The sequence below is a fragment of the Ornithorhynchus anatinus genome, chromosome 2 (genome assembly GCF_004115215.2).
Source record: "Ornithorhynchus anatinus isolate Pmale09 chromosome 2, mOrnAna1.pri.v4, whole genome shotgun sequence".
Classification (NCBI taxonomy): Eukaryota; Metazoa; Chordata; class Mammalia; order Monotremata; family Ornithorhynchidae; genus Ornithorhynchus; species Ornithorhynchus anatinus.
In genome coordinates this window covers 36,629,295-36,737,986 of record NC_041729.1, presented here as the reverse complement: position 1 = coordinate 36,737,986, position 108,692 = coordinate 36,629,295, and the positions used below count along the sequence as shown (strand labels likewise).

Here is a 108,692-nt window from a genome sequence, read left to right as displayed (position 1 = left end):
CTCACTGTGTGCAGAGCACTATATTAAGCATATAAAGTATAGAATATATATAGCATATATGTAGAATATATATGATATAGAACATATATAATCTATATTCTATATGTAGGATATATATATATTCTATATTCCCTGTATATAGAATACATACATTCTTTAGAATATATAGAAGCATATATATAGAGAGAGAGAGAATATACAATGCAACAGAGTTGGTGGACACGTTCTCTGCCCACAACGAGCTTACCGTAGGTATTGAATGCCAACTCCGGGGAGAACACTATAGAAGTGCTTGGGAGGGGTCATTAGACCATCCCTAGGCAGGGCCCAGGGGCTGAATCCCGGGCGTGGGCATGGGCAGGCCCTCTTGGTGCCCTCCGCCAGACTTGGCTACACCTATGTCACTGGCCCGTGGCAATCGGTGCAAGGTCCTTTGAGATCGCTAAGACGAGGGCGCCCCGGACCCTCCGTACCTCACCCAGAGGGGTGCATGGCGCTCCAGAGACATGGCATGGGCACGGGACGGGGCGGCCTGCTCGGCCTAGCCGAGCCCCTGCTTTTCCCGTGCCCGGTCTTCCTCGGCAATGTTGCCCCCCCGCCCCTCCCACCAGCCTCCTTCCTTTCTTCTTTTCCCAACTCCCTCTCCCTTCTCAGGGCTCTGGGAGCAATCCTCTAGGAGCAGGAACCACTTTTCCCCTTTCTTCTTCTTCTTCCACTGCTTCCAGGCCCCACCTCAGGCTCCGTCCACGTGTGAGCCCAGTGGCCAGTGGCTCAGTGGAAAGAGCCCAAGCTTGGGAGTCAGAGGTGGTGGGTTCTAATCCCAGTTCTGCCACGTGTCAGCTGTGTGACTTTGGGCAAGTCACTTCAATTCTCTGTGTCTCAGTTACCTCATCTGTAAAATGGGGATTAAGACCGTGAGCCTCACATGGGACCTGATTACCCTGTATCTCCCCCAGCGCTTAGAACAGTGCTCTGCACATAGCAAGCACTTAACAAACACCAACATTATTATTACCCCAGCGTTTAGAACACATTGTAAGCACTTAGATGCCATCATCATCATCATCATCGTAATGGTGGTATTTGTTAAGCGTTTACTATGTGCAGAGCACTGTTCTAAGCACTGGGGTAGATACAGGGTAATCACGTTGTCCCACGTGAGGCTCACAGTCTTAATCCCCATTTTACAGATGAGGGAACTGAGGCACAGAGAAGTTAAGTGACTTGCCCACAGTCACACAGCTAAGTGGCAGAGCCAGGATTCGAATCCATGACCTCTGACTCCCAAGCCCGTGTTCTTTCCACTGCATCATCTTCATCCCGAATCACTCCTCGAGGCAGGAGGAGGATGAGGATGACCAAAGGCTCCTCCCGCCCCTACCAACCCAAGCTGGGAGACAGGGGCGACCAAGTACCGGCTTCATGTGACCCGCACCCCGGGGCCCGTATTTCTTTTCTTGACATTTGAACTTCTGGTTGTCCGGCCTCAGGAGGAGCGGTAGGAAGCGGGCAGAGGCCAATCTGGCTCCGGTCACTCCAAATAGACTTCATCTGAAAAAGGGAGCAAGGTGGGGTAGGGGAAGTTGAGAGCAGACCGGGAGAGGAGAGTGGGGGGAAATCAGGGGTGGGGGGAGGAGGTGTGAGGGGAAGGAGAGATTGTAGTCTGACTCTCTGTCTCTGTCTGTGTCTCTGGGTCTGGACCTGTTCCCTCCGGGAGGAGAGGATCTGGCCGTGGCTTCGCCGGGAGAGGCAGGGGGCGGGAGCGGGAAAGGACTGGCTTTAATCCTCCAGCCATTTGCGGGCGTTTTCGGGTGCCCCCCTCCCCTCGGGGACCGAGGCGGAGACGGAGGCTCCCCCTCCCCGGGGACAGCGGCTTCCCAAGGGGAGGGAGTAGGGGGACGCATCTCGAATTGCGCCGGCCGCCCCCCGCGGACGGGCGACGGGACCCCCGGCTGGCACCGGGGCCAGCCGCTCCCCTCGGCTCCGGCCCCGGGGGACCCCCGGCACCCCCTCGACACCCCGTCCCTTTGGGGGAGCGAGCCCCGACACCACCCCCGCCTCCAGCCTTCCGGATACCGGCGGACCCCCTTTTCCCCCTCCAGGGCGAGAAGGGACTCCCCAACTCCCGCAGAGCTTCGGAGCTGCTCCCAGCACTCGTCCCAGGAGGGCTTCCAGCACGATGCCAAGGTGAGAATCGAGTCCTTTCCTCCCCGCTCTCCATTCCGCTCCCTGGCTAACGTTACCATCTATTAAGCGCTTTCCTCTGGGCCAAGCACTGTACTGAGCACCGGGACAGAGACAGGGTGCAGACTCCTGCAGAGGGCCAGCCGTGCCCCTGGAAAGGGACACCCAGAGTGGACCGGGAGAGGAGAGTCGGGGCCACTGGAAGGGGTCCTTTTGCCCATCGCCCAGCACGCTCCCCGGGGAGGCAGAGCAGCTGGACGCTAAGGAGCCGTGGGGAGCGTCCAGAGGGAGAAGCCCCCCAGAGGCCATGGAGCCCACCCCAGATGGCGCCACCCTGCCCCGGTCCCCCACCAACTCCGCCACCCAGGCCAACCTCACGTCGGACGCCCCGAGCGAGTCTGGGCACATCCTGGTCACTTCCTTCCTGGGCTGCGTCCTGGCTGCGATGTGCGTGGTGGGTACAGCCGGCAACGTCTACACGCTGGTGGTCACCAACGCCTCCTTCAAGCTGGCAGGCTCCATGTCCATCTATATCGTCAATCTGGCCCTGGCCGACCTCCTGTACTTGGCCACCATCCCCTTCGTGGTCTGCACGTACTTTCTGAGGGACTGGTACTTTGGGGACCTGGGCTGCCGCATCCTCTTCAGCCTGGACCTCCTCACTATGCACGCCAGCATCTTCTTCCTCACGGCCATGAGCACCGAAAGGTACCTGGCCGTGGCGAAGCCCCTGGACAGCGTCGGCCGGTCCGGGAACTACCGGCGCGTGGTCACCTGCTCCGTGTGGCTCGTGTCCCTCCTCCTGGCCCTGCCGACCGCGGTCCTCATCGACCTCCGCACGAGCCACCTAGACGGGGCGACTAAACGCATGTGCCACCCCACCTGGCAGCTGGAAGCCTACAAGGTGTACCTCACCGTCCTCTTCCACACCTGCATCTTGGCCCCGGGCCTCGTCATCTGCTACCTGTACATCAGACTGGCCCGGACCTACTGGCGATCCCAGACCTCCGTCTTCCTCCCGGCTGAGAGGGGCAAAAGGTGTCCCCGGCAGAAGGTCCTCTACATGATCTTCGCCATCATCCTGACGTACTGGGCTTGCTTCCTCCCCTTCTGGCTCTGGCAGCTGCTCAGTATTTACTACCGAGTGCCCGGGAACGGCCACGGCAGCACCACCGTCGTCTACATTAATTTCCTGGTCACCTGCCTGGCCTACGGCAACAGCTGCATCAACCCCTTCCTGTACACCCTGCTCTCCAAGAACTACAAGGAGTACCTGCAGAGCCACCGGAGGAGGGAAACCCAGCCGTCCAGGGGGAGGGCGAAGAGGGTCTCGTCCAGGAAGTCGGTGTCATCTGGAAGCCCTGGCTACGCAGAGGCCATCGCTGTCGTGCAGATCAAGGGAACCGGTGCCCGCGCCAGCTCTCTGTGAAAGGTGAGAGAAGTGAGGGGAGGCGAAGATGGAGGCAGAGTTTTAGGCACACATCTGTACCCGCACATCAACACGTGTGTACGCACACACACGCAAGCATCGCACAGGGCAAAGTCAGTTGCCTTGGGCAAACGGTGATCTGGGCCAAGCCGTAGAAAAGACTGTCACCGAGGAAGTTGGAGGTTAGACCGAAACGGAGAGCCCAAGGCTGATTTTTAACTGTCTGGAAAGGTTATTTCAAGGAGGAGACTGACCGTGACTTCGTCTCTAAAGAGGGCAGAACAAGGAGAGAGAAACTCAGATCGCAGCATGAGGGTTTAGTTAGACCCAAGGAAGAACTTCCTGACAGAAAGGGTGATTCAACACTGCAGCAGCTTACTAAGGAAGGTGGGGGAATCTCTGCCTGAGAGATCTGAAGTGAGAGTTAATCATCCAACTAGGCTGTTTTGGGTACACTCCTACCTGGAGGCAGGGGATGGATAGGATGACCTTTGGATTCTTAACCTGTAAAATGTTGCTTTATTTTTCTCTATCTGTTTTTCTCCCAGGGGAGTTTAAGCTGGATCCTTTTTTTTTTTTAATAGGTAGTCTGATACCTGGGCTGGTTAAATTTCTTGTGCATTTTGGCAAAGCCGCCCACCCCACTATGTAGTCCTAGGCTCTCTACTCTGCATATATATCTTCATACATGTACACAATTTTTTCCTCTATTACTGGCACCACCGTCATTCTATTCTCCTCCTGGAAATAGCTGGCTAATGTGGGCGGGAAAGACCACAGCCGCTACTGAGCCAGCTACCCTGGCAACCGCCTGTCGGCCCGTGGCATTTCAGCCCAGTGTCGGCACTCTGCTGGGGCCACTTTGGCCCCAGATGGGTTTTATACATCACTCAGTCGGTACTACTTATTGAGCACTTACTGTGTGCAGAGGACTGTACTAAGTGCTTGGGAGCCTACAATACAACAGATTTGGTAGACACAACTTACCTGCCCACGACAAGCTTACAGTCTAGTGGGCGTGTACGTAAAATTCTTGCGAGCGCTTGGCAGTGGGCTGCACCCCTACCATCTACTCCCTTGTGGTTCCCACTACCTCAGCGGCAACAGAGATGGCAGGGACGAGAGAGCATGGGTGGCATCTAGAAAACCACTAGCACACGCATCATTTCCTTCAATCAGGTCCTGGGCCCTGAAATCTTCATGACTAGGATGGGTTTCGTCCTTTCGGCCTCCACGGCAACTTCTGTCATCATCTTTTTCATCAACATCATCCTTGTTGTCACTGGCACTGGGGAGGATTGGGTCTCTCAGCAGTAGGCCATTTGGGGTGTGGGTTACAGTGCTTGGCACACAGTAAGAGCTTAATAAATACTATCATTATTATTATCTGGTGGTTCAGGCTCTGGGACCTTTGGATAGGTGATACACCTGCCATAAAGAGCCAGTAAGTCTCGACCCTTCACTAAAGACTATTTTTGCCTCTGACAGACAGTGGGAAGAGGCAGAAGATTGGTTATTTTACTGCTCCCTGGCATCTCCCCCAGGATATAGCTAGTGGCAGGGTCAGAAAGGAGAAAATCACAGCAGACCTTTGAATTCCTTGTTAGTTCCTCCTGCTAAGCTTGGTTTTAGAATGGTGATTAAGAAGAACTTACTTCGTGCCCAACACTATGCTAAGTAATGGGTTGAATACAAGATGATGGAGTCTCAAAAAGGATTCACATCCTAAGAGGGAGGGAGAGCAGATATCTTACCTCCATTTTACAGATGATAAAAGTGAGGCACAGAATGGTTAAATGATTTACCCAAGGCCCCACAGCAGGGCAGTGGCAAAGTTGGGATTAGAACTCAGGTGTCCTCATTCCCAGTCCCTTGCTCTCTCGATGCCAAGCTGAGCTGCCTATTGTTTATTGTTGGCAGAGTTCAACCATTCATGCTGCCCCCCCCCTTCTTTCCCTCCCCACCTCCCATTCCCTAGGATTGTCAAGGTTTGGCTGCATAATTAGTAGGAAAGGGAGGAAGATTCCAAAATGTCCCACTGACCTGTGGAGCACAATGTTTGATTTGGACTGAGGTGAGACCCTTGGTAAGGCCAAGGATCTAATAATGTTGGTATTTGTTGGTATTTGTTAAGCGCTTACTATGTGCCGAGCACTGTTCTAAGCGCTGGGGTAGACATAGGGGAATCAGGTTGTCCCACGTGGGGCTCACAGTCTTAATCCCCATTTTACAGATGAGGGAACTGAGGCACAGAGAAGTTAAGTGACTTGCCCACAGTCACACAGCCGACAAGTGGCAGAGCTGGGATTCGAACTCATGAGCCCTGACTCCAAAGCCCGTGCTCTTTCCACTGAGCCACGCTGCTTCTGGTGATGGTCCATGGAGAGGGGATGAAGAAGGAAAGGGGAACAAAGTCTCCCCAACCCCTCTGTGACCTCTGTCTGCTTCCTGTCAGCTGCTCCTTTCTGCTGCTTCCTCACCCTGATCCTTTTGGGGACTTGGGATGGGGGGGCGGGGCACAACATAGGAAGGGCTTGGTTGCCAGCATCGTTTATCCTCTCCTAAACCCTGGTAATGAAAGATGGGGGAAGGGGCTTCTGGGCTGAGATTTTCTTCCAGGGAGAGTTGATTAGGAGCTGAGATAGAAGTAGGCAGGGTTGGGGATAGTAGGGCTGACGGGTAGGTTGGATGTCTGGAGTGGGGGAGTGGGAAAGTGGAGGAAGAGGGATCCTTTTCTTCTAAGACGGTGTCACCCTCAGAAGGGTTGACATATGGCCCGAGGGATGTGTCTGGACTTCCTGGGGCCCAGCCCCGCACCAGACCTCCAAGAAGACTTTAAACTTGGCAGTCCTAAAATAATAATGATAATGGTACTCGTTTAGCACTCACCACTTGCCAAGCACTGTTCTAAGTCCTGGGGTAGATACAAGTTAATCAGGTTGGACACCATCCCTGTCCCACATGGGGTTCACACTCTTAATCCCCTTTTTACAGATGAGGTAACTGAGGCACAGAGAAGTTAAGTGACTTTCCCAAGGTCACAGAGCAGACAAATGGCAGAGCCAGGATCCTGGAGGCTCTCCGGTTTCCAGTGAAACCCAGTGCCCAGAAGCTGATGTCTGTGATGCAGGATGGTCCGAGATAGAGAAATCATTTTAGTGAGGCCGGTTCCCAAGTAGCCATGCACAGGACAAACCGACCAGCAAGTGAAACACTCCCCCAGACGCCTTGATCCAGGGCCAAGATCATCCCCCCTTAGGCTTCAGGCATCACTCAGGGATCTGTGTAGATGACCCAGATGGGCTCAGTGGAAATCACATTGAGTTTCTGGGAGCCCTTTGGGTCATCAATGGCTGGGACAAAAGGAGGGGATTTTGCCCCCATAGGTTTCTGAGTTGGATTCCTTACCTGGCTCAACCCAGATCTCTGACAAAACCTAAGAATATCCAATTCAGGAATGAAAATGCCTATTTGTTCTTTGAAGTCTGGCCCCTCACAGTCCTTATTCCCACTCTAAAATCACTTCCCCCTTTCTCACAAATCCTACTTAATAATAATAATGATAATGTTGGTATTTGTTAAGCACTTACTATGTGCCAAGCACTGTTCTAATCAGGTTGTCCCACGTGAGGCTGACAGTCTTAATCCCCATTTTACAGAGGAGGTAACTGAGGCACTGAGAAGTGAAGTGACTTGCCCAAAGTCCCACAGCTGACAGGTAGTGGAGCTGGGATTAGAACCCATGACTTCTGACTCCTAAACCCGTGCTCTTTCCATTGAGCCATGCTACTTAGATCATGAGCCCCATGGGGGACAGGAACTCTGTCTCGCCTCATGATCTTTACTCCAATGCCTGGCATATAGGAATTGCTTAACAAGTACTATTATTATTACTACTACTACTACTAATAATGATAATTTTAAAAGTTATTTCACCTCTACTTTCAAATGAAAAGTTGGCCCATCTTTTTTGGACCAATAAACTTTCTCCAATAGGTTCTAAGAAACTTTTCTCTCCCGTTTTCCACAAACTCAATCCAAGCTTTGATTCAAGGGTCCTTGACGACGGCCTGGCTAAGATCTCAGGAAACTCTAAATGTGCCCGCCTGCTGTTTGCTTCTTCTGGGAGGGAGCTGGATCACTGAGGGCAGTGGGTGAGAAGGGATGGAAGAGAAAAATCCAGAAATGCCAGATTTTAGGGGAACAATAATGAACGTCTACTTGAAAAATTAGCAAAGGAAAAACTGCCCACTTGGCACCTGCCAATAGTATGGAAATCATGAGAAAAGAATCCTGTAGTCCTCCTATTTCATATACCTACAGTAACCCTAAATAAAATCCTAGATCATAAACCCGAGGGCAGGGATCCTGTGTCTTACTCCTGCTGTATGTTCTCAGGCACCTAGTACGGTACTTTGTGCCCAGTAGGTGCTCAGCGAATCCTGGCGACGATGACGAAAATTATTAGGTTACAGGATAAACTCATTCCAGCTGAAGAGAAAAAATTATCTTTTCCTAACTTTTCCATCAGAGTTGGCACCACCACCATCCTCCCCTTTAAGCCTGTAACCTTGGTATCATCTTTGACTCTTTCAACTCCCACTTTCGGTCTGTCACCAGATTCTGCTAGCTCTTCTTCCATGTCCAAACTACCACTGGTCTAGGCAGTTGTTATATCCCAGCTCGACTACTGCATCAGTCTCTTTGCTGATCTCCCTGCCTCCAGTCTCTCCTATCCTTACTTCACTCTCCTTTCTGGATCATTTTCTAAAACACTGTACTCCCACATGCCTCCCCCCTCCTAATAAACTTCTAATGGATGCCCATTCCTCTCTGCATCAAGCAGAAATTCCTGACTATTGGTTTTAAAGCACTCGATCAGCTCTCCCCCCCCGCCTCCTACCTTTCCACTGTCTTCTCTCACTTTGCCCCAGCTCACACTCTTCATTTTTCTCAAGGTCATCTATATGGCTCTTAGTAGAGTACCTGGCACAGACTAAATGGTTAACAAATACCATTATTGTTATTATTATTACTTCCTCTACTTGGTCTCATTTCTTCCACCCCTGCCCCCTTGCTCTCACCCACCCTCTCATCTGGAACTCCCTTCCCTTTCCATACCTAAGCAAGTCACTTAACTTCTCTGAGCCTCAGTTACTTCATCTGTAAAATGGGGATTAAGACTGTGAGCCCCATGTGGGACAACCTGTTTACCTTGTATCTACCCCAGAACTTAGAACAGTGCTTGGCACATAGTAAGAGCTTAAATACCATTATTACTATTATTATTATACCTGCCAAGCCACAGTTCTCTCCATTATCAAAGCTCTTCTCAGACCATGTCTCCAGGAGGCCATCCCCGATTAACTCTAATCTCCCCACCCTGCAACCGCCACTTTGGCCCTTTTGCCCCACCTAAGCACTTAAATTACCACAGCTTCCTAACTCTCCCTCTCTCACACACACTCACGTCTTATATACCCTATTACTTCTCCTATTTGTAATTTATATGGTTTATTGCAGTCCCCAAACGCTATATCGTACTCTCCCAAGCCCTTGGTAACATGCTCTTCACAGAGTAGGTGTTTGATAAATTCTATTAATTGATCCATTAGTTTGGGGGGTTAGTAGTATCAAGAGGGATTAATTCGATTTTTGGGGGGGGTGGTATAGTTTGTCCAGAAGATAAAAAGGGAACCTGTGCCCAGTCTGGCAGAAGGGGGCTGGATGCCGCTACTTCCTGGAGGAGACAGGTCACTGCCCTGGGGTGCAGGAGGAGGGAAAGGAGGAATTTTCCTTCCCAACCCGGGGAATCGGTGGGCGGAGGGTGGAGGGGGAGGTTAGGGGACAGCTGTAGAGCCATTCGGTGCTCACCACCTGCTCGTAGGCTGTGGGAGGAGGCTTTACCAAAGCAAACCACTTCCCACCCCCTTCTAGGACTTTCCTGGATCTCATCTTTTTTTTTTTTTTAATGGTGTTTGTTAAGCAATATGTGGCAGACACTCTATTAAGCACTGGGACAGAAACAAGCTAATCAGGTTGGACCCAGTCCTTGTCCCACATTGGGTTCACAATCTTAATCCCCACTTTACAGATGAGGTAACTGAGGCACAGAGAAGTGAAGTGACTTGCCCAGGGTCAACCATAGACAAGTGGCGGAGCCTGAATTGGAAGTCAGGTCCTCTGACTCTCAGCCCATGCCTTATCCATTAGACTACGCTGCTTCTCATCTATAAAATGGGGTCAAGATACCCATTCTCCCTTTGTCTAAGATGGTGAGCCCCATGAGGGGCAAGGACTGTGCTCGAGCTGATTCTCCTGTACCTACCCCAGTGCTTAGTTTAGTGTTTAAAATATAATAAGGGTGTGTCAGGCACTGTTCTAAGCACTGGGATAAATACAGGTTAATCAGTTGGACACAGTCCCTGTCCACAAGCACTAAGGAGAGAGGACATGATAATTCTCAAAAGACAGGACTTCCCCTTCTTTCCCAAGCGCTTAGTACAGTACTCTGTACACAAAAAGCACTTATTAAATATGACTGACTGAATGAATGCTCAACCACTGCCAACTCCTCCACTCAGCCCCTTCCTATCTTTGCATGCTTTCAAGTGCTTACTATGTGCCAAGCACTGTTCTAAGTGCTGGGTAGATATAAGTTAACCAGGTCTGACACAATCCCTGCCCTACATGGAACTCACAGTCTACATAGGAGGGAGAAAAAGTCCTGCCTCCCCATTTAGGAGTTGAGGAAACTGAGGCACTGTCCCAAGGTGACTCTGGGGTACTGATCATCTCAAGGTCAAATGCTATCTCGTGACCTCCTGAGCCAGCAGGTGGAACTTGGAAATGAGGTGGGATACCGCCCCCCACAACCGAAACTGCCAGATTGACAGCCCAAGATGGGAATACAGAAGGTGCCCCTCGCCCCTGTGCCAATCAAATTAGGTATGGAGGAGGGGGGAGGGCAGAGATTGGTAACTGAGGCCGGAAGCTGGAATGGCCCAAGAGCACAGGTGATAAATACCTGCAGCCTCTAACCTTCTGTGCAGAGGATCGAGACTTGCAGCAACCGGCTGCAGGTCGCCTCCCTCCAGAGCATGAGAAGGCCTCTCTGCCTGCACCAAGTGAGGAGCCGTGGGATAGGTGTCCCGTCCTGCTGAACGCTCGTGGGGCTGGAAGCCAGACGCTTCGCCATGGGTATGGTACAGTTAAGTGGATTTGATGCCTAAGTGGATTCCTCCCGAGTAGGACATGAACATGGTGGGAGCTAGCTGCCTCACCAAGTGCGAGTAGCACATAAGTGGATTTAATGCCTAAGTGGATGCCTCCCGAGTAGACGTGAACATGGTGGGAGCTAGCCACCACACCAAGAGCGAGTAACGCATAAGTGGGTAACGCATAAGTGGATTTAATGCATAAGTGGATTCCTCCTGAGGGGCTGCACACATGGTGGGAGCTAGACGCCTCATCACGTACAAGAAAACCATGAGTGCATTCCGTCCGGGTGGGCTCGGGTGTTCTGCCACACGCGAGTAACATAGGAGTATATTCCTCCCGGCTGGGAAGCTCTAACACCATTTTCCTCCCGAAAGGGAAGGTCGATTTGTTATGTCTAAATAACCAAATAATTCAATTCGCCCCGTGGAATAAATTTTATACGAAACTCAAGCCTTCTGTCCCCGGCCTCTCTCTCTCTCTCGCCATGCCGATTCCAAACGAACCCATTCCTAATGACCGGTGACAGGCACAGAGAGGTTAAGTGACTGGCCCAAGCTTACACAGCAGGCCAGTGGCAGAGCCAAGCTTAGAACCCAGGTACTCTTGACTTCCAGGCCTGAGTTTTATCCATGAGGCCATGCTGTTTCCTGAGAGCCTCACAGATTTCCCCTTCCCACTCCCGATGGATAGGTAGAGAAGCAGCGTGGCTTAGTGGAAAGAGCACGGGATTGGGAGCCAAAGGTCATGGGTTCTAATCCAGGCTGCGCCACTTGTCAGTTGTGTGACCTTGGGCAAGTCATTTAACTTCTCTTTGCCTCAGTTACCTCTCCTGTAAAATGGGGATGAAGAATTGTGAGCCCTACGTGGGACAACCTGATTACCTTGTATCTGCCCCAGTACTTAGAACAGTGCTTGGGACACAGTAAGTACTTAACAAATGCGAACATTATTATTATTATTATTACATGCACACCCAGACAGACACCCCTCCCTCAAGCCCCCTACACTGCTCCTCCAAACACTTTCCCCTGTCTCCCTCCCCACTTGCTCCCTGACCCTGGTCCATCCAGATCGCAGCTCCTATGGTGTCCCTCTGTCCTCCCCAAGGTGGAATGCTAGGTCCCTCCTGTGGCAGAAGCCCCTTCCCTCCGACCAGGCCAGGCCCCTCCTGCTCTGCTTCTCCCACTCTATGGGCTGCCACCCCAGGGGCAGACATTTCCTGCCTTCAGCTCTCTGGGGCTCAGTCCAACCGGTCTCGGGTGGGGAAACCCCAGGGGCCAGGGAGATGTGGACAGGCAGACAGAAAGGCAGCCTGCTTCCTGAGGGCTCCTACCCTCCTCTTCCCTCCTTTTCTCCCCTGCTAGTGTTCTTACCATGAAAGGAAGTCCTCCTGCTCTGCTGACATTCTCAGCTGGAGTGTGTGGTCAGGGAGGGCACCCCTAGCAGACGGAGGGCACCTCTGGGATCACAAGCCACGATGCTCCCTGCTCGGCTGTTTCACCATCTGCGGGGAGCTCCCCCCCCACCCGCCCCATCTTGTCCCTGTTATTTGGGACAAAAGCCAGTGACACGGAGATCTGACAGGAACCGACAGTTCCTTTAGGCTCGAAGCACTTGTTCCTTTCCAACTGACGCCAGGCTGGAATGGTACATTAGCTCATCACTGACTTCCTGACCACCCCCGGCTGCTGCTTCCCTCCCATCACAACCCCTGGTCCCCGTCTCTAGATGGGGAAGGTAGGGAGACAGACAGCCAAGCAGACGGGCAGGTGGACTGACAGACGGGAAAGTAGATAGGCAAGCGGGTAGACGGATGAGCAGACAGAAAGGTAGGCAGACAGACAAGTTTCAAGAGGGACCCATACTCTCGGGAAGAGAAGAAGTTGAGGAAGGACAACTAGGGGCTTTCAGGGAAGGAGTCTGAGAGCTGGAGGCAGGCTGGAGGAGCCGTGGGGAGAACTGGTATCCGGTGTGGGTGTTCTGCGCCAGACAGAATGGGCCTCGCCTTAACGGCAGCAGCAGAGCGGGCTGCCCAAGAGATGAGGGGGCTCAGCCTGTTGACTGCCAGGCAGGGGGGAGCCACATCCACATTCAGGCTAGAAATACCCCAAGGGAATCGGCAGCAGGGACTCGAGTAGTTTCAAGGTGGTGTTGAATCACTTCTCCCAGAGGGTTATAGGGCAAGCTTTCGATTCAACCGTTCACCAGCACTGCCGATCCAGAAAGAACTCGGGGGTCCTGGCGGTGGATGTGCCGGCAGAGGTATGGCCACTTGGTCGCCGGGCCCAACGAAACATATTCTGAGGGCTAGTTCCATCAGCTTTCTTAATCCCTCTCTTTTCCCATCTTTTTTCCCCAGTCATCTCCGGAGAACTGCCTGAGCCCAGCAGTTCTAGCGATAGTGGCAGTTGGTGTTACAGGGGTGCAGCTGCTACTGCCGAAATAGGAGGAGAGCAGCAGTAGGGTAGGGAGACCATAATCTAGGCATGACTTTGGCCAGAATTTGGGAGAAGCAGCATGGCCTAGTGGATAGAACAGAGGCTCGGGTGTCAGAAGGACCTGGGTTCTAATCACCGCTCCGCCACTTGTCCCCTGTGCGACCTCGGGCAAGGCACCTGACCTCTCCAAGCCTCGGTTTCCTCGTCTGAAAAATGGGGATTAAATACCTGTTTTCCCTCCTACTTAGATTGTGAGCGCTGTCGGGGATAATGACCGACCTGATTAGTTTGTTTTTGCACCGGAGCTTAGTACAGTGAATGGCATGTAAGAAATGCTTAATATCATTATTAATATTATTATTATTTACATCACAGAAGCTTCAACATGGACTGGGCCGGGGGTCTGGGACTCAGACCGTGAAGTCAGTCTATTTATTGAGCGTTTACTGTGTGCAGAGCACTATACTAAGTGCCAGTGAGAGTACAATACAACAGACACAATCCATGAAACGTCCTAAAAAATCAGGGTGAGGGGTGAACCGTGAATTAGCGCCACGACTGAATCTCCAGCCAATGTAGGACTGATGACAGGAGCTATTGAAGAGGTCTGGAGCAGACAGGTTTTTGGAATCCAGCAATTAATCAATCATATTTACTGAGTGCTTACTGTGTGTAGAGCACTGTACTAAGCTCTTGGGAGAGTACAGTATAACAGGGTTGGCAGATATGTCCTCTGTCCAACTGGCGGGGAAAAGCCTGGTCCTGTCAGGCAGTCTAACTAGCTGCCTCAGAAAAGCCTGCAGCATTTATAGTCCAAATCAGAGTCTGGTCATTTAGATAATGGAGTGAAAAAATATATATCCTCATTTTGCCTGGGTAAACAGCAGGGGTCTTTACATGTCCTGAAGCAATTTGCAGCCTGGCTAATGTAGGCCTGGCCTCTATTCTTCTGTGCAAATGATTAACAAGTGCTTGAGCATACTTATGGCATTAGAGTGATTTCTGAATCTTTGGTAAGTGGTGAGCAATAGCCTTGTAGAAATGAGCTTTCCTTTTCAAGAATGCCTGGGCAAGTTGGCCTCTGGTCTCTAAAGGCCAGCATGGAACCGCATCAGGTTCACTTCTGGTGATAAGTCCTCTAGATCGTAAACTCGCTGTGGGCAGGGAATGTATCTGTTTATTTTTGCCTTGTACTCTCCCAAGCACTTAGCACAGTGCTCTCCACCCAGTAAGTGCTCAATAAATACCACTGAATGAATGAATGATAATAATAATAATAGTAATTACGGTATTTGTTAAGCGCTTACTATGTGCCAGGCACTGTTCTAAGTACTGGGGTGGAAACAAATTGGGTTGGGCACAGCCCCTGTCCTACACGAGGCTCACAGTCTCAATTTCCCATTTTATAGATGAGGAAACCGAGACTCAGAAAAGTGAAATGACTGGCCCAAGGTCACACAGCAGACAAGTGGCGGAGTCGGGATTAGAACTCATGATTAGAACTCTGTCTCCCAGGCCCGTGCTCTGTCAACTACGCCGTGCTGCTTCTCAGTGAATGAGACCAGTGGTAAACTGAGGCGGGGGGGTGGGGAGCGGGGGGGCGAAGGGGAAGAGGGGGCCTGCTCTCCTTGGTCCTGAAGGAGAGAGCCTGGGGCATGGCCTGGGAGAACAGGTCTGGGCACAGGGCACATCCTCACTGTCCTGGAGGTTTGGAGGGCAGGGAGGTCGTGGGGGGCCAGGTGGATGGGACGGGGGACTGGTGTTGGGCAGACACCTACTGTGACGTCCTTGTCTTCCTCCTTCAACTCTCATTAAGTTGGATCCACCATTTCTCGTTTCCTGTCGGAAGGTCGACCCAAGGGCAGTGTCTGGAAGACGCTGAGTGTTCTCAAGTCGCCGCAGTTGCTCCTTTCCTCCCGCTCGTTGTCGGAAGTGCCCCGTCAATCTTGGGTCCCGGAGGAGCTGTTGGGGAGGGCACAGGCAGGGGAAGGGAGGCTGGCACCAAGTGCAGCCCCTGGGGCCTGGTTAATAATCAGAATGGCATTTGTTAAGCGCTTACTATGTTCCAGACACTCTACTAAGCTCCGGGGCAGATACGAGACAGTCGGATCAAACGCGGTCCCTGTCCCACATAGGACTCATGTTCTTCATCCCCATTTTACAGAGGAGGGAACTGAGTCACTTGTGACTTGCCTTGTCTGTGCTTCAATTGATCCTACTCCCTGATTGCAGAAAAAGGCACAGGAAAAAGAAATATTAGAATAGTGAAAAAGAAATATTTAACTTATCCAGGCCCATGGATAACTTCAGAAATAAATCCATACATCCTCACAGATGAGTAGAGATGTGGGAGGAAGGGGTTTAATACAGAACTGGCAGGCCCTTGCTCTCCTTCAGAATTCCTAGTGCCCACTCAGGTATTTCATCAGTTTGTTCCTGTAATATCAGGATGCTCATTCCCTATAACCAGATGTTCCCCCTGATTCCTTTTCCAGCAGTTAATTTGGAGGCCCAATCAGAATGCAAATAACATATGGTTAGTAATTTTCATCATTACAGTAATTAGTCAGTGTGTTTGTTTTAATTGTTCCTGGTTGTACTTATATTACCATGAGTGAAAGATCGGGAGACTAGAAGTGCTCTTTTAAAGCTATTATGTGCTCCTCTAGCTTTAAAAACAAAACCCCAGACTAGTAGCTTTTCCCGCCCATCAGGGAAGTGTTGTGCTGGCAGAACTCTCCATTGATATCCTGAATCTTTGAGCTCTTTTTCAAATGAAAAACAAAGACCCCCTCCCCCCAAAGCAAACAAAAAATCCCCTCAGAGAGGATAAGGACCAGGAAATTTCCCCGTGGGCATCAATCGGTGAGTCAGTGGTATTTATGGAGTGCTTACTGCGTGCAGAGCACTGTACTAAGTGGTTGGGAAGATACAATAGAGCAGGTAGACATGATCCCCGCTGTCCAGGGCTTCATGGACTAGAGAGGGAAGGTATCTGGCTCAGTAGAAGGCAGGAGAGCACCCTCCCCTTTAATCAATGGCATTATTGAGCACTTACTGTGTGCAGTACTCTGTATTAATATATTACAGTGCTCTGCACACAGTAAGCACTCAATAAATACAATTGAATTAAGCACAAGGGAGAATACAACAGCCCTAGACTGGACAAGCAGTAAATGAAATCAACATTCTTTACTACTGGTCCATAATAGTTACAGCCCTGGACAAAAAAACAGTCATAAAATCATATTGTGAAATTGTTCCTAAGGGGTCATCTGTGACTTGCGCTACCAACTCGAAAGATTTGGTAAAGTTCTAATGTGCAAATCCAGATATAAGAACTTGTAGGCGATGTACACCCGAAGTGTTCACAGATTAGGATTTCTCCCCGGAAGGGCAAAGACCTGAGAAACCTCAATGCTTTAAGTGAAGATTCCCAGAAAGGAACTACTAGAGCATGCTGTGGGAACAAACTTACAGCTTTGTTTAATAACACCAAATACAAAATGGGGGCATTGAACAGTAGGTGTCACCACCAGGAAAATTTTGTTCGAGACAAAATTTGTGTTTTTGATGTCCCTTTATGTCTGGAGTCACAGAGACAAACGAGAGCCATAGTTGAGAGCCTTGAAGACAAAGATGGCTACTTCGAAGAGTCATCAGTGCAAGCTTTCTCTTTTTTTCTCTGTCTAGATTTGTTCGTCAGCTATGAAGATGATGCAAACAGAAAGCATTGCGGCCACATGAAGAGAGTCTCTAATGGGGCGGCTACATTAGCCAACTGCTGGACCTGGTGTCCTTCTGGACTCCGGTTCTTGAGTCACAATCTTCTGGAGACCTCTGTTCTCCTCCTAGTTAGCCTGGTCCGTGGGACACTGAAGTCATGCTTTGTGCCAACCGACAGGCCCCGCTACTTGAAGTTTCACTTCCGTCTCGAGTCACCTGTCCTCTTCGGGTGTCGCTGCCCCTTCTCGGCTCCCTGACTATCCTGTCGCCTTCCATTCTCCCAAAACGTCTCGCCCAGCGGATTTTGATCTTGCCTCATCCCTGGATAAGTATGACATTCAGAGAATGATGGAACGGCTCAAGAAGTCAGATGTGGTCTCTGTTATAAGTCTGGCTCCAAGTTATACAGAAGACGGGACATTGCTAGTGCTCCTCTGGGCTGTAAACTGGTCATGGGCAGGGAACCTGCCTACCAACTCTGGTGTATTGTATTCTACCAAGTGCTTAGTAACAGTGATTTGCACACAGTGTTTAATAAATACCATTGATTGATTCTGTAGCCCATGTTTGGTCATCACCAACCATCAATAGCATTTATTGATTTCCTACTGGGTGCACAGCACTATATTATTAATGAGGATAATAATAATATTTGTTAGGTTAGTACCATGGGCCAAGCACTCTTCTGAGCGCTGGGGTAGATATAAGGCAATCAGGTTGGACATGGTCCCTGTCCCAGCTGGGGTTCACAGTCTTGATCACCATTTTTACCGATGAGGTAACTGAGGCACAGAGATGGTAAGAGAATTTGCCCAAGGTCACACAGCAGACATGTGACAGAGCCAGAATTAGAACCCACATCCTCTGACACCCAGGCCCATGTTCTCTCCACTAGGCCATGCTGCTTCTCTAAGCACTTGGGAGGATATAGAAGAGTCAGAAGGGACTGACCATGAAGTGCCCTTGAGGAGCTTGCCGTCTAGCAGGGGAGACAAGACCATAAAGGTAAGAGTGCTCTAGCCCCAAACTCTTCGACGTGTGCTTTCTGATTCTCGTCGGAACCGCTCACTCCGGATTGACGCTCTCCCATGTGCTTAGCACAGCACTTGGTACACAGTAAGGGCTCAGTGAATATGAGGGATTGATTGATTCCATATCACCCACCTGTCAGAAAAAGCAGGGCCTCATGGCTGGACTTCGCTCTGGCATATTGCTCCTCGTAGTGTAGACTCGGGCCACCAAACTGCACCTCTTAAGGTGGTGAGCCAAGGATTGTTTCTGAATTCCACCTTATCCACAGGATCCCAAAGTCATTAAGGGATTCCCATTTCTGTTGCCTTCCTTTAATGATGATGATTAAAGAGCTTAGATTTGTTCTGTTGTAAGGAGGAATTTCCAAAAGCACAATTCTTAATCCTTTCCCTCCCTACCATAGTTTATGAAATAGTTTTATATGGACTAAACTGAATCTTAAAATATGGTTCAAGTCTTTTTGGAAGACTACTCAGATGGAAAGGTGATGCTTCCCTCTTTCCCACCCCAGTAAGGGGTAAAGTAGTGTGCTTTACTGAAACAAAGTGGCCCTGGGAATCAGAGGACCTAAGTTTGAATCCTGGCTCTGTCACTTGCCTGCTCTGTGAGCTCGGACAAGTCATTTAACTTCTCATTGCCTCAGTTCTCTCACCTGTAAAATGGAATTATATACCTGTTCTCTCTCCTACTTAGACTGTGAGCCCCATAAGAGACAGGGACTGTGTTACGACCTGATTATCTTGAGTCTTCCCTAGAGCTTAGTAGAATGCTTGACATGTAGTAAGTGCTTAACAAATACTAACCATTTAGGTTGCCAGAACATTTTTTGAATTCTTTTGCCCCAGTTGTATAAGTAGCATATTGAGTGAACAGCTGCATGACCTGTTTTACCTTGGGCAACTCACTCTCTCTGTGGTCGGTTTCCCCATCTGTAAAATGGGGATATGGTGGTAAGCTCCATCTGGGACAGGAACTGTCTCCTATCTCGTAACCTCGTAGGTGGCCCCAGCCTTTAGCTCGTAATTACGACACTTAATAAATGCCATAATTATGACAGCATGCTAAAATTTGACATGCTGTAACCAGCAGCTGACCTTAGAATGAATTGGTGGTATTTTCTGTGTATTTCCTTACTCCAGAACAGTAGCTGATCTGCACAAATTTCATGACAAAAGTTTACCAGAAATTCAGACCCTCCCCCCCTCCCCCAATTCTAAATTAAACTAATTTTTAATTAGCTTTTGTCCTATTCAACAGGTGTGAGGAAATTTGAATAATTTCCCCTGGGAGCCTTTCACAGAGAATTCAGGGTTTCAACTTATGAAAGCTTGCTTTTTTTTTCCCCCTTTAATGAATGCCAACTCAAATTAAGCCCCTTACAGCACATGCGAAGAGCAATTTGCAGTTGTCAAGAATACAGCCACACTCATTTCTGCTTACTGAACTCTTTAAAGTCCAATCACTGGGCCACTTGGGTGACTCTCCTCCAAACCCTAATCTTCCTCTCTCTGGAAAAAGAAGGTCCACACTGTAGGCGGGCTTGAACTTGCCCAAGGTGTGTCAAGACTGCTCTCTCCCTGCCCCAGGACGAAACATCCGCTTCCAGACCCAAATCTGTTGCCTCACCAAAGCGTCAATTCACAAGAACTTTAGTCATCCTCTGTGAATCAAAATGGATTTCCCAACTGAGGCGGTAGTGAAGGGGATATGACGAGGCTTGAGGACGAGAAAGAATAAAAGCGGCTTAACATTCTGATATACAAAGGGTTGTGCCAATCAGAGGGGTTTTTAGAGGAAACTTTTGTGGAGAAGAAAAGGGGTCAGTTTTCAACAGGAGTCACCCATCCCTCCACCGGCCCTAAAGAAGCCTGTCAACGCTCACCCACCTAGGACCCTTTAAAGTGGGAATATGGGAAGGGTTTCAGGGCGAGAAGGGGAGAGGGGAGCTGCGTAGTGGTTGCTCAGAACTTTAACCTACAATTTCTCCCGTAGGAGCAGAGTGCTAGGGCTGAGGGTAAGCCACAGCGCCTCACCTGCAGGCCTGTCATCTCTCGGGCTAGATTCGCAGTGTGGCCTAGTGGCTAGAGCACGGGCCTGGGAGTCACAAGGACCTGGGTTATAATCCCAGCTCTGCCTCGTGCCTGCTGTGTGACCTTGGGCAAGTCACTTCACCAGCTCTATACTTCATTTCCCTCATCTGTAGAATGAGGAAATGGGGTGTTGGCCCTAGGTGGGATAGGGCTGAGTTCAGTGCATAGCATATAGGAAAGCACTTAACAAATAACACAATTATTACTATTAATTTGATCCTCCCCGTGGCTTGCCTCACATCTTGGTCTATTCCTTTCATTAGGAAGAGAAGCAGCGTGGCTTCGGGGAAAGAGCCCGGCTTGGGAGTCAGAGGTCGTGGGTTCTAATCCCGGCTCCGCCACTTGTCTGCTGTGTGACTTTGGGCAAGTCATTTAACTACTCTGTGCCTCATATTACAGTTGAGTAGTTAGTAAGACTAAGACTCTGAGCCCCACGTGGGACAACCTGATAACCTTGGATCTATTCCAGCGCTTAGAACGGTGCTCGGCCCACATTAAGTGCTTAACAAAGAAATACCGTTATTATTATTAGGTTCTACTCCTGGAAGCTAACGGATCCCGGTCCATTTTTCTTACGTTATCACTGACAGTGGTTTCCACAGCTACCCCTCCTTCCCACTCTCCGACAGTGCACGGTTTATACCCGTAACGTTCGGCTAGGGCAATGTGAGAAAGACGAACTAATTTCTTCTGCCAGCCTTTTCCTTTCAGGCAGTCAAGGAAACATCTTTCATGTACAGAATGGTGTATATACCCAAAATGTAAAGTTGTGAGTTTATTGCATATGTAACAAAAATGAACACGACCTCCTGGGTCCAGCCTACTATACAATCACTGGTTGTTTCCCCCCGCCCCCGCTGGTTCCATAACCACATTAAATAGAACTAGTATTTTTTTTTTAAATACTTTGATTTAGACATAAAATGAAACATTAGTGTACAACTTTCACAAAATAAAATCAGCAATAAAAACAGTGGGAAGAATAACAAGGATAGCAGCAATACTTAAAAATGAGACATTACAAAATAAATTAAAAAAATACATTATAAAGTGGTTGAGGAACAAAAACAAACCATTAAAAAAAAAATGATACTGTGTTTCTGGGAGACCGTCGTGCTGCGCAGCACAAGAACTCGGGACGCCGCAGACGGAGACGTCGCGGTGGGTTCTCCCAGGAGGACTCTTCCCCAAGAGCTCCTGGACACCCCCCGGCCCCGGGCGCCGTCACAAGCGTTCAGACCACGCCATCTCGCGACAAGAACCAACAGATCGCTTCTCCTTCGCAGAAATCAGAAGGGCACCGTTCACTCGCCACCCAAACATCCGTAAACAGCCTCTCGTTTCTCTCCCGTTTAGAACCCGAGCCGAGTGGTGGTTTTCCTACATCCCTGAGTCTATAGCGTAGGCTAGTGGCAGTTCGTCGGGGCAAGCGCTCGAGACCCGTTCCTAAGGAGCAGATCCCGCGGGCAGGGAAGGGCCAGGTTTTTGACCTCGGGGGAGGGCGACGAATGGGATCGCGCTTCCAGATGGTTTCAAAAATGGACTCCCTCCTCTCCAAGAGGTTACCAGGTGGAGGAACACACGGAGCTTCTATCCTTTTCCCTGCCCCTTTTTATTCTTTGGGAAGGTGCCACAAGAACCGAACCATTTCGCATGGTCGGAGTTCTTGAAGTTTCAACTCGCTAACGTTGGCCTGCGTGGGAGGAGCTAACCGGAGCTTCAACCGTTTCCCCTGAAAAGGCCGCTTATTTCGGGGGAGAATTCAACCGCGGGCTCCGACCGTGGACAAAAAAACCCATGACGCTTTGCCGAGGAACTTGAGCGTACAGTCCGGCACCCTGACACAGAAGCGAAGTACAATGGGGAAGGGGGGAGAACAGCCTGGTGGGCTAGGGCCACCTGCTAACAAGCTGCATTCGCGGCATCGCGATCTGGCTCCGACTGCACCGGTGGGAAGGAAAGCCGCCCGCCCGCCCGCCTGTCAACCCACCCGCCCACCACCCAGGTTTTGGTTGCTCTCAGGTGACACTACATGGCAAGGACATACGAGAGAGGCACACTGCTCCCAAAGTTCTTAAACTGGCTACTGGATCTCAAGGGCCGGCTCCCTCACCGCCCCCTCTTGCCAGCATGGAGGAGGTAGTCTCAAAGGCTGTTATATCTAGCAACAGAGTTTAAGAAACCTTTTAAAACGTCTGCCCTCAGTTTTTGGTCCATCTCTGTGGAACAGCTGAGGATCCTATGATACTCTTCCCGATCCCCGGGCTCAGCATTTCCCTCCCCCGGCCCTCACTGCTTCCTTTCACGTCCTAGGCCTGTGGGACATTCCCGGCCGAAGCCTGCGGGTTATCGGACGGGTGAAACTTCTAGGGGGAGCCTTGAAAGGCTCAAGGGCCGAGGTTCCTGGCAATTCGGGCTCTAGCGGGATTCTCAAGGCCAGGGACCTACAGAGAGCAGTCGGTAACCTTTCCTCCCCTAGCAGCCCCAGGGCGTAGCCTGTCCCTCACAGGACCCCATTGGTCTCGGAATGCTGTTCCACCGCTACAGCTCTCTGAAGAAGCCTACTTATCAAATCCTGTTCCACCGACTTTGGCCAAACTGTGCAAATCTCACAGAAAGATAATTTCATAGCGTGAGGGGATTCTTCACACTTCCCATGATCAAACCAGAAGAACTCTCAGGGAGAAAGACAAAGGGGAAACCACCCCAGGTTTTGGAAGAGGGGATGACTGTCCGATCACAACTGGGGAACTATACTATCCCAGCATAAAGCTATTATCGATATCTCTCTTTCTGTGTGTGTATGTGTGCGTGTGTGTCAGAGAGAGTTGAGTGACTTTAACAGAGACAAAACTGATATTCCAGGAGGTGTTTCCTAATCCATCTCAGACAATGGCTGAATTCCAAAGCTCTAGCCAGAAACTGAACAGCTGCTAAAAGTCTTGTTAGTGAATAATCCCGGACTTGCCAAGAAAGACAACAAATACCCTATATGAGCAAGACGGCTTTAACTGTACTGAAACTCCGCGGGCCATCCGATGGCTGACGTGGTCTTTCTGAAGCCTCGCCACTTGGCTAATTACGGCCTTAATCTCGTGCGAGTTAGGAGAAGTGGGCGGCACTTGCTTTGGTCTCCCTCGCTGCGGGCAGCCACTTCAGCAAAGGGTCAAGTCCTGACGTTTAACGTTGGCTTTGGGCATTAGAAAACCTGCTGGATGTAGCTTCGTGGAATCGTCTCCCCTCTGATGACAAAACCCGTTAAGATCCTTGCACTATTTTTCCAAAAGGTCGAGACTTAGTCCCTCTGGTTATCCTTTCCTCTCTCTCCCTTAGAGCTGTCTTTCGTCACACCAACGATGATTAAAAAAAGAACTTTGTTCCATTAGTTTAGCTTTTAGCAATTTCCTCATAAAAACAAAAATCTGTTACAGTTTCAAGCCTCAGGAGGGTCGCTCTGATATCAGGTAAAACAGTGGCACAGAAAAATCACAGCTTTGGGACTGGTCGTTTGGATTCGACACTGAGTTCTGTCCATTTCATTTCTCTGACGGGCACCGCTGGGTGGCGCTTTTATCGGAAAGTATTTCCAGCGGGGCGGGTGGTGGGGACAAGGGATTCCGCGGGAGAAATAAAACCGTTCCCGTGTGCAAAACAAAGTTTCAGTCAGGGCACCCCAAAGAAATCCCTCACACCTACAGTTAGAGCTGTCCTGGATTCCTTCATCTTTCCAAAGGTGAACCACTTGTTTGTTTCAAATCCAGAGCTTCCTGCTACGGCGGAATCGCCATCGACTCAATGTGCGTACGCTAGAGAGTTTTGTTTTCTGTTAGAAATTCATCGGTTATCTGACAGGTCGCTAAGGTGTGCAATTTGGAACTGCAGCTCCGGCCTGATATCCCCCGGCCGCTAAACTTGACAAGGGGCTCAGCTTTGCTTCGAGGCAGAACAGCCAGGTGTACCTGCCAGTCGCAAGTCCTCAGGAAACCAAGCTCAGTTTCTTAACTGTAGGTCGATACTCCTATAAAAGACCACAGGTCATTGACCCTATCACAATATGTGTTACAAGTCTAGCAGAATATCCTGTGTAACCAAAGCCAAATGCTGAACTTGGCTGCGTTGTATCTGGATGGGTGATGGAAAGGAGGTGAAAGGGTCTATCGTAATAAAGGAGGAAAACAGGGGTGGGAGCCACCAAAAAAGTCCCCCCAAAAAAGGAGGGGAAACAACCCCTCTCCTCTAAGCTGTCTAGTGTTCCGACGCCTCAGACAGCTTAGCAGGAGGCTCACAGAAAGCTTTAAGCTTTTGATCTGGTCCATGAGCGAGATTCCATTTCCTTCAGTTGCGCCTTCACTCCACAGCAAAGCCACAAGTCTCTTCCACAGCGGTCAGCAGCTTCTCATAGAGCTTCTCGTACGACTCGTAAGGCGGAATGTCGATCCGGTTAAAGCTAGAGCGAGGCACAAACACAGAGGGATCAGGGGCGGCGGTCGCCCGACCCGACGGATTTCGTGACAGAAGAACGGAGAAGGGCGACCGAGCTAGCCGTGGGAGGGATCGGTGAGGAGTGGTTCGGTCTCCATCGGCTCTTTCGGGAAGGAGGCCGATTCTCCGATTCCCAGTGATACGGTTTTGCATCTAATGGAGGGATTTCCCCAATCCCGCGCCTCAAACCAGACCCCAAGGTGTTCAAGCCAGCACCGGGCGGATCTAACATCGTCAATCAGATACTTCTGGGAACAGGAAAAGTCCTCCGGTTTTTACTGCATTTTAATCTCCGCTCTTTGGGTTGCTTACTCATTTCTCAGGAGATCTGCCTGTACAAGGGACACGCTTCCACATTTTAGAGGTATTCCAGCTAGCAGAGGAAAACCCCACCTTACAAATATGCCTCCATCCCCAAGACTGGAGATTGTGATGACAAGAGTGCTGGGCTGGAATGGGACTTCTGAGACAGAAACACCACCAAAAGGGTGGAAATAACCTCCAGAAGGGAAAAACCACCTTTTATAGGCAAGGGAATACAGCCACTCTCCACACATTTCTGCACATTTCACTGCAGGAGGAAGGAACCCCCCTTCTCATAACCTATCAGAAATGGAAAACTAGCTCTTGCCTAGGAGGTAAAACCTAGTAGACGTGGTTCTTCCACGACAAACGGATTTTAGCACATGGTCACTAGGGAGCAGCGTTTAGTCTCAATCTAATTTCACTTGGTCTTTTTGGGGGGCGGGGAGGGGGCTGCCTTGACGCGAGCACACCGATGTTACGTTAGGTGCGTAGTACAGTGCTCTGCACATAGTAAGTACTCTCTCAAAACCACGTTTTTGAGAACGATATCGCTGCGTCGGACAGGTCGCCCCTTCAGGGGATGCAGCCTGCGATCCATTAAAACTGCCCTTTTCATTTTTTCCTGAGTAAAGGATTGGACGATCAAACTGCAGGCGAATGAGAGGTGCCCAACCCAAATCAAGGCAGGGAGCCCGGACCCAAAGGAATCTTGGTGAAATCTCTGTTTCCCCCAGTGGGGTCTGATGACCGATCTTCAGCACGTGCTCTCTTGGGACTGGTCTCCCGCCCTCCACCCGCCGCCTCCCAAGGTGGAACAGATACATCTCTCCGGGCAGCACGGGTGTGGGCCTTACCAGGTGTGGGCCTTCGGAAGGTTGTCCGTGTTCGCATCTATCAGATGGATAGTAAACAGCCTGGGTCCTGCGGCGCCTGTAGAACCTTACAAACCGACATTCTAGTTAATGCACCTCAGAGACCAGGCAGTGACCCACAGTGGGCTTCCCGAGGCCCCCCCCGGGGACGGCAGTCACGACTTTTATGGAAAAGGTAATTGTGTGAGCTTGTGTCTGTCTCGAGACCTGGCCCTGGAGTGATGCTCCCAAAGGCCTCACAGAGACTCTTGAATGTTCTCTGACACTATTTCCGCCTGTAGATCGGATGCTCCTTGTGGGCAGGGATCATGCCTACAAACCCTGTTGCACTGCACTTTCTTAAGCGCTGTGTAGAGTGCTCTGCACACAGTAAGTGCTCAAAAAATGCCATCGATGGATTGAATGACTCTGAAATCACCGAGCCTTGGACCAGTTGGATTGGGTTGTAAATTTAAGGGTTGGTGGCCAGGAGGCTGAATTTCTAGGAAGTTACCCCCTGGAGAGTATTTTCATAGTGTGAGGATTTTCCCCTCCTCAGTCTTTCCTCTCAGTCTTTCAGCCATCTCTTAAGAGCAGTCATTTCTAGAAGGGAAAGCTAATCTGCCGGGACTTGGATTTTACCCATTTCCTTTCTCCTCTTACAATAACGGCTTCCACCTTTCTCTCCCCTCAAAGGTATCATTACTCTTTCCTCCTTTTCTGATGTCTTCTCTGCCTTAAAAGTGGTCATCTCAGCTACTGGAAAAAAAAAAATCTTGAATCCCCTTTGCCTCTAGCTCTCGCTTAGGTCTAAAATCCCGAAATGTGCTGCCTATTATTGCTGCCTCCATTTTTCCTATCAATTCTTCTTGTTCCGTTCTAACAGATTTCACCACTAGGCAAGACCCTCCCTGGTCCAGAATGTCAAAGAGGGGGAGATCCTGGGGACTATTCCTTCCCAGCAGTGATGCAGCGTGGCTTAGAGGAAAGAGCCCGGGCTTGGGAGTCAGAGGTCATGGATTCTAATCCCAGTCCCGCCGCTTATCGGCTGTGTGTCTTTGGACAGGTCACTTCACTTCTTTGTGCTTCAGTTACCTCATCTGTAAAAATAGGGATTAAGACTGTGAGGTCCACGTGGGACAACCTGATTAGCTCATATCTACCCCAGCACTTAGCGCTTGGCACATAGTGAGCACTTAAATACCATTATTATTATATTACAGCTGTTCTTCCTGTTAGTACTGATGCCAAGGTTCTCTCCCTGTACGTACGTCCTCCCCCCACAGATTGTGAGCCCCTGTGGACCAGAAATCACATATCAATCAACATCCTTGAATTTTCTCCCCTGTGCTTAGCACAGGGCCCTCTACATTGTCAGCACATAATAAACCTCATTATTACTACTGAAACTGCTCTACGGTCTCCTATGACCTGTTTTTGGTTACATCCAGTAATCTTTTTTTTTTTTTAATAACCCTTTTTAATCCCTCTGATGCTGCTGACAACTCTCTCCTCGATGGCAAGGACAGTTTTATTTTCCCCTCCATCTAAGACCACTGCTTTTGGTGTTTTTGCGGTTCTTCCTTTCTCTCCTAGACCCTGACCTAATTATAAGTGATCCCTAAGACTCATACCTGGGCCTTTTTACTCTGTTTTGAACTTAATCGCTGTAAAATTTCACCCACTTCCCGGTCTGGAATACTCTCTTCTTTCTGCTATCCTTCCCCTGTTCGACTAAAGTTTTATTAACCTTTTATCTCCAATATAAAGCCTTTCTAGATGAACCACTTGTTCCCAATCTCTAACCTTTATCATACCATCCTCCCCAGCCACTTAAATATATCTTAATAAATCTTGTATATGAATTTTCTTTTGTTTTCTAGCACCTGAACCACTAATTTATGTATGTTCTATAATTCCCGTTAGACCCTTAGATCCTCCAGAGCAAGGAGTCCGTATTATTCTTTTTTACTCTATCCACAATAGGGACTCATTATTGGTCTTGATTATGATGATGTGCGACACTGGTGAAGCTCAGTCTGTAATGTGTAAGTCTGCCCATGAATCTGACAGATCCCATGAATGGTGGAGAACCTTCCTATGACTAGGTTTTCAGAAACAATTCAGTGTTTTTGCTCTTAACTTCTCCAGCATTCCTCCCACTACATAAAACTTGGAGACCTCCTCACTCGAGGCCCCAGAAAAGCAAGAGGCAACAGGGGAAGAGAATAAAGCTTCTGAGGTCCCAGTACTCAATCAAATTCATCCTTGTTTACGAACACTGAGGCCACTGCTATCAGGTTGGACTTGAGCCTCCGCAAACTTTATCTCACTGGGCTCAGCCCACTAATTCTAGGCAAGCCATGCCTGACCTCAAAAGTGAACAATGAGATTTTCTTTTTCGGAAGTGTTGTTGCTCTTTTTATGTGTGTGGTGAAATCATTTACTCTGAAGTGCCATTTTGGGGAGGGGAGGCGAGGACAGCCCTTTGTGTGGCCTTGGGGTATGGCACTGCCCAGTGTCAACTGTATTATCAGAAGTCAAGCTGGCTAGTTTGAGATGGCCTGAAGCAGCGCTCTTAAAATCATCGCCCTACGCATACTATCTCTGGATGAAAATCAGGGCAGGTTCTGAGAAAATGGGAATTTTGAGGCACTGATCACACGACTGAATTCTACTTATTTTCTTCTTGAAGCTGACAACTGTTTTTCAGCCTGGCCCCCTTTGATAATGCTCGGATTGCGACCAAGTGATAAGCAAGTTCCTGGTACACAGCAAACGAGACCACAGGTTCATCGGGGCACTCTCTGCCCTTTAACTAGATCGCTACTTTCATTCTTTCAGTGGCTCAAAAGTTTCAGGTTGAGGAGAGAAGAAGAAAGGATAATTAGGTCCGTTCGCATTTTCCTCTTCCTTCGGTGAGGGCTATGAAGCACCGGGACAGGTTACCTCTGAAATCTTGGAGGGTCAGCTAATGATGATGATGATGACAACAAAATGGCATTTTTAAAATGCTTACTATGTGCCAAGCACTGTACTGAGTGCTGGGAGAAATACAAGATCAGCAGGTCCCAAGCGGAGCTTACAGTCTAACAAGGAGGAAGCACAGGTATTGAATCCCCATTTTACAGATGAGGGACTGAAGCCCAGAGAAGTTAAGTGACTTGCCCAAGGCCACAGAGCAGGCAAGTGGTGGAGGCGAGATTAGAACCCGGGCCTTCTGGCTCCCAGGCCTGTACTCTTTCCATTAGGCCACGCTGCTTCTCCAGAAGTAAAATCCATTCCTTTGTAGAAAATGACACACTCTACAATCTGTCTGGAGACCCCTCAGCCCTGGGATTTTATAACTATTACTGGACATATTCTTGTTCTCACCGGAAACGAACTTTCCCAGGATTTGGTCGCTGGAGCTATCGGCCCAGGAATCTTAGTGCTACCATCGTTATGTCAACAGTCGGGTACAACTCTCTTCCGCTTCAAGGTAACCCCCCAATTTTAGGACAGAGTGACCAGATCTTCCTGCCACCACCTTCAAGATCACACGAACCCATCTGACCCGAGCCTACACATCAGTCACCTTGCAATGCCTTGAAGCCTTGGAGAGGAACCCTGGTAGATCCAGTCACGAACTGCAGCAGCCTGGCCCTTCTTTCTTCGTCGAAGGTCTCCACCGCTTGCCAGAACCACTTTACGATATTACTGTCGGCCGTGCAGTGCTTTAGGCGGGTGTTGGACTTCCAGTCATTCAGGTCTATTTTATCCAGGCCTCCTATTATAAGCTGTGATTAGAATAACATATGAATTAAATGTTAAAAGACGCAGGGGCAGAAGTATCACTGTGTATTTGCGCTTGGGTTTAAGGGCTTTCTATTTTATCCCAGGAACTTCACCCTCCTGTGGAACGCAGGGTTTCTGGGGTCGAGCGGAACAGCCGGTCCCTAGCAAGAGAATCGGGTGACACACCCATCTGGCCTGTTACTATAGTTTGGTGTGTATAGTTGTACCCTCCCCCACCCTACGCTACCGACCCTTTAGACGACTAAAGGTGCTGTCAACACTGGCTATTATCGAGTTGTATTATAACCTGCTATAATACAACACTTGCTTCTAATCTGGTACTCTCTGTGTTGTTTTTGCACTGCATTGGGAAAACTGAGTGGAAAAGACTTGGACTGTCCTGACACAGCCACGTGAAAGGTCACAAACTGAGGGGCCTGAAAAAGTCTAGCTCAGTCAAAAAGAAAATCTGGTTGCAGGCAAGTGTAAATTCTAATGAAAAATTAAAATAACTCCAGTCCTCCTTCAAGGTAACAAATTCACCATCATCACATTTACCTTTACAAATTAAAAAAAGGCTGGGAATGCTAATGATTTTTTTTTTTAAAACGGAAAGGAGCTGAACTGAGTGGACTGAGGAAAAGAGTAGGAGAAAAGGAGGATGGGAAGAGGAAACTGTGACCCCGAATTTCAATGGGACTACAAACCCTTAATTCTTTCCCAAGGAGGGCAGACGGAATCAGAGGTGAGTGGGGTACCTTCCCTCTAAACCCTAAGTTCCTCTAGACCGTAAGCTCAAAATGAGCAGGGAACGTGTCTACTGCTCTGTTATATTGCACTGTACCCAGTAAATGCTCAATAAATACCACTGATTGATTAACCGAGACAAACACACACCAAGCACTTTATGGGACCCTAATGAATAAAGAGTCAGGGCCTGATTTGTAAAGCTGGGTCTCATGATTAAATAGTATAAATTCAGCTATTTTAAACTGGCCACTATTTCCCCTCTTTTGTTTTAAACTCATTTTAAGAACTGTTCCCAGTTATGAGATCGTCATCCGCAACAATACCGTCCTAACGCAAGCAGTGGCATTAAACAGGATGATCATTTAGCAGCTGAATTATGAAAACTAACTAGGCATGCTAATCCCCTGACTTTACTTCTCACTCTAAATGGAGACCACACACATTACCTCCAGCTCCTTCTGATCAAAAGGCTTTAGTAAGTGTTGAGGGATCAGCTCATTAAATCCTTTCTGAAGGGCCAAGAACTGCGCTTCAATTCCTCTCATAAACCTCCAATTCACATATAACCTGGAGAGGGAAAAATGAGAAAAACAAAATTGGAAATGCAATCGAATCATGGAGGAAGAACTCTTTCTTATTACAGAAATCTCTGACATGAGGCATTAGAACTAAAACATACCGTGGGTATAAACCTCTTTACATAACCTCTCCAAAAGTTTGTAACAGGCAGTCTAAACGTAAAGGCTGAAGAACACCAAAACAAATGTCAACCCACCTTCAACTCTCTGCAGAGCCTGGGTACTGAAGCAACAGGCAGGTTTTACTTAGCCTGTTTGCTTCTCCAATAAGGATCTTGCTCAGACCTCAGAAAGCTAACCCTGAGTGGTTCCTAAAACTTGGAAGGGAAGGAGGAGGCTAATCCAGGGCTAAGTGGAGAGAGATAGACACACAGAAAGAGAGAGGGAGAGAGGCAGAGAGACCATGCAGAAAAGTAGCTAGACTAAATTTAGCCATCATCATTATTTGAGAACCTACTTTGGGCAGAGCACTGTCCTAAGCACTTGGGAGTAAATGAGAGAAGACATGGACTCTGATCTGGAAGAACTTTCAAGATATAAAAATGTACTTAGGAAAATTAGCCCAAGTTTCACCTCCTTGGACAGAATTATGACAACTATTAGCCAGAACTTAATGTGAAAAAAAACATTTGTGAGCTATGCGTAAGGAAGTAGCTGTGCAAAGGCTTAAAGAAACAGGTGAAGTCTTATCTTCCAAATCCTCTCCTGTCCCCAGATGACAAGCATTTTCAGTGATTTATTTCCAATGATTACGAGGCAGAAAAATGGATGCTGTGTAGATTAAGTCCAGGAAAATGGGAGATTTCTGGTTGCCAATATGACTGGTATCATTCTCATGACACATAATGGAAGAAATTGGAGGGGAAAAAAAGTTGACCTGGTGTAGTCTGTTTTCCAATAAGATGTTATCAAGTCACAGAGATCAAAGTTTCCTCTTTCAACCCACCTGGAGATGCTAAACAAAATAACGCTCCCACCCCCTCCCAAGCACACAAAAAACTTATAAAACCCTTTCAAATTTGTGTTTTAATTGCCTTAAGAGGCAAATCTGACTGCTGGCTAGAAGGCTTGTGTTAGTCAAGTTCTACTCCAACACACAGGAGGTATGTCTCAAACTCCTGAGGCCCCTTCTACTTATCTTGGTCCATGATTAGTGAAAGGGCAGTAAGGCTTCAAACAAGCTTGGCTCTCATCTACTAAATGGACTACAAACTCCTTGAGGAAAAGCACCTTGCTAATTAGAATCGAGAAGTCCTATAACTGCCTACTGAAGTGCCATGTATCTTTTGGGTTTTTGGTAATTATTTGCCATGGCTGACTTTCCAGTGGACATTACCGAACATATTCTTTCTTGTTCTCTTCCGTCACGGGAACATTTCTACCATTTGGTTTGAGCTCATGCTGAAGAATCCGCCCAAAAGCATTGTGCTCTACACAGAAAGTATGATCCAGCACAGGTGTTATGTCATTTTCTCTGTCGGAGGCAAAGGAGAAGGCTGAGGTCACATCATTTGCAGTGCTTAGTACGGTGCCTGGCACATAGTAAGCGCTTAACAAATACCATCAGTATTACTATTATTATTACCACTGAAACCCAATAAATGCAAAGACATTGCAGGATCTGGAAAAAAAACAAAACATTTACAGCCACAAAGAGAAAGATATCACATTTCAACAATACTTCTCAACCCTGAAAGTATTTTACAAGGCCTTTCAAGTGCAGCCTGAATTTAAAAGCATTGGAAGCCAACAGGCCAATTCATAATTTACCATAGTTTTTCAAACATTCACAGTCAACTTCTGCAGATTTTCTGCCGAATTGCTCTCTTCTTATATTTTAAGAGAAAAGTGTGAAAAGAGGGTTGCCGTACGGATATTTCATTGCATCAACAAATATCTGACTACTCCATAGTTTGGGAAGCGGCCTAACTCAGTGGTAAGTCTGATTCAAATTCTGGCACTAGCGATTGCCTACTGTGTGACCATAGGCAAGTTACTGAAATTCTCTCAGCTTCAGTTTCTTTCATCTGTACAGAATGGATTAAAAAAAAAAACCCATTCTCCCTCCCACATGAGGCCCATGTGGGACATGGGCCTGTGTCTGATCTGATCATCTTGCTTCTAACCCAATGCATAGCCTTGAGCTTGGCACATGATGAATGCTGAAAAACACCAAAATTATGAACTTTTATTTTCAGTTTTCCCTAGTGGCTAGTGAGAAACTTCTACTTCTAAAGATATAGCATTTTTACACCCAAAACAGGTTCAGGTCATAAGAACAATTATAAATTCATTCATGATTAGTCCAGCAAGAGGTAAATCTGGGTTCTAGATAAGATGACCATGTATACCCAATGCTTGTGGTTTAAATCTAAGGTTCTTTTCTAGCCCATTCACACTTGTCTCCTATCCAATTCCCACCTCCGCCGTCCAGCTCAGAAGATGGTAACTGAAACTGACATCATCTTCTACCGAGGCCTGTCCCGCGCCTTCCACAGATAAACGATTTGTAAAGGCACAATACTTACAAAATCCAAACTAAACTCTTGTGTAGTTCTGGGTCAACAGATTCCAAATCTGACAGCTGAATGGGTTTCCCCAGCAGCTGTTTGTAGAAGGGAACTGTGAAACCCCCGTTGATGTAGTGTCCATGGAACACAGCCAAACCCATTATCCGACCAACAAAGTGAAAATATGACAAATGATCCTGCAGGGGACACCAGAGAACAAGAATTGTTCAGAGGAATAACTGACTAAATGCTCACAACTTGGGGTAAGTTTTCCCTACGCCATTAGGAAAGGCTACAAGAAAACACTGAAACAGACTCTTCTGGCATAAATCATATAACGTCCCCTTTTGCTGTATTTTTAATTGTAAGTGGGCCTCCTAAGTCACCAGATGGAATTCAGAGAACAATTAGGAAGTCCATTTCCTTACCTCTGTACAGGAACCCCCACCTCCACAAAAAATAAAAACACTCCAAAGTTTTAAACACATAAGGGATGGAAATAAAATAGAGTTGGGTTAAATTATGAAAAGAACAAGACATTAACACCTCTATTTTTTTTTTTAAAGCACAGCATTTCTGCTTTGCTTAAGTTTCATTGTGGGGGCGGGGGATCAACACTTCTGACTTCATGACGGAGGGACTTCTTGCCTTTAAAGTCCTCAGTTTCACCCCACTGAGCTCTTCACCAACCAATCACCTCCCCCACAACATCGCCGGCATTTGGGGCTAGAGAAGTCAGGTAAATGTACGCACTAGATTTTGGCTGAATTTCAAGGTGGGCCAGTTGGAGCACTGCCTACCCTAACCGTCACAACTGAGAATACTTCAAGGAACACAACCTTTAATACGACAGAGAGCAACAGTTTAAAAGACCCTCAAATGATGAGGAAGGATTCCTAGTTACTCCATAAATTTATTTCAGACCAATCTCTTTCTCACCTAAGGAGATGGTTTCTAAAAGACTACTTGTATGGCAATTTGTATGTCTTTGCTCAAATACAGCTCTTTAACCCAACTCCTAACACTTCTCGATTCACTGTTACATCTTCGAGAGAACCAATAAAGAACAAACCTAGAATCACACTGTAAGATGTGCCCATTAAATAGTAAATATTTTGCTTTCTAAACTAACCAGCCTTCTGTTCACTTATACTTACAGGATTGATTGACGAGTCTGGATTGATTTGCAGCGTGTATATATTGTCCGTAGAATACTGGAAAAGTCCATAATACGGATTCAACATTTCATGGCACAGCAAATAAAGCCATTCCCTAGGAAATAAAGCACCATTCTATAGTCACCGAAAAATCTCTTATTTCACGCTCCAATAACTTTTTTCTTTCCAATACAGACTCTATAGGAATCGCGCTACCTCACTAAGAAGGACGATAATGTAGATTAATGTGATTTGATTGTCGGATCACTTTTACCCTAAACCAACAAAGGAATTGGAAATGTAATGAAATCCTTGAAAACTTTCTGTCTGTAGAAATTAATCTGCACTAACCACATAACCTACGCCTAGTGAATCCAAGCTCCAAGTTCAAGTGGGTCCAGTATTACCAAGAACTGAGAGAGCCACCTCAAGCTGGGCAGAGTTAACTTCACTGATACAGATTAAGCCAAAAGGATGTTTGTGAGGGAAGTTAATTTGGTAAAGAGGGAGAGATCCAAAAAGTGCACCCGAAAGCACAATTTTTGCTTGTGTGTCTGTTTTTTTACTATACTGTACATGAGTTGATGCAATTAAAGGATCGGATGTGTCAGAAGAATGCTTTACAGTAGAAAGCCTTAGAAATAACTACCAATGTTGAAATTCCTCAAGCAAATACATCTATATAAATAATGGCCTCGGAATGTCTGCCTTCAAAGGCTGCAGATGTATGAGCCGCCTGAGGTCCACACCCTCCCTAATTTGCGGCATCAGCTCTATCCGGGAAGAGCAGAGGCGGATGGAAGGGATCAGGACAGTCTCAAGTTGCTCTTGTCTTCACTCCCATCCAGATCTGGCTCCCTAGGAGCCTGGGGGCCTAGGCCCCTCTGCTTCCCTTCTCCTCCAACTCACATTCATGAGGCAACATCAGGCCCCCATGTGGGAGAGGCAGGTGGGATGAGTAAATAAGGTTGATATTCTCAGACAGATTCGGTAGGACAGACAGCAGAACCAAATGAGAGAAAAATAGAAGAAAAGAGGGTGAGAAAAGGCCAGAGGGAAAAGAACAACCTACTTTAAAATCCCATGAATGTTTTACGTTCTGGATTTCGGCTGGTTGAATGGGTTGGCAGTTAGCTGGTGTTTCCCCGCCCATATTTTGGGAACGGCAGAAGTGAGACAAAAAAGTTGTGATAATTTATCACCCAGGGAGCAACAATTCTTTCACCCATGGACAATAGCCAGGGAAGCGGGTAAGAGGACAGACTGCAGGGCTTTCTGCAATTTTTTTTTAAAGTCAAAGTTACCGTTGGGGAATTTTCTCTTCAGATTACACCCAATTTCCACTGGGAATTTTCCTGAGAGGAAATGTTAACTTTAAGAAATACGAAATGATTAGGGATCTTCAATCTGAAAAGGCAAAGACTGAAAGGGGAACATAATGGAACTTAGCAAAATCATGATAGGTGCAGGTAAGGTGAACGCGGGAATGTTGTTCACCAAATCCCACAGGAGACAGTCACTGAAGGTGGAGGGTGGAAGGTGCAGATTCACAAAAGGAAGCATTAAGTGGTAAGCAATGCAAAGACATTTATTACCATAGGAAGTTATGCAGGTCAAGAGTTTCAGTTGTTTTAAAAAAGTTTGGATAAATTCATGAGCAAGCACTTCATGATGCAATACTAGAGAGAAAAGTTAGGGATGCAGAGGGAAGGGTTTGAGATGCTGGACGGCAATCACTAAACATTAGGAGGGTTTCTCGAAGCATTCTGTTGCCCCTGTCAGACAATGAGGCTAACCCAGTAACCCATGAGGCTAACCCAATAATAGTTTAATAATGTTTTTAAGTCCTGGACAACCTTGACTCTCTCCAACTCCAGGACGGCAGACACATCACCACTCCTCAGGCAACAAGCTCTCAGGAATTCGTGGTGGGTACTACGTCATGCCACAAACTGCTTTATTCCTTCAAATGGTGAAAAAACACTTTGCTGATAAGATGGGTTAACAGAGAGAAAATTCCAGACAAGACAGTACAAATGCCAAAGTTATAGTGAACTACAAAAAACTGAGGCAACAAGACAAGGAAAAGAGAGAAAGAGGCAGCGTGGAGTGAATTAGATGGGGAAGGACCCATGTCAAGACAAAGTAGATGAGATGAGTCTATTTACAACTCTGGAGGTCTGTAAGGAAATTCAGAATTGGATTTGAAATAACACTAATGAGGACAATATTAATACGGAGAATTATATTAAAGAGAAAGAGAAAACCCAATTAGCTGTGTAAAACTCAAGATGCGCCCAACTTTTTAGGTGTGGGGATTTGACAAAGTAATTTTCAGAAAGCCAAAGAATTACAACCGTCTAGACAGGAAGTGATTAAAGCCTAAGAAAGGATTCCAGCAGAGGAAGAGTCATGGTAAAGATGAATACTGGTCATGTTCCAAAACTGGTGTAGGCAGAATTATGGGCAGGGGAGATGAGATGTTAGAGGAAAAAGTTAGGAGGGCAACAGGATTTTTGGCCTGCCTTGGAAACCGAGTTGAAAGTGAGGGAGCCCAGTCACATTGTTGCTGGAAGAAATTAGTTTTTAAAAGGCTGTGGTGGCAAGGAATTGATAATCCCAAGAGGTACAGGATACGTACCCCCGGCAAATAAATGACATCCGGAAGGTTAATTTAGTTGGAAGTGAAAAAGCCTTAAGTAAAAGCAGGTAAGCCAAGAAAGCTGGCTTAGGCACAGAGCCCTGAAGCATTCAGAACCATGAAAAAAGAAATGTTAAGAGCATGAGAATGTGGGCCTCAAGGCTACAAACTATTCAGTGTTTGTCTCCTCTAACCTGTTTAACTATCTCTGCCCTCAAGAAACTTACAATCAATTTCAGGTGGCATCAATGTCAACAGTATTTACTGAGCAGAGTATTCAGGAACAGAGTGAAAGAAACCCTAGCCTCTTGTTAGGAAACAAAATGCAAGGGGTTATCTTCAAAAAGAGGCTTGGAAAGGCAACCTAAGAAGACTACCTCCTCCCACCTGTTGAAGAAAGGGAGGGTGAAGTTCAGGTATGTAGTTCATAAAGGCAGAATCTTTTCAGAAGGGCTGCGGTCAGGAAAACCCAGTACACTGGCCAATTGGTGAAAATAATTCAGTTCTACCAAGAGAGGGCATTTTTTTTTTGTTCATAAAAGTCTCCACATTGAATTGACTTCAGTACTAGAAAATGTCTATGATTCAAGTTCAAGTTAGAAGGAAAATAGGCATGGAGTTAAAGACTCGATTCCAACTTCTTTTAAAAAATGCAAAGAAATGGTTGAGAGACTGCATTTACTGACCAACTTCTTTTGCTACAGGGAAGGGCTCTAAATTGCCTGCTTACACACTCTCTTTACTAGAAGAGCTAAGGGAAACAAACTTAATAGCCAGAAGAGCTTCTGGATGTGTTGATAGCTCTGCGAAGAGTTCATTAGCATTGCCAATGTGCTGGAATGCTTAAAGGTGGGAACACATTTTCTGTTTAAATAATTTATTATGCAGGCTAAAATCCAAGAAGTAAAAAGAATGAATAAATTCAAGTCTCACCTCGCCACTCCACCATAATCCAAGCCTTCTTCTCCACGGAACTTTACCATTAGGCGTTTCTTCAAGTCTTTCGGTCTCATCTTCATGATCTGACGGTAAGATTCCTGTACGTGAAAATAACGAGCCCAATTCTCTTAGCGTCTAATTCTCCTGATAGCAAATTAGGCTCTTTAGAAGGAATATTAACACTTGCCAATGGTCCTCTGCTGTCTGAAAGAGTTAATGGTCCTATCTAAATTCCTAATGACCCTTAGTCCATAGCTTGGGCATGGGAAAAATTGGACTGAATAGTTTTCATATTCAAGTGAATTACAGTTCTCTCCCTTTTCCTCATAATCGTAAGAGAATTAAAGTTTAAAACACTGAATTCTGTCCATTTAGCACTGCCATTTCTGCATTATTTATAAAACCTAGCAGGCGGTCGTTGCTCAAATTAGGACAGTAAATAGCTACTACTAGAGGGAGAAATATGTCAACATTTTTATAGAACACATAACTGGTAACAGCCAATTAAAAATCAATTTTCATGCAACAAACAAGTTCTAGACCTAAATGACGGTAAAGGTGTATCACTTAAAACATCTAGGATATTTTAGTAATGACTGCCCAGTTTCTGCTTACAACCAACAGCCGAAGAAGAAAAAGACATCAAAGACATTCAAGGTTTCACAAAAGCACAGAAAAACTACAGTCATCCTAGATTTCCATCTGTATCTTCTTCCTTTAATACCTATGTTCCTTCCCATTTAACTCTTTAACTGGAGAAGCTAAATATTTATACATTTTTACATTGCACAAACACTCAAATTTTTAGTGATCTAAAGTAGGGAGAGTCTTTAAATCCTGTCCATTTACCTTGACAACATGGCTAAAATCCATCCCTTCTGCTTCATCCAAACCGTTACCATGTTGATCCAAGAACTAATCATATCCTGCCTTGACTACTGCGTCGATCTCCTCACTGACCTCCCTGCCTCCCATCGCTCCCCACTCCAGTCCTTACTTCACTCTGCTGCCTGGATCATTTTTCTAAAAAAAATTCAGTCCACATCTCCTCAAGAACTTTCAGTGGTTGCCCAACCACTTCCGCTCCTCTCCTTACCTTCAGCTTTAAGGAAGTCGATCACCTTGTCCTCTCCTACCTCACCTCACTGATTTCCTACTAGGATCCCACCACACACTCCACTAGCGCCAACCTACTCACTGTACCTCCACCGCAACTATCTCACTGCCGACCCCTTGCCCATCTCAGCGTGGCGAAGTGGACAGAGTGTGGGCTTGAGAGTCAGAAGGTCGTGGGTTCTAATCCCAGGTCTGCCACTTGTCTGCTGTGTGACTTTGGGCAAGTCACTTCACTTATCTGTACTTCAGTTACCTCATCCATAAAATGGGGATTGAGACTGTGAGCCCCATGTGGGACAGGGCCTGTGTCCAATCCAATTTGCTTGTATCTACACCCTGTGCTTAGTATAGTGCCTGGCAAAGAATAAGAGCTTAACAAATGCCACAACTATTATTAATAATTATCTTCTCCTTCTGGCTTGGAACTCTCACCCCCCTCTCATATATGACAGACAATCACTCTAGTCTCCTCAGTTTCAAAGCACTTACATCTTCACCCTTTAAGCACTTGATAGATATTTTTTAAATATCTGTTGCACGCTTACTATGTGCCAAGCACTGTTCTAAGCGCTAGGGCAGAGAGAAGCTATTAGGCCCACAATGTATCCTCTAGGCCACACTGAGATGGGCAAGGGTTCGGCAGTGAGATAGTTGAGATCGAGGTACGGTGAGTAGGTTGGCACTAGTGGAGTGTGTGGTGGGATCGTAGTAGGAAATCAGTGAGGTGAGGTAGGAGAGGGCAAGTTGATGGACTGTCTCAAAGCTTGGGATATAGTCCATGTCCCAACGTGGGACTCACAGTCTTAATCTCCATTTTATAGATGAGGGAACTGAGGCACAGAGTACGAAGTGACTTGCCAAAGGTCACAGAGAAGACAATTGGTTGATCCAGGGCCTTCTAACTTCCAGGCCAGTGCTCTAACCACTAGACCACCTGCTTTTTACTCCAGGCTCAGCTTCGCAACACCTATGTTCATATCTGTGATTTATTTTAATGTCCATCTCCTCCTCTAGACTGTAAGCTCCTTGTGGGAAGGGAGCATGTTTATAAAGCATGTCCGTACAATACAACTCTATTGTACTGTACCCTCCCAAGGGCTTAGTACAATGCTCTGCACACAGTACAAATACCACTGATCTTTTATCCTGAAAAGGGAAAGGGAAAGGGGTGAAAAGAAGAGACTACTCAACAACCAACACTTAGGCTGATTTGTTAAGACAACCTGGTTCTAAAAGCTTGGTACTAAAAACAAAATCTAAATTTCAGCAGCAGGTCTTCACTACGATACTAACTATGGTTATTTCTTCATCCCTTTGACCATAATAAGAACGTGATAGTGGACACAAGACCCAGAAACTGCTCTTACTCTTTATCCCAACTTAATCTCAGAAAGGAAGGAAAATCACTTCTAAATGTTTTTTATAACACGTTGTGGCATAAACCACAAACTATTACACATTTACTTTTAAGCTTTTACATTTAAGAGAAATATAACCTTGAAAATCTTACAGGCCTCGGTTAAATTAATTCCCTGCTTCACTGGGAATGGGGTCATTCAATCGATAATATTTATCGAATACTTATGGTTTTGCAGGGTACTGTACTAGCACTTTAGGGATTACAAGAGAGTAAGTAGACACAATCCCTGCCCTCAGTGATCTTAAATTCCAGCAGGGGAGACAGATGTTCAAATAAATTACAGCTAGGGGACTTGATCAAATTACTTGAGGACAGGAACTGTGTCTACCATCGGCATTGTACTCTCCCAAGCGGTCAGTACAGTGCTCTGCACAAAGTAAGAGCTCAAATAAAAACCACTGACCGATCGAGGAAATGAGAGTGATTTATTTAGAGGCCCCATTTGGCACAAAATGGTTTCACGAAGCACTAGCTTTGAATCAGCATCACTGAATTCCAACCGCATCACGCGAACTTTGAACGTGCTACATACCTCAAATATTTCTTCTCTAGATACTTCAATGCGGCAATGCCCTGCTTGGGGTTGTTGAAGAGAAAGTTCATGTCTAAGGACTTTTAGTTTCTGCACTAAATCTCTCTCGTAACGCTGGGCAGGAAGCTCTTCGTCTTCTAATGACCCTTCATTCGGCACTGGCAGAGTCTGGCTGGGTTCCTTTAGTTGGCATTGGTGACTTGAAAGGAATAAATGCCAAACTTACTCCAAACGCAACGGATTATTCAGGGGAGTAATGATGAAGTCAAATCAGACAAATTTAGCTAGCAAGGCCAGATGTCACAGATGGAGGTTGGAATGATTTGTGGTGGTGGACTAATGTGGACCAAGAAGTTTGGAATTTTCAACGGTTGCCAATGCAAAGTTACCCCATAAGGACAGGCAGTAAAACACTCTTCATTAGTAACATTATCCAGTCCGGATAACACTTTTAGTGAATGCTGAGTGGGCAATCATGAACATTCTCATTTTACTTTAAGGTCCAAGGATATTTTCAGGGCTATGACATTTCATTAAATGCAGTCTGCAGAAGAGCTTTAATGGAGCTGCTTTGATGACAAGTCTCAATGAATTTCATTTAGGCTAATTGCAGTGAGGAAAAAAAAATAGGACTGGCATCCGGTCACAGGGTGTTCATCCATCGGCATTTTTAAAGTCTTAGAATGCAAATGCCCACTTCATGTGGCAAAAGGGACTTGCATTTATTTTCCACGGGCACACATACCCCGGTAGGTACCTAACAGCTACCTTACTTTGAGCACAATATGAAGTTTAAAATTAGGAGAGTGTCTTACTTCATGATGTGATGCAACCTCGGATCAGTGAATTGGGTGGTTCTGTTATTGTGATCTACAAAATATATCCTCCCAGAAACGGTACTTCTGACTTCCCATCCTGGTGGGAGAGGACCGAGTTCATCACAATTCACACTGTTAAGGTCTCTGTCAAAACAGAAGAATAATGAAAAAGTTAGTGCCTCTTGACAAAACTTTCTAGGGAAGTCAATGGAACTGGTGAGAGGGGTTTAAATTCTGCCACCTTGTGAAGTCACTATGCCACAGGATCAAATAACTACTATGAGTTAGGCTGAGATCTTTGCATCGATTCCAATCATGCTCCAAAGCAGGAGCAAAATTTAGAAGGTCATGATAAAGCTTTCACTGCTCGCAACCATTTGACCAGAGATGCTCCATTAGATGAACCTATTCCCGATATCCGAGGGGGAAAAGAAGAAAAAATGTACCTGACTGATGCTGTGACCATCTGAATAAAGAAATCAAACAATATATTCAGGCCTGGAAGTACCTATCAGTTGAGATGTTCTAAGAATTACACTTTTTGAAAAGTGAAGTGGGTAGTAAAACCTATTTTCGAAAGCTCCCTATCATAAAGAAGCAGCATACAGAAGCAGCGTGGCTCAGTGGAAAGAGCATGGGCTTTGGAGTCAGGGGTCATGAGTTCGAATCCCGGCTCTGCCACTTGTCAGCTGTGTGACTGTGGGCAAATCACTTAACTTCTCTGTGCCTCAGTTACCTCATCTGTAAAATGGGGATTAAGACTGTGAGCCCCACGTAGGACAACCTGATTCCCCTGTGTCTACCCCAGCGCTTAGAACAGTGCTCTGCACATAGTAAGCACTTAAATACCAACATTATTATTATTATTATTATAATAAATAGTTGCATCAGAAAGTGAATCACCTTATCTGTAAGACGATGCTTTTTTAAAAACAAGCTATTTCTAGCCATGTGATGAATTACATTGGTATAATTTCATAGTGGTTTTGGAATGAACCAATGCTGATGAGAGCCATCCTATCTGGAATGAGTTACAATCAATATTTTTTTATATCTGATACTGACGACACACTCCATTGACTGACCAGTTCTATTTCAACTCTAATAATAGACCCGAGGTGTAAATTCAAGCCAGAAGAGGAATACAGGGGACAGAGATGTAACTAAACTCAGCCAAGATAAATCAATCTAGAATAAAAAGGAAGCAAGTATTAAGGATTTGATCTAATTGAAGTAGTAACGTAGTTCTCATGAACAAAAACCAGGAAATGGTCACTTTAGACAATTACCATGAGGGTTTTTTCTTTTTTTGTTTAAAGAGACAAGGGTTGCCTAACAGATGGGAATATTCCATCTAGACAAATTCAACACAGACAGCTGCCACAGATTTCAGGAAACAGAGGTGACAAAGAAAGGAAAGTCTGACAATGTAAGTTTCCTTAATGAGGGACACAATACACCAGCAAAGAGTGCATGAGAGAGGCGGTGGGGGAGGATAGGCTATCAGGTCCTTGAAAGAGGAAAATACCTATTTATTTTAAAAAATATTTAGCCTGTACATCCTCAAGATTTTAGATAATCAGATCTACTTTCTGAGTGCTCTTCTAAAATATATGGCCCACTTATGAGGTTTTAAATGCTTCATTTATACTTCAGTAGATATCAATTGTATCCTGAAAGTCACTGAGATTTGTACTCGTATGAAAGTCACTAGTGAAATGTAAGACTAACATAATAGGAGCAATCATAATACTGCCTTTTTTAAAATGTAGAGTTTCTGCTCTAATGAGCATTTGGTGATCTACGCAGGGAAGTAATCGATCAAGCGAGGGACTACAAAATCATACCTTGGTATCCTGGGGTCATGCCACGTGCTAACTCCAGTCTGTGTGTGCAAAAAGTAAACTTGTCCCTGTACCGTTGTCCTTTGTTCTAAGTAAAGGAAGAGAAAACAATTGGTTGAAAGTAGGTCATAGATGAACGTTCAAGTTACACTAAATTTTTTTCTTTCACATACTAAGACCTTCACAACAAATAAAACTTACTATCAATAGTCAATTAAATCAAATATAAAATGATCAAAATTGAAGCATGTTCATAAATTCTTCTGATCTGAAATTTACATGTTTTACCTTTTCTAACTTTTCTAACTTTTCCAGAATAAATGCAGGGAGTGATTTCCCCTCATCCTTTTCGTTGCTGAATATCAATGGCCCAACAGCTTTATTAAAGTCCTCATCTTAATGCTAAACTTGTTTCACTTCATTTTCAAGCCATTATTCCTTGGGTTTCCAGTTCCTAGAGCTAAATTATTTTCTTCTTTCATTTAGATTATTGCTCCTTTGGTTTCTTAGGAATGTTCACTCTCTCTTCTATCATCTCCCTGGTATTACCTTTTCTGTAACAAATGATGGCAGAGTATCAGCTTCCCTTTCCTATCAGTATGTCATTTTTGTTTCATTTGTAGTCTCTCAAGCATTTCTGCATGAGACGAGAGTTCATATTTAGCTGGATTTGTGGCTGCTTTATGGAGATTATTTATATTTGGAGACGTGTATTTTTCCATCCCTAGGTAACTGTCTCTACACTGACAACCACCGTACAGAGAGATCATCGGGACGGTACTGAAAAATGCCGTTAGAAGATAAACTCAATCTGAAACCCTTTACCATAGCCTTCGGGCAGGTCAGGTGATTGGTGGCCGTGTGGTCTATTTTGAGGTGTCTGGGCATGACCTCGGATCTCAGGATTTCGAAGTCGTTGAGCCTGCAGTCTTTGATCCTGACTCGGGGATTCCACAAACCTACAATTCCCTCCTCCGGCTGCACCGGTGCTATCTGTGTATGGCGCAGGTTCCTCCATAAAACAGCTAAGTGGCCTGCCGGGGCCCGAGTCTTCATAAACCGTTCTGAAAGAAGAATATGCAAAATTTGACCAGAGCTGCGTTTTGCCGTAGTAGAAAAATCTCTTTCCCTTTCGATTGATACATTGGTCAATCGGACCCAATGGCTTAATGTCCCAATTCTTTTAACGAGAAGGAAAAATACAGGACCTCCCGAGTGAGACAGTTGGTCCGAGGAATTAGTAATGAAAGCCTCTCTGGATGATCAGTTTGATCTCACTCCTGGATAGCACTGACTGCAAACCATCCTCATAGCGTTCCTAAGCATAAGACAGCTGAACATTTAAGAATTCAATTTTTCTCTATTTAAAATCCAAATTGTCACATGCTTCTACGCTTTAACAGAAATCATAACTGCAGAAAAGACATGACTTTCTGAAGTCTTTTATGTAAATCTTTACTTTTCTAGATACTTTAGAGTCGAAGTTCTTTTTCCTATCGACTATTTTCTCTTATTACTAAAGTAAATTTGGACACATCATTCTGCTGCATTTTTCTGTTTTCCAAGCCTCCAGCACAATGAAGTGGAGCATGAAGAAACCATTTCCCATATATGCTAGAAGTTAGGGGAAACTAAAAAACTCAGCAGGAATCAGAGTAGTTATACATACCCTTCATTTTCTAATAGTCCTCTGCAGTCTACGACTGAACCTCCAGTGCCTATCCTGTCCCGGGTCTGTAAACTGACTGAAAGAGCAAACGAAATCCTAAATTAAAATTGAGGGCTTTTGTACAACTCTTACAATCAGAGTCATCGCAAAATCACGTGTTACAGGAAAAAATACCGGGAAAGAAGTGCATGATATTTAACCCTAAGTATGAAGCAATAACCCCAGCGGCTGATGCCACTACAAACTATACTCGTGACTGGTTTAACCCAGGAAAGAAACGGTTGCTGTGTTTTCTAAATGCCAACTCCGCTTGAGGCTCTTTTCCATCTACCGCGTTATTTTAAAGAACATTTTTGCGTTTTGTTGCAAATACACATAATAGATACAGACAAGATCTGGCAAAGTTTTCCATTTTAAGGGATTACCGGAATGCATAAATCCGGATATTCACCACCACTAGATGTCACCGTGATGGGAGCGCTTACAGTGCTTCCAAGCTTGTTCTCTTCCCCTCTCCCCACAGAGGAAAATAAAACAAAAGGACAGAGAATCATCAGGGGAAAGTATTTTTCCAATTTTTCATAATTTTCAAGCCTCTAAGTTTCCTCTTTTTTTCCAAATCAACCTAAAGTAATCTCTCCAAATCTCAAAGTCATAAATTAACACGCAGCAGGTCGCTGGAACCACATTTTTCTTTTAGATTCCCTGCAGTCACGATGATGGCTGATTTCCATTTCGACTAGCCTTTCAGCATACTCAGTGCTGGCAACATTCCAACCAGCTTGGAAGCCCATTGTGAAAGAAATATATCTGGGGGGGGGGGGGGGGGCATTTTAAATGAAATGCCCTATTCTGAGCAGTCTTATGTCATCTTTTTCAAAACTTATCGATCTGTTTGATTATCTCAATTTTGCAGTTTATATTACTACTAAATTCCTCACAGACCATCTGGTTCTTACAGACAGATTGGCTTTCTAGGGAAAAGGACCATTTTCCTCAACGATGTCTAGGTAACCATCACTCTTAAATCAATAGTAGGTTGAAGCAGTGATGACTTAAATATACATTACAATAATGGTGAAATGTGCACTCAAGGATATAATCCCTGGTCTTTTTCAGTACACTCATCACTTTATCCTCATCTTTCAACAACAGCATAAAGGACCAAAAGGAAAAAAAAAAGGGATGGTATTACTAAAACCATAGAATAAGGACTAATGGTACAAGCAGAAACAGCTGTTTGGGTTTTGCCCTGAGAAATCTTAATGATCTGGAGTTTTTACCGCCATGGCCAATGTCTGCGCCCTTCATAACCCCTCCCCCCTAAAAATCTATATATAAATTCTGAACATTTTCCTCTTCATTCTGACAAGAAAGTTCTTACCCACTATTTGGCCACGCACTGCATCTGTATCTGTGGGGTTTAGTTTGCATAGGTCCAAACGTTGGTCTGCAAACAAACAATTCAAAACTTAATCCAAAGGTAAAGCGTTAACAGGGGAGAAAGGTTGGAAATAAATGTATTCAAATAAATTATTCCAAGTAAGTCTTCTGTAAATTGCATTGTTAAGCAGAAAACCTCTTGGTCCTTACAGCCAGTATCTTTTAATCTGCTGATGGCATTGGAGAGGAGCCGAACACACCCCAGGAAGCCAGCTCCCTGTTTCTTGTGGATTTTCTTGTGGTTCCATACACTGATGGTTATAGAATCGGTTTTTCCAACATACCTGAAATGGGTATACAATACATGGGAAATGCAGTTTAAGTTTCTGTTCTGAATTTTGCCATCGGAGTGCCACGTTTTACAAGTTCGCTCCACGTTATTTTAATAAGACCAAACGATTTATTAATTATTCAGGAAAACATTTAAGCCTTCTATGCATAATGACATTTGTGCGGCAGGAAGATCACTGCAAAGCTAACATATCTGTTAAATTACTTTAACACACCAGAATACCTATTTTGAATACAGTACATCAATAAAAGATGAGAACAGAAGTGGTTCAGCAAATACAGGGTGAAGCCCTGGGACAGTTCTGGAGGGTTTCTAAGCTAACGGTTAATAAATTCCATGTTTAAAATTGTACCCCAAAAGTTGGCCAAAGATTTAAGGTAACATTTTAAGGGATCAACTATAAAAAACTTGATAATGGGAGAAAATTGACAGGAAGTGGAAAATTATGGGCTTCATAATAATAATGAATTATGACATTTCTCAAGCCCTAGTGATAAGTGCTGGGGTAGATGCATGGTTATGACATTGGACACAGTTCCTGTCCCACACAGGCTCCTTGTCTCTCAGCCCCATTTTACAGATGATGAAACTGAGGCCCAGAGAAGTTAAAAGTTCTGCCCAAGTTTAGCCAGTAGGCCAGTGGTGGAGCTGAAATGCAAACCCAGGTCTCCTGACTCTCAAGTCCTATGCTCTTTCCACTAAGCCACGTCACTGTTTAAAATCTAAATGCATTTAAACATGGGACTTTCTTAACCTGGATTCAAGCGGATTTTGCCAACGAGATTCTTAACCCTCTAAACCGTAAGCTCCTGTGGGCGGGGAACGTGCCTACCAATTCTCTTGTACTCTCCGAAGCACTCAGTCCAGTGCTTGCACGCAGTGAGTGCTCAATAAACACCATTGCTGGAGTTACAAAATGACGATTCCTTAATAAGCTGCCTTTGCAATGAATAGTAAAGAAGATAATTCAACTATGCGGGTTTGGGATTCCCCTCCCTCAAGTCAAATCCCCAGGAAGGATTTCACAGAATTTAAAAACTCACAGGTCATAATGTTGGTTCCACTTAGGGTCCAATGTATTTTTCACAGTGTCAGTTGAGTGGCACTGACCAGATCCATCTACCACTATTTTAGCAAAGGGATCGGGGAGTCCTAGAGGAAATAAAAAGGTAACATATGAATGAAAATAAAACTAATAACAACGAGGAGGATTATTTATGCTTACCCATCAGAAGGAAGTTAAAATTCAGAAATGTTAATTCTGTTCAGACTTCCAAGCAAGAAAATGATCATTCAAGATGTATTAGGGAAACTCACTGGAGACACTAAAATTAAGATTGGATTCAATGGGGCCTTTCATTTCATCCTGTCACTTAATTGGATTCACAATATTCAGGAAAAGTTCCACTAATCTACAATTTACTTTTACAATTTACATACCATCAAATTCAAATTTCTAAAGGAAGATTACTGGTAGGAACAAATCGGCTCAATTCTGATTTTTCACAGGTCACACATTCTTCATAGGTGAAGTATTTATTCTGAATTCATGGATGCATATTTAAGGCTTAAAGTGTTCATATCCGACTACCACTACTCCACCTTTTTCAAAGCCCTATACAAATATCTTTTCCACAAAGTCTTCCCTGACTAACCTCCATTTCCCCACTCTACTCACCCTCCCTTCTGTAACAGCTACGGACTTGGGTCCGTACTCCGTAAGTGATTTGCTACTCACTCTACCACCAGAGCAATTAAGTACCTACACATACTTTGGTCCTTTCCCTAACTGTAATTTTAACGTCAGTCTCCCCTACTAGACTGTAAGCTCCTTGAGGGAATGGATCATACCTACCAACTCTACTGCACTAATGTCTCCGGAGTGCTTAGTACAGTGCCCTACACAGAGTAGCCGCTCAATAAATACCATTGATTGGCTGATGCCAAATCCTGTCAGTTCCACCTTCAAAACATTGCTTCACATATCTCCAACCAAACTGTTACCCCATTAATCCAAGCATTTATCCTACCCCACCTTGACTTCTGCATTAACCTCCTTGCTGACCTCCCTGCCTCCTGTGTCTCCTCACTCCGGTCCATACTTCACTCTGCTGCCCAGATCATGGTTCTACAAAAATGTTCAGTCCACCTATCCCCACTCCTCCAGAACACCCAATGGTTGCCCATCTTCTCTGGCTCCAACAGAAATTACTCAGCATAAGCTTTAAAACACTCAATCATCTTGCCCCCTCCTATCTGACTCCCCGATTTCCTACTACAACCCAGCCCGCACACTTCACTCCTCTGATGCTGATCTATTCTCTGTCCTGGATCTTGTCTATCTTGCTGCCGACTTCTCGACCACATCCTGCCTCTGGCCTAGTACGCCCTCCCTCTTCATATTCGACAGACGATCACCTCCTCACCTTCGAAAACTTATTAAAAGCATGACTCCTCCAAGAAGCCTTCCCCAACTAAGCACTCATTTCCTCTTCTACCACTCCCTTCTGTGTCATTCTGGCACTTGGACTTGTACCCTTTTATTCACCCCTCCCTCAGCCCCACGGCGCTTATGTACACTATCCAAGGTTTTATTTAGATTGACATCCGTCTCCCCGTCTAGACTGAAAGCTCACTGTGGGCAGGGAACGTGTCTACCAGTTCTTTTATATTGTACTTTCCCAAGTGCTTAGTACAGAGCCCTGCACACAGTTAAGCACTCAACAAATACAAGTGATGGAATGAGTGAAACATATTCTGAATTTGCTTTAAAAAGAGTGCTTTGAATTATTTAGAGGATGGGCATTTTCAACAAGAAAGTCTTTGTAGGACTGTTAAGGATAGTTTTCATATTCTTAGATTTTAAAAAAATCTATTAGTGGAATGTGTCCTACATTTTTCGGGGTGCATATTCTGAAGAATTGGTCCATGTGGACATGTATTCCTTTGAATGCAAAAACAAATAAATTAGGAAAAAATAATTGAGTTGGATAGAATTACCTGCTACTTATAACAATTGACATATCTTATGGGGTCCTGAGTTTGGAAAACAGCATTGTAGAACATGACCCCGAATATTCAAACAGGTAAAATTTCATTTCGCATTAAAGAATCATGCACTTCTATAAGTTTTTCACCTTCACCATTCCATTCTGCTTTCTGTTATTCAGAGTCTCTTTAAATCTGCCTTGGTGTTCCCATGTTTTCAATCAATACCATTTATTGTGCCCCTAACCAGGCACTTAGCACTCATCTCTCCCCTTCTACTCACTGGTTGCACTCTGGTTCCCAAAGGGCACATGCACAGCAACGATGAGAGAGAAGAAGCGGTGTTGTACAAGCCACGAGCACGATAATCGATTCCGCCACACATTTTTTAGCATATTTGTTAAGCGCTTACTGTGTGTCCAACACTATTCTAAGCACTGGGGTAAGTACAAGTTAGGTTGGAAACAGTCTCTCTCCCGCATGGAGCTCACAGTCTAAGTGGGAGGGAGACCAGGCATTCCCATTATACAGTTGTGGAACAACTGAGGCACAAAGAAGGTAAGTGACTTGCCCAAGGTCACAAAGCAAACAATTGGTAGAGCCGGGATTACAGAACCCAGCTCCCAAGTCTGTGCTCTTTCTGCTAGGCCACACAAGCTTCTGAATTAATAGTTTTTATTGAGCATTTACTGGGTGCAGAGCACAGTACTGAGCGCTTGGGAGAATACAATTGAGTTGGTAGACTCCACCCACCCACCCTTTTAAATGGTATTTGTTAAAGGCTTACCGTATGCCAGGCGCTGTACTAAGCACTGGGATAGATACAAGATAATGAGGTTGGGCACAGTCCATGTCCCACATAAGGCTTACAGTATTAACCCTTATTTTCCAGATGAGGTAACTGAGGCACCGAGAAGTTAAGTGAGTTGCCCAAGTTCACATGGCAGACAAGTGGCAGAGCCAGGATTAGAACCCAGACCCTTCTGACTCCCAGGCCTTTTTAATGGTATTTAAGTGCTTATTTTGTGTCAGGCGCTGTACTAAGCACTGGGATACATAAAGGATAATCAGGTTGGACACAGTCCACGTCCCACATAGGGTTTACAGTATTCATCCGTATTTTCTGCTGTTGTGACCTGAACAAGTCTCAACTTCTCTGTGCTTCAGTCACTTCATCTGTAAAATGGAGATTAATACTGTGAGCCCCGTGTGGGACATGGATTCGGTTCAACCTGATTAACTTCTATCTAGCTTCTATCTTCTATCTTAGGTCAGAGCCTGACACTTAGTACGCATTTAAATAAATAACATTTGGCAAATAAAAAGACTCCCGGGAAAATTTCTGTAACCTATGACAATAACTGTATAACAGTTTTTAAATCAGTTTCTCCTTCTTTGGTACCAAAGCAATTTTAGATAACTTCTAGGAGGATTTTCCTATATGACATAAATAAATACCACCACCGATTCAGTTCTTCTGCTGTGTTCTATCCGATCCTGGTACTTTTCTACCTAGGAATTCCATTTCTGCTACTGGAATAACAAGAGCTTCTAAAACTACTTGAATTTGGGATCTGAACACTGTAAAATTAATGGTATTTTTGTTATAATTCTGGTTACTAGTTTCACTCCTCCCAATTCTGTGGATAATTATAATTAGCATCCATTTAAAAATGCTTACTATGTGCCAGGTGCTGTATTCTTTTTCCTCATATTTTTTCTCTCCTCATTCCATCTTTTCTTATCTTTTGCCCAGTATAACTCGAATCATCTTTGGGGGTTGTTCATCTATCTTTTTATTATGAACTTGAGTCCTCATTTATTTTCCTCATTCATTCTCCTTTACTCTCTTAGCTTCATAATACCTTTCAACGAATGATTTCTATACGTTCTCTGTTGCCTCTGTGACACCTTTTCACGTTCCATCTTCTGCGAAATCCTTAAATAATCTGCTTTCACATGAATTTTGTTCTTTCTGCTACATTTCTGTTTCTACCGCAGATTGGAATTGCTCAAGATTGACCTCAAATTTTGTTCTTGGGTATCAAAGTTTTCTTTCATTTTTCTTCGCTCGAGATTGTCAATGCCATAGCCGACTGGGGATATCTATGGTCAGAATACACACTGAAAGTCAGCGATCACAAATACACCGTCTATTTCATGGCTTTTAACTGACGGGATGTAGTAGGATTTGTTTTTGTGTTTTCATTTGGTGAACATCATGTCCATTGTGTTCCCTGGGACTTTTCCAAAAAAAAATAAAAATCATATAGCTTTTCTCCATTTCTGCAAGTGCTGCTGGTCTATCACCCCTTTTATTGGTCCTTTGGAACAGGACCTGGTAGGCAGAGATACAAGAGAAGGTACAGTGCTCAGTATACAGTGCCCAGTGCTTAGTACAGAGTCTGACGCACACTAAGCACTTAACAAATACCACAATTATTATTAAAAGAGGGTGTTTACTTGGTTACTTGACAGAGGAAGTTACCCACTTCCTCCTTTCTTTTGGGCTTAATGGCCCCTTTAACCAGCAACCACCGAGGAATAAAGCCATTAATCCTTGTATATACCAGGCGGTGGCATTCTATTCAGGAGAGGAATTAAGGTTCCACAGGTTTAGGAATTATGAAAAAAATCACCATAGTTTACAAATATAAACAGACATAGAACATAGTACAATAGCAGAAATAGATGTTTACTTACTGAAGAAGTCTTTCTTTGCAAGATTCTTGGCACATAGCACTGCAAAAACAAAGCAAGAAACTGGGTTAGCATTTTAAGAGCCAAAATTCATCAAGACTCGCTATTCATTTGAAAGAAAGCTCTCCCTGAAAATTCCCTATGAGTTTATCTTCTACTGTCTTTCAAATTTAGTAAAATCCAGTAATACATTCAGACTCATTCCTATTGGCTTATTTCAGCCGCCGCCCCCCATCCCACCCACCAATTTTTAGCTAAGATTTAAACTGCACTTTGAAAAAATATAGCAGGCTTTTACAAAAATCTGAGTTTAATTTCTGCATGCCACCTATATAAAAACCAGTTTCAATGATTTTCCTGCTGCTTTTACTTTCATATCTCAGGAATTAACTACCATCACAAAAAAGGAAACCTGGACTTTCCTAGGCTACTTTGGCATTCCGATGAATAATGTGACCTTTAATATCTAAGCTTCAGTGCTTTTCAAAATGTGTCAATATGTAGTACACTTTGAGGCAGAACATTATTCAGGGACAATTAGATCCTCTTGAGATTAAAATGGTTTTCTCTTCCTTCATGTTTATCAGTTAAAAATACATTACAACTTTGCCCTTTGTCTCTTCGTCCTTCAATCATAACAGAAGTGCCTTCACATAAAACAATTTTAAGGCATAGTAAACCCTCCCTATATGATGAACCTCGATCCCTCATCCGTTGCCCCAAAGAACAGTCAACACAGGCCCACAAACTCAATATTTTAGTTCTGGATATGAAAACAACCCTCTGAGAAGAAAACTGGCAGGATTTCTCTCAAGGTTTAGGTAAAAAAATCAGATGGTCTATCTATCCTTACTATCAACAGGAAATTCATCTAGATTATGCCCCAGATTAATTTTGGTTTCCAGCTAAACAATGATGTTAGAGCAAAGATAAATTCATCTCTCCCTTTGACCAGAAGTGTTTTACAGTTTAAAGTCGGCATATGTAATTCTCAATCTGCAGAGAGGGTTTCTGCAGAGAGGGTTTCAGTCAGGAATTAGTGATGCATGCGATTAAGACACCACCAGGACTTTCACAGTTCAGATATATCTGATGACTTCAAGAACACACACAGAAGAGCATTTCGGAGGTTCAGAAATTAACTGTACTTCCCCTCTTTTTCTCCCTCATTTCAAATTTTTTATTGTGTTGATGTAATCAAGTGCCTATTTTCTTTTCCTCCCTATTCCCACCTCCCCCAGATGTTCCCTTTCAATTAATGCAAAATACTGCTACACTTTAGTCAATATTTATTGACACAGACAGAAACTCTGGCTGCCAACACACATTTTTCTATATTCTGGAACCTCGAGTTATTTTTATTTATTGTTTTTCACTGGCTTCTTTAATACACCAGCCCGCACACTTTGCTCCTCTAACACCAATTTACTTACTGTGCCTTGACCTTGGTCCTCACCCCCTCTCTCCTGCCTGGAATTCCCTCCCCTTTCATATCAGACAGACCGCTATTCTCTCCATCTTCCAAGTCTCACTAAAATCACATTTCCCTCAGGACTTCCCTGACTAACCTCTCATCACCCTAAGTCCCCCTTCTATGTGGCCCATACCCGTCCATATGTACATAAATGCAGTTTCTCAAAAAGGACTGAAAAAGAGTAAATGAATCTAATTCTCCTTGAAGTCCTAACAAAGGATTACCTACAGGTTTCTATTCACATTTGACATAGCTAGATGCTACAATCTAAAACTGAGGCTCATTTGTTCCTGAAATTCTATAATTCATCATTTTGAAAGTAATTCTGGCCACACAGAATGAGAAGCTTTCCTCGCATTTGGAAAGCTTACAGTGTTTCACATGCCCTACTCCATGGCTCATTATAATGAAATTTAGTTACATCATAAAAGAGAGGAGGTCTCACTTGTGTTATCAGTTGGAAGGCTTTAGCATATGTTAAAAGGTATGTGCAAAGACCATTTAGGGACATTTTGGCTGATTTAGTTTACGATAACTGCCCCTTCAAAAAAAGTGACAACCACCATGAAAGAAACTGTCTAACAGGTAAAACGAAATAATGATAAACTCCAGCACAAACGTTACCCCCCGGACTAAGATGTGCAGATCTAGAAAACTGTCATGTTTTCCTCTTTCAGGATAGTACTCCAATGCAACTAGACTAGGAACCTAAAAACCTGGACTTAGAGCTTAAGCTTGCTCTTTGGCTTGCTGAGTTACTGCATAACCTCAGAAAAGTCCATTTACAATGCTTTTAAATCCCTAGATATTCTGAGGTGAGACCCAATATGACACAGTCTCTAATGTACTTTGAGCTCGTTGGAAGGCGATTTATAAATGAATGCAAGGTTTTGTTATATTTACAAAACTTGCCACACACAATGCAAAGACACACAAATCCCAGCTGTAATTTCTCACTTCTGGTTTCGTTCACATGTTCTTAGATATAATAATGTTGGTATTTGTTAAGCGCTTACTATGTGCCGAGCACTGTTCTAAGCGCTGGGGTAGACATAGGGGAATCAGGTTGTCCCACGTGGGGCTCACAGTCTTAATCCCCATTTTACAGATGAGGGAACTGAGGCACAGAGAAGTGAAGTGACTTGCCCACAGTCACACAGCCGACAAGTGGCAGAGCTGGGATTCAAACTCATGAGCCCTGACTCCAAAGCCCGTGCTCTTTCCACTGAGCCACGCTGCTTCTCTATCAGTACTCAGAAAGCACCTTCTCCTCAAAGGTTCGACAGTGCACTTGGAAATTGGCAGGAATTACAATTCACTACAGTTGGTATCTTAGCTCCCGAAAGGTTGGTGGCTGCACGGACATGCAAGACCATTAAGCTTCTCTTAATAAGGATTCCTCAGAGAGAGAAAGAGGCTGAAAAAAATGAGAAGGAAAAAAAAGAGTTCAACGAAAGATGTGAAAGAACAAAAAGAAAATGCAACAAAACAAGAAGCCATTTTGACGGTCCGAGTAGTAATGAAAAAATCCTACCCTACCACCAATTAGTATGTACTGGAAGTGTCAAGCAAAGTCTTCATTAGGGAAGAAGGTAGAGCCCCCCCTCTTTTTTTAAATGGCATGTTAAGCGCTTAGTATGTGCCAGGCACTGAAGTAGATACAAGCTGATCAGGTTGGACACAGTCCCTGTATCACATAGGGCTCCCTGTCTTGATTCCCATTTTACATAAGAGGTAACTGAGGCAGAGCAGTGTTTTGCCCAAGTTCACACAGCAGACATATGATGGAGCCGGGATTAGAACTCAGCCTGGGCTCCCTAAATGCTTCTATTCTTGAAATTACTGCAGAACCAGGTCCAAGTGTGGAACGTACAGAGTAAGCTCCTATTCCACCTCCCTGTCCCACTCAGTCAATTGTATTTACTGAGAGTTTACTCTGTGCAGAGCACTGTAGTAAGCGCTGGGGAGAGTACAATATAACAGAGTTGACATACAATCCCTGCCTACAGAGAGCTTACACTCTAGAGGGGTAGACGGACATTAATATAAAGAAATAAATTATGGATATGTACCTAAGTGCTTTGGGGCTGAGGGAAGAGTGAATAAAGGGTTCAAATCCAATTGAGGCACAGAAGGGACTGGGAGAAGAAGACATAATCAGGGAAGGCCTCTCGGAGATGTAGGCTTCGAAGGCATGGAGAGTGATCGTCAGTTGGATATGAAGTGGGAGACGCGTAGGCAGCGAGATAGGCGAGATCAAGGTACAGGGAGAAGTTGGGCATTAGAAGAGCAAATAGTGGGGGCTGGGTTGAAGTAGGAAATCAGGGAGATAAAGCAGGAGGGGGCAAAGGGATTGAGTGCCTTAAAGCCTATGGTAATGAGTTTTTGTTTGATGCGGAGATGGATGGGCAACCACTGGAGGTTCCTGAGGAGCGGGAAAATATGGACTGAACGGTTTTGTAGAAAAATTATCTGGGCAGCAAAGCGAAGTGCAGACTGAAGTGGGGAGAGACAGGAGGCAGGGTGGTCGGCAAGGCGGCTGACGTAGCAGTCAAGGCGGGATAGGATAAGTCTTTGGATTAATTTGGTAGCAATCTGGAATGGAGAGGAAAGTGCAAATTTTAGCTATGCTGTGAAGGCTGAACTGACAGGCTCTGGTGACAGAGTGAATACGTGGGTTGAATAAGAGAACTGAACTGAGGATAACGCCAAGGTTACAGGCTTGTGAGACAGGGAGGATGGTGCTGCCATCTACAGTGATGGGAAGTCAGGGGGAGGAGTGGGTTTGGGTGGGAAGATGAAGTTCAGTTTTGGACACGTTGAGTCTGAGGTGTTGGCGGGACATCCAAGTAGAGATGTTTTGAAGGCAGAAGGAAATATGAGACTGCAGAGGAGAGAATGAATTTCCAAAAATCCATTTAATATACTGTCCTCAGACGGAGGATGTATCCAATATTCAACTGATAACAGATATAACACTTGATCTTAGCCAAAAAGTTAATAGTACTAGTATTAAGCGTTTACTACGTGCAAAGCACAGTACGAAGGAACAATAAGGAAGAGTCTCTGCCCTTCAGAGCATTTTCCATCTAAGAATATGGGAGGGAGGGAGGTTGGCAACCTAAGTAAGGAAGCTCCTTGAGGTCCGGGATTGTGTCTACTTACTGTCCTGTACCTTCTCAAGCACTCAGTAGTGTTGTGCACACAGTAAGCGCTAATCAATATCGCTGAGAGATGAACCAAAAAAACCCCGCTAATAATAATGGTACTTGTTAAGTCTTTACTATGTGCCAGCACTGTTCTAAGCCCTGGGGTAGATACAGGTTAATCAGGTAGGACACATTTCCTGTCCTACATTAATGTTTAATTTAATGTTGGTATTTGTTAAGCGCTTACTATGTGCAGAGCACTGTTCTAAGCGCTGGGGTAAACACAGGGGAATCAGGTTGTCCCACGTGGGGCTCACAGTCTTAATCCCCATTTTTTACAGATGAGGGAACTGAGGCACAGAGAAGTTAAGTGACTCGCCCACAGTCACACAGCTGACAAGTGGATGGGGCTCGCAGTCTTAATCCCCATTTTACAGATGAGGTAACTGAGGTCCAGAGAAGTAAAATGACTTGCCTAAGGTCACACAGCGGACATGTGGCATCGCAGGGATTAGAACCCAGGTCCTTCTGACTTCCAGACCTGTGCTCTATACATAAGCCAATTCAAAGATGATGATAAGCTTGAGAGGAGAAGCAGGATTCCACGGCTCAGACCAATTGCCACAGAAGCCACGGAGGTCACAGCTACAACCGGGATGGAGTGCACTATTATTGTTCAAATCTTCCAGGGCTGGAACAGAGGCCAATAGAAGTCCTGGGGGCACGGAGATAGGGCACTGCCGTGCAGTCAGGCCCCGCATGTTGGATATGAAGAGACCTGACGAAAGCTCACATGCTAGTCAGGACTTGAAGCCTGCCATCTCCACTCTTTTCTCTTTCTTCCTTTTTTTCTTGTGAATAAAAGCCCTGCCAAAACCATCAGAAGAATTACATTTTCTGCATATTTTTCCTTTTTGCTTTGGCTTCTGGTTTGCTGTAGAAGAGTGACTGCCAGTTCTGATGCTGCAAGCCTAGGAAAACCTAATTTTGGGGTTGAGGAAGATTACATTCCACAGTATTTGTGGAGTGCTCACTCTGTGCCAAGCACTTTACTAAGCACTGGGAGAGTGAACAATCGAGTTAGTAGAATTCTGTCACTCAATAGCAACCAATCACCGAAGAAATTATTATGAGCCAATACGAGCTAATCATGAGCCCATCTCAAGAACAGTCAACAGGCCTGAATTATGCCCAAGGCTCTACTACACTGCTTGCCTGCCAAACTCACTGAACCAAAAATTCTTTAGCTGCCCTTTCAGGGTGTGTATGTTTGCATACTTATATGTGTACACACATACACACACAAACACACAAACCTTTGTTTCCTAAACACTTCTCTCAATCCTTAAAAAACCAAAACTTATTTTACTCTTTGCAGTGAAAAGATTAAAATGAACAAAACTCCACGTTAATCTATCACTAGCAATCACTGTTGATTTTAGCAGACAGATTAACCTTTGGTAAACTGATCACCATTAAAGAGAGCTTTCAAAGTGTCTTTCTGACTGAATTATTGAGGTTGGTTTTTGCTTCTATCAATCCCGAGCCAAGAGTGCAACAAGAGCTCAATTGGCAGAGTTTGGAAGGTAGAAGAAAACGTAAAGGGCATAAAACAGTCTTATACTAAAATAAGATTTCTTCCTCCTCCCTGGGAAGCAAAACTGGGCTTTCAGGTTCCAGGGTTGGGCGGGAATATAATTCAATGCAATCTGGTGCCAGGTAACTGTGCCAGCCCACATTCCAGGCTGGTAGCACGATGCCCAACGTCTGACAGGTTGGCACCCTTACACTGGTTGAAGTGGTCCGCCCCCAGGTGGGAAACATTGCAAATCTTGTTCTTTGGAATCATTTTAGGCAACATGCTGCTTCTTGAGGTCTTAGAATAATTATCCTAGTGGAATTTCGTTGGAACCCTCGAAAACTATTCCCTGCGGTTTCCCCACTCAACTCAAAACTCTTCAATCAGTTGTCCTACATGATGGCGGTTTTTTTTCTTTTTTTTCCCCCTTTTTCATGGCATTTGTTAAGCACTTACTATGTGCCAGGCACTGTACTATGTGCTAGGGTGGATACAGATAGAGCAGATAGAGCACGTGCCTGGACGTCAGATAGTCATGAGGAATAATCCCAGCTCTGCCACTTGTCTGCTGTGTGACCCTGGGTAAGTCACTTAACTTCTCTGTGCCTCAGTTACCTCTTCCGTAAAACGGGAATGAAGACTGTGAGTCCCAGTAGGACAGGGACTGTGTCCAACTGGATTTGCTTGTACCCATTCCAGTGCTTAGTTCAGAGCTTGGCACACAGTAAGCGCTTAATGAATACCACAATTATTATTATTATTACAAGCAAATGAGGATGGACACAGTCCATGTCCCACATGGAGCTCACGACTTTTATCCCCGTTTTACAGATGAGGTAACAGGCACAGAGAAGTAAAGTGACTTGCTGAAGGTCAAACAACAGACTAGTGGCAGCACAGGAATTAGAACCCAGGTTCTTCTGACTCCCAGGCACATGCTCTATTCGCTAGGCCACACTGATTTTCCATATATAGTTCCTATATTTGCAGTGGTGGTTGGAATGAGACTCATATTTAAGCCTCAAGGGAATTTGCCTTCTTCATCTGAAAAAGGCTCTAGAAAGTCAGTCATTACTATATAATAAGGGATGACTTCCCAAATCTTGTTAGCCAGCTGGATAAGGATGATGTATTTTAAAGGTTTATTTAGCTGAAAATAAACTCCTTCCTCCCCCACCTCAGCCTGTTAAATTGAAAGTTTCACAGAGGATCAAAATCGTAATTGGACAGACTTGTTGCAGCCTTGAGCACAGCTGCGTAGAATATGTTGAACAGCCCCAGCCTTATTTTACTCCATCAATGATAGGCAATGGATCTGACAAGGCTCCTGGACACCTTAGTTTTGAAGGTTTAAGAGTTTCTGTATGAAATTTCATATTAAGGATCACGCTTATGTCTTAAATAAATAAAATGGAATGTTTCTACAGAATAAGACCATTACAAGTTAGAACTCTTACTTTCTATGCAATCCATGAAACTTTATTAGGGGAACGATTCTTCCTCTTCAAATGTGGAAGTTCACTAATTTTTTGATGGAGAAGGCTTTATTTTTAACCGCTTTTCAAATTCCCCCCAAATGATGACTATTTTGGGGATCCGCAAATTACGTGCTGCTGTTACTCCCAGAAGAGTGATGTTTAATTTGCTTCTATTTTTTCCTCATATTCTCCAACCTTATTCCTCAGCCCCATGAATGTCAATGGTACTGCTGAACTCCAAGGACATGGATTTTCAAATTGTTATCGTCTCCATATTTCTAGGAGCTCAAGGTAATTTTCCAATGGAAACTAATAAGTGGTTTGTGCCTTCATCTTTCAAAACCACTTTGGAGCAGTTTGCTTCTCACAGCAACCATATGGGCTGTGATTTTGGCCAAATTGAATGATTAAATCATGTTAGGAGGTCTACAATGAATAGTTTTGGAACCTTATTTGGGCTATGTGGTTGATGTAAATCTAACACTATGATTCTCAAATGCCCAATTCACTTGAGGATTGAATCCACCATGCTTTAAATGGTGTGGGTTTTGAGGTCAACTGACTAATGACTGTCCCCTTTCTATAGTTTATAATGCAGTTCATTGGCTCTGAGTTTTCCTAAATGAAGTTACAAGGAGGTGCTAAACTAGGGAAAAAAATAATTAAAAGAGATCAATGAAATGTAAATGAAAAAATATTATCTCCTGATAAAGTACGTTGTATTAACACGACTGGGTAGAGAAAGAAAAGCACAATTTATTCAGTTAAGGATCATTAGTTACTAGGGTTAAGGGACCTAAGGGTTAGGAAACCACAATAAAACTGTGGATTTCTCACCCCCACTCCGCCATATTGTTTTTACAGGCAAGTCAACTGAGTTTTGAACACATCTACAAAGCTAGGATACAGTAGAAGTATAAACCAGATAATGCTCCCTTAGAACTCAGAGCAAGCTACAATCCCATTTCTACTCTAATCAACATTTCATCAACACTGAAGCACACTTTTTAAGACCATCCTTTCTTTAAAATACTTCACAATCACTTTGCTTTTCTCTACATCTCTGAAAGGCATGATAAATGATTACCCTCAATTTAGAGGGAGAAAATTGAAGCACAAAGAGATTAAGCAGCTTGCCTAAGGTCATAGGCAAGTCAGTAAAGATGAGAACAACCTGAATTTAAGAACCGAAAGCACATATTCAACCAAGGTATGCTACACCACAGACAACAAATAGGGTGAAGTGATTGGTCAATGCAATAAAACCTCCAGCAGCCTGTGGCCAACAATGAATTCAGTAGATTATTGAAAATTAAAAATCAATCACTTAGCATCAAATGGTTTTAAGGGCCTTCTGTGAAGAGTATCTGAGTAGCTCACATCTCCAACCCATTTCTCAAAAACAGCTGCTGAGATCAATTCTGCTTTTTTCCATTTTCGGTGCAGGCCATTAAAAGGACCGGTTATGATTTCCACCTTTGGGCTACTCATGTAGCTTTTGAAATGATATTTTTATAGGTGGAGGTTATTTATATTTGAGGTAAGAAAAATATGTTCATGGAAAACAAACCCCGCTAAAGGCATCAAGTGTATAAAAATATCGAACTCTTGAAACTGTCCAGGGGTGGAATAAAATGCCACTTAGTCATAAATGGGAAGAAATTAAACTTGGGACAAAGATTTGTTTCTCAACTTCAATCCATTATTGATTAGCAGGTGCATTAACTGAGTACCTGCTGAATGCAAGCCCTTGGAAGAGTACAACAGAAGAAAACCCACTCCCTGCCCTCCAGGAATTTGCAATCTAAGCAGGGAAAAGAGGGCAAGTAGGAATAGGAGGAAGAACAAGGATAGAGCAGGAAGTAGTACAAATATATCAGGATGAAATAATAATTGAATGCACAAATATAAATATATACAAATAAATAAAAATATGCTTAAGTGCTGTGGATAGGAACAATACAATATTAAGAACAGGTGCTACCAAGAAATTATTCATTTCTTTCTTCGCAAGGTTCAGGATTCTAAATGGTGCTTGTGATACTATGGCTCAAGACCATCACTGCAACTGTGTCATTAAAATGGAGTTTAGCTCTGTAAAACTAAACATGATTGACAAAAAAGGAAACTCTTGTAGGGTATCAATCTATACAATTAAAATAAAATCTCATACGCTTCCATCTCAAGCTTCCATTTGTTTTCCAAGGCAAATACATTCAGATATTGTACCAATTTTGATTCAACCCTCAATGGCAATAGTAATCCAAAGAAGTCATGTAGATTCTTTCACAGTACCATATTTTTCTGAAGGACTAAACACAGTGAACACAACAAATACTTATTGGAAACACTAGTTAAATAGTTGACGCTCCCAGTCCATATCTAGTGGAGTTTGTTTAAGATTTATAATATGCCATACACTGTACTAAGTACTGGGAAAGTACAACCGAAAACTGATTCAGGTCTAGTCCCTGGCCAAGACAGGACAAGAACAAGACAGATAAGAACAAGGAAGGAATAAAAGTGCCTTATCCTTTATTTAAGTGTTAATAAACAGAAACTCCTTACCACTGACTTTAAAGCCCTCAATCACCTCATCCCCTCCTACCTTATCTTGCTGCTTCTGTACTCTAACCCAGCACATTCACTTTGCTCCTCTAACCCCAACCTACTCACTGTACCTCGATCTCCTCTATCTTGTTGCCGACCTCTCGCCCACGTCCTGCCTTGGGCCTGGAGCTCCCTCCCATTTCATATCCAACAGACCACTCTCCCTGCCTTCAAAGTCTTGTTAACATCACATATCCTCTAATCAATCATATTTATTGACTGCTTACCATGAGAAGAGCACTGTACTAAGCACTTGGGAGAGTACAATATAACAGAGTTGGTAGACACATTCTCTGCCCACAATGGGCTTACTGTGTAGATGAACCTCCAAGAAGCCTTCCCTGACTATCCCATGAATACAGAGTCCAAAAATGCAATTTGGTGACATTCACGCAACTTGTACTCACAGAATTCTACCCAGCTATATGGAATAAGAAAATTTCACAAGAGCAGAGAAGGAGTGTCTTAAAATTGTGATATTCACAGTCAGTCAAATTCTAAGTAGATAAAGATAGAGCATTTTCATTTCCCCTACTATGGTCAAGCACCATTTTCTTTCTTCACCTTCCCCGTTGAGAGCCTGGGCTCTAAAATTTCTAAACGGCCTCTGTGCGTCAGACTAATAGCCTAGAAAAACATTAGGATTAGCCTGTTAAATGGTACCAGTTTCTTTCAAATTTGTGACGCCATCAGTTTCTTCTCACTACTCCATCACTCAAAACAAAAAAGCGGGGAGAATTGGGGAGAAGGGGGAAAAGGGAAAAAAAAGAGGAAAGGGAGAGGGAAGAAAAAGGATGAAAGGAACTCATCAGGCTATAGGGGTGAGCCGGGGAACCATGGGATGTGATGGTGGGGAAAAGGTGAAGGATGAAGGACAGAGGGCTAGCTACCCCTGAGGACCCAAAAACCAAATGGCTTCAACCGTCACAGTACCAATTCCGGGGGAGGGGAACTGGGTCTATGAGGTCTATGCAGTTGTTGTAGCTCAACCAAGTAGGTGTTGTTTCCAGAGACAAATCCATTTGCTCCTCCAGCGTCTTGGTCCAGAGTTTGGATCCAAGCTGCCAGATGATTCGTGGAAGCGGCAGGTCTTTCAGTCATGGCGGTTTGAAGTCTGCCACGGATATTGTCAGAAAACCCCGGCGCTTCGGCAGCAAGTTCACAGCCAGCTGGGAGTGGAAGTAAAGTCGTTTCCATGTCTTAAACCTTTCATTCGGCTCTTCCCTATGACAGCTGGAAGGTGTCTATGTCCAGCCACTGACAGTCTTGTGAAATTGGATGAGAAGCCTTCCAGGTGAAATAACTGCCTACTTCTGGTCTACATAATATAAAATGATCCTCTTGACTCTAAAGCATAAACCCCAGGCCCCCCCTCCATGCCCCCACCGGTGACTGGGATCCAGGAAACAAGAAGAGAAGGATAATTTCCAGATTAATATGCCACTTCAGGGAAGAAGCCCAGAGGTGTATGAGGATGATTTTTTTCTTGAGTCATTAAAATCCAGGCATTAGTGAATGTCCTCACTATGTTCTTCTGGCCACAAATACTGTGACCAGGAAAAGCGCTTTTCCAGGTCAAAGTTCTGAGGCTGCTACTTTCAGTTTACAAAGAGGCTTAGTGACCTCAGTTAGCATTCAGAGGGACTCCAAGATAGGGTGTGGCTGATCTTAAATTTAAGCAGACAATTCAAAAACTGTGGGATAAATAAAGGTCACTGGGAACAGATTCATCCTCAAAAGAGGCCAGAACAATCAGGCCATCTGACCAGTTTGGTCCAGTTACACTAGCTTTCTAGCCAATCTTGAATTCTTGGTCTTTTGGTTGCCAGACTATGAAAGTGGGAGTTGATAGGTTGGGAAGAGGCACTGAAATATTCCATCAAGATGGGGATCATCTCCTTGATTAGTCAGACCTCCCATGAGCTTAAAGATTTTTTTTTTTTCAAAAATGGTATTTAAGTACTTACTGTATGCCAGGCAATGTACTAAATGGGGTAGATACAAGCTAATCAGGCTGGACACAGTCCCATGTGGGGCTCAGTCAATCTCCATTTTATATATGAAGTAACTGAAGCATAGAGAAGTTAGGTGATTTGCCCAAGATCACAGCAGACAAATGGCAGACCTGGAATTGGAATCCAGGTCCTTCTGACTCCCAGGCCTGTGCTCTATCCACTAAACCATGCTGCTTCTCATTGAGCTTCACTTCTGCCATGACCAGTGAGGTGCTAATAAAATCTTTGTTTTTCATAAAGTTCTTTCAGCCCGCTTGGTTAATAATGAAAAAACACACAGGAACATTCCCCGCTAACTCTAAGGTTAAAATATTCTAAAGTAAAAACATGTTGGTTCAGGCTTTTCTACACATCGTGTGTTCAGGTAAAACACCAGTGGAAAGAAATGCCTTTCTCTCGGTCTCATTTCACCGACTGAAGTCCAGCTCATTGACTAAAACACATCCAAACCTGTGCCAACCAATTCCTAAATTATAAACTGAGAGTAGATCTGCTGCAATAAAATACTTTGAATATTAGATGTTTAGAAAAGCATCATGTCATTTTTGAACAAAATTCTTTTTAAAAATTCAAGAAAAGGAAAGACCTGCTTTCCAAACAAGTCAAAGCTAAACATTATCAAGAGAAAAACTCTCCCAAAGGCCACTGATGTTCAGAAAGTACAGCATAAAATGGAATTTTCAAAGTACCATCTTTAGGCTTGAGAATCCAGTGGGAAAGAGCCCAGGCCTGGGAGCCAGAAGACTTGGGTTCTAATCCCAGCTTTGCCACTTGTCTGCTGTATGTCCTTGAGCAAAGTCACTTCTCTGGACCTCAGTTACCTTATCTGTAAAATGGAATTAAATCCTCCTCCCTCCAATTTAGAGTATGAGTCTCAGTTGGGACATGGACTGTGTCCAGCCAGATGATCTTGTATCTCTCCCAGAGTTTAGAATAATGGTGACACATAGTAAGCATTTAAACACAATGAAAAAAAAATCTCAAAATGGCATAATCACAGTGGGCTGAAGAATTAGAAGAGGAAAAAAATATATTAACTCTAAATTGAAGTTTGGGGTAGAGTATGAAAGGAGGTGAGTGAAACAAGTTAAAAATGGAAATTTCACTGTTCTTCTATCATGATGTCAAGAGTAAAATCAGCAAATCATGATCCAAATCATGTACCTTAAGAAGTGGCGTGGCTTGGAAGAACCTGGGAGTCAGGGAACCTGGGTTCTAATTCCAGTTCTTCCACTTGCACTTTGCGTGACCTTGGGCAAGATATTTAACATCTTGGTACCTCAATTTCCTAATCTGTAAAACAGGGACTCAATACCTGTTCTCCCTCCCCCTTAGACTATGAACCCCAAGTGGGACTGCCTGACCTGATTATCTTGTATCTACCCCAGAGTTTGGCACATAGTATGTGCTTAGCAAGTATCCATTATCATTCCTATCATTATTATAAACTAACACTGGAACTCCCAAAGGGAGAGAAGCCCCAATTTCTTGTTTACTAGTTGTCAACTTGGCAAAGTCAAAAGAATTTAATATCAAGTTTTGATCTTTCAAAAAACAAGAATAATGTAGAATTCTAAAAACATATTAACATAAAACCATTAGAAATATTAATCAAAAGGCAAAATAAGACTAAGATCTCAAATGCCCAAAGCTAAATCGATCTCTTTGTTTCTTATCTGATTTTATAAATGCCTTTACAATGTAAAGAAAACCCTGAAAACTCTTAATAATAAAGTCAGTGTTTATTAGTTAATGGAAAATTTTGCTGGATCAGACCATTTTATAGCAGCCTACAGCAGTTTACTTTTCAGCCAATGCTATTGACAATCTTCCTAGTACACTGTAATGACTAAATGCAAACTGAATCAAAAATAAATTTGATAAGCAATAGCCTTACGGACCAAAGAGGCTGGCATCTGAAGGAGCACAGGAGGGAAGGTGCTGAACAATGAATATTTTCTGTTACCAATAGATCTGCCAAAAGAAAGGAGGATATTGTTTCTAAGCATGGGCCTCTCTACTAGGCCACTGGGTTTCTAGTACTGATGAATAATGAAAAGAGTGTCTGACTCACAAAGGGGAAAGCGTGGGGGCAGGGGGGAATGCTCAACAATTTCAGTATCTATTTTCAAAGACCCTTCTGATCAGGAATTTCTAATCCAAAAAACCAACGATGGAAACAATGTTAAGGATCCTACTAACAGGCTGAGATCATCTCCTGCCTTCATTTAACGGGAAAAAGAAAATACTATGATGTGTGAACTAGAAGATTCCTAATATAGGGAGAGGACTACCAGCATTCAATTATTCAGGTCTCCAATTGCAGATAAGAAGAAATTTGTGAGAGACGTAAATGGGCTGGAGAAAAAAGCAAGTATCTCTTCCTTTTCCAGAAAGAGAAGGAATTTAATTTTGAAAGATCTGGCAGCGCAAACTGATAATCAGTAGAATGGGATCCTCCTCGCACCCAATTATATGGTGACCTGCTTCACTGCTGATCCATTCTGAACCACGCGGGTTTGTTATAATACACTTTGCAATCTACTTCCTTAAAAGTCTCTATCTCGGTGTGCCTGCCCAGACTCAATATACCTGGAAGTGCTGTGAGTGGCTTTTGCGACAAAGCTGCTTATCATGATCGAACATTGCAGAGTTTAACCGAATTAATTTTTTCTCCAGTAAAAGTGCTTCGTGGGCCTAATGAACTCATGAAAAAGGTAGATGTATACAACATCCCCTTTAAATGCCTTCCATGGGTAACATGGCAAAGTATGATTAAACAACCCAAAAGTCTAGGGGACACAATAGTGACCGATCTCTAGTTCTTTGTATTTTCAACTGTATCAACACTGGCTGTAAACTCAATTTCTCAAATGCACAGATTCCCTTTCCCGGTCTGTACCTTATACAAAAGCACCCCAAGCTAAACAAGCATACCCACCACGGCTAGCCTAGTTTAAAAAAGAAAGAAAAGGGAAGATCATTCAAAATCTATAGTTGTCCTCATTATTTGAGGACAACACTGATGGTGACATTCACCCATGACTGCTTGTGTGACTGAAGAGGCCAATGTGAGATGCTCAATCCTGGCCACCTTGGGGCACAAAAAAGCCTGTCCTTTGTGCAGTCTTTTTTTTCAGCTGGAATGCAGCATTGTTTGAGGCTCGGTTTTAATGTGTAATTAAAATGTGTCCTCTGTCCTCCTTGCTTTCGGCTTTCAGTTTCAGCTCTCAATATAGCGGTTGTTTTGGATATTCTGTTGTCACCACTGCCCCCTCACGTACCATCCCCCGCAGCATAGCTGTGCCGACGAGCTTTGATGCTGACTATGAGACTGACGACATTCCAGAAGCCCTGATAAATCCACTCCTCTCCATTCCACAACTTGTCCATGTACAAGTAGTACACCTACTTTCTGTACATATTCTCCAATACTTGCGGCGAAACACTGAATTGAATCAGTACTTTCCAATATTATCAATACATTTCACACCTCAAAAGGTGAGGGTGACTCCTTCGTACCTCATCAAAACTCTAGCTCCCTCCCTTCTTCCCTCCCTAACAGCCATCTTCAACCATTTACTCACTAATGGCTTCTTTCCCACTGCATTTAAACATGCCATGTCTCCCTTATCCTAAAAAAACCCTCCCTTGAACCCACGGTTTCCCTCCAGTTATCGCCCCATCTTCCTCCTACCACTCCTCTCCAAACTACCTGAGTGAGTGGTCTACATCCGCTGTCTCAAATTCCTCTCCTCCAATTCTCTCCAATCTGACTTCTGTCCCCTTACTCCACAAAAACCACCCTCTCAAAGGTCACCAATGATCTCCTTCTTGCCCAACCAACGGCCTCTACTCTTCTTATCTCTCTGGCCATTCATTCTCAGTCTCCTTCACAGCCTCCTCCTCTGCCCCTGACCTCCTGTGGGGTCCCTTAAGGTTCAGCTCTGGGTCTCCTTTTATTCTCCGTCTACACCCACTCACTTGGAGAACTCATTCATTTGCATGGCTTCAACTACCACCTCTGTGCGGATGATACCCAAATCTACATCTCCAGCCCTATCTCTCTCCCTCTCTATAGTTTCACATTTCCTCCTGCCTTTAAAACATCTCTACTTGGATGTCCTCCCGTCACCTCAAACTTAACATGTCCAAAATAGAACTCCTTATCTTCCCACCAAAATCTTGTCCTCCCCCCGATTTTCCCATCACTGTAGATGGCACCACCATCCTGTCTCACGAGCCCGTAATCCTGATGCTTTCCTCGACTCCTGTCATTCAACCCACATATTTGATCCGTCTCTAAATCCTGTCTGTCCCACCTTCACAACATCGCTAAAATCTGCCATTTCCCTTCCATCCAAACGGCTTCCGCGTTAACACAATCACGCATCCTATCCTGCCTGGATTACTCCATCAGCCTCCTTTCTAACCTCCCAGCCTCCTGTCTCTCTCCACTCCAATCCATACTTCACGGATCACTTTTCTATAAAAACAAATGTTCGGGAATGTCAACCTGCTCCTCAAAAAATGCCAGTGGTTCCCCATCCACCTCTGCATCACACAAAAATTCCTCACTACTGGCTTTAAAGGATTCCACCACCTTGCCCTCACCTCACCTCTCTTTTCTCCATCTACAACCCAGCCCGCACCCTTCACTCCTCTAATACTAACCATATCACTGTGCTTCCATCTCACCTGCCTCACTGCCGAACCCTAGCCCTCGTCCTGCCTCTGGCCTGGAACGCCCTCCCTCCTTAAATCCGACAATCACTCTCCCCGCCTTCAAAGGCTTATTGAAGGGACATCTCCTCCAAGAGGCCTTTCCAGACTAAGCCTCACTTTTCCTAATCGTTGGCTCTCTTCGGAATCACTCTGACTTGCTCCTTTTGCTCTTCCCCCTTCCCAGTCCACAGCACTTATGTACCTATCTGTAATTTTATTTATTTGTATTGATGCCTGTCTCCCCCCTCTAGACTGTAAGCTTGTTGTGGGCAGGGGATGTGACTGTTTATTGTAGTACTGTACGCTCCCAAGCACTTAATACAGTGCTCTGCACACAGTAAGTGCTCAATAAATATGACTGACTGAATGAACTGAATGTTGAAAGTTGAATAATTCCCAAAACATCAAAAGACAAATGTTCTATGACACAGCTCTGAATTTGAGCAATTATGAGTCTTTTCATCTTCGCTAATTTATATTTTTTAAGATCTTTAGAACCCAAACTAATAAAGGGTCACAGCATAACTAAGACAAAGGATTGATTTTTCTATAAGAATACATCAAACACTTTTCTTCTTAAAAATGTTTGCATTAAACCTTATGCATTAGAGCCATTCCAAAACTTTCAGCAAATGCAATCAAACTAGAACAAACGGGAAACAGAGAATACATTATACTGATTCTGGAATAACGGTAGACTCCTCTTCATGCATTACAAACATTAATGAGCACAGTACTTCGTTGCCTACCAGTTAGTTGAAAAAACTATGATAGCGATAGGGCGGCAGGACACTGTACTGCTTTGGAAAGTAAAGGAGATACAAAATAATCAAGACTGGGAAAAGACAAGGTTGCCTGTGTAATTTTTAACTACAGTAGACCACTTTCTTATTTTCATCACTGATTGATATACTTTTAAAGACTCTACCTTTTTAATTTATGCACTCTAATCCCCAAACACTCCGTGACCAAATGCATTACACTATTAGCAGTTATGTTTTCTTTCCTCCCCAAATCTGCTGAAGAAAATCTTCATTTAATAATTAACTTTGACATTTAGTAGAGTACTTTTTACCACAAAACTATATCTGCAAAGGAATTCACAACTTTATGGCTTAGGAGAAGAGAATAAAAACACGGGGAAAAAAAAACCACTAGCAAAATAGCCAGAAATATCACCAAAAATCATTTTTCTGCTATGTGACCTTGGACAAGTCACTTAATTTCTCTCCGCCTCAGTTACCTCATCTGTAAAATAGAGGCTAAGACTGTGAGCCTTACGTTCATTAATTCAATCGTTATTTTTGGAGCGCTTACTGTGTGCAGAGCACTGTACTAAGAGCTTGGAAAGTACAATTCAACAACAAAGAGCAATATTCAGCAATAAATCCCTGCCCACAATGGGCTTACAGTCTATGTGGGACAGGGACTGTGTCTACTGCCTCCTGCCTAACCCGACATCAAAAAGTCACTGCATAATATGTGCAACTCAGGGATACTTCCTGCACTGATTGCTGATATATCCCAGTACCCATAAACTCTGTTCTTGAGGGTAAATCTAGTCACTAGGGGAGCAACATGGCTCAGCGGATAGAGCAAGGGCCTGGGAGGCAAGATGATCTGGGTTCTAATCTCGGCTCCACCACTTGTCTGCTATGAGACCTTAGGTAAGCCACTTATCTTCTCTGTCTCTCAGTTCTCTCATCTGTAAAATGGGGATTAAGACTGTGAGCCCTTTGTAGGACAGGGATTGTGTCCAACCCGATTATCTTTTATCTACCCCAGGACTTAGAACAGTGCCGCCTGCCACATAGTAAGCGCTTAGCAAATACCATAATTATTATTAGACCTAAATCAATTCCCGCCCTACTTCCCTGGCTCGGTCCCGGCTCCCTTCCGACTCTCCCAAATGACCACATCCTGAAGTCACCCTCGCTTCCCTTCTCCCTATCTCACGTCCCAGTGAGTTTTTATAAGTTTATATGTTTACACTATCCCTGATAATGACGATAAGCACTCAGTACAGGGCTCTGCACACAGTAAGTGCTCGATAAATACCTCCGATGACTGATGAGGATGACGGGTGTTCCGCCACATGTCTCCATCTAGTTTTCCACTTGTAGCTCCACCTAGCTGCCCTCCGCCTCTGGGATCAAGGATGAGTCGGGAAGGATGGGGGCAAGGGCTGTTTTGAGGAGCACAGGGGCCAAGACCGGTACAAGGTCCCTTCCTGTCCCTTCCCCGTTTCCGGTTTGCTCTCCGGGACTGCAGCAGGGGAAGGAGAGGGGTGACGCAAGAGTGCTGATGGCCACGGCCACACCAATAATAATTAATAATAATTATGGTATATGTTAAGCGCTTACTATGTGCCAGGCACTGTACTAAGCACTGGTGTGGATACAAGCAAAGAGGTTGGTCACACGTTCTTTCCCATCTGGGGCTCACGATCTCAACAACCATTTTACCGATAAGCAAACTGAAGCGTAGAGAAGTGAAGTGACTTGCCCAAGGTCATGGAGCAGACAGGTGGCAGAGCCAGGATTTTAACCTAGGCCTTTCTGACTCCCAGGCCCATGTTCTATCCACTACGCCATGCTGCTCCCCAATACCTTTTGCTATGATTGAAACTTAAACAACAAGAAAAATCCCAGGTCACTGGACATTCTGGTGAGCTGCGGGGGAGGGGGCTGAGTTCAGAGTGTGACCGAGTAGCAAAGCAATATCTTATATCCTAATCTTTACCTGAAACCTCGAGCTGTCAGATTGGGGCTAGTTCTGGATTAGAACCCAACCAATTATACACAAGTCTATGGGAAAATATACTCCGTGATACACTGCATTTTTGAAGAATCAATCATATTAATTGAGTGCTGACTGTGTGCACAACACTGTACTACGTCCCTGGGAGAATACAGTATAAGAGGTAGGAAGACAGATTCCCTGCTCACAAAAAGCAGCAGCATGGTTTAGTGGAGATAGCACAGGTCTGGGAGTCAGCAGACCTGGGTTCTAACCCCAACTCTACTGCTTATCTGCTGTGTGGTCTTGGGCAAGTCACTTAACTTCTCTGCGCTCTGTCTCAGTTACCTTACCTGTAAAATGGGGATTAAGACCCTAACCCCTCCAGGGATTGTATCCAACCTGATTACCTTGTATCTACTTCAACGCTTAATACAGGGCCTGGCACATAGTAAGTGCTTAAACACCATAAAAAAAGATCTTACAGTCCAGAGGGGGAGACAGAGGAACACATCTCTATTACCTTGGGGTACCTCTATACTTAAGTGGCAAATCTCTTATCACCCTCTGGGTCTTATTTTGATTAATACAAGTTACATTACCAGTTGCTTTATTTCTGAGCACGGTATGTAATGAAAAGTACATTCCCGGGTGTCAAGGAAAGGTCGCATGGTGGTTCTTTGAAGAAATGTGGGTAAATAAATTGCCACGGTATCTGACGAATTTGTAGACTCTCTAGAGCCTAGCGATAACGTGACTTAAGAACACTTTATCTGCAGGCACATACAGTGCTCATATTAATGAGATTTCCCCTTCAGTTTCAGTGTTTTTCACACCAGTCCAATGCAGCTAGTGTACCTAGAAATTACCGATGGGAGTAGATGCGTGTAATAGTTTTCTTATGTCTGAAAATAGAAATACTTCTCAGTTTAAATAGCTGGACAAAAATTTTGATTTCATTATATGATTGAAGACCTTTCTAAAAACAATTATTTTTTTCTGTGATTTTAGTCCATAGTTTTATAATTGGTGTTCATTCTTTTCAGCCGATCGGTTGGGGTGGGAGAGATTGTGTATAAACTGGAACTGCCCTGGATGAAAGGCCCCACTGTAATAAGCTGGTGTCTAGACTGTAAGCTCACTGTGGACAGGGAATGTGTCTGTTTTTTGTTGTATTGTACTCTCCGTGCACTTAGTTCAGTGCTCTGCACATAGTAAGCACTCAATAAATACAACTATTTGCTCCTCACCTGGTCTTCCACAATCTGCTATCATTGTTGCTCCTAAATGGCTTCCATCGGACCACGCTCTCAACAATCCTGCTATGCCTCCCCGTTCACCCTGCTGCCCTGGCTTGGAACTCCCTCCTTGCCTTCCCAGTCACATTACAGTTCTCAAATTCAAAACCCTTTTAAAATCCCTTCTCCTTCACAAGGCATCCCCAATTAATTTCTCAGAACCCTGAACCACGTCATCCCTTCAGCCAGCTCTAGCACTTGTCAGCATTTGCGCTCTCTACACCCTCCTTACCCATGTATTTCTTGATTTTGCAGGTGGTGTAATTATTTTTATACTCCAATCCCGGTTCCAGCACTCGCCTGCTATGGCAATTTGGGCAAGTCACTTAACTTCTTGGGGTCTCAGCTTCCTCGTCTATAACAGGGGATTCAAAACCTGTTTTCCCTCCTACTTTGACAACGAACTGCATATGGGACAGGGACTGTGTCCAACCTGATCATCTTGTATCTACCTCAGCACTTAGCAGATGGTAAATGTTTAAATACCACAATTGCAGGGAATGTCACTTTTTATTTATTGTTGTACTGTACTTTCCTAGTGCTTAATACAGTGCTCTGCACACAGTCAGCACACAATAAATGTGATTGAATGAATAAATTATTATATTTGTGTCACCTGTTAAGAGTCTAAGCTCCTTGTGTTCAGAGAAAGCGTCACTTGGCTATTCAGTACTTCCTTAGTGCCCAGTACAGGGCACCATATCAGGTGGGGCTCTATAAATATTTAGGAAGCAGCATGGACTAGAGATGAAGAGGAGCAGTCCGGGGAATCAGAAGACCTGAGTCCCTATTCTAGCTCCACCACTTGTCTGATATGTGATCTTGGGCAAGTCACTTAATTACTCTGCCTCAGTGACCTCATCTGTGAAATGGGGATTAAGACCGTGAGCCTTACGTGGGACAGGGACTGTGTCCAACTCGATTATCTTACATCTACCCCAGTGCTTAGTACAGTGCCTGGCATGTAGTAAGTGCTTAATAAATGCTATAAAAAAATAGTTGCTGTCTATGCAGTGCTTCCTCAAATACTGTAGTTCTAGGTTTTAAAGTGCATTAGTCTATCAGGGGGGTTCTGAGCCTCTTTGAACACTTCAGATTAATTGATCAATGGTATTTTGGTGCTTATTGTAGGCAGAGCACTGTACTGAGTGCTCTATCCTATACAAATGGTACACAAGGTTCTAATATTCAAGGAGGCAACCAACTAGCAGGGAGGACAGATACCACAATAAATTACAAGAGGAAACAATAGAGTACTCAAGTGCTTAGGAGACGCAGAAGGGCTCAAGTGACAGTAGCCAGATTTGAGGTTGGGATTGAGATAGGAAGATGAGAAGTCAATCTTGGAAGGCTTCCTGAAATAATAGCAATAATAATGATAATAATAATGGTTTGAAGTGCTTATTGAAAGCCAGGCACTGCACAAAGTGGTGGGGTACAAACAAGGTCATCTAGTCAGACACAGTCCCTGCCCACATGGGGTTCACAATCTAGAGAAGAGGGAGAATAGCTCTTTAATCCCCACTTTACATTTGAGGAAACTGAGGCACAGAAGTTAAGTGACATGCCCTAAGTTATACAGCAGTCAAGTGGTAAAGCTGGGATTAGAACCCAAGTTCTCTGACTTCCAGCCCCGGGATCTTCCACGAGGACTCACTGGTTCTGTAGAACAGATGTGACTTCAGAAGGGTCTTGAAGAGAGAAGCAGTGTGGCTCAGTGGAAAGAGCACAGGCTTTGGAGTCAGAGGTCATGAGTTCGAATCCTGGCTCTGCCACTTGCCAGCTGTGTGACTGTGGGCAAGTCACTTAACTTCTCTGTGCCTCAGTTATCTCATCTGTAAAATGGGAATTAAGACTGAGCCCCACGTGGGACAACTTGATTCCCGTATCTACCCCAGTGCTTAGAACAGTGCTCTGCACATAGTAAGCACTTAACAAATACCAACATTGTTATTACTGAAGATAGAAGAGAGCAGTGGAAGGGAAAGGGAGTTAAGTTGAAGGGAGTGTAGGACCAAGAGGTCAGGGATGAGAGAGATGAGAATGAAGTTCAGTGAGTAGGTTGGCCTGAAAAGAACGAAGGGCGCAAACTGGAGCGGAGTGGAGTATTATGGGAGAGGAATGAGTATGCGTAGGGAGTATACCACTGCCTTAAACCCAACGGTGGGGGTTTCTGCTTGATATGGAGAGGAATGGGTAATCATGGGAGGATTCTGAGGAGTGGGAAAACATGCAAACCATTGTTTTAGAAAAATGACCAGAGAGCAGAGTTAAGTATGGACTGAAGGGGGAAGAGACTTATTGCAAGGAGGTCTGCCAGAAGGCTGATGAGGCAGTTGAGTTGAACACAACTGGTGGCGGAACTTCAGTTTAACACAGGCTTCTTTGGTGCCCTTTATACCCTTAAACTGTCCCTAAACAAAACTTTTGGCCCGGTTAGATTTTTCTCTTCTTTACACAATCGACTGACACGCTATTATGTGAATGAATAAACATTATAATGGCATCCTGAACAATACAGAAATAAGACATTATGAAAGGATGCTTTTTATTGAAAATAGAGCTGTGTCAGCCAGTGTATTCCATTTGTGCTTCTTCTAATTATTTAGAACAGTATCTGTTTAAATATTTAAGCTAATGGCTTCAATTTGATCAATAGTCCCTTTATGCCAAAGACAGTCATCATCACTGAATAATACCATCCCCCTCAAAATTATATTTTCAACAAACAAATGTGTTTCAGCAACTCTACCAGCTGGGATACAATAGAAATAATGTGTTCAAGAATCAGAAATGTATTATGCTTCAAATTACTTGCAGTAAAAGAAACACTGCCTCTTGCATTGATTTTTAGGCAATTTGCTAAAACTTTTCTATTGTCCATGAACAATATTATTTGTGATCAATATTCTAATATTTGTGGGCATAAAATGTAACTTGCAAAAGAATGGGGTGCATTAAATTTATATATTTAGTCCATTCAATAATGTTGTTCAAATATCAAGAAACTAACAAGCAGCTAGCTACCTCTGTTTTGACTACATTGTTAAAAATGTAGTTTGAGATTATTTTATCACCCACATTATTAAGCCTATAATTGAAGAGGATCAAGAAGAATAATGCTACGAAGTTGGTAATCGCCACATAACTGTAGTGTTTTCAAAGTGAAAAGTTAATGTTGGAGTACCAAAATTCAACGGTAAAACCCTGAAAAACTAAGCTGCTTTTCTTTTCCCCTCAGAAATACAGAAGGGCATACAAACAAGCTGAAGTGTGCCCAGCGTGACTTTCTGTTCACTAGTTTTCAATTTCAGAAATATTTTCTCAATGATCCAACAGATAAAACAACAGGAGATTGAGGAGATCGTAATGTGGAGGCAGCAAGGAAAATATTTTATGTATGGAAGACAAGACAGACAGAGATGTTCCTGAAAAAGGTTCAAGAGGACTGTGAATAAGATTTTAATGCTCTTCATATGCGGTGATGCATTAGTGAGCATAATAAAAGTTAAAGAGACATACCAAGTCTCATTTTTCTGGAAATAATGCTTTCCAATAACAACAAAATGAATTTGTGATTTACAAACAAATTTGAGAAGCACAAGTACAGGTAATCTTGAGCAGGGGGTAAATTGGGAAAAATAATTGACCAGCCTTCTCTCCATCTTCTCTTTACATGCTTTGTGCTTAAACTTACTCCATTTCAAGAAGCAGCATGACCTAGTGGATAGCTCACAGGCCTGGGAATCAGAAGGCCCTAGGCAATAATCCCAGGTCTGCCACTTGCCTGCTGTATGGCCTAGGACAAGTCACTTCACTTCTCTGTGCCTCGGTTACACCTCATCTGTAAAATGGGGATTAAGACTGTGAGCCCCATGTGGAAACGGACTGTCAACCTGATTGGTTTGTGTCTACCCCAGAGCATAGGACAGTGCCTGGCACATAGTAAGCTCTTAAGAAATGCCGTTAAAAAAAAGGAAAAAAGGACTATAAAAACTGCGATGCATTTTTCACCAATTAAGAAACCCCCATGTCATTGGCATATTTAGAAAAAATGTAGTCATTTGTGACACCAGAATGTGCTATACACATATTATGCAACTTCCCACTAAATTCAAGTACTGAGATAAGTGTTCCTGTCATGTCTATAGCGCAGAAGATTAGACATTCGAATAAATACTTCGACAGACTCACAATTAAATTTCATAGCGAGACATTCAATACATATATTTATTTCACTGTAAAAGGTGCGATCGGTTTTGTATATGCAGTTGGGAGTTACAGTTCTGAAGTCCTGAATGTTTCAATCTAACACCGAAGAAAAAAGCATGATACATTTCTAGATGCAATCACTTGGCCTCTTAACAAGCATGGAAATGAAATGCAATAGAAGAAGAAAAAAACCTATTTCTACGTGACATTACAGTTCATGTCTTAATTGAAGCCCAGACATGAAATTAGTTACTATCCACAAGAATGTTGCAAGGGGGTTTATATTTTAAATAAGCACTATATATGCAAATCAGAGAAAATACGATTTGTGTGTTTGAACTTTGAATTCTGACATTTGGTACTCTCAATCAGATTTGAATTTTAATAAAATTTTTCCAGACTTATCTCCCCTTTGTACATATCAATTTCACTTTGCATTTACCTGATCCTTACTTTGAACACTACATCGTCTCATGATACAGCTCAACACATATGATTTGATACAAGGCACAGGAAATGATAGCCCCAAATTTTAAGGGTACTTCTACAGACTTCCTATAGCTCACAGTAAGCACTCAACAAATACGACTGAATGAATAGCAGTGGAGCAGGAAAGAGGTAGTCTTAAACATGTTATGTTAAGGCTGTAGACTGTCATCCTAAATTTCAGAAAATTTAAATATTGAAGTTCTCTTATTAGTGTAAATTCATCCTTGTCTTACATATATGAAATAAAAGGTACACCTGTAGAAACGTAACCAAGCTATCACTATATATATATATATACACACATACTATACATATATATACACACTATATATAAACTATACTATATACCATACTATATACTATATATATATACACATATTATAGATATATACACATGAATATATATATATAGGGAAAAGCCCGGGCTTGGGAGTCAGAGATCATCATTCCGGCTCTGCCACTTGACAGCTGTGTGACTGTGGGCAAGTCACTTCACTTCTCTGTGCCTCAGTTCCCTCATCTGTAAAATGGGGATTAAGACTGTGAGCCAGTCATGTGGGACAACCTGATTACCCTGTATACCCCAGCGCTTAGAACAGTGTTCTGCACATAGTAAGCGCTTAACAAATACCAACATTATTATATATATATATGTATATCCCTGTTAACCTGTCATCATTAATTGCTCTAGTTAGCAAATATGCTCCCTCATGACCCATCGATATATTCTGCTGAAAATACAAAACATATTTTCAATGTATTTTCTGATGTTAAAACTGGTTCAGCATAAAAAATAATTTCAGGTTTTCACCTAAAACACCTCTCCAGATGAAACAGTTAAATGGGATACAAACTCACATTCCAGGAGAATGACTTCAGGGGGCTTTTAAGAAAGCCATTTGACAAAGAGAAAGGATTGCTCTTTGAAATGCATTCCCCCTACTCTTACAGTATGACAAAAGGCCAGAATTCTCCCAGCACAGACAGAAGATGTCAGTTGCCAGTTCTTCCCGAAGAAGTAAAGTATTTTCGATATAAGTATTCATATGGAGCCTAGATCGTGATGTCTGCTCAATAACCACTTCCACTTCAGTTTTTTTGTGTGTGGTATTTAAGTACTTACTATGCATCAGACACTGTACTAAGCGCTGATTTAGTACAAGCTAATCAGGTTGGACCCAATCCAGGTCCCACATGGGACTCACAGTCTTAATCCCCATTTTACACATGAGGGAATTGAGGCACAGAGAAATTAAATGACTTGTCCAAGGTCACACAGCAGACAAGTGGTCTCGTTAGAAATCCCAGGCTCCTGCTCTACCCCCTAGGCCATGCTGCTTCTCCCCTGCAAATGCGCCAAAATGACACAAAGCCACACTCCCAAAAGGAATGAAAATCTACCCAATAAGAAACTTTAATTTGATTCCCAAATTGCATTTTTGTTTTGTGCTCCTAACTACAAGAATTAGTAATTCTGACTCGGTACCTTTTAGGAGTGACACCGTAGAAAATGACCACCACTCCCAATGTACACAGGAATCGGGCATTTCAAATAGAAATCCATAATTCTGTACTTTGTTGTGCTGAAAAGCAGAAGGCAGCAGGGGGTAGTTGGACACAATTCACCCCAAGTTGTGATGTGAAACTTTACAATTATCTATTTTTTAATCATGAGGGGGATGTCCCCAACTAAATTCCAGGGGAGAACGTTTGGGAAGCCTTTATCTGCTCCAATAAATTCAATAGTTTCCATATGGACTGTTAATTTGCTCAGTGTGAAAGTTTCTGTTAGACATAACTTGCAGGAAATGGATTTTTAGCAGATTCTTTGACCTCAGTATTATTTGGCTACATAGCATTTCATTTACACACTGCCTCAAAATCTCTTCAGGGACACAGACACAGGCCATGTAAATGAGCGAGAGAAAGATACACACATACAGATATCGAACACCCAACCAGCCTATAGGACCTGATGTATCCCAGGAAGTAGCTAGTAAAATGAGACCGCTGCAATGCAGAGCACAGAGGCTCTCAGGAAGATGGATTTCCTCATTACGGACGCAACCCATTGAAAAAGCTCCTCTGACAGGCTTTCTGTACTTAAGAACCTAAGTTCCCACAGTTTCTACAGATTCAAAATTATGTAGAAAGTATAACACAAACACCTAAAAGAATTAAACTTATTTTTTCCTATGCACACAAATTCCAGTATTATGTAATATCCAAGTAGAAGAGGACACTTTTTCCCACTTATGATCACTGACCTACAAGTTTTATTCACAAGGTAGACCATCTTTAGGGTATGCGTGTTTCTGGATCAAATAACAAAAGGAGCCTAGCACATTGTTAGTGCTCAATACATGTTAAAGGAAATAATATCCTGCAATGATCTCTCTGGGTCTAATTCCCACAGGTGCAGTCTTTTTCAGGACAGTGCAGTACTCTGCACCCGGCAAGCACTTAATAAATACTACTACTACTAATGTTGGTATTTGTTAAGCGCTTACTATGTGTCGAACACTGTTCTAAGCACTGGGGTAGATACAAGGTAATCAGGTTGTCCCAAGTGGGGCTCAGAGTCTTCATCTCCATTTTACAAATGAGGTAACTGAGGCACCGAGAAGTTAAGTGACTTGCCCAAAGTCATTCAGCTGACAGTGGCAGAGCCAGGATTAGAACCCATGACCTCTGACTCCTAAGCCTGGGGTCTTTCCACTGAGCCACCCTTCTAAGGCTATTACCCCTCTCCAGTCCCTCCCTCCTCCTGCTCTTTCTTCAACTCTCCCATCTTTCCCAGCAGAATCTCAAGAGGAGATCTCCTGCCTTCCTCTCAAAATCCAGTCCCTCCACCTGCACATTCAACCGCTCCCCTGGCAACTAATCAAAGCACTTGCTCCCTCCCTTCATCCCTCCCTGACCACCGTCTTCAACCGTTCCGCTCTCGGATGGCTTCTTCCCCACTGCTTTCAAACATGCCATGTCTCCCTTATCCTTAAAAAACCCTCCCTTGAACCCATGGCTCCCTCCAGGTATCGCCCCATCTTCCTCCTACCATTCCTCTCCAATTGTCTTGAATGAGTTGTCTACACCCGCTGTTCCAAATTCCTCTCCTCCAATTTTCTCCTTGTCCCCTCTTTGATCTGGCTTCTGTCCCCTTCACTCCACAAAAACCACCTTCTCAAAGGTCATCGATGATCTCCTTCTTGCCCAATCCAACGGCCTCCACTTCATGACTGCGGGCAAATCACTTAACTTCTCTGTGCCTCAGTTACCTCACTTAACTTCTCTGTGCCTCAGTTACCTCACCTGTAAAATGGGGATTAAGACTGTGAGCCTCACGTGGGACAACCTGATTACCCTGTATCTACTCCAATGCTCAGAACAGTGCTCTACATATAGTAAATGGTTAACAAATACCAACATTATTATTGCTATTATTATTACCCTAATCCTCCTCGACCTCTCAGCTATCTTCGACACTGCAGACCACCCCCTTCTGGAAACATTATCCAACCTTGACTTCACTGACTCTCTCTCCTGGCTCGCCTCATCTCTCTGGCTGCTCATTCTCATTCAAGGGTTCCTCCACTGCATCCCATCAACTAACTGTGGGAGTCCCTCAAGGTTCAGTCCTGGATCCCCTTCTATTCTCCCTCTACACCCACTCCCTTGGAGAACTCATTTGGTCCCTTGGCTTCAACTACCACCTCTCTGCAGATGATACTCAAACCTACATCTCCAGTCCTTAGTTTCTCTCTCTCTCCAGTCTCGCATTTCCTCTTGCTTTCAAGACATCTCTACTTGGATGTCCTCCCATCACCTCAAACTTAACATGTCCAAAACAGAGCTCCTTAACTTCCCACCCAAACCCTGTCCTCCCCTGACTGTCCCATCACTGTAGAAACACCATCCTTCCTCTTTCACAAGTCCGTAACCTTGGCATTATCCTTGACATCTCTCCCATTCAACCAACACATTCGATCTATCACTAGGTTAAAAAAAAAAAATGTTGATATTTGTTAAGCGCTTACTATGTGCAGAACACTGTTCTAAGCGCTGGGGAAGATACAGGGTAATCAGGTTGTCCCATGTGAGGCTCATAGTCTTAATCATTTTACAGGTGAGGTAACTGAGGCACAGAGAAGTTAAGTGACTTGCCCAAAGTCACACAGCTGACAAATGGCAGAGCCGGCATTTGAACCCATGACCTCTGACTCTCAAGCCCGGGCTCTTTCCATTGAGCCACACTGTTAACACTGCTAAAATCCATCCTTTCCTCTCCATCCAAACTGCTACCACATTAATCCAAGCACTTATCCTTTTTCTCCTTGATTACTATATCAGCCTCCTTGCTGATCTCCCTCCCTCTCCTGTCTCTCCCCACTCCAGTCCCACTTCACTCTACTGCCCAGATCATTTTCCTACAGAAACATTCAGTCTATGTTTCTGCACTCCTCGAGGGCCTCCAGTGCTTGCCCATCCACCCTCGCATCGAACAGAAACTCCTCACCGTCAGCTTTAAAACACTCAGTCATCTTGCTCCCTCCCACCTCACCTTGCTGCTCTCCTAATACAACTCAGCCCTCACTCTTTGCTCCTCTATTGTCAGTGTACTCACTGTACTTCGACCTCATCTATCTCACCCCACCCTCTTGCCCACACCCTGACTTTGGCCTAGAATGCCCTCCCTCTTCATATGTGATAGACGATCACTCTCTCCATCTTCAAAGTCTTACTGAAGGCACATCTCTTCCAAGAGGCCGTCCCTAAGCCCTCATTTCCCTTCTGGGTCGCCTTGATTTGCTCCCTTTATTTATCCCTCCCTCCATCCCAAAGCACTTATGTACCAGCCCCACTGCAATTATGTTAAAGTCTGTAATTAATTTACACTAATGTCTGTCTCCCCCTTTAGTCTGTAAACTCATCATAGACAGGGAATGTCTGTTATTTTGTTGTACTACACTCTCCCCAGTGCTCAGTACAGTGTTTTGCATGCAGTAAGAGCTCAATAAATACACCTGACTGCTCTATACAATTTATTTATATTGATGTCTGTCTCCCCTTCTAGACTGAGTTGGCTGTGAGGAGGAAATGTGTCTATGAACTCTGCTATATTGTACTCGCCCAAGTGCTTGGTACAGTTCTCTGCACCCAGTAAGCACTCAATAAATACGATTGATTAAGGCACAACAATTCAAAGGAGACATAGCATGGCCTAGTGGACAGAGCATGGGTCTGGGAGTCAGAAGAACCTGGGTTCTAATCCCAGCTCCACCATTTGTAGGCTATGTGACCTTGGGCAAGTCGCTTAACTTCTCTGTGACAGAGTTACCTCATCTGCAAAATGCAGAGTAAGACTTCGAGCCCCATGTGAGACATGTGTCCAACCTGATTAGCTTGTATCTACTACAGTGCTTAGTACGATCTCTGGCACATAGTAAGCATTTAAATAATGATAAAGGAGAGCCTAAAATGATCAGTTGTATTTTAACAACTAAAGTCACAAACCCAAACCGCTTTAAACTGATGGGATTTTTATGTGAAATCTGCTTGTCTACAAATAGGACAAAAATTGGGCAGAGAGTAAGAAAGGAATTTAGTATTTCAAAGTATTTGCTAAAAGACTATCCAGTGGGTGATGACAGTAATGATGGCATTTGTTAAGCACTTACAATGCGCCAGGCATTGTACTAAGCGCTGGGGTGGATTTAAGCAAATAGAGTTGGACACAGTCCCTGTCCCATGTGGGGCTAACAGTCTCACAGATAAGGGAACTGAGGCACAATGAAATGAAGTGAGTTGTTCTAGGTCACACAGCAGACAAGTGGAGAAGCTAGGATCAGAATCCATGACCTTCTGACTCCCAGGCCCATGCTCTATCCACTAGGCCATGGAGATGAGCTCTTCCAAAATTCAACTTCCACAACAGCCTTGGCAAAATGAATTCCTCTATGCAGTTGAGACAGGGGGTAACCTACCACCAGATGAGATTTTCATTCCTCTGGGCGCTCCCCTTCCCTTTCCTCTCCTGCCTAGTGGTAGGCCATATGCAATAACTCCCATATTAGTGGATGCCCTTATCCGTATTCCTCTGTGAAATACAGCACCGAGCTGCTTTCTCTTTTTCTTCTTACCTAGCCATGAAAAAGTGGAAAGGTGCCAAAGGGAAAATTGGGAGGTGACTTGACTTGCATGTTGTGTAACAACACTTTACAACAGATGCTTGAAACTACACTATCAGTTCACTTTCTAATAAAGTCTCTGACCAGAAGCGAATTTTTACACTACAACAGGAAATGAGATTAGTGGGTTGCAATTTCCTAACCCCAAAGCTGCAGCTGATAGAAAAGATTATCAATGTCCTCAACTGCAAAAGGAAAAACTCACCCTTTAACCCTCAGATGAACTATTCTACAAATACATCACTAAACAAGGACCATGAATCTCAAATAAAAAATTCCCCAGAAAGCTTCAGATTTGATCTTTTTATCTTTTATCTTTAAAGATAAAGTGATTTGTCTTGTCTATATGTATTCTGTCTTCTGGAAGACAAACAAAAATTAAGAAAAACAGAAAAAGTGACCAATAAGAAAGGTGGGTAATGAAAAGTAGTTTCCTCTTAAAAGATGGTCTCCTTGACCTGGAGGATACTACCCATATTTACAGATGTTCTAAAGGACAATGACAGAAAACAAAGAAAAGTTGATAAGCTGGTCACTGAAGATAGCGGCTCTCCTGATGATTAATTTCCAGAGTTGAATTACTCAGAAGAGTCACTAATAAGATCAAAATTAGAGAAATTTCTCACCTGTTCCTTAAATGGCATGCTCCAAGATCATTCCCAAGACTAGTGAAAGCGATTTTACTAATTCATATTTAAGAGTAAAGGGCTCAGCATGCACGCACCCCCAACCATCCCCAAAGTGTGAAAGCAATATCTTGGAAGGGTAAGAAAAGTGGGCTTGTCACAAAATCTGTGGACCTGGTATCCGTAGACTGTGAGCCTGCTGTGGGCAGGGATTGTCTCTTTTTATTTGCTGTACTGTACTTTGCAAGCACTTAGTATAGCGAGTTGCACACAGTAAGCACTCAATAATACAACAATGAATGAATGAGATTAATTTGCATTAAAATATATTTTTCTTAAACTCAAGTTACATTCAGATATCCTCACATTTACTTGAGTGTTTGAAAATTACCTGGAAGGGTACAAGTCATCCATAAGCAGCCGAGTGCCACAAAGGCTTGCCACCTGACAAACTGCTGAGTGTGAACCTACTAAAAACACACCTCAATTCACTGGTTTAAGCCTGACATGCCCTCTTATACTTCTGCACAAAGACTTTCCATTCAAAATGGAATTCTGGATTCCCTTTGAAAAGTATAAGGATGCCTCAAAAAAAGATACAACAGTACCTAACTTCAAGAAAACAGATCATCTTCCTTTCTAAGATCTTCTATGGCACACTCCTTTGAGACTTCTAAATAACCCATTAGCTTGGAGTCGACTCTTGACTTACATCACGATGGCGCAGTTTCTCCAGGAGGGAAGGTAAGTATTTAAAAAGTTTCTTTTCTCCTCCAGAGCAAATCTACACTTCTGAAAAGGGTTTTGGCACACACTCATCAGACAACTTAGATTTGATACCTACTAGGCAATACTACTACTACTACTAATAATAATAATAATGGCATTTAACTGCTTACTATGTGCCAAGCACTGTTTTAAGTGCTGGGGTAGATAGATACAAGCTAATCAGGTTGTCCCACGTGGGGCTCACAGTCTTAATCCCCATTTTACAGATGAGGGAACTGAGGCAAAGAGAAGTGAAGTGACTCACCCGAAGTCACACAGCTAACAAATGGCGGAGCCAGGATTAGAACCCGTGACCTCTGGCACCCAAGCCCCTGCTCCTTCCACAAAGCCACGCTGCTTCTTTTTTCCTGTTTGGAAAATTCTCGTCTCATGGAAGCCAATCAAAAAATATCTGTTCCCCCTCCTACTCAGACCAGGAGTCCCATGTGGGACAGGGACTGTATCCAATCTGATTAACCCTGTCTTCCCCATTGCTTGAAACAGTGATTTATAAATACCTTTTTAAAAAAAGTCAACTCTTACATAGTTAGGCTAATAACCACATCGCTTCCTAGGAATTTCCTCCTAGGGGCTGGTAATCCCAGCCCTGCCACTTGTCTGCTGTGCGACCTTGGGCAAGTCACTTAACTTCTCTGTGCCTCAGTTATCTCATCTGTAAAAATGGGAATTTAAAAATATGAGCCCCACGTGGGACAATCTGATTATCCTGTATCTACCCCAGTGCTTAGAACGGTGCTCTGCACAAAGTAAGTGCTTAACAAATGCCATAATTACTATTATTATTATTATTATTATAACCAAGCAAAAGGGTGAAAAGAAGAATAGCAAGAGATACCCAGGACTTGAAATGGGTGAACAGGTAAATCAAAAGAACATCAAAATAGAAACTGAGAACAACTTTCTTGCCCATCAATTCCAGAGAGCTTAAAAGAAGGTCAGAGCCGCATTTTCCTGTAGATGAAGGGTAATGTCAAAACCAAGCTTTCCATTCAGCTCAAAATGTGCCAAGGCAGAGAAGGAGCGTGGCTCAGTGGAAATAGCCCGGGCTTGGGAGTCAGAGGTCATGGCTTCTAATCCCACTCTGCCACTTGTCAACTGTGTGACTTTGGGCAAGTCACTTCTCTGCACCTCAGTTACCTCACCTGTAAAAGGGGGACTAAGACTGTGAGCCTCATGTAGGGCAACCTGATTACCTTGTATTCCCCCCTAGTGCTTAGAAGAGTGTTTGACCCATAGTAAGCGCTTAAATACCATCATTATTATTCTTATTATTAGATGGAGGCAGGGTCTAGGCAACAGACCAGAAGCTCAGAGGATAATTGCTCCAAGTACTTTGAACAAGGCCTTGTACTGAATTCTCCTCAGTAGTTATTGGGTGCAAAGTACTGTAGTAAGTGCTTGGGAGGGAATAAAAGCATAGCACATATTCCCTTTAGGGTGTTGTAAATTAATTGGGGAACACTTCCTGGAGGAGGTGAGGTTTAGGGAGAGTAATATCGGGGACAGCTGAGACATGACTGACAATGTGGAGGAGGGGCAAGGGAAGAACTTTCCGACTAAGAATCGAAGGTGTTGAGAGTTGAAAATGGGGCTTCTTAAGGAGCAAAGGGTGCAGTTTGGGTAGCTGTGGTTTAAGAGAGCTGATGAGAGGACTCAAAGTACAAAGAAGTTTCCGCTTGCCACAAGGGGAAATGGGTAGCCACTGGAGGTCTCGGAGGATCGGAAAGATAGTGTCCTAAGTGATGTTGCCGGAAATGATGCAGGTTGTTGGGTGAGCTAAAGACTGAAGCAGGGAGCTGTTAGGAGGCAGTAGTCTATTCGTGATAGGATGCGGGCTTAAACCCAAGAGGTGGCTGTTTGGGTGGAGAGGAAGGGCTGGATCTGGGAAACGACGTGGAGGGAGAAATGACAGGTTTTGGCATTTAAATGAATAATAGACCCAAAAGCCAATGAGGAGTTACAGAAGACACTGAGGTTGCAGGCCTCCGGGCCAGGATGTACGGAGGTACTGTTGACGGGGCTGGGGAATCGAGGAGTGAGTTTAGGGGAAGAAGAGGAGAATTCAGTTTAACACATGCTTAACTTGAGGTTGTGCTGAGACTTCCAAAGGTGAGGCGGTCCTGGAAGCCAGATGAAATGAAATTGTAGAGTGAGTTTTCAATTTTATTGTGTGCAGAGCACTGTACTAAGCGCTTGGAAGAGTACAGTACAATGAAAAACAGACACACTCCCTGCCCTCAGTGAGCTTACAGTCTAGAGGGGACAGAGGTTAGAAAAGTAGTGGTCATAGCTGAAGCAGCATGAGAGGATGACCATTCACTGAGGGAGAAAGCACTTGACCCAGGCCAGAACCCTTGAGGCACTGCTCTTCAAAATAAGGAATAAAATTGATGGAGAAAACATTTGTGTATAAGATGTCATGCACTAGATGTAATAAATCGCAGGTCACCGAAGGCGGAGGGCTTTCAAAGTATTCCTGAACAATGGAACTGGCAAACCAACTGCCGAACAATAACGATAAAAGGAGATAGTTCAAATTCCTCAGGATGCATTATTTCGTAGGCACAAGAACAGATTTAGGTTCACAGCACACAGGAGCTCAGCCTCCTAAGTCTCTTCTGGTGCTTTCCTTGACTTTGGAGACTTTTAAACTACTTTGCTTTACCTTCAATTTTTTTTTTTCTGCTGCAGTTATGGTTTTACTGGCCTCCAGATCCACTTACAAGCATCTAACAGCGGCCTCGCAACTGGAGAAGCAGCGTTGCCTAGTGGATAGAGCACAGACCTGGGAGTCAGAAGACCCGGTTCTAAACCCGGCTCTGCCACTTGTCTGCTTTGTGACCTTGGGCAAGTCACCTAACCTCTCTGTGGGCCTCCATCACCTCATCTGTACAATGGGGATTAAGAGGATGAGCCCCATATGGGACTGTGTCCAATCCCATTTGCTTGTATCCACCCCAGTGCTTAGTACCATACCTGGCACCGAGTAGGTGCTTAACAAATACCACATTGATGATCGCTTACAACCTATGATCTAAATAGCAACAGTTTATTAGAATTTTAGGCTGCTCTTTTTTGAGAATTGTAGAGCTGCAGCAGGTGAGAGGCTGGGATGAAATGGCCAGTTACAGCAGCTGGAGGGTGTAAAGACACATCTGAGCCCGCCACACCAACTCTCCGGAGTTTCGGAGCTGGCAATCAGCCGATGGTAAATATTGACCACTTATTGTGTATAGAGCACCGTACACTAAGCGCTTAGGAAAGTAGAGAGATGGATCCCTGCCCACAAGGAGTTTACAATCTCGGGGGGCGGGGGAAGAGCAATGCAAAAGGAATGGCAATCTGAAGAGTGCTGCCACTCTGTGGGTTTTTATAACCTTTGTCTTATTAGGAAGAATTCCATGATCCCTCTGAAAGGAAGCTTAAGCTTGGATTTCAATTTCATCATCAATGCCAGACATCTTTAGTTGAGAAATCTTCAAGCACACGGCAAGGTACAAGATAAGAGGCTTCTACATAACGTCTCAGGCATGAGGGAAACAAGCGCACGCTATTCAACACAAAAAGACCTAGCTTTCTCGTAACATCACATCTGGGAGCCAAATAAGGGCAGCAGCCCATAAAATACACTCCTTTAGAGGAGAATGGTGGGGGGAAAACTCCCCCAAAGAATAAGATTTCCAGTTAACACAGAATGCTTATTCAGGTGGTATTCAATATCCTCACACCAATCAATGGTTACTTCCTCTCAGACGGCAGACGGGGGAAATCAACATGGTATGGAAACTAAAGTTCCCCAATCAGCTGAGAAAGGGAAGGATACCACCTGGGAATTCGGTGGTCATTTCCGGCTACACCTAAGCTTTCCCAAAAGGTCTTCATTTATAAGAGACCTAGCCTTGTGAAAGAAACAGGAATATCAGAACCCAAATAGGAGTGGTTTAAGACCAGGAACGATTAACAGAAAGGCAGTGCAGTTTTAGCCTGTACTTTACTCCCTGCTAGAAGAATGAAGTCGATCCATTCTAATGCTAATCCTAACCAACGTTCAGTTTCCACTCCATATACATAAGGTAGCCAGTTATTTTGTACCAGTTCCAAATGATCAATTATTTTCCCTGTCACATTCACTTTGAAATCCAGAGGTTTTTATTCCGCCAGCAAAATTTATGAGCTTGGTCACTTAAGATCGATGAGTCCAGAGGAAGAAGAAAATAGGAAAGCGATATTTTCTAAGTTGCTTGATACTTGTATTCCTCTCTCCTCCCCACCCGCGACCAGCTGGGAATAGTTCCCAGATTTTCTCTAGCTTAGTTTGGAAGTGAAGCTCAGACTTGATAAACACTCAACACAGGAAATGCTTTGGATCGCAGACTACTTAGAATACTTAGCTTATCCTTTCCCAAGAGTTTTTTTTATATATATAAACCCAAATTGACAAGTGGCTTGGAAGTTTTTAATTTTTCACTGAAATCTCTTGGAACACTGCTATTGGCGATAAAATCACTGCAGATTTGAAAACAAGCTAGCTGATGGAGGGGAAAGACCACACCCAAAGACAAACTAAGTAAATTCAGGGGAAAGTAGTGTTTTCTAAGCAACATCTGACCACTCTGCAAAAGCAACTTGGGGAAAACAAACAGTTTCCCATGTTCCTTACCCAGTCTTGGAAGGAAACTTTAGGGATGCCCTGATTCAGGAACAGGAGAGAGAGGAGCCAGTTAACACCTGACTTCAGTTAGCTGGTTTTACTTTACTTGGTTAAACGACCACCTTGACTGTCACCTGGAATCCTGCGGCATGATGAGAGCAACTTGTGAAATTTAAGAATGATCAGAATGAACCATATTGATGAAAGCTAGCGTCCTTGGAAAGCAGAAAGAAAATGGTGCTGCTGCCCTCTCAAAAGTCACTAATATTGACCCAACTCTAAGTTCCTCGGCAGAATGAGATTTCTCAATTTCAAATCTTGATTTCAAATACCTTTGGGCCATCCACCGGCATTTCATTTGGGCAGTGACCTCTAAAAACTACCCGACACCACCAAGGCACAAGGATCACTCCTATATGCAGATTTTCTCCAATATAAACCGCAATTTAATAACAAAAATAACGGTTAATCGGAGATGATCCTTTGCCTTGAAAGCCAAACTGTGAATGCTTGACGGTTAGCCTTGAAGACAAAGAGAAAGCAGAAGTTTTCTAGACAGTTTCAAATTACAAAAGGGAGGGGCAGGAGGCCATCTTCCAGAAAGTTAGGTTCCTGTCTTTGCACGAGTGATATGTTATTTCTATGTATGATGGAAGATTAAAGGACAGAAGGAGACAGAAGAGATGGAGAAGCATGGAAGTTGTTGCTCTGGGAATTCATCCTTGGTCCTCCCCTTCTTCACCCTCTGAAACATCCTATGTATTTTCCATTCCCAAACTAAATATCTTCAAGATTGCAACCAATATCGCCAGATAAATCCTGCACCTTTGAAGAGCACAAATATCATGAAAAAGTGAGAAGGTCTCATTTGGACAGCAATCAAATCTTCTAATTGGTCTTTAAAGGTAACCACGAGCAGCTCATGCCATAATTAATTGCCAGTGACAAAATTTCCTAATTTTAGCAGAAAGATCACATAGGATGACGATAGCATTAATGCATCCAAATCACCATTCTGGTCTAGTTTTTGCTACTGTCACATGTGGATGCATATCTTTAAATTTCCGTGCCTGTCAAAATATCAGGGAAGCAGACTGGCATAACGGAAGAGAGGCAGCATGGCTTAGTGGAAAGAGCACGGGCCTGGGAGTCAGAGTACCTGGGATATAACCCCGGCTCCACCACTTACCTACTGTGTGATCCGTAACTTCTCTGCGCCTCAGTTCCCTCATCTGCAAAATAGGGATTCAATACCTCTGCTCCCTCCTACTTTGACCGTGAGGCGCATGTGGGACCTGATTATCTTGCACCTGCCCCAGCGCTTTGTACAGGGCTTGACACACAGTAAGCGCTTAAATACCACGCTTATTATTATTATCCAGAGGGCGGTCAGGAGACCAAAGGCAGAAATAATAATGATAATTCATTCGTATTTATTGAGCACTTACTGTGTGCAAAGCACTGTACTAAGTGCTAATGAGAATGCAATATAACAATAAACAGATGGCTCTTGTTAAAGGCAGAAACAATAATAATGATGATAATAGTGGTTTTTGTTAACCGCTTCCTATGAGCCAAGCACAGTACTAAACCCTGGGGCAGATATAAGATTTTCATCAGATCGAATACTGTTCCTGGTCTACTTGGGGTTGAAGTCTAATGGGTGGCTCCCACAGCCCACAGAGGAAGCTGAAAAAGGGAGAGGAAAACTAAGGGGATATAAACAGAGCCTATGGAATACGGTAATTAGCGGAGAGGGTGTGGGGGTTGGTCTGGGAGGGCAGTGGGCTTCCTGGGCGAGGTGCTGCTCCAGTCTGGGGAACCCAAACCCATGACCCTGTTGCCCCTACTCTTACGAAGGACAGGATACATCAGCCAAACAGTCCTGGCTGCCTGGTATACTGTTACGTTGTACTCTCCCAAGCCCTCAATGCAATGCTCTGCACACAGTGAGAGCTCAGTAAATACCACTGATTGACTGACCTTACTGGGTGTCAAGCACTGTTCTATGTGCTTGGGTAGATAGCAGTTAATCAAGTTGGACACAGTCCCCATCCCATCTGGGGCTCACAGTCTTTATCCTCATTTTACAGTTGAGGTAACTGAGGCACAGAGAAGTTAAGTGACTTGCCAGCAGACAAGTGGTGGACCTAGGATTAGAACCCAGGTCCTTCTGACTCCCAGGCCTGTGCTCTACCCACTAAACCATGCTGCTTTTTTCTCTCTTTCTTTCTAGCTCTCTCTCTCTCTCTCACACACACACAATTTCCTGATAAATTCACACTGCACCCACAGTGACTCTCCTATTTCATCTGAAAGTACACAACATGTCTAGCCTCAATACCACAATTTTTAGCAATTTTTGCTTTGGCTTTTTTAGTTTTCCCAAATCATGCACATGCTAATCTTTCTGCATTTTTGTGAATTTGGGGTAAATTCATTTCAGGTGCCAAACCAGTGACAAAGAAACTATCTGCAAATGATTACTGCTTTCACCTCTAAACTTAAAAGACTTATTTACTGAACTGAAAATGACTTCTCCCAAATACAAACTACCATCCAGGTAATCGATCAATCTCATGGTATCTACTGAGCGCTTACTAGGTGCACACAGTACTGTGCGTACTGAGTGCTTGGGAGAGTACAATCTAACAAACATGTTCCCTGCCCACAACAAGCTTACAGTCTAGAAGGGGAGACAGACTTGAATATAAATAAATTATGGATACGTACATAAATGCTGTGGGGGTAAAGAAAAAGTTAATGAAGATAGAGGTAAAGAAAAAAGAATAAGGTGTTCGAGCTTCATAACAAGTCTTCCTTTAAAGAACGCTCACCTGTCATTACAACCGTTTAACTTTTTTTTTCCCATGGGAAAAGCTATGATCCAGCCCCATCCACCACAAAGCCCCTGCGTGGGCCAACTAAACCACAGTACGGTGGAAGCTAGGCTCAAGCCAGCCCGCATTCTCCGATTAGACTGTAAGCCCGTCAAAGGGTAGGGACTGTCTGTATCTGTTACCGATTTGTGCATTCCAAGCGCTTAGTACAGTGCTCTGCCCATAGTAAGCACTCAATAAATACTATTGAATGAATTTAAGCCTCCTCCACTGGGTGAGGGAGGAAAGGTGACCTCTCCTACTAAGTATGGCAACTGGGGTGCCACTGCTCATATATACTGTTGTCCCTACAAAGAGGAATTATGACCGCTCCTAAGGAAAACCAGGCATCCATGGGAGCAGCTGGGCCTTACCCAAACGAGAGGCCATGTCCTAGTGGGGCCTTGCACAAGGTGGGAGCCAGCCCTCCTAGGGGCACAGGGGAGGCCCTAGCATTTCATTCATTCATTCAACCGTATTTCTTGAGCATTTACTGTGTGCAGCGCACTGTACTGAGCACTTGGGAGAGTACAAAATAACATTAAACAGACACATTTCATGTCTAAACTTAAAAGACTTAAAACGAGCTTATAGCCAGGGCATAGGCTAATCCACACTTTTAAAATGGGGCAATAAAACCAACCTGGGCAGCAAAATGCTTTTTCGGAGTGCTCAAAATACACATCCCCGATGAGGGAATTTGGTGCCCTTCGTCTTCCATTATCGAATATTTGAGATCCCAGAACAGCCAGCTGCTGCTGAACACCAAAACACAATCCCTGTCCCCTGTAGAAGGGGACGTTCATCCATTCAGTCGTATTTATTGAGCACTGTGTGCTGAGCACTGTATTAAGAGCTTGGAAAGTACAATTCGGAAACAGATAGAAACAATCCCTACCCAACAACGGGCTCACAGTCTAGAGCGGGGAGACAGACAACAAAACAAGTAGTCAGCCATCAATAGCATCAAAATAGATAAGTAGAGTTACAGACATATACACCTAACTAGCAGGTCGTCTTTTTCTCCAATTAATTCTTAAATACCATAATTACTATTATTATTACTATTATTATTACACACAGGACTGAATAGTTCCATACAGTATTTCAGCCGGACTGGCTAATGTTAGGACTGGCTTTGACTAGTTACAGACATATACACCTAACTAGCAGGTCGTCTTTTTCTCCAATTACTTCTTAAATACCATAATTACTATTATTATTACTATTATTATTACACACAGGACTGAATAGTTCCATACAGTATTTCAGCCGGACTGGCTAATGTTAGGACTGGCTTTGACTAGTTCATTCGGGATTCATTTTACAGAAAAGGTTATCAGATTATGGCTAACTCTGCTTTACATTCCGAAAGGAGCCGAAGCCTGATTCTAGCTGTGATTTATTTAGATGCCCGTCTCCCCTGCTAGATCATAAGGTCCTGGAGGGCAGGGATCAAGTCCATCTATTCTACTGCATTCTCCTAGGTACTCAGTACAGTCCTCGGCATACAGTAAGTGCTCAATAACTTTTTGTCATTCTTAAAAGCTCTCTAATCCCCTTAAAACTGCTCCACTGCTCCCTCTTTGCGGTCGCCTTTGAATAAAAACAGAGAACTCTGAGGCAATACATAAAAGGGGAAAGGTAAACACCCATCAGGAGCCAAACAAGACTCACTGACATTCAGTGTGAGATTACCATCACAAACTCGACTTGTGCTACTCCATACTACAAAATTTTGAAAAATCCAAACAGCCAAGGATTCTGAAATCTCTGTCAAACCCACATAATTTAATTGCTCGAAGAAATACAATTCAAAATACGACATACAGTACTCTCACTGTGCCTATCTCTGGGATTCTACAGCCCAGCCATTCACTCTACTTGAATTCTGGAGGAAAGTCAAGTGCAATGGGGTGCTGTTATGCTTCTTAAACTAAACATGTTCTTGTATATCTATGTCTGTTTTCTCCCATAACTATTATTCTAAATGTAAGCACGGCAATGATGATTAATAATAATTATGGTATTTGTTAAGTGATTACTTGTCCAAGCACCATACTAAGCGATGGGGCATTTGCAGGTTGATCAGGTTGGACACAGCCTCTAACCCAAGTGGGTCTCACAGCTTATTGGACGGGTATTTAATCTCCATTTCACAGATGAGAAAACTGAGGGACAGAGACGTTAAGTAATTTGTCCAGGGTCACACAAGTGGCAGGCAATTGGCAGATCAGGGATTGGAACCCAGATTGTCTGACTCACAGCCCAGGCTCCCTCCACTAGGCGAAGCTGCTTCACTGCAGTTTAGCCAGCCTCTAAGCTTCTTGTGGGCAGGGAATGTATCCTCTGACTCTGTAATACTGTACTCTCCAAGATGCTTAAAACAGTGCTCTGCACAAAGTAAGCACTCAACAAATACCACTGATTGACTGCATGGCTCCATCTGATCATTAAATGGTTTCTGGAAAATGACCCGAATATTCTTACTGAAAGCAGGTGACAAAACTGTCCAAGTATCTTGGGCTTTCAAGCAATCTACTACACAGCAACAACAGACTAGATGTAACTAAATAGCCAATCATATGGGATTAAAGAACGAGACCATCAAACCATAAAAAAATGGAAGGAAACTTCAGACTAAGGACTTTGCTTTGTTGAAGCTGCATACGGAACACTAGACTGGATGGATTATCGATCAGATGCAGTAATGGCATCCCTGATGTTTCAGTCAAGAACAAAAATCAAGTCTGTTCTCTACCCCACGGAAGCACTCCCATTTCTCATCTCACATTCACATTCTTTTCATAAGAAACACCCTTTTGGTCTTAAATAGTTGAAGGTCAGGCCATGAGAGTAACTTTCTCAGGCACAAGCCTTAAACGTAAAATAGAGTATGCATTTTGTCAATCTAACCCTCCCAAAGTTATTTTCAATTTCTATAAATGAAAAATGAGATTAATCTCTTCTGTATCATAAAACTACACAAAACATATGTCCCATAAATTATCTGTGCGTGTGTGTGTGCTTTTCTCTTATTTTTCTTATGCTTCCCACTAATCATCTCAGTCAGGGAAAGAAAAATAGATTAGTTTATTCACTGACCTGCCGATTACCACATCTATGTGGACTTGTGAACTCTGTCACTTCCTAATATTTGACCTCGTCTAGCTTTCAAGCAAAAACTTCTCACATCTCTATTTAGAAAAACTCCTGTAGTCGACATTCGGCCACCGCCAAGAGTTTGTCCTCTACAGCTTCCGACTTTAGATGATTCTTCATTTTTATCCTGGGGCCTCCCTTTCTTCCGGTTCTTTACCAACAGCACGCCAGTTTGTGAGGCCATTTTCTGGGAACTTAATGGTAGTTTAGTTAAGCGTCCCCACATGTCAATTTTCCCATTCCCACTTTCCTCCTCCTAAATCATTTTGTAATGCTTTTCTCTTTCTTGTGGGCTGGGATAGCTAAATCAATCAAACAGGATTAAGCAAATAGGAACTCAAGGTACGATCTTTTCTTATGAGCTGAGGTTAGCCTGAGTTTTGGCAGGTTGAGCCATTTTGGGTGCCAGGTCCTGAAACTCTTAACTAATAGCTCCATCTCAAATTCAGTCAGAAAATAATCAATGGCTTTATATAGCTGCTAGCAGATGATGCACTACAATTCTCAATTAAATGACTACACCCATAATTACCAAAAAATGAAAAAAACACACTACGATTTTCTGAAACTGCAGAAATTGCACAGAGAAATGGCTAATTTTAATGGGAGTCCCAAAAGTCATGGAAGCCCAAGTCATTTCTCTAATTTGGAAAATGCAAAACATCCCATTTAAGGAAGTAAATGACCGATGAATAGACATGCCCGTAGCCTAATGCACTCAAGAATATTGATTATTGTAAAGCATATGAATTTATTACATCATTGGATTTAAGTGCACCTCTGAGTATTTTTGCGACTATGCATGTGAAGCTGCTATTCATTTATGCCAGGGTAGAACAGGTCTCTTTCTTTCCCTCTGTTGTTCTGTGTGTGGGTGTTTTTCAAATAACTAAAAAAGTGAAATGCTACCACTCTGGATCCCTTAAAGAATTATTTAAAGAGGTAAAACCCAAAACAGAAAACCTTTTCCTCGAAGCTCTTAAAGTTTTCCTCATAGGATCTTGCTGCATTTGAGAGATTCAAAAAGAGAGCATCCAATGAAATAAAGCATCTATGGAGCATTTGGGAAAAAATGAATCTCTGAAACTGTTAGTAAAGAAATTTCCATTCTGATGAAGGGTAATTTTACCCTCCCATTTTGGAGATACGGACATTAACACAGAGGTCCAAGACTTATAAAGTGGCATTCCTAAGCAGTAATACTCCACAATTTAAACTCAAAAATATTAATTCTACATCTCATGCAAAGGATTCACTACATAAACTAGCTCCAAGGCAGATTTCATTTTCAGACTTAGAAAGTATCTAATTTTATATTGTGGTTTTCCTTGGGAATCTATCAGTACATTAGAATACTTCCAGGAAAAAAGGATCGAATGTGAGTTAACTCATTCATCTGGCCTTACAAGGTAGGAAACTCCTCTCCCTCCTAGACTGAACTCTCCTTGCGGGCAGGGATTGGTCCTACTGACTCTTTGAAGTGGTTAGAGTTCTGCACAGAGTAAGCGCTCCTTAAAACTGCTAGATTTTAGGCAAGGAGATTTGATCAAGTGAAAGCCCCAAATTTAAAATGGCTTGTTGTCAAGGATAATAACCACTCCAGACAAAAAGCCCTAAGGCCACTCAACTCAAAGTGCAGATGAACTGTATTGACAGAGCTAGATTGAAAAAACGCACAGAAAACAAATCTGAGGAATCTTGGTCTGGAATCTCTTATTTTTCAACTCTTGCAAGGGCCATGGTGTCTGCGTTATGTGACACATAACATATGTGCCAGGGAGAGCGTGAGCTGGGGGAAAGAGGGCTTAAGCGGGGAAGGCCTCTTGGAGGAGATGTGACCTTAGTAATGCTATGAAGATGGGGAGAGTAGTGGTCTGGTGTATATGGGGTGGGGGGGGGGTTTCCCCTCCATATTGATATAGACTGATAAGGCACAGATGATCTGAAGATGAGCTTTGTTGCTGGGTCATTTCAAGTCCCTGAGCTGAGCTGGCCAGGAGGATCCAGGGCTCAAACTAGCTCATTTTAATTCAACTTTGCCCCAGAGGTTGAAAGGAAATGATCTTGCCTTTGCTCCACTTCCTGTTCTTCTCCACTTCTTCCTCTTCCACATCAAGATGTTTCCCCTTCCCACCTTCCCTTTTCCTTTACCAAACCCTTGAGACCACTGGGCTTTCAAAGTGAAGCTTAAGGATGCAAGTCCAAGTATACTATGGTACTGAAAATTAAACCGGACCTTTAAAGATAAGGAAGATTATTTACTGGCACCAGGCTGCAAACTTTGTACTCCAAAAGGTTCCTTTTCCGTGAAATTATAGCATTAATTTGCCCTTTGAAGTGATGTACATCTGGAGTAACAATTTCCCCAGCAATGTGCCCTTAGCATTATTCTGTAAATTTAACACTAGGAGAGATTCCAAGTACATCCTAAAAAGCAAAAAAATTTACTAAATATACTACCATTTTCATTAACTCTGCCCATGTTTTTTTCATTTGGTAGCCGAACAATAATAATAAGTATGGTATTTGTTAAGCGCTTACTATGTGCATTGCACTGTTCTAAGTGCTGGGATAGTTACAGGATAATCAGATTGTCCCATGTGGGGCTCACATTTTTAATCCCCATTTCTGCAGATGAGCTAACTGAGGCCCAGAGAAGTTAGGTGACTTGCCCAGGGTCACCCAGCAGATAAGTGGCGGAGCCAGCATTAGAACTCACAACCTCTGACTCCCAAGCCCAGGCTTTTTCCACTAAGCCACGCTGCTTCTCTATATATCTTTTATATATATATATTTTTTTATATATATATATGTCATTGTTATACACATATAACAAGGAGAGCAGCTATTTAAGCAGTCATACCCCAGAGTTCCAAATATTTCTAATTCACCTTCATCGCACCCTTTTGAGATCTGCACCTTATTGGTAAATGGAGAAATTGAGGCACAGAGTAATAACAACTTGTCCAAAGCCTTGTTAGTGAAGTGCCACTGGAAGTAGAAATAAAAAACTCCAGGTGCCTGATTCTCAGTCTGGAGCTCAAACTAGAAACCATGGTCACTCGGTTTCACTCGGTTGAGTGAAAAACACACAAATATACACACCCACACAGATACACATTCTCTCACTCTCTGCTACTCTGAACACCCAGTTTCAAAGCACTCTTTTTCTACTCTCTTGAAAGCAGAGAAGGTTCAAGCCTCTGAGTTTTAAACATCTGAACGGCATCGTCCAGCAGCCGGTATAATAGGTTCATGCTCAATGATACATGATGTTACAGACATTCCACAGCCAATTAGAATTCCTTTCGGCTGCAATGGAGGTGAACGCAGCTGGATTTGATGGAGTGGTGCACATCACACCACTTGTCGAATATACGTCATTTTGCATGATCTTGAAACAACGAAATGGACTTTTTAAATTCACAAATGTGGAGTCAACATTCTACCTCATCCCAGTGTTCACAGAACACAGACACAACGGGTCTTGCAAGAGTTGAAAAATAAGAGCTGCCAGGCGAAGAGTCCCCAGATTTGTTTCCGGTGTGTGTTTTTTTTAATCTAGCTCTGTCAATACAATTCATCTACGCTATGAGTTGAGTGGCCTTAGGGCTTTTTGTCTGGAGTGGTTATTGTCGTTGACAACAAGCCAGTTTAAATTTGGGGCTTTCACTTGATCAAATCCCCTTGCTTAAAGATAGACTAGAGGGTACAGTAACCCCCTGGTGAAAGATAATTAATAGTTTTTTAATTCGATAACTGCGTTTCTTTAATCCAGACAAGTTCAAATATCACATAATTCATCCAAAAAAAAAGAGAGTTCAAATTAATTTCATTTTTCTCCAGTAGAAAATTAGATTAGGAAAAATGATGGCACTAGGAAGAGATCAGATTTGTTTCTCCAGTGTTAGCTAAGGAAAATTGTACTTTTCTCTCCTTGCCACAACTCAGTGAGATAGATGTGCAATTCAGCAATTTAAATATTGAACAAGTTCCCTTCATTCCAGCTGCCCGGAAACATGTGTTACAAAGGATTCAATCTAGTTAGCTGGAGCACTGTACTAGCGTTGAAACATGGTACAGGATGGGTTTTTTGTTTGGAGGGTTTTTCTCTCCCTAAGGAAATGTTTCTTCACAAGTAACTCCAACTAAGGGCTTTTACCTTCTAGCCAATTGCTCTATGCCACAGTGGCACATGGTATAAAGAGAAAACATGGGACATAACATTTTGCAAGGATGTTTAGGAGAAGGAAATCATGTTAATTTAAGAGTTTGAGAAGGTGGGAACTTTAAATTTTGATAATGAAGTGGAAAGAAAAATACAGATCAATAAAACATATGAAGTCATTCCAGAGTATGCTGAATCAGTTTTGAGGACCACTGCCCTATTCTGCCTAATAAAAATACTATTATTAATAACAATAACTTAACAAATATCACTCTGTACCAAGCATCATGGTTAACAATGGGGTTGATATAAGATAATCCAATCGGACACAATCCCTGTCCCACAGTCTAAGCGGGATTGAGAACGAGTACTGAATCCCCATTTTACCAACAAAGAAACTGAGGCACACAGAGAGGTAAAGTGACTCTCCCAAGATCATGCAATAGGCAAGTTGCAGAGCTGAGATTAAAACCCAAATCCTCTGACTCCCAGGCCATGCCCTTTCCATTAGGCTATAATGCTTCTCAGTGCTAAATGAGAAACGCTACATGGGGAAAATTCAGCTTAATTACCTTTTTTTTTTTTTATTTTTAAGAACACACTACAATTCAGTTCCTCATAGAAACAAAAGGTAAAAATCAGTTTATCTGTGAATAAGAGAGTTGCAAGAAATTACAATGTCTGTTTCAGCTTTACAAGAAGCCAAAAATTTACTAATATTAACTTTCAGAACTTCCAGATTTGAATTTGGCCTAGAGAGTACATCCTTTGTACCATCTCAATATCTAGGAAGACAGTAAGGAACTCGGTGTGATGCCAAGAATGACTTTTCATTACGCCAGCATTAAAGGTTTGCCTAAACAAATATTATTGAACTTTAATTCAATAATCTAAATGAATAACTCATACAGTGCCATAGATGTTGAAGACAATCCCTGCCTTCATGAAGTTTGCCATCTAATGGGGAGACGGATGCAAAACCATTGACAGTCAACGGTAACAGTACAGAATATCAATCTGGCGGCTCTGGCCGGTGCTTTCCGGCGGGTCTCCCTTAGTCCATCCATCCGTGTTTGTGTCTGTCATTCTTTTATTCAATCGCATTTCTTGAGCGCTTACTTTGTGCAGAGCACTGTACTAAGCGCTTGGGAAAGTACAATACAGCAATAAACAGACACATTCCTTGCCCACAACAAGCTTACAGTCCAGAGGGGGTAAGAAAGACGTCAATACAAATAAATGACAGCTATGGACATAAGTGCTGAGGGGCTGGGGGGGGGGGGAGAACAAATGGAGCAAGTCGGGGCGAGGCAGAAGGGAGTGGGAGAAGAGGAAAGGGTGGGGGAGGTCTTACTCTGGGCAGGCCTCTTGGAGGAGATGGGTCTTCAAGAAGGCTTTGCGGTGGAGGAAAGGGAGAGCGATATCATCTGTCGGACTTGAGGAGGCGGGCATTTACCCTGTATCTCCCCCAGCGCTTAGAACAGTGCTCTGCACATAGTAAGCGCTTAACAAATACCAACGTTATTATTTCAGGTCAGAGGCAGGTTGTGGGCCAGGGGTCCCCAAGCGAGACTATCTCTCTCTCTGCCCGTCTCCCTCTCTCCTTCCCCGCCACCTCACCATCCTGACCACATCATCTCCAAGAGACCTTCCCTGGCTCCGCCACTATCCCCCCTTTTCCCATTCCCTTCTGGGTCACCCTTGCACTTGCACCCTTTATTCCCCCTTCCCTCAGCCCCACAGCTGTACGAATGTCATTTATTTATCTATATTAATGTCTGTCTTCCTCTCTAGACTGTAAGCTCGTTGTGGGCAGGGAACGTGTCTATCGACTTTGTTATATTGTACTCTCCCAAGGACTTAGTACACTGCTCTGCACACAGTAAGCGCTCAATAAATACCACTGATTGATATTTGGAAATGTGAAGTGCTTTGCAGTGTTGGCCTCATTAACTATTTAATAGAATCAACAGAGTGACCACTTCTATTAAATGTTTCTGAAAAGAAAAACAGCTTATGCCACTAATAACTGTTATTGATAATATGTTACTAGCAGGAGAAGCAGTGTGGCAGAGTGGAAAGAGCATGGGCCAGGGAGTCACAAGGTCATGTGTTCTGAACTTAGCTCTGCCCCTTGTCTGCTGTGTGACCTTGGGCAAGTCACTTCAGCTCTCTGGGCTTCAGTTAACCCCATTTGGAAAATGGGGATCGAGACTGCGAACCCCATGTGCAGCGTGGCTCAGTGGAAAGAGCCTGGGCTTGGGAGTCAGAGGTCATGGGTTCGACTTCCAGCTCTGCCACTTGTCAGCTGTGACTGTGGGCGAGTCGCTTCACTTCTCTGTGCCTCAGTTACCTCATCTGGAAAATGGGGATTAAGACTGTGAGCCTCACGTGGGACAACCTGATGACCCTGTATCTACCCCAGAGCTTAGAACAGTGCTCTGCACATAGGAAGCGCTTAACAAATACCAACATTATTATTATTATGTGCAACAGGGACTGTGTCCAACCCGATTTGCTTGTCTCCACCCCAGTGCTTCGTGCTGCTCTTGGCTCACAGTAGGAGCCTAACAAATACCATCATTAGCATTATATTATTAATACTGCACAAACTAATCACCCAATCACAACATGAAGATTCTATAAATCAAGTTAAAACAAATTAGTTTAGGATATTTACATGGTCTTTTTTTTTCCTTTTTAATCCTTTTATCGTTAGCATTTCAATAACGATGAACTCTCTTTCTTGAACTTGATTTCCCCTTTGTTTCACCCTATATCGGTACATTTCATTCCAGGGAATGGAAAACACTTCAACACCGAAAAGGGACAACTTAAAAGATGGAAAGTTTAGAGCCCTCCAGAGACCAAGAGAGAGAAAAATAGTAAAAGGATTCAGTATTTTGACTGAAAACAATAAGGTAGAGCTTTACTTTCACAAAGAGAACTATGGGACCCTTAGTACCCATTCAAAGCCTATAGAAATTCACCTTAAGTTCTGACTCAAAGCAAATCACCACCAAAAGGTGTTAGGCTGAACTTCATTTATGCTTCACTCAAGAAGAACTGAGCAGGCTCACCTTAATTTAAAAATCAAATTGTTCCTGAATGTTCGAATCATCTTCTGTTTATACTGAAAAACCTCTGCAAGTTACTGCCTGTGATCCACAGTTTCCGATTTATCAAATCTAGATGATTGCCTTAAATTTTTTACAGCTCTGTGATAGACTATATGAAACGTTATATTCAATAAACTATTGAAATCCCATTGAAACAATTTCTTTTATGCATGATGATTATACAGTATATTTGAGTGATGCCTTATTTGTCTTTAAACCAAAAGAAAGATTGCTACAGAGGCTCCTGACATTTATTAAGAGTTACTGGTGATAACTTGAACCTAAGCCGTATTTAGATTTTAACCTTGTTATGGGCAGGGAACGAATCTGCTAATACTCTTGTACTGCACTCTCCCAAGTGCTTAGTACAGTGCTCTGCACAGAGTAGCCATCAATACATACTGATACTATATACTACTACATACTACAGTAATTTTCAAAAAAATGCTGAAGTAGTTGGTTTACAACCATGGGAGAGATTACATATTTAGCCATAAGCAAAATGATTTATGTTATAAATCAAGCACAATACAGCTTCCTTTAATTTAGTCGAAATCTCTGAAACCAAGACTTAGAATTTAATAACCAAAACATGATAGTATAGTAATCTGGAGTAGATGGGTAAACAAGCAGATATTTTGTACTTTTAAAATTTTCCCAAAGGAAAAAAAATTTAAAATGTTGCAGTACTAAAGCCTCTCATATTGTGTTTAATTAAACTGCAAGTGTTATTCACTGGCCAACTAAAAATTTGTTCAAATATTTATGCTACCAATGGAAATGACTGGCATTAACAATTTAACTAGCAAGTACAAAAAAACTAACACAGGTGTTCAATCCAAAGTGAGCACTCCCTATCACAACTTAAGACCTAATCTATTTCAAACGTAAGAATTACAATTTTCCACAGTTCCCCGTACTACTAAGCTCTTAGTATCAGCAACAGTATTTTCAGATCTATTTAAATCCTTTAGATATGTAAATTTCTACTGGGGGGGCGGGTGCATTTTGGAAAGAATATAGATTTCTTAAAAGCAAACCCTCTTTGTAGTATCTTACAAGTATTTCTGCAATATTTCTTTAAAGTATTTAACCAGGATCTGAGGACAATTTTTATTCGCCCAATCCTTTCGCTTAAGAACAAAGTCCCAGAGAAAACAGGTTAAGGAAGCATATATAAAAACCCAACCAACTGAACTCAAAATCTACAAGTGATTTTTCTCTGTGGATTAGATCCTTTTGACTTCCTTACTTTTCCTTCTAAGATGTATCTACCCCAGCGCTTAGTAGAGTGGTTGGCACAATCAGCACTTAATAAGGATGATGATAATAATAATAATAATAATGCAGTTATCTTTGCCCATTGCAGTGAGAATGTAACTGATTTGATGTTTATAATTGATTGCACTGTAACTGGAAAGCATATTAAAGCTGTCTTGTAATTAAACTTTTACAAGCATCATAATGGGAAAAACACGACGTTTTACGCACCCATAAAAATAACCCAATTTACAGTTGGGAAGAGGTGTTTTATATTTGTGCCCTGGCGTGGCATTAAGCCTCCTCCCGCAACAGAGATCCTCCTGGAATCACCTGTTGCTTCATAAAACCCTGGTCTCCCTCTGAATCATCAATAATCGACGTCATCGTCTCTATAAACAAAAATCAAAAGTCCTTTCCTTTGAACAGATAACAGATCTTGAAACAGACGTTGGTTTTTTCAATCAAAAGTCGGTTTATAAAAAAAAAATGAATGTGTATATTTTTAAATGACCTAACCAGGTCCTGTCATTCGCCTTTAAGCCTTCCATCCTTCTTTCCCAATAAGGGGATTTTTCAGAAGCTAATTTGGGGGCATTAATTAGGCATGGCATGAACAGGAGAGACCAAAATACAAAAAAATAGAGAGGGGAAACTCCTGATGGGAATTGCACAGGACTTCAGGTTCTCTTTCCTTAACTGGAAATTTTCTGGTTTGGAAAGTCCCGTTGCAGAAATGAATTGGGGGGAGGGAGGGGCGTGGGAAGGGGGAGAAACCCACCAAAAAACGATTCCGTGTTCAGATCTCAACAGATTCCAAAGTCTAGGGGGAGGGAAGTGGGGTGTGAGGAGAGGAAGGGGAGAGGGAGAAGGAGAGGAAGTGGGTGGGGGGAAGAGAGAGAAACAGAAAGAAAGGAAAAGAGGGAGAAAGAGAAAGTGAGAAAAGAAAGAAAAAGAGAGGAGAAAAAAGAGAGGAGAGAGAAAGAGGAAAAGAGGAGAAAGGAGAAAAAAGAGAAACAGAAAGAGAGAGAAAAGAGAGAGGAGAGAAAGAGGAGAGAAAAAGAGAAAGAGAGAGGAAAAGGGAAGAAAAAGCCAATGGATAGAGAAGAGAAAAAAGAGAAAGAGAGCAGAGAGAAGAGAGAAAAGAGAGGAGAGAAAAGGAGAAAGAGAGGAGAGAAAAGGAGAAAGAGAGGAGAGAGGAAAAGAGGAAAAAGAGAATGCAGAGAAAAGAGAAAAAAGAAAGAGAAAAGGGAGCGACAGAAGAAAGAGAAGAGAGGAGAGAAAAGAGAAAGAGGAGAGGGAAAGAGAGGAGAGAGGAAAAGAGAATGGAGAGAAAAGGAGAGAAAGAGAGGAGAGAAAAATAGAAAAGGAGAGAGAGAAAGAGGAGAGAGAAAAGGAGAGAGAAAACAAGAGAAAAGAGAAGGAGAGGAGAGAAAGAGAGAAAAAAGAGAATGGAGAGAAAAGAGAAAAATGAGGAGGAGAGAGAAAAAGACAGAAAAGAGAGAGAGGGGAGAGATAAGGGGGGAAAGAGGAAGAAAAAGAGGAAGAGAGAAAAAGAGAATGCAGAGAGATAAAAAAAAGAGAAAAAGGAGAGAGGAGAAGAGAGAGAGGAAAGAGGAGAGAGAAAAAGAGAAAGAGAGAAGAGAGAGGAAGAAAAGAGAATGCAGAGAAAAGAGAAAACGGAAAGAGAAAGAGAGAGAAGAGAGGAGAGGAAAGAGGAGAGAGAAAAAGAGAGGAGAGGGAGAAAAGAGAATGCGGAGAAAAGAGAATGCGGAGAAAAGGGAGAGAGAAAAAGAGAGAAGAGAGGAGAGGAAAGAGGAGGGAGAAGAGAGAAAGAGAGAAGAGGGAGAAAAGAGAATGCAGAGAAAAGAGAAAAGGGAGAGAGAAAAAGAGAGAGGAGAGAGAGGGAGAAAGGAGAGCGAGCAAGAGGTCGGGAGTGTGTGCAGCGGCCGCCTGGAGGCTGGCAGGGCCGGGCCGGGCCGGGCCGGGCGGGGCGCTTGGCAGCAGAGCGCGCGTGCCCGCCCCCCCCCCACGAGCCCCCCCCCCCCGGCCGGTCCGGTCCCCGGCAAGGCGCATGCGCAGCGCAGGGCTTTCCCCCCCCCCCCGGCCCCCCGCGGGGAGGACGCCAGACCCCACGGGCGCCCCGGGACCTGCCCGCGGGGACGGACCCCGGCCCGGCCCCACGACACACCCGCCTCCGACCCGCCCGCCCACCGACCGACCGACGGACGGAGGGGGCGGAAGGCAGATGCGGGGACAGCGGGGCTCCGGGGCGGGGGGCGCGGGATCAGGGGCCGCGGGGGCCTCCGCCAACAGCGACGGCCGGGGCTCTCCAGCCCCCTTCCTTCCTTCGTTCCTTCCTTCGTTCGTTCCTTCGTCCTTCCCTCCCTCCCCGCGGCCGCCCCCTCCGGGTACCTGTCAGGCGGATCTTGATGCTGGAGCCGTTCCTGCGGGTCCCGGGGTTCGACATCTCCCGCCACCGGCCGGCGGGGGCTGCGGGGCGGGACGATCCCCCGGCTCGGGCTCCGGGACGCAGACCGCCGGCCCCGGGAGGCTCCCCCCGGCAACCGCGGCCCGGCAGCGATGTGGAGAGCCGCCCCCGTCGCTTCCCTGTCGTCCCCACCCCCTCCTCCTCCTTCCTCCTCCTCCTCCTTCCTCCTCCGAAACCCCGAGCGAGCGAGCGAGCGCCGCCCTCGCCCCGCGCGCGCCCCCGCCGCGCACGCGCCGCGCTCCCGCGGCCGTCCCCCCCGTGCGTGCGCGGGCGCGCCGTGCGTGCGCGTGACGTCAGCGACGTAAGCGGGGGACGTCGCCTCTTCTTCCCTCCGCCTGCTCTAGGCCCTTTTGGGCGCCATGTTGGGAGTGGCGGAGGGGACACGAGAATCCTCGCCCGTCGCAGCGATGGCGGCGCGGGAGAAGCCCCAGAAGGGCCGCCTTAACAAATAATAATAATGTTGGTATTTGTTAAGCGCTTACTATGTGCCGAGCACCGTTCCGAGCGCTGGGGTAGACACAGGGGAATCGGGTGGTCCCACGTGGGGCTCCCAGTCTTCATCCCCATTTGACAGATGAGGGAACTCAGGCACCGAGAAGTTAAGTGACTTGCCCAAAGTCACACAGCAAATCAATACAATACAATATTGTACAATATCTAC

At 44.0% G+C, this 108,692-nt stretch overlaps 2 protein-coding genes and 1 pseudogene across 4 annotated transcripts; 1 reads left to right on the top strand and 2 right to left on the bottom strand.

Moving 5' to 3' along the window:
- The first annotated feature begins 2,074 nt into the window (after positions 1–2,074).
- LOC100081607 (urotensin-2 receptor-like) lies at positions 2,075–17,505 on the top strand. The gene is made up of 2 exons (XM_001512320.3): positions 2,075–3,616; positions 16,966–17,505. Exon 1 carries the CDS (start codon positions 2,492–2,494, stop codon positions 3,611–3,613), a length of 1,122 nt encoding a protein of 373 aa, XP_001512370.2. The 5' UTR covers positions 2,075–2,491; the 3' UTR covers positions 3,614–3,616; positions 16,966–17,505.
- A 3,362-nt stretch (positions 17,506–20,867) lies between these two features.
- On the bottom strand, positions 20,868–108,160 carry SMURF1 (SMAD specific E3 ubiquitin protein ligase 1). 3 transcript variants are annotated; one of them, XM_029056298.2, is made up of 19 exons: positions 107,956–107,979; positions 52,937–52,975; positions 52,099–52,339; positions 48,289–48,397; positions 47,104–47,237; positions 46,895–46,960; positions 45,511–45,586; positions 44,667–44,905; positions 43,845–43,929; positions 41,995–42,141; positions 41,180–41,378; positions 38,106–38,209; positions 34,532–34,646; positions 33,393–33,571; positions 32,201–32,338; positions 30,733–30,853; positions 29,337–29,538; positions 25,763–25,847; positions 20,868–24,567 (listed from the first exon to the last, which is right to left on the bottom strand). In XM_029056298.2, the coding sequence occupies exons 3-19, from the start codon at positions 52,157–52,159 to the stop codon at positions 24,468–24,470; spliced, it is 2,160 nt and encodes a 719-aa protein (XP_028912131.1). In that variant the 5' UTR covers positions 52,160–52,339; positions 52,937–52,975; positions 107,956–107,979; the 3' UTR covers positions 20,868–24,467. The 3 variants fall into 3 exon arrangements, with proteins under 3 accessions (XP_028912131.1, XP_028912125.1, XP_028912119.1); XM_029056292.2 differs by lacking the exon at positions 52,099–52,339 and having other exon boundaries at positions 25,763–25,838; positions 107,956–108,160; XM_029056286.2 differs by lacking the exon at positions 52,099–52,339 and having other exon boundaries at positions 107,956–108,159.
- On the bottom strand, positions 57,301–57,417 carry LOC114809872 (annotated as a pseudogene).
- Positions 108,161–108,692: the final 532 nt, after the last annotated feature.

What these genes read in the sequence shown, in the direction of transcription:
- SMURF1 (XM_029056286.2), bottom strand. Translation starts at nt 108,010, where the DNA reads ATGTCGAACCCCGGGACCCGCAGGAACGGCTCCAGCATCAAGATCCGC. An exon ending in TGCAAAGAAAGACTTCTTCA is followed by an intron (nt 48,398 to 52,936) that starts GTAAGTAAACAT and finishes TATTTCCTCTAG; the next exon opens with GACTCCCCGATCCCTTTGCT. An exon ending in AACAAGAAAGAATATGTTCG is followed by an intron (nt 30,854 to 32,200) that starts GTAATGTCCACT and finishes TTCCCTCTCCAG; the next exon opens with GTTATATGTGAATTGGAGGT.
- LOC100081607 (XM_001512320.3), top strand. Translation starts at nt 2,492, where the DNA reads ATGGAGCCCACCCCAGATGGCGCCACCCTGCCCCGGTCCCCCACCAAC.